Here is a 134595-nt window from a genome sequence, read left to right as displayed (position 1 = left end):
ATCCTTGGGCTAGGCCTTGATCAGGAGGACTTGGGCATCTTGGCATCGTAAGAGAAAGGACTTCTATACGCCACATTTCCCAACAGGAGAAATGGCGCTGGGCTCTTCCCTGTTCATTCACTGTAACTAAGGGAACCCTAGACCCGACTGTGGCTTTCTGGCGACTTGTCCACAGATGACATTCAACCATCCGCTCAATGGTGAGGAGCCCAGGGTAGGGGGAGGCTGGTGGTGTGGAAGGTGTGCCTGCACGACACAAAAGCATGCACCATGCCAGCCCCCTCAGTGTCTCCAGGACCAAGGGCAGGCCTGAGTAGAAACATGCGGACTGAACGGGAGAGCCAAAGCCAGCGATCCATGTGGGTGCAACCAGCAAAGTCACTGTGTTCAACGAATCCTCACCCCTCAGGTAGGGACTCAGCACCAGCAGAGAAGACAGGATCAAACGCCCCACCAGCCACTCAAGGCCAAGGATGAACTAGAGACGGGTGGCGCCCTGCAGCTCCCAGATACGGTCTGTGCCTCTCAACTCTCTCAATCGATCAATAATCAGTCAGGTCAGCGTGTCGAACCAGCGAGCTCCATGGCGAGGCCGATGGTGGATCAGCCCGGACCTCCACGGCTCCCTTCGCTCTTTCCACTACCGGCTAACCAAAAGACTAACCCGTGTGGACATGCTGAGCAAAGACAGACCCCAGGAGGGGCTCAACACTTCAAGGCAGTAACGTGTCCCAACAACGAGGTGGTCAACATCACCATGTAATCCACCAACAGCCGTGCTGGGACTGGTGACAGCCGTGCTGGGACTGGTGACAGCCGTGCTGGGACTGGTGACAGCCGTGCTGGCCCCACTGCCATGACACAGACAGATGCCACGCCGAAACCCAGCGGGGGTGGGGGGGGGGGGGGTCGAGCCTGACGAACGGAATGTGCAGGGTGCAGGGAAGGCCAAGCGCTCTGATGCCGGAGGGGTCCGGAGTCTGAACTTCGGGGGACAAAGAGGACGGGTCCTCTGCGACTCCCCAGCCGCGTTTGCGAGCCAAGGTGAGTGTGATTGATTGCCAAGCGACCCTCAGACAGGCGGGAAGAACCCAGGGCCACAAAGTGTGTTCAAAGTGTCGATGATTAATATGCCCTGCAATTCACACTAATTCTCGCAGTTAGCTGCATTCTTCATCGACGCACAAACCAAGTGAACCACCGTCAAGAGTAGCCTGAGTTTTCGGTCTCTCCCTCGCCAGAGGCAAGTGACCCGGAACACACGTACACTCCCCACCAACCTACCTGCCTGCCCGCAGCAACCAGGCCTTGGTGTGAAGAAAGGAAACATTGATCTTTGAAAACATATCAGGGCGCCTGTGAGGCACCGCGTGCCAGGCTCTCGAATTGTCGGAGCCTGTAGCCGTGCCGGCACGTACCACAGCAGCAGAGGCAGGATCTCAGCTGCCATGTCACCCACTGAGAGTCACGAAGCTTGCAGCAGCTTGCTCAAGGAAAAGCCGAGGCGGAAACGAACCAGCAATCGGTTCGGCAGCTTCACTGACATGTGCACGTGACGGAGAGTCAGCGAGCGGACTGTCTGCAAGGAGTCAGGGACCAGACTGGCCAGAGCGACGGCCACCTGGCCCGCCCACCGCCGAGGTGGACTGGTAACCACGGTAACGGTTTATCCCCCCTGCCCTTCCTCACGACGCAACTTGCCCACAAGCACCCGACCACCGATCGACACCAGGTGCCCCGACCAAGAACATGATCACTCGTTAACCCTCCTGGCAGTTCGCTCGGCTGACTCCTAGGCCTGTGCCCCACAACCTGAGCCAACTCTGTATGGACATAAAACGGTGGGCCCTGTACAGACCGCTGCTACGCACCATCCACCTATTCACCCTCATCCAACACCCGGACACACCTTGGCATGCACATGTACAACCGGGCAGTGGGATCCCCCAGTGGAGGGCTCTCTATGCGGGGGTCCTTCCCCTTTCTTTCGGGGATCTGGGGTGGAGAGTATTGTACGCAACAGTCCCCTGCAATGGCAGATTGCGGTGGTTTATAGACTCCCAGCCCAACTGCTTGTTCTGTGGCACTGTGGAGTCCATGGACCATGTATATATTGGGTGTGGCACTTGCACTCCCTTTTTAGTTTTCTAGAGAACCTTCTTCTCTGTTTTTGGTTGCATTCTAGTCCCACGCTCCTGATCTTTGGGCACCTAGTACAGAGTGGGGAGGACAGGTCTGAAGACCTCCTCGTGGGTCTGCTCCTGGGACTGGCCAAACTGGCCATCAACAGGTCCAGGCAGCGGGCCGTGGAGGGGGTCGTTAGGGCCGACTGCCTGCCCCTCTTCTGCGGTTACGTTAGAGCCTGGGTGTCTCTGAAAAAGGAGCATGCGGTGTCCGCCGATACCCTGGAGCTGTTCAGGGGGAGGTGGGCACCACAGGGAATGGAGTGCTTCATTTTCTCCTCCAACTCTAATTTGATTTAAGCCCTGCCCTTCCCTTCACTTTTTAAATCATGCAGCATTGCCCTTTGAGAAAGGCACTGCTTGTCACTGGCCACTCAGGTGTTTCCTTTCTTCCTGGTGGTGGAAAATGAAATAAAAACCAGGGTCCTATTCCATTATTCCTTGCTGGAGTACTCAGGCAACCAGCTTGCTTTGAACACTCTAATTTTTTTCAAAGTAGACATCTCGGACCCCCAGGACAGTCAGCTAAGAGCATCAAGGGAGCGCCGAGAGGCAGGGGCTGAGACAGGCGGACCACCAGCCCCATCCCAAGATCCAACTACGAGCTTTTTAACTGCAGCTGCTTTAATATATGCGACTGGAGCTGGAATTACTGCGGCTGCTGGCACTAGACGTGCCCTCCAATAGATCTTCGTTAAAGGATTTAAAGTGTACTCAGTCCATTTACAGGCCTCGAAAGAGACCTGCATTGTTATTTATCGTCACTACCTCTGAGTCAGGAGTGGGTAATTTGTACGTCTGCCATCTTCCTTGGATGTGGCAGCCGTTTCTCAGGCTCCCTCTCTGGAATTGAACCCTGATTCCCCATTACCCGTGGTCATCGTGGTAGGCACAGGAAATACCATCAAACATTGTTAGGGCAGACATTCGAATGAATGGTCACCGTCACGAGGACTTGCAAACTGCCCGAGGTTATCTAGAGTCACCAAAGCTGCTGGGAAGAACCAAATTGGTCTTGATCTGATAAATGCACGCATCCCCGCATGGGTCAGTGCTCACTTGCATGTATTAGTCCAGAATTACCACAGTTATCCAAGTAATGTTTGGAGCAATTAAAGGAATCATTTAATGAGCCATTCCCAGTTTCAATGTACCGGCTGTGAGTACTTAGACACGCATGGCTTAATCTTTGAGACAGGCATATGCTACTGGCAGGATCAGCCAGGTAGCCCAACTGGCAAACTCTTGCCTGAGCTTCCCCACGGAGGGGAACTCTTCCAAAAGGTAGCCTCTCGCCTGACCCAAAGGTGAGACACCCCGGGACCAACGGTTCAGATGGAGCATCACCCTTGCAGGAGAAAGGCTGAGCACACACAGTTGTGGGGGGGGTTCAAAACATGTGTGCGAGCACAGAGAGAGAATGGGAGCTGCCTTCCTGGCTCCTCTCCCCAGCTCCTGTCTACCACAGTGCTGAGAGAAATGGAATTCTAAGGGTCGAGACACAAGGAAAACAGAGAGACAGCAAGAGCCCCCGCACCCATGCCTCACTTGAGAAGCAAGGACAGTGCATGGGCAACACATTTCTGAGACCACTGGCTCTGCAAACCGTGGCTTCTCGGCCTCACCTGACCACAGGAGAGTCCGTAGCGGAGGCAGAGGGGTGCCAGCTCGCCCGACCCTGCTGTGGGATTTTGACCCTTCCAAAACAAAAGCACTTGTCCAGCTGCCAGCGAGGGAGGGAGCACCGGGGAGGAGCCACTCAGCCTGAAGCACAGGCCCCTAATAGCAAAGCCAGCCCGCCAAGGGTCCTCCAACACCGGACGGGCAGTGCCAGATTGGTCGAGGAGAACCGCAGCTAAGTCACCACTTGCACAATGCTTGCAGATCTGGGCGGAAACCTGGGTGACGAGCACCACAGGACGGCAGAGCCATTGCACGGCCAGTTAGCAGTGGGTGCCATGAAGGCTGGAGGACAGCCACCCACTACAGAGCCGGTGATGTGCTAAGCGTTCAACAGTTCTGGGCGAACACAGGCAAGGATCAGCCCGCTACCTTCCTTGCAACACCCAAGGGAGCCAGGCAACTTGAACTCTGTCTTTTAATTTTAAAGTGCCAAGGAGGAACAGCTGGAGTTAAAGTTGGTTGCCCGCTCTCCAGAGGTGTCTAGATACCTTCACACAGGCCCCTGTCTGACCTTTGGAACAGACGGAAAGATTTGGGGAAGTCTGACAAAAATTTGACAAAGTATCAAAAATTAGACTTCTGAGAGCTCTTCGGCATGCAGCCAGACCTGCCAATCAAGTGCTCTGCCCAGGGAACCACTTTTTAGATGCCTTTCAAAGTGGTTCCGCGCCATCATGTTGATCTATAAAATTTTGTTCCCAAAAATCTCTGGGTACCCCGTCAACCTGACCATCGGCCAAACCCGATTAGCTCTGAATGGTTCAGGATTCCAAATTTGAGTGCTTCGGGCTAGAACTCGAACCTCACAAAACTGTTTAGATTTTTCCACAGCCAGACTTCCGCTTTTAGAGAGAGTTTAAGTTTTCAGGCGACGGACACTTAGCGATGGCAGGACAATGGCCGGACTGAATTCCCTCCGAGTCATGCGGCACCTCGGAACACATTTTCAGAATGAGTTTTCAGATTTTTTCGCTGGTAGGGATTTTCCTCCAGTGTTACTTAAATTTTTCACTCTTTTTGGTAAGTTTTCTAAGATATTTTTCCTGGTTACTCACTTGACATTTTTAAAACATCTCCCGACGATTTTCAAAACTTCCAAGCCGCCTTTGGGTGCACATTTTCGGGCATTCTTTCCAAGTTTTCCCCACTGTTCCTCGGACATTTTGTCACTAAGTTTGCATGAGTTCCCGAATTCACTCCCTTCCAAAAAAATGAATCCTTCCCACCTTTGAAAATCACTCAAACTCAGTCGGAAGTCGGCCTGCACTCTGCCCCAGAAAGGCGCACCGTTTGTGGATCATCCAGACCAAATCCAGTGGTGGTACCCAGCCTTGAAGTATCAAAGTTGGTATGAACTCAAGTATTCATTCCCTTCACAAAATGCAGCACTTCCCACCATGGAAAATCGCTCAAACTCAGTCAGAATCCAGACGGCACTCTGCCCCAGAAGGACGCACTGTTTGCAGATACCCCTGATGGAATCCGGCAGTGCTACCCAACCTCGAAGACTGAAAGTCGGTATGAACACATGGATTCACTCCCTTCCCAGATACAGGGCAACCTTGATTATCAGAATGACATGGGCACGGAGTATTTTGTTCGAATAATCCAAAATTCGGAAAATTGATGTTCAGATAACCGAGGTTGTTCTGTGTTCCTAAACCATTTCAATTTCTGGTCAATGGAAACCCCAATGTGGCGGGAGGGGGGAGGTAGAGTCCATAGAAAGTCAGGATGGAACAGTTAGACTCCCTCCTCTTGGGGATGGTCATTGCCTGTTACTCCATCTGGCCACTGGTCAGCGCAAACTTTGATACTGTCCAGGTATTGCTGCATTTGGCCTTTGACAGCTTCAGTATCTGAGAAATTGTGAATAATGCTGAACATTGTTCAGTCATCAGTGATCTGTCTCACTCTGACATTACCATGAAGAGACGGTCATTTATGAGCCATTGAAGATGGTTGGGCCTTAGACACTACCTTAAGATATTTCTGCAGAGATTTGAGAAATTGACCTTCAATCACTACAACCATCCTTTTTTGCACCAGGTATTCCTTCAACTACCTGAGAGTTTGCCACCTGATTCCCATTGATTCTAGTTATGATAGTGCTCCTGAATGCCACAATCGGCCAAATGCAGACTTAACATTAAAGCCTGTCACTTTTACCTCCCTTTTGGAATTCAGCTTTTTTCTCCATTTTTGAACCAAGGCTGCAATGAGGTCAGGAACTAAGTGGCCCTAGTGGAACCCAAACTCATAACCCGTAATTTGGTTATAGCTGAGCGTGTGTTGCTTGGTAGCACTGTTGATGACACCTTCCATCACCTCACTGATGATCGACAGTAGATTGATGGGGCAAAAATTGACCAGGTTGGATTTGTCCTGCTTTTTGTGTACAGGACATACCTGGGCAATTTTCCATATTGATGAGTAGATGCCAATGTTATAGTGGCACAATACCGGTTCTGTTACAGGTCACTATATTCTCGAGTTTTATTTTCAGAGAAGGGTTATTTGGCCAGGCTCCATCATGTCTGAAGTTTGAATAGTTCATTGGGGCTTTCTGTTTATCCTAACCAATAATACCTCCAGTCTAAGACTTTCATGTTGTTTAGAAAAATGGTACAGCTAAGAGACATGGCCAGCTCTTTAGTTGTGCTGTGCAGTTCCGTTCAGAACTTTAGTCAGTTCAGTTGCAGCAGAGGATGTGTGAAACCAGGCTGCTGGTCTCTCTCTCTCTCTAACTTCAAGTCTGTAAGCTCTAGTTTGTTTCATTTTTGCTGTTTGCGCTAAGAGATGTGTGTATTGCAGCTTTTGCAAGTATTTTCGGAACAGCGTCATTACTTTGGGTTTGGATAGGATAAGTTATCCGTATTCTGTTTTCTGTTCTTTTTGTTTCATTCCATAATTTGGTAAATAAAATTGATTTGCTTAAAACTTAGCAGACAACCCAGCTAATTTATTCCAGGAATATCCACTATGCACATGGCTAAAACAGGTCTGGGCTACCTGCTTAAAAATGTTTTGAGGGGTCTGGCCTAGTCCATAACAACAGCTTTACTGGAAAAGCTTGGCTAAGGCTGTGGCAAATTCTGGAGCACAAGTCTTCAGTATTGTTACCAGAATGTTATCAGGGCCAAAGCCTTCGTAGCATCCAGTTCTTCTGACAGTTTGACATGTGTGGTGAAATAATTTGGCTGAAGATTTGTATCCATGATGCTGGGCATCTACGGAAGAGGAGGAGATGGATCATCCTCTTGACACTTCTGGCTGAAGGTTGTTGCAAATGCCTCAGCCTTATCTTTTGCATAGATGTGCTGGGCTCCCCTACCATTGAGGATGGGGATATTTGTGAGGCTTCCTCCTCCAGTGAGTTGTTTAATTTTCCACCACCATTCACAATTAGATGTCATAGAATCCCTTCAGTGTGGAAACAGGTCTTCAGCATAACAAGTCTACACTGACCCTCCGAAGAGTATCCCGCCCAAACCCATTCCCCATTCCTCTATATTTACCCTGACTAATGCACCTAACCTACACATCCCTGGACACCATGGGTAATTTAGCATGACCAATTCACCTAACCTGAGCATCTTTTGGATTGTGGGAGGAAACCGGAGCACCCATGCAGGCGGGGGAAGAAGGTGCAAACTCCACTCAGACAGTTGCCCAAGGGTGGAATCAAACTCTAGTCCCTGGCGCTGTGAGGCGGCAGTCTAACCACTGAGCTTCTTCCTCCTCTGGTGAGTTGTTTAATTTTCTACTTAGGCAGTGGATTGTCTCAATCCATGTTAAGCTTGTCTGCACCTGCAGGGGATTGACAGAGAGAACCTGATTGCTTTTTCTTCGCTTAACAAACAAAAAACCAACTTTAAGAACACTGCCGCACAACAAACACTTTTTGTGCAAAAGTGCAGAAATTTATAAAAGAACAGATTTGCCTTCACCCTAAGTCGCAAGGTTGGATTGTGTACAGCACCGAAACCAAAGTGTGTTGTCCTAGCAACAGGAAAAAACAGCAAGGGTGAATCTAACAACTGAGATAAGGGAGTGTTCATATAAGTTCTGCTGTGAAAGTTGAAACGTTGAAGTTGTAAATTTGATATAGCTGCAGAAAATGCTGATAAAGCTCAGCAGGTTTGGCAACGTAATTGGAGACAAAAACTAAATCCGTTCCAAAGAATTCTATTCAACTCAAAGCACTAGTTCTCTTTCTCTAGTTCCTGGTGTTTTCTGATTTATATTAAGCATATTCACTGTTGCTTCCAGCTAGTGGATGACTTGATAAATGCTAATAGTGCTGCGCTTGGCATGTCAGAAAGACGGCAGTAAATAGCTATGATTCCTCTTCTACTGACAGCCAAGCTGGTCATTTTAATAAAAGCTAAAAGAACTGCAGATGCTGGAAATCAGAAACAAAAACAGAAATCGCTGGAAAAGCTCAGCAGGTCTGGCAGCATCTATGGAGAACACTCAGAGTTAATGTTTCAGGTCCAGTGACCCTTCATCAGAACTGATGGTAGTTAGAAAAAAGTTGGTTTTTATAGGGGGAGGGGGTGGGGAGTAAAAAGTAGATGGAAATAGAGCCTAAAGAGATTGAAGAAGAGTTGGACAGACAAAAGAGTGGATAACGATCAGTTTAGGAGAATGCATAGCTACTAATGGGTACAATTAGTGAGTAACGATGGGTTTTGTGGAATAGTAGACTATGTGGTAACAAAATAGACAGGCAGGAGGCTGGAAGAACACAACAAGCCAGGCAGCATCAGGAGGTAGAGAAGTCGAGCCTCCTGTTTGTCTACTTTGGATTCCAGTATCTGCAGTTTTTTTTTGTCTCTAATCATGTGATAATAAGGCCTTGTGTGTACGGACACGGGAGAAGGTGCCCCAGGCCCTAAAATTGTTGAACTCAATACAGGGCAACCTCGATTATCCAAACGACACGGCGGGGAGTATTTTGTTCGGATAACTGATCAGGCTCCCTTCGCACCCACCACCCCCCCCCCCCCCCCCCCCGCCCCGCCCCGCTACTCCCTTCAGCATGTCACTCACACATTCCCACCAGGGCCTATGTGCAATTGCAGGCTGCCAGTGGCGGTTTAAAGATCAGGCTCTCGGTCGGGATGCCTGGCATTGATTGGTGGGTCAGTTGCTTGTGGGCAGGCTGCTTTGTTAGGAAGGCAGGAGGGGCAAACTGTTCCTGAGGTCCCTAACCTGCCAGAGCCATAGGTAGGCCGGCCGACCGTCACTTAGGCCAGTGTGGTGCCTGGCACCCTGACTCCTCGCAGACATCCTCTCGCGATCTTTCTGCCACGTGTCTGTGATGGGTCAGTGTCAGGGGTTTCAAGTGGCGGGAAGCAGATGCAGGCTGAGCTGTGACTGGGTTTGAGCGATTTCCCAAAGGCTCGAATCCGGGACTTCACACCCCATGGGTGACCTCCAAGCCGGCTGGCGACACTGGATTCAGTCCAGTCATTGATCAAACAGTGTGCCTGAACGGGACCTTGAGATCGTGTTCTGATAATCCGAAATTCGGATAATTGATGTTCGGATAACCGAGGTTGCCCTTCATTGAGTTGAGAAGGATGGACACTAAGCAGAAAATGAGGTGCTGTTCTTCCAGATTGCACCAAGCTTCGCTGGAGCACTACGGCAGGGCTAAGACAGAGATATTGGTCAGGGACCACGGTGGTGTGTTGAAGTGGCAGGCAACTGGAAGTTCAGGGTCTTTTTCGTGGACAGATATAGATGTTCTGTGAAGCAGTCACCCAGTCTACACTTTGTTTCCCTAATGTAGAGGAGGCCACATTGTGAGCAAAAGACGTCGATTTCGAAGCTACTTAGATGCTGCCTGAACTGCTGTGCTCTTCCAGCACCACTAATCCAGAATCTGGTTTCCAGCATCTGCAGTCATTGTTTTTACCACATTGTGAGCAGCGAATGCAGAACACTAGATTGAGTGACGTGCAGGTAAAGTGCTGCTTCACCTGGAAGGTTTTTTCTCAGGCCCCTAGATACTGAGGAGGGAGGAAGTAACACCTTCTGGAGCACGGGTAGGTGTAACTCCTTCTGTGGTTGCAGGGGAAGGTGCCATGGGGCAGTCGGGGAATGAGTGGGTGTTAGGAGTGAAGAACTATTGGACCAGCATGCCCTAGAGGGAACAGTCTTACAGAAGGCTGACAAGGAAGGGGAGGGGAATATGTGTCTGGTGGTGGCATTCCACTAGAGGCGGTAGACATGGCGGTTAATGATCCGCTGGATGTGGATGCTGGTGGGATGGTAGGTGAGGACAACCCATCATTGTTGTGAAAGCAAAGTGAAGGGTTGAGGACGGAAGTGCAGGAAATAGGTCAGACCTGTTTGAGGGCCCTGTCAATTACAGTGCTAGGGAATCCTCAGTTGACAAAGAAGGTGGACATTTCAGAACATATGCGACAGAGACAGAGAAACTGGGAGAATGGAATAGAGTCTTTACAGAAAGCAGGAAGCGAGGATGCATAGTCAACATTACTGTGGGAGACAGTGAGTTTGCAGTGGAGATTGGTGGCCAGCCTATCCCCAGAAATGGAAACAGAGATATCGAGAGAGCAGAGCGAGGAGTCAGAAATGGACCAGGTGAAGGTGAGTGGAAATTAGAAGCAAAACTAATCAGCTTTTCCAGTTGTGAACGAGAGAGGGAGGCAGCAGTGATGACATCATCAATATACCGGAAAAAGAGTTGTAGGTGGGGATCGGAACATGCAATGTTTCACGTACCCCACGAAGAAATAGGCATGACTGGGGCCCATGAGGATACCCATGGGCACTCCTCTGGCCTGAAGAAAGTGGGAACAGTTAAAACAGAAGTTGTTCAGGGTGAGAATGGGTTCGGCCAGCCAGAGGAGGGTGGTAGTGAATGGGAACAGTTCAGGCCTTTTTTCTAGGAAGAAGCAGAGTGCCCTGAGACCGTCCTAATCGGGGATGGATGTATAAAGGGATTGCACATCCATGGTAAAGAGGAGGTGACTGAAGCCCACGAACTGGAAATTCTGAAACTGACTTAAAGCATCAGAGGAACGACGGATGTAAGCGGGAAGGGACTGGACCAGGGGAGAAAAGACCGAGTCAAGGTAGAAAGAGATGAATTCTGTGGAGTAGGAGCAGGCAGAAGCAATGGGTCTGTCCAGGCAGTCCTGTTTGTGGATTTTGGGAAGGAGGTAGAAGTGACCTATGCAGGGGTTGGGAGACAATCAGCTTCTAGGCAGTTGGGGGAGAGATCACCAGATGAAATGAGATTAGCAACCGTGGTGTATACAATGCCCTGATGTTTCATGGTAGAGTCATGGTCCGGGATTGGGGGGGTTGAGGTAGGGATCAGAAGGGGGGAGATAGGAAGATATAGCTGAGAGCTAGCACTTAGCCTCTGCAATGTACAGGTCAGTCTGCCAGACAACAACAGCACCACCCTTGTTTGCCAGCTCAATAATCAAGTCAGGGTTGAATCTGACAGCACGGATTGCAGTCAGTTCACAGGGAGATTTGTTGGAATGGATGAGAGGGGTTTCAAAGAAATCGAGGTGACCCAATGGCAGGTTGACAGTTCTCAATGAACAGGTCAAATGTATGTAAAAGGCCAAGGGTCCAGATGGAGGGAGAGTGTTGGAGGTGAGCAAAGGGGTCTGTGAGATTCATGTCCAGATAAATGGGCATGGACATGAAAGCGATGGAGGAAGAGGCCAATGTCACATCCCAACTGAAATTCATTAAGGTGGGATGCAGAGGAATAAAATGGAGACCTTTGCTGAATACAGAACATTCAGCGTTAGAGAGTGGAAGGTCAGGAGGGATAGTGAATACACGACAGGTGGTGGGATTGGGAGAGGGGATGGAGTCAGAGGGAAGGGGAGGGCCAAAGATATCTCTGAGTTGTTGCATTTTGTATTCCTTGAGCCTGAAAGGAAAAAGAAACACTTTCATGTTCACAAGTCAAACCAACAGGAAGATGAAGTGGATCTGGAGAGCAGTGCTGCTCTGAGCCAGTGTGAAGTTGTGCTGTTGGAGAGGGAGGTCGGGAGTGTGCACATAGTATCATACAGTCATACAGCATGGAAACAGACCCTTCGGTGCAGCCAATCCATGCCAAACATAATCCCAAACTAGTCCCACCTGCCTGGTCCTGGCCTATATCTCTCCAAACCATTCCTATGCATGTACCTATCCAAATGTCCTTTAAATGCTGTAATTGTACCCACAACCACCACTTATTCAGGAAGTTCATTCCACATGCAAACCACTCTCTGTGTAGAAGATCGGCCTCTTATGTTTTCTTTAAATCTCTCTCCTCTCACCATAAAAAAAATGTGCCCCTAGTCTTGAAATCCCTATCCTAGGGAAAAGACAACCACCATTAACTCTATCTATACCTCTCATTATTTTATAAACTTCCATCAGATCGCCTCTCGACTTCCTAAAAAAGCCCCAGCCTATCCGGCATTACTTTATAACTTAAACATGTTGACACATGCACGGAGTAGATCTCAGAGTGTGGTGAGAGCAGATGTCTAAGGAACATTGAACATTATGGAGGTACCTATAATCCTGGATGGATTCAAAATACACAGGGCAAACCTTGAATTGGAATTGACCATGGGCGCGAGTCTGAGCCAAAGGCAATTACTGAGGAATGTGGTATGGCTGTGGAAACAGGTTTTAGCAAATACCATGTCAAACATCAGGAGCATCAGCAAAATTAATAATGGTGGACAAGAAGACATATTCGAATTGAACATCTTTCAGACAGAGGAGCAGAACTTCTTCAAGGTGAACATGGCTAGAAGAGACGTAGCTGTGAGTTAAATAATAAATAAAGACTGAAAGAACTGGAAATCAGAAACAAAAATAAAAATTGCTGGAAAAGCTCAACAGGTCTGGCATCATCTGTGGAGAGAAATCAAGAGTTAATGTTTCAGGTCCAGTGACCCTTCCTCAGAACTGATGACAACTACGAAAAAGTAGTTTTTTAGGCAGACGATAGGGTGGGCAGAGGGAGTAAGAAGTAAATGATAGGTGAAGATAGAGCCCAAAGACAGAGAAGAACGGTGGCTCAGTGGTTATCACTATTACCTCACAGTGTTAATTCCAGCCTTGGGCAACTGTCTGCGTGGAGTTTGCACTATCTCCCATTGTCTGCATGGGTTTCCTCCGGGTGCTCCCGTTTCCTCTTACAATCCAAAACAAAATGTGCAGAGTGAAGTTCAGGTAAAGTGCTGCTTCACCTGGAAGTGTGTTCAGGCCCTTGGATACTGAGGAGGGTTGAGGTAAATGGGCATGTTACCCCTTCTGCAGTAGCATGGGTAGGTGCCATGATATTGCAGAGGGGTTTTGGGAATGAAGGGGGTCCTGGAGGGAATGGTCTTTGCAGAAGGCAGATAAGGAAGGGGAGGAGAAAATGTGACTGATAGTGATAGCCAACTGATGTTGACAGAAATGGCATCGAATGTTCCTCTGGATGTGAATACTGGTGGGATGGTCAGGGAGAAAAAGGGGACCCTATCGTAGTTCTGGGAAGGAAGAGAGGGGATGAAGGCTGAAGTGTTGGAGATGGGTGAGACTCGGCTGAAGGCCCTGCCAACAACGGTGCTGGGGTAACTTTGGTTGAGGAAGAAGGTGAACATTTCGGTGACCCCTTGTTGAAGTTGGCATCATCAGAACATATGTGACAGAGATGGAGGAACTGGGAGAATGGAACAGAATTTTTACAGGATGCAGATGTGAGGATGTAAAGTCAAGGTAACTGTTTGGTTTGTGCCCAGAGATGGAAACAGAGATGTCAAAGAAGTGAAAGGAGGGTTAGAGTTTGACCAGCTGAAGGTGAGAATGAGGTGAAAATTGGAAGTGAAATTGATTGACTTTTCCAATTCTAGGTGAGACAGGGAACCAATGCCAATGATAACATCGATAGACTGGAGAAAGAGTTGTGGGTGGGGGTGGTGGGGTCAGAATAGGAATGGAACAAGGAATGTTCCATATACCCCAAAAAGACACAGACACAACTGGGGCCCATGCTGGTACCCATGGCCACTCCTCTGACCTGAAGGTGAGAGGAGTTAAAAGAGAAGTTGTTCGGGGCAGCCAGGTGGAGGAAGGCAATGGTGAAAGACGATGATTCAGACCTTTATTCCGGGAAGAAACAGAGAGCCCTGAGTCCATCCTGAACGAGGATGAACATATAAAGAGATTGCATGTCCACGGTGAGCAGGATCAGGTGAAGGTGAGAACAGAGTGGAAACTGGAAGAAAAATTGATCAACATTTTCAATTCTGGGTGCGACAAAGAAGTAGCACCAATGATACCGTTGATATAGCAGGAGGTGAAAGAGAACTGGAACAAGCAAAGAGACAGGCAAAGCTGTACTACAGTAACTCTCAGCACAAGCTGGAAGAACAGTATCTCATTTTTCACTTGAGGACTCAATATCGACCAACCATTTTAGGGCTTGGTACACCTTCTCCCGTGTCCTTACCCCAATCCCCACACACCAGACCATTACATGGTCTGTTATTACCTAGTGTTAGCCACTAACTCTCCCCATTAGTAGCTATTCATTCTCCTAAGCTGACCTAGTTATCCACTCCTTTGTCACACTGTTCTTTATATTGGGGCCCTATCTCTTACCTGTCCTTTACTCTTTAATCCCTTTGTCGAGAGTGTGGTGCTGGAAAAGTACAACAGGTCAGGCAGCATCTCAGGAGCAGGAGAACCCGATGTATCGGGCATAAGCCCTCCTTCATGGCTTATGCCCAAAACGTTGATTCACCTGCTTCTGTGATGCTGCCTGACCCACTGTGCTTACCCAGCACCACACTCTCGACTCTGAGCTCCAGCATCTGCAGTCCTCACTTCCTCCTCCTTCGCCCCTTCCCCTACCCTATCTTCTGCAACAAAAACAACGTTTTCCCAGCCACCGTCAGCTCTGAGGAAGGGTGACTCTGAGTTCTCCCCAGGGGTGGTGCCGAACCTGCTGAACTTTTCCGGCATCTGGTCATCTTAATGTCCTTTTAGCGACAGCGCCTCTGTTGCAGGCTCCCGGTAGGTTTGTGACCAGTCACATGACGCTGATGTTAAAGTAACATTATTCCTCTCCCTGGTTACTGCTACAGTTCAACCCAAGGTGCAGATCAAACAGCGGCCGGTGGCTACACTATTATCGCCCAGGACAGTTCTTCAAGAACATTGCTTTTAGATTCGATACAATTTAGGTTGACTTGAAATGCCGTTTACATTACCCCTCAAAACAGAGGATGTATTTAGTACGTTTGATCCGAACTTCATGCCCGGGTAAGAGCCAGGAAAAGTTAAATGTGGGAATTCTGTGTTTTGTTGTGATATTAGCATAGGTCTAGCTGACGATGTGTATCTCCCCAGAGGAAACACGGTGTCCAAACCAGCAGCAGTGATGAGCACGGAGTGCTGGAGAAACCAGGGATTGGGGACACTGAATCCCAGCTCATCCTATTGACTGGCTGGGGGTTATGCGATGGCAAACGGAACTGAAGGCAAAAACAAAAACTCTTCTAAAATGGGAAAATGAGCTATCGAGTGGCAAGTTCATTTCCCGCAGGTGATTCAGTGACGGTGGTCAGCTCCGGTTTGACCACGAGCTGACCCTTGCTGCAGTGTTGAGGCGGTGCGGAACTGTCCCCGGGGGGGGGGGTTCTAACCGGGCCAAGCCGTCATCATGATGGCCCCAGGATGTCTACCCCTCTCCCATTCCCTTGCTGCTTCCCACGGACCCAGGGTGTCCACCCCTCTCCCATTCCCTTGCTGCTATAGTTAAAAAACCGTGAACTGTACACAAAACTGCACGAAGCTGCCTGGCACATACCCACTTTAAACAAATAGCAAACAAATTGCTGGAGAAACTCAATTGGTCTGGCAGCATCTGTGGAAAGGAAAACAGGATTAATGTTTCAACAGGACTGAAAGCAGCTGGGAAACCGTGGTATTTATGCTGATGTTGGAGGGTGGAGTGGGAGGTGGGGTGGGGGAGAGAAGTCCACTCTGTCTCTCACCTACACTCTCAACCTTGCAGAGTTCTCAAGTCAGAAACTGTTCCTGCCACCTCCACCCACAAAGTTAGTGCAAAAGGAGTCAGAAAGTATTTTTATTATTGAATTGAACAGGTGCCTTCAGTAGTGTGCTATTCTATGATTCTATCAATAAGTGAATTTGTCCCAGAACGAGTTTGAGCTAAGTTGTGAGCAGATGGTAAGTACAAAGCGTTTGGATTTTCTGAATTAGGGTTGGGGTAATTTATACACAGAAGGAAAATGATATATTTTGCTGAAGGTCAGGGGTAGACTTTTACATGAGAAAAATGTATAAACAGTAACTTTTTTTACTATGAAATGTATGTATATGAATGTGAGAAGATCTAAGTGGAGCATTAGGTATGTTTCTTTCAGAAAATGGGATACAGTATATGGGTAATTTAGGACAGGACATGTGGTAAATGTAGAAAATATGGAAGGAATGGTGCCTTTTGATCTATTTTCCCAAAAGCTTTCTACTTTTAGGGATTTGTTGTCTCTGGATCCATTGTGATTGACAGAAACTGATTGCTATTATCAATGTTGTGGCATATAACTATGATTGATCAATTTTTATTGATGGAGAGCATTAAGGGTTACAGAAACAAATTGAGTGTATGGTGTTAAGATACAGATCAGCCATGATCAAATTGAATGGTAGAAGATAATACGAGGAGCAGTTCCTGTACCAGAACAGCAGAAGATTAATTAAGTAACCATGGTCATTTCCTACAGTAATTCCTATGCCTTGTATCAATTCCCTGTCATATGTTAGAGCTGAAATACCTACATTAAAAAAAGTACAAAAACTCTTTTTGTTCATTTTGTAGGTACGGAGGGTACATTCCAAAGTTAAAAAGCTGGTTAGGAGAGACCTACGGCAATGCTACTCTTGGACTCCTGTCATATGAACCTGGACAACCCAAGTCACCACGTTTAACTCTGACTCAAACAAAATCATTGTACAATCCCCAGGTGCCAAGGCATCTGTTGAATAGGACCTACGGTCATCCAGAAATTACCACATATGCGGGGCAGGTGCAGAATACAAATATTAAAAACGGTGATGTTGATTAAGTCTTTTTGATTTGTTGAGGCTTAGAGTCATAGAGTTGTACAGCATAGAAACAGGCCCTTCATTCTAATTTATTCATGCTGACTAGATATCCTAAATTAATCTAGACTCTTTTGCCAGCACTTCGCCCATATCCCTCTAAACCCTTTCTATTCATATACTCATCCAGTTGCCTTTTAAATGTTATAGTTGTACCAACCTCCACCACTTCTTCTGGCAGCTCATTCCATAAATGCACCACCCTTTGCGTGAAAAAGTTACCCCATAGGTCCCTCTTAAATCTTTCCCCACTCACCCTAAACCTTGTTGATTTACCATATCCATGCCCCTCATGATTTTATAAACCCCTAGAAGGTCATCCTTCAGCCTGCGATGCTCCAGGGAAAACAGCCCCAGCCTATTTGGCCTCTCCCTATAGTTGAAACCTTCCAAACCTAGCAATATCCTTATAAGTCTTTTCTGCACCCTTTCAGGTTTAATAATATCTTTCCTACAGCAGAGAGACGAGAATTGAATGTAGTATTCCAAAAGTGGCCTAATCAATGTCCTGTACAGCCACAACATGACATCCCAACTGGTATACTCAATGCACTGACCAATAAAGGCAAGAGTACCAAATGCCTTCTTCACTACCCTGCCTACGTGCGATTCCCACCTTCAAGAAACTAGGAGCTTGTTTTGTGATAACTCATTGAACCTACTGGATGAATAAGATATATAATGTTTTGTTCTATGTTTAGCTACTTTATGGTATAAAAGAAATAATGTTACAAAAAGATCATAAAATTATGTTGTTTTACCAATTCTAGGAAGAAAATAACTCTGAAACTGATCTCTTATTATGAAAAAAAATTCTTTTTGCTTGCATATACTTGCACATAATCAGGAGAGGAGTTGAATGTTTTTAGAAGTAATACTTGAGATAGAGCCATTGCTGACAAGGTCAGCATTTACTGCTGCTGTAGCTTATAGCTGCCTAATCCATTATAAAGATTGTTCTAAAATACTAATGAAGATGTTGTAAAATATTCCTTGAGTTCATAATTGTATAAATATGAGTACTAAAATCTATCAACCACACAAAATATCATATTTGATATTGGTTTTAAAAGGACATTACACGTTGCAGAGTCATCTGCTTCGTTTCTGGGTTTTTTTGGGGGGATTTATTTAAAATTCTCATTCCATGTTCAAATTCTCATGTGCCTTCCTACATTGTAAACTTCTCCAATCATCCAGTCTCCTGCCCTGAACCTTCTATTAATCTGACTTGGAATTCCTGTCGATATGTCTCCTTACACTTCCATTACTCCACCATTATCCATTTTTATGGCTCTTCAGTAAACCTACTTCTTCAGTCACATTTTTTTCCCAACCCTGCAGTTATCTCCTTTCATATCATGTCCATTTTTGCTCAGTGTTATAATCAATCACCTTAGCAGAAGTTTCTACATTGATTCTGCTTTGTATTTCCAAGTTGTACTTTTGATCAATCTGTAAACTACTGAATTTTGTATAAAGGCTGACATGATTCAATGATTGGCTCACTGGACAAATGCACTGTGTTGTGAGGCACATAAAAATCAGGGAAGGTTTCAGGTTGTATTCCCTGTCAAGGTGACTGATTTACGATAATATCTGAGGACATTGCTAGACGAGGCAAGAGAGGAAAAAGGAGGAAGGAACATATTTATATAGTCAAAAAGTGTGGTACTGGAAAAGCACAGCTGGTCAGGCAGCATTTGAGGAGCCAGAGAGTTGACGTTTTGAACATAAGCTATTCATCAGGAATATATAAGTGTGTGTGTTGCAGGGTGGACGGGACTGAGAAATAAATGTGAGGGGGGTATGGGTGAGGGGAAGGTTGCTGGGAATGAGATAGTTGGATGAAGGTGGGGGTTGATTGTGATAGTCAGGCCCCATCCAACATTCCCAATGAAGATCTTATACTCAAAATGTCAACTGTCTTGATCCTCGGATGCGGCCTGACTGGCTGTGCTTTTCCAGTGTCACACTCTCTCACTCTGGTCTCTCGCATCTGCAGTCCTCATTTTCTCCACTTATGTTATGTAGCCTTCTTTTTTAACCTCAGGATGTCCTGAATTCCTTTATAACCAATGAAGTAATTCTGAGTGAAATCATCATTCAAAAGTAAGCTGCATCAGCAAATTTGAGTGCAGCTAGGTGCCATAAACTGCAATGAGATAATAATATCACCTGTTTCTGTAATTGTGGATGAGGACAAATGTTGGCCAGGCCAAAGGGAGAACTCCATTCTCTGAATAATGGCATGGGCTATTTAATGTCCATCTAAAAGGGGGCAAACTGAGTCTTGAGAGATGATTTAACGCAGGTGAAAGTCAACACAGCCTGTAACACTCCTTCACTGAAGTATCAGCCCAGGCTCAGGATTCCAGCCCATGGAGTGAAACATCAACCATGATCTTGGGTATGTTACCATTAAGCCCCTATCAAGCTAATGGTTTTACTGAAACTCTGCTTTTATATTAATGATTATCTAACAATATATGCAAGATGAAATTTGGCTGCCAGGGTACAATTAACTACGTGGCAACATAATTATTGTTCAACAGATTGCAGTGGCCTCACAGTTGATGGTACAGTCTTACTGTGTAGTAAGCAATTATTTCCATCTTCCCTTCCCATTGTAAATTGAGTGAAGAAAGCTTACATATTTTCTCCATACAGTATAAACGACACTAACTGTGTCACTTTTAAATTGCAGGTTACTTCTATCCGAGAGACGGCAAATATCATTTTGCTCTGAAGAGTTGTGTATACGACAACAATCCTGAAGCAACATCTGCCATTCAAACTATAGAAGAATTGAAACAACGTGAAATGATGAAGTGTAACAGGAGTGACCTCATTGCACCAAATATGTCATCAAGGCCTAAATCTGCATTTGTAAGATTCTGAGAATTTTTTTGTGATACTTAGACCTGATATTTGGAGTGGAACACAAATCACTTTCATGTTTTATTTCCTCAGGCACCAGATGAAATTAAACCACCAGACAGTTGTGCTTTCATCCCTATGGTTTATGAGCCATTTATTGACCCTTGTCGCCCAAGGAAAATGGATATACCCCCAACACCAGATCAAAAGCCAGTGGAGCAGCATAGCAGGATAATTTATAGACATGATTCTTCACTTCATCCCACCTATAATGGTTTTGTTCCAGGTATGACTATTCTCCCTGTGGCTCTTTTTCTCCCTCGCATATTGATTTGCTTCTTGCAATCCTTGACCAACCTGTATTTTATACATTGTAACTAAAATTAGTAAGTACAGTACATGTTTGTTGGTAACATTTCCAGAAAAACATATTTATTTTTCAAAGTAAATCTCATAGCATTCCTTATCCTCAGTTATTTCCTTATCCTGAGGGAATCATACCTCTGTTAAGCTCTATGTGTTTAAAATTGCACATTTCAGTCTTTATTCCCTTACCTTTTAGGAGTGCACATATACCATTTGATGGAAGAGATTCTGTTTCTTCTGAGGTTTTGGCTTGCATTATCTGATAGTGTGATGTGTACTAAGGTTCTTATTCCCTCCCCACTATTCAACAACTGATACTATTAACATCCATTAATAGTTATGAAATCTTAATTACGAGGTATAAGGTGAGAGGAGAAAAAAATTAAAAAGGACCAAAGGGGCAACCTTTTCACAGAGGGTCATGTGAGTATGGAATGAATTGCCAGAGAAAGTGGTGGAGGCTGGTACAATTACAACATTTAGGTAAAAATCAACTGACCTTAAATTTACCTGGACCATCTCTGACACCTCCCTCCCCTTCCTGGACCTCGCCATCTCCATTAATGACGATCGACTTGACACTGCCAAACCCACCGACTCCCACAGCTACCTGGATTACACCTCTTCCCACCCTACCTCTTGCAAAAATGCCATCCCGTATTCCCAATTCCTCCGCATCCGCCGTATCTGCTCCCAGGAGGACCAGTTCCACCACAGAACACACCAGATGGCCTCCTTCTTTAGAGACCGCAATTTCCCCTTCCCACGTGGTTAAGGATGCCCTCCAACGCATCTCATCCACATCCCGCACCCTCAGACCCCACCCCTCCAACGGTAACAAGGACAAAACGCCTCTGGTGCACACCTTCCACCCTACCAACCTTCGCATAAACCAAATCATCCGCCGACATTTCCGCCACCTCCAAAAAGATTCCACCGCCAAGGATATATTTCCCTCTCCACCCCTTTCCGCCTTCCACAAAGACTGTTCCCTCTGTGACTACCTGGTCAGGTCCACGCCCCCCCCCCCCCCCCCCCCTACAACCCACCCTCCCATCCTGGCACCTTCCCCTGCCACCGCAGGAACTGCAAAACCTGCGCCCACACCTCCTCCCTCACCTCCATCCAAGGCCCTAAAGGAGCCTTCCACATCCATCAAAGTTTTACCTGCACATCCACCAATATCATTTATTGTATCCGTTGCTCCCAATGCGGTCTCCTCTACACTGGGGAGACTGGACACCTCCTAGCAGAGTGCTTTAGGGAACATCTCTGGGACACCCGCACCAATCAACCACACCACTCTGTGGCCCAACATTTCAACTCCCCTTCCCACTCTGCCGAGGACATGGAGGTCCTGGGCCTCCTTCACAGCCGCTCCCTCACCACCAGATGCCTGGAGGAAGAACGCCTCATCTTCCACCTTGGAACACTTCAACCCCAGGGCATCAATGTGGACTTCAACAGTTTCCTCATTTCCCCTTCCCCCACCTCACCCTAGTTCCAAACTTCCAGCTCAGCACTGTCTCCATGACTTGTCCTACCTGCCTATCTTCTTTTCCACCTATCCACTCCACCCTCCTCCCTGACCTATCACCTTCATCCCCTCCCCCACTCACCTATTGTACTCAATGCTACTTTCTCCCCACCCCCCTCTAGCTTATCTCTCCACGCTTCAGGCTCTCTACCTTTATTCCTGATGAAGGGCTTTTGCCCGAAACATCGATTTTACTGCTACTCAGATGCAGCCTGAACTGTTGTGCTCTTCCAGCACCACTAATCCAATTACAACATTTAACAGGCATCTGGATGGGTATATGAATAGGAAGGGTTTAGAGGGATATGGGTCAAATGCTGGCAATTACAATTAGATTAATTGGTCAGCAGAGTTGGACTGAAGGGTTTGTTTCTAGGCTGTATAGCCCTGTGACACTATGAGGCCCTACATTTTACAAGGTTTCCTACTTGAAGCTATCAACAGTCCAAATTGTTTTAGTATGGAATTCCCATTGAGTAAAATTTGGGATTGCTGTGTTTTGGCGAAGATCTCCTCAGTGGCACAATTGCCCTCTTCCTTAACTCTCACCATTTTGCAGTGCGAGAAAATTCCCTAAATTGATCACCATGGGTCCTCAAAAAGCTGCTGCTCAGCATTAAATCCCTTCAAAAACCCACTCATTAAGGTTCTGCCTTAGTACTAAACCCCTTTAAAAAATACCTGTACCTTATCAATATGTGTCCACTTCAACAATAGACCTACTTAAGGTTCCTTCCCCTCATAACTAAACCTTCTCAAAAATTATCTACTTCAGCAATAAACCTCTCCCCCTCCATTCCACACGTACCCTTCCCCCTAAAACTTCAGTAAAAGTCTAAACCAAACAATAATAATTGTTAAGCAGGACCTCAAAGATGATAATCTCATGATCACTCTCAGTGTCACACACTGGTGAGTACGAGGATTGGAGAATTGTTATGATGTGAAATCCTGGATAAAGTGTTGGAGGGTGCAATTCATAAAACTAGAGATATTCAAGGAACAACCTTAATGCAAGGTAGTGGATATCTGTAACTCTGTCTCTCTCCCAAAAGACTGTAGTTGCTAGAACCTTGACAATTTCAAGATTAGGACAGAATTTTGTTCATTAATAATATTGAGGATTGTTAGAGTTAATGTGCATAAATGAACTGAGGTACAGATCAGGCTAAGATCAAAATGAATTGTGGAGTAGCCTACATATCCCTAATTTCTCTCACAGATTCATTTTTTTTAATCAGTTAATTCCAGTTGTTATGATTTACAAACCAACATATTATCTTTATTACCTTACAGGTCAGCAGTTTAAGATCGGAAAGAACTGGGGACACAGTACTTTTAACGCGCGGGGCATAGGTGAGGAGAAATCACAGCCACTGTGTCCCACTTGATTTGGAAAAAGCCTTCTAGAAAGCTGAATTCAGGGCTGTATTGACTTTAATTAGAATGTCAATAAATTTGAGCGTAGACGGAGAATCTGATTGTCCTACAATCAAACCAATTGTTAAGTTGACTATGTTTGCTGAATGCCATAAAATCAAAGTTGGAATTCACTCTGTTACACAATAAATGATGTGTACAAAACAATCAAAAAGACTCCAGTTACATGGACAGCATTTGAAAAATCAGAATTTATTATCTACAGAGTATAATAATTTACAAGGTAGATATAATTATTTCTCATCTCTGAATTTTGGAGGATGAGACATTCGATATAAAACTGGTATATGTGCAAAAAGCTGGTACTTTTCCAGAAATTTGGATGAGATGATATTAGTTTGAGGAATAACAGTAATCCCAGTATTCAGGTAAACATTTATACCAACAACGTAACCCAACAACTGATCATTTTGCTCTGAAGAGTTGTGTATACGACAATAATCCTGAAGCAACATCTGCCAACAACGGATCAGGATCTGGATTACCTCCACAAGAGCTCTTCCAAAAACAATAGCTAACATTCAGCGGCTGTTGATCTCAATCAGCGCAGATTCGTGTGGCTGGCGGAGCATGGGACACAGGCAACTCAGTCAGGAATGTTCGGACTGACGGGTGGGCAGACTGGATGTCTCCACATGATCTGGTATGACCCATCAATTGGCTCTTGGTCAATACAATAGAAATACTCCAAATGGATCCAAGTGTACCTGTTGTAGCACGATGGCATGATTCAGTGGAGTGCTCCTAACTGGGTAATTCCCAGTTTGGGACAAACTTCTCATTGCTGCCAGCTCTTGAAAGCTCTCAAGGGAACTGGTGACTCACAAATTGCAAAGACTACCTTTCCCCCCCGAACACAGTCATTCCATTTTACGTGGAGGGGTTTCTTGTGCATGCTGCTCTTACACATCTGCCACTTCCTCAGCCTTACCTGCCATTTGAACATACTGTGGTACTCTATTTGGAGAGCTCTCCAAATAGAAACATTCCCTTACATCTAAGATTTGACAAGGAGAGTATTGCATGGGGCAGTCAGTCAATGTGACCGATTGTTCAGACTGTTCCCAGATGTTTAGGCAACCTGTAATTTTTGTGGCCTACAGGGGTTTTATTTCATACTCATGTAAGAGGTTTGCAGTACCTCTTCCATCCTGGTCACACCTCACATTCTGGCTGAACCAGTCACTCACTCTGTACTTTTAGCTGACCATCACAGAGGGGAGCAGGCAGATTGGAGGGTCTATCTATAGGAGTGTTGCCTAGTTTGGCCGAGGCAGACATGTTCAGGTACAGGTGATGGATGATCAAGGGGATCATCTGTTGTGGCTACCTGCCTCCATTCTACAGCTCTCTTCAATACTAGTTATCCCATGAGAGTGAGCTTTTTATATCTACTGGTGATCAATGGAGGATCTGGGATACATCATCAACTATGGAAATGTCATGAAATAAACTCTTCCAATTATTTTTGTATCATCTGCAAATTTGACTATAGTATCTTCCAGCTCTGTATCAAATTCATTAATACAAATTATAAACAGTTAGGAGACAAAGACCAAACCCTGTGGCACATCCCACTAAACAGAAACACAACTAATTTATCTCTGCTTTTTGTTGGTTAGCCATTCCTCTATCCATAAATTACCCCAAATCACATGTGCCCTTACTTTGTGTATTAACCCTTTTTTTGCAGCACCCTATCAAATGCCTTATGGAATTCCAGATATACTACATCTATGAGATTCTAATTATCCACATAGCTTGTTACATCTTCGAAGAACTCCAGCAAATTAGTCAAACACAATCTTATCCTTCATAAAACAATACTGACTCTGATGGATAGCATTTTGACTTTCCAAATGTCCTGTTATTACTGCCCTAATAATGAATTCTAACATTTTCCCAAAAACAGATGTTAAACTAATCAGTCAATAGTTTCCTACTTTTCGCTTCCCGTTCTTTTTGAATAAGGATGTTACTTTGCATTTTTCCAATCCACTGGATCCTTCCCCACATCCAGGGAATTTTGGAATATTGTAACCAGTGGTTCCACCATCTTTGCTACCATTTCCTTTAACAGACTAGGATCTATGTCATCAGGCCCTGGGGACCGTCAGCCTTCAATTCGAATAGTTTGCTCAGTACTTTTTCCCTAGTGATGATGATTGTTCAAAGTTCCACCTTTTCTAAAGCCTCTGCAATACCAATTAATATTGGGATGGTACTAGCATCCTCCACTTTCAAAATTGAGGCAAAATATTGATTTAGTGTTTCTGACATTTCTGTGTACCCCACTATTACCTCCCTAGCTCACCCTCCACTAGACCAACATTTACCTTAGATACTCTTTTCCCTTTTATATGCTTATAGCTGCTTTTGCTATCTGTTTTTATATTTTGGGCTAGTTTTCTTTTGTAATTTACTTTTGCTCTTTGTATTACTTTTTAAATAGTCCTTTGTTGATCTTTAAACTTTTTCCAGCCTGTCACTGGCCTTTGTACTATGCCTTAGTTTTTGTCTTTATTTTATCTTTATCTTCCTTGCTTAGCCATTGGTGTTTATGCGCCCTTTTCAATTTTTCTTCCTCCCTGGAATATATTTGATCTGACTATATCCTCATAAAACATTCAAAACACACAATCCACTCCTTGGCTCAGTCAACAATGCCTGTTGAATTAAATCCATTAGTAAGCTTCGGAATTCAGTCATGTAGATAATAGAATGACATTGTTCAGTGGAATAAATCAATTCTACAGATCTCAATACAAGTCTGACCAGACGCCCAACCACTTACTCCCATTTTTTCAAAAGCTCAAATGATTATCGAAGTCTGGCATCTATAGTTTTGTTTAATGTCTCTGCAGATCTCTGGACTTTAATGTAAAGCCCAAATTACTGTGTCCACATACCCATTTATATCATTTTCCCAAAACAGTTGAATATATAAGTAGTCTATAAGTATATATACATTTACAGGAAACATTGTTGATCAACTTAATGGCCACCTACCATTAAAGACAGAACTGCATACATAATCAATGCATTTAGAACATTCTTACATGATCATATAACAGTTCATTACAATATTTAAAGCTGGCAAGACTTTAAGACTTATTTAGGAGAAAGTGTGGATTGCAGATTCTGGAGATCAGAGTCAACAGCATGGTGCTGGAAAAGCACAGCAGGTCAGGCAACATCTGAGGAGTAGGAGAATTGACATTTCTGACATAAACCCTTCATCAGGGCTGATGAAGGGCTTATGCCCAAAACGTCGATTCTCCTGCTCTTCGAATGCTGCCTGACCCGCTGTGCTTTTCCAGCACCATGCTCTCAACTTTACGACTTATTTTTCAACTCTTGATTCCACAGCAGGTTCCCCCAAGACTCATGAGTTAACTGACTGAGCAAGTTTCCACAGCCTTCAGAAACCCATTCACTTCAATGAAAATACCAAGTCATGGAAAATTGCATTTACACCATTTAAATGGCAGCGCCAGTTTTGACTTGGGCATCAGGTGACCTGTCACATTTCGTGCCCCAGAGAAGGTGGTATCTGTTGGGAATGGCCAGGTCAAGTTGGAATTTGCAGATCCAGATACTGCCAGTTTGGGGCTTCTGACATGGTCAATGTCAGAAACAGAAAATCCAGCTCGTTGTCCTTTACATATGATATCAAATGAAGGCCTTTTTGGCTGAACACAAAGGATCCTGTCGCAATGTTCAAAGATGGAAAAAGGCACAGTGCCAAGTGTTTTCATCAATATTTTATCTTTAACCAGTATAAACAGATGATATGCCTTTTATGACATTTTGAGAGATCTTACTGAGCTACTACAGAATGACTACTCTTCAAAAGTATTGCTTTGGGATTTTCTAGGGTTATGAATGTTGTTACATAAATTAACAAAACCATTCACTGTCTTATTCCTATCAACTGTCCCACTGTCCAGCATTTCTGACATTTTAATATTCTAACAAGATATACCACAAACCTAAGAGGAATCCACTTTAAAAACTACTGCAGCTATGTACTCCCATCGACGACCATCACCACCTCTCTGTGTGGGTATCGAGTAGAGTAACTATTTAAGTAAATCTTTGACATCTATTTTAGATGTTCAGAAAAAAATTTGCAACAATTTTGCCAGAGTTGGAGGGTTTGAGCTATAGAGAGCACTGAACAGGCTGGGCTGTTTTCCCTGGAGCATTGCAGGCTATTGAGTAAACTTGTAGAGGTCTATAAGATCATGAGGGGCATAGACAGGGTAAATAGATATGGTCTTTTCCTTGGGGTGAGGATTCCAGAACTAGACAGCATAGGTTTAAGGTGAGAGGGGAAAGATTTAAAAGGGACCAAAGGTGCACGTTTTCATGCAGAGTGGTGCATGTATGGAATGAGCTGCCATAGGAAGTAGTGGAGGCTGGTACAATTACAACATTTAAAAGGCATCTGGATGGGTAAATGAATAGGAAGCATTTACAGGGATATGGGCCAAGTGCTGATAAATGGGACTAGATTAACTTAGGATATCTGGTCGACATGGATGAGTTGGCTCTAAGGGTCTGTTCCTGTGCTATACATCTCTATGACTCTACGAATTGCTTTAATCCAATTTTCATCTATCGCCCCCTGTTGCAGTTCATTTTCTCGCATTAATAGGGTTATAATAATTCATATGTCCTGATTTTGACTGGAATGAAAAAATGCAATATTGTTTGACATTTTACTATTTTAAAGATGTTTTTAACATACATCAAAACTTGAGGGCATTGGTTTAAGGGGAGAGGGGAAGAACGTAAAAAGTAACTGAGGGGTAACCTTTTCACCCAGAAAGTAGTGCATGTATGGAACAAGCTGCCAGAGTTGGTGGTGGAGATTGGTAAATTACAACATTTAAAAGGCATCTGATATATGAATGGGAAGTGTTTATAGGGATATGGACCAAGTGCTGGCAAATGGGGTTAGGTCTGGTTGGCGCAGAGGAGTTGGACTGAAGGATCTGTTTCTGTGCTGTATGACTCTCCTACAGAATGTGACAATTTTCTTTTTAATGGGGTCACCTCTTTGATATCTATTGTAAATGACCATTCAACACACAGCAGTTTGGGTTACCAGTTTTGTACCCTAGTCAGCTGTTCAGATTGCAGTTAATGAGGCAGGTTTTATCATGCAGAATCCACATATCTGCAGTTTCAATGAATTGGTCACATTGGATGAGATCCTGTTGCAAGATTATCTACATAGGTTCACTTATTTTCTTTTAATATGAGTATTTTGGCTTAACTACAGAACTGTATTGGTGGGGACAGAAGATCCAACTCTAATTGGTCTATAAGAGGTTATATTGAACAGGTGCACATTAATTACTTTAAAAGCCCTGTGTGTAGCACATTTCTTGCAAATATTCCATTTCTTATCAAAGTTTTGACATCACACTTCTACAAAATCTTTGACTAGTCATGAGCATTGCCCCAGAACTTCTTACTAGCATCACCAGTGGAAGTTCTGTCCAGTTTTCACAATTTTTGCTGTTTAATATCATTCAACAGTGGAATATTGTTTTGCATTTTGAATTTTGCTTTGTCTTGGGGCTGGTGAGTTTGAATCATGGTTATTGAGTTCTGGCTGAGGGAGAACACTGAAGTACCATCATATCAGCAGAAGGAGGTGGAGGGTCCACAGTCTCACCAAAAGAGGGTTGGACCATTTGCATGGTTGGGTAATGGTAAGATGAACAATAAGACGAGAGTGGAGCATCAATGGGAATAGTAGTGCGTACTGATGCCTGAAACAAAACAGGATAATATTTAATCCAAGTAATTAATAACTTCCTTATACCATCCTGAGTTCAATTCAGACCACTTATGCTGTATATTAGATTAGATTCTCTGCAGTATGGAAACAGGCCCTATGGCCCAACAAGTCCACACCGCCCCTCTGAAGAGAAACCCACCCAAACCTTTTCCCCTACCCTATATTTACCCCTGACTAATGCACTTAACACTGTGGGCAATTTAGCATGGCCAATTCACCTGGCCTGCACGTCTTTGGATTGTGGGAGGAAACCGAAGCACTGGGAGGAAACCCACACAGACACGGGGAGAATGTGCAAACTCCACACAGACAGGCGGGAATCAAACCCAGGTCTCTGGTGCCTAGAGGCAGCCATACTAACCACTGAGTCACCGTGCCACCCCATATTTAATCTCCGATTTGAAATTTAAACAATTACGAGGCAAGGCCTTTCAACCCACTGTCAAGCAAGGAGTCCAGAAAGCCACATTGCAAAGTCACTGTACCAATATGAAAGATTCAAATATTGTGCATTTTGAGTCAAACACCATCCTGAAGAACCTCCCAGTACATTATAAAGATGCCAGAAGTCAGTATCATCATTTAACAACATTGATACGGTACAATCATTAAGCCATAACCAAATTCTCTTCACTACGCTCTTCACGATGCATAGGTTTATCTGTCATGATTTGGAGATGCCGGTGTTGGACTGGGGTGTACAAAGTTAAAAATCACACAACACCAGGTTGTAGTCCAACAGGTTTAATTGGAAGCATACTGGCTTTCAGAGCGCCACTCCTTCACTATCACCTGATGAAGGAGCAGCACTCTGAAAGCTAGTGTGCTTCCAATTAAACCTGTTGGACTAAAACCTGGTATTGTGTGATTTTTAACTAGGTTTATCTGTGGCACTTCGACTGATGGTGTCAGTGAAATGGCAGGGAAGGATATGATTGAAATGACACTCACTCCAGAGAGTTACAGGAAAGATTCACGAAGACAGCTTCACAAATTCCACCTCCCAAACCAGCTATGTTACTCCCACTTGAAGATCTCCCTTAGCATTGCAGCTGACAAACTGGTATCAATGTGATGACCCAAAAAAAAAAGAACCATCCAGGTTTGTCCATTCTTACTATCCAAAAACTCCAAACTTGCATTTATGTAGCATTATTATAATAGTAAAACATCCCAAAGGCAGTCATGCGTTCAAATTGGAACAGAGCCAAGGACAGCTGACAAAAGCTTTAGTATCGAGATAAATTATGAGGGACACCTTGAATTACAACATAAAGAGAGGCAGAGAGGTTTATTAATATTATTCGAGATGAATGGAGCTTTCCACTCCATGCAGCTGGAGGCATGTGAGTCATGTTGAACAGTGTGTACCTCTGGATTTGCCTTGAATGCTCACTGCAGGTTCTGACAAAGACTATTCGGGACAAGCTCGTACTACCTCACAGCTTGTGATGTGGTATTTGTGTATGTATTCACGAAACATATTGTCAAGAAAATAAAATTGCCACTGATGTTTGAAGAAGCAAAGCTTCCGAATCCCCCTGAAATGGGCTTCCAACCAAATATCTTCACCATCATGAAGACCACTTACTTTCATCTTCACAACATCATCTGACTCAGCCCCTGCCTCAGTTCATCTGTTGCGGAAACGCTCAGTGATGTTTTTGTTTGCTTTAGATTTAACTATTTCCGATGCAACCCAGCCAGCCTCCCATGAACAATTCTTCGTAAATTCTGAATTTATCAAAAATCAGACTGTTCGTGTCTTAACTGGCAGTAGGTCCCATTCACCCATCTCTCCTGTGCTTACTGATCGACACGGTGTTCTGGTTAAGTCTTGAGTTTAAAATTCTCAATTCTTGTTTTAATTGCTTCTATGCCCTCATTCCTTCCCTCTCAATAATTTCCTTCATCTCTGCAACCATTTAAAATATCTATCCTTCTTGAAATCTCAATTTGTGTAAAGTACTTTGGGCTTCTTTTTTAAACATCAGACATGCAATGCACCAGGATGGCATAGTGTCGCAGTAGTTAGCACTGCTGGCTCACAGTGCCAGGGTCCCAGGTTCGATTCCAGCCTCAGGCGATTGTTTGTGTGGAGTTTGCACATTCTCCCTGTGTCTGCCTGGGTTTCCTCTAAAGATGTGCAAGTTAGGTGGATTGGCCATGGTACATTTCCCATAGTGACCAGGGAATTGCAGGTTAGGTGGATTAGCCATAGGAAATGCAGGGTTACATGGATAGGGTATGGGGGTTTGTCTGGGTGGGATGCTTTTTGGAGGATTGATATGGGCTTCCACACTGCAGGGATTCTAAGTGCAAATTTGTGTTGCTGTGAGCATTTGCACAATGATCAGGATTGTTTCTTCTTTCTAGGCAGAAGGGAATTCGTACCAAACTGAAGCTGAGATCAATCAAAACATCACAATTTACAGACTGAATTTGGCACATTTATGATCAATAAAGCTCAGTTCAACACTGGCAATGTACTCCAAATAAGCCACTAAAGAATGCTGCCTTTAGTCAAAAGGTCTTCAGCCTGAAAGAATACTCTATATTCCTCTTTCTACAGACACTGCCTCCCAGTTGGGAATTTCTAACATTTTGAGTTGTTACTTTGGATTTGAGTAATATTCAGGTCTGATTTATTTTTCACCTATTTTAATGTATTCCATTTCTCTCTGAATAGAATAGAACATGACCGTTTCTCTGAAGAAAACAAACAGTCATGTCTTAGATATAATGCAATCAATGTGAATTTACAGAGAACTGGGACTGGTGCCTTCAAATACAAATGGGATAGACTTCTTCTAGAAGATAATACTTTAGAATGAAAGGTTGGGTAGACTGGGACTTTATTCATTGGGCCGTAAAAGGTTGAGAGACAAGCTGATGGAAGTTTATAAAACATTAAGAGGTATTGATAAAGTTAATGGAAGTTGTCTTTTCCCGAGGATGGGGATTTCAAGATTAGGGAGCACATTTTTAAGGGGAGAGGAGAGAGATTTAAAAAACACATGAGGGGCAATTTTGGTTTTTTTACAGAGGGTGATTCATGTGTGGATATAAACTTCCTGACCAAGTGGTAAATGTAAGTAACTACTACAAAGTTTAAAAGACATTTGGATAGATACCCCAAATAGGAAATGATTTGGAGATGCCGGTGTTGGGCTGGGGTGTACAAAGTTAAAAATCACCTGGTGTTGTGTGATTTTTAACCAAATAGGAAAGGTTTGGAGGAATATGGGCCGGGAGCAGACAGGTGGGACTAGTTTAGTTTGGGATTATGTTTGGCACGGAATGGTTGGGCCTAAGTGCCTGTTTCCGTGCTCTATGACTTCAAGACTCTTATTAGAGCATATGAATAATTTGGCAAAGGACATGTACTAAGTGTAGCATGCTAAGGAAGAACAATTGATTTTGAACCCAGAATTCAAAAAGTTCCATCAATGGAGTTTTATACTTATCATGTCCAGTGCTGTTTGCATCGAATTAATACAGATTGATTGCAATGATTAGTCAACAATTCTATTATCATAGTCTGATGTTGCTTACTAAGATGGTCAAAGATGAATTAGATGAGACTTGGTCCTCTCTGTGGCCACAATTCCTATGTTTCCATGCACTGCAAAGACTGGTGTTTATGTACGCATGGAAGTGAACAGACTAACATTTAAAACTGAGAAGAAACCTTACGTACCAGTGGTGGATATTTATACAAGCTAGCATTATTGCAATCAATGGCCGCAGTTGTTTGGACACTTGCATCTCTTGCATTGACTAAACGAAGGTATAATTCCACATTTTCCAACTACAAAGAAAAGACAAAATAAACTGGCAGCAAATTAATTTATCACATTGTAATTTTGATCTATACACTCAGATAATCTTAATAATCCTCTGAAGGTAGGTCACTGGACCTGAAACATTAACTCAGCTTTCTCTCCACAATTGCTGCATTTCTCTAGCAATTTCCAACAGTGGCAGTTCTTTGGTTTTCTTATTTTTTTAGTTAATGCTTATTGAAGTTGACCATAACATCATACACCTCCTTAAACAAAAGTTCCTCTGAATTCACAATTGGTGCATTTGAATTATGATGATTCTGTGGCACAAGAGAACCCGATCTCCTGAGACATTTTATACTCTTTTAGTTCAACTACAGTATGTCATTTGATCTACAGAACAATTCAAAGCATTTTTGAACATAAACAATTTTAAATTAACAGTGAAGGACTATTTAACAACATCAGCAATTACATAGTGCCTATAAGGTAGATAAGGTTCACACAGTCCTTCACTGATATGCAACCAGACCAACATGGTGGGATATAAACAGAAACTGCTGTAAAAGCTCAGCAGGTCTGGCAGCATCTGAGGAGAGAAATCAGAGTTAATGATTCTGAGGAAGGGTCACTAGATATGAAACGTTAACTCTGATTTCTCTCCACAGATGCTGCCAGACCTGCTGAGCTTTTTCAGCAATTTCTGTCTTTGTTTCCGACTTGCAGCGTCCACAGTTATTTTGGTTTTTACATGGTGATAATACGAGAAACAGCAGTTGAAAGAAGCCTTTTCAAAAAAAAATTAATATTAAATGTTGTGGGGTGTGGGCATTTCTGACCGGGTGGCACTTAATTGCATCTTGCTAACTGTCCTTGAGAGGATAGTGCTAAGCTGCCCGAAGCCTCCTCTTTCTTAATTACTTCCAGTAATTATTAAGGAGACCTTGTGAAGCATTCATTAACTGTTTTCAATGTTAACAGTAGCAAAAAAGAACAAACAAAATGTACACAACTGCATTTGGACACTAGGAGAAAGTGGGGACTGCAGATGCTAGAGATCAGAGTCGAGAACGTGGTGCTGAAAAAGCACAGCAGGTCAGGCAGCATCCGAGGAGCAGGAGAATCGACGTTTTGGTATTAAGGCTGATGAAGGGCTTATGCCCGAAACGTCAATTTTCCTGCTCCTTGGATGCTGCCTGACCTGCTGTGCTTTTCCAGCACCACACTCTCGACTCCACATTTGGACACTGCTGTGGTAATTGTGACTAGTCTACCAGACCTGATACAAACACAGGTGGGCTTCTTTCATGTGATTGATTGTAGCAGCTTGACTAATACATGAATATAAGAAAAAAATGAAGTGGTAACAAAAGAAAATGTGAAGACAACCAAGCAATAGTTAATCCATGGAGAATGCTTAAACACGGTGAGAAAGAGAGGGTGATCAATTCATGAACTCCACTTCTGGTTCCCCAGGGCAAATAAATATGATTCCAGCAGATGGTGGGATCTAAAATTTACTCATATTCACAGCTAACTTGTAACAAACAGTATAACTGAAGTGTCCTCTCCTCTCAGGAGATTGTCAGCCCCCTTTTAAAGGACTCCAGTAACTCCTTTCTGCAGCACTTCAAACTCAGCCTCTCTGCATCTACTCTTGTCAAGTCCTTCCATCATTCTAAACAACACATTCGGGTATTTTCATTAACTTACTAAAACCCCATATTTGATGCAAAGTACTAACCCTGTCAATGATTTTCATCGTCAGTCAGCTTAAACACAGTTCAATTTAAATTCTCACCAAAATCATCAATGACTTTCACCATTATCCAAACTATTTTACCTGAGGTACTCCATTTAATTCACCGGTAGTCATGGATGGTTTAACTGGTAGAACTCGAACTGGAACTTTCCATCGGCCACTGATCACACGATTCTGGGAGTCAAAAGTATCAATCTTGATCCAGCCTCGTGAAATGAGACGGTTGATGTCTTGCCCATAAGGATCAAAGCCCCCAGAAGCTTGAAGCTCGATTAGAAGACTAATTCCTGGAGATGGACGGACCCTGGCATTTAACAAACCAATTAAATTAAATACATGGAATAAGATGACTGTTTTAATATGTTCAAATCATGCAATATTAGCACCTACTTTTCCATTATCTTCTTTTATTTTCTGGTCTCTAATGTTGTTATCTGATGGAATGGCTTGGCACACAACATACTCACAGACCTCAACTTAAGACCCAGTTTTATAGGTTCTTGTCCTTGGCTCAGTGCTAATATTCATACTTTTCATTTAGAAGATTGCACATTCAAATACCAGTCTTGAGACCTGAGCACATAATCTAGGTTGACATTCCAGTGCAGTACTGAGGGAGCTTGGATTATCAAAAATGCTATGGGCAAAAGCCCTTCATCAGGAAAGTCCTTCCTGATAAGGGCTTTTGCCTGAAACGTTGATTTTCCTGCTCCTCGGATGCTGCCTGACCTGCTGTGCTTTTCCAGCACCACTCTAATCTAGACTCTGGTTTCCAGCATTTGCAGTCCTCACTTTTGCCTATCAAAGATGCTATGTCTTGTACTGAGCATTAAACCAGGAGTCCAGCTGCCCTTTCAGATGGTTGCAAAAGCATCTCACAGCATTACTTAAAGAGGAGTGGACTTATCCCAATGTCCTGACTAACTTTTGGTCGCCAACTAACTTAATGAAAACAATGATTATTTGATCATTTATCTCATTGCTGTTAATAGGACCTTGTTTTATGTAAATTGACTGTGACAGTTTTATATTACAGGAGTGACTACATGTCAAAAAGATTTCATTGGTTGTAAAGTACTTTGGAATCCCATGAAGTCATGGAAGGAATTTAAATGCTTTCTTTTTCATTTCTGTGTTATCCTACTCCCATAAATAAGAGCAAACGAGGCACTGAATTGATCCACAGTGCTGCTGTTGAGCTCCCAGAGTTCAAAAGGCAGTTCAGCAGTCTCATCTTCCTTTGAAAACGATGGATGGCTTTTGGGGAAAGGATTGGTTAAAAAGCTTCATGTTTTATGGGAAAAAGAAACCAAAATGCACTGTTTTCAGGACCATTGTGACAGGAAAATCCTTTGACTATTTCTGCAATTGCCTAATAGGATTACTTGTAAAGCACTGTTGCATCCATATTAAAAGGTTTCAAAAGTACGGACTTGTAAAAGCTTTATTTATTCTTATTTTTGTGTGCACCCATGCCCATTACTTTCCATTATTTTCATGATAACGAAATGCAATTAACCAATCAGCAATCGCCAGTCAACTAGTAAAACCTCTAACCAGCCAGCCATCAATATGACCAACCATAAGCTCAAAACACATAGCAGAAGAATTAGGCCATTCAACCTATCAGATCTGCTCTGCTATGTGATCATGGTTGATATGTTTCTCTACTGCATTCTCTAGCCTTTTCTCTGTCGAACCAGTTTACCAGTCTTCTATCAGCTAACCACACAAATACCTTAAACAGTTGATGAAGCATTATTTCATTACTGCAGTGAGAATTGAAATTTGATCCTTTCCTAACTGCAAAAAAGAAGTTTTAAATGGCAGGCTGGCTCATAGAATAGGAATTCCTGAAGAAGGGCTGAGGGCCCGAATCGTCGATTCTCCTGCTCCTTGGATGCTGCATGACCTGCTGCGCTTTTCCAGCAACACATTTTCAGCTCGTGTCTAATAGAATAGTTCATTTAGGATGCATTATGCATTATTTGTAAACTAAATAGGTGACTTGTTATGTTGAAATAAAAAGCACCTCGGCACAACTTGCTTGACTGCCAGGATTGCTCTGTTGCCTCCACCAGATTCTGGAAAATAGTTTGGTAAGTTGTCAATATCGCAGTAGACAGCTGGAAGTGGAGAGGGATCACCCATTTCCTGCCCGCCATGGTAAAGGCCCACCACCAGACGGCAAACCCGGTACATAGCATCCAATCCCAGGAGAAAATCATAGAAAACCACAAAACCAGCTCTGAAAGGAAATCAGTCAAGGTGTGGTTAGAACTTTACAACTTTAACATTTTGTCCAAACTATCAAAACTTAACACAATATCACATTCTTAAAATCTACTTTTCACAGAAAGTTCCGAGGCTGAATTCCCAGCGTCCAACTTCACCGGAACTGTGGAAGTGTACATGTCAATAACGAAAGGGGCAGTATTCCATTAGGAGGACATAGAAAGCTTCTTCTGACATTGGAATGTTATTGGAATAAACTATTTCTATTACTTGCACAAGTTTTTATTATCATTAATTTCATTGGACAGTTCTAGTCTAAACCTTGCTGCAGCCACCATTATGGAATCAAGACAAAAATTGTCCATGATGCTGCTTTGTAACTAATTTATAACTGAAGTATTCAACATCCAACTTCAATATAATATAGTTTCTAAATTCCTGAAATAGTATTTCTATTGTTACATATACAGAGTGTAAACAGCTATTAATGAATCTACAGTTTCTTGAGACACCACTTTAGCACGTTACCTTAACTTTTACACTGATATATTTGTCAAGTATACAGGGCCATTCAGTCCCTCGAGTCTGCTCTGCCATTCAGTTAGATCAGGGCTGATTTGTAACTCAACCCCATTCACCTTTGATCTGCAGTCCTTGACTTTATTATTATGAAAGATCTCATTCTTGTGAATTTCAATTGATCCATCATCCACAGCCTTTTTTACAAACTTTTACATATTTCCAGACTCCCCCCACCATAAGATATTGTTTCTGTCCAACTATCTTTAACCAAAGTACTTTAAAATATTAAACATCTCAATTATTAATAACATTTCAATTGCTGTAACAGTAAGAGAACAAATACAAAGGAGATCTAGAGACATTAAATAAAATGAATAGTTCATCCAAATATACAATCTAAAAAATGAAATGTTATCTTAGGTTTATGGATGAGCAATTGGAATCTTGAAATTGTTGCATTTCCTGTATCATGTGGATTGCAGGATACCTCTTGTTTGATTGGGGATCACTTGTTTAGGAAGCGATCAGGATTTCAAAGGTTGGCGGTGGTGGGGGTGGGGGTAGAGCTGAAGTCACTGCAGTGCATGAGAACTCCTAAATCATCCAATCCAGGAGCTGCTACCTTCACTGGCAGGGAGAGTTCAGGCAAGTAGATGGATGGTCTTCAGGTAGAGGAGGAAGCAGGTGCAAGTGCAGGAGTTCGCTAGATGTTTGTCACTCTCAAACCTGTACTCAGCACAGGAGGGTTTGCATGATGACAGACCTGCTGAGTTTCTCCAGCATTCTCAGTTTTTATTTAACACTGGAGACTGCTGGGATGAAGGAAACTTTGAAGACAAGCTATATGGGGCACAAACAGCCAAGGGGCTGCACAGCACAGAACTGCAAAGAGTAGAGATACAGCCATTACAAGACATTCCACAAGTCGGAGGCTCACTTCCCTCTAAGTTGGGTGCCTGCATGGTCATATACTTGAATATTAAGACTGCTTGCCTTGCAAGTGGAGAGTATTCTGCTGTCTTGTCAATCAATGCTTCATGGGACTGTGAAGCCACACAGGATTGGATTTCCACTGGGGGCTCATCCTGCTTGATGTAGTCAGCCAGACCACAAGGAAACAGTTGATTAACTGGAAGCTTTCCCAGTGCTGTGAGAGGAAGGAATGAGCCTATTCCAGAAGGAGGAGATGCTGAAGGAAACTCCAATTGTGGAGTCTGTCTGACTCGCTGCAAACAGGTGAGCGAGTGGCTTCCGAATGACTGAGAGCTCTGTGGGCACAGATGCTTCAGAGGAGAGATCTTTAGTTTGACTGGCGTTATCCAAGCAAAGCAGCAATGGCTCACATTGACAGGTACGGATCCAGTGTGGACCGGCCTTGCAAGGATTTACAGAATCGGTTGTGCTCAGGAGAGGTGACAAGCGGGAGGTGTTAGGAGGGAAATGACAATTCGGGAGAGACAGTAAGTGAAAGCAGAAGGTGTAAGAGTTATTAACAGGCACTAAGAGTTATGCAGAGGACTTGTGCATCAGTTAATTTCAAGGTAGCCAATAGATCTGTAATATTAAAAATACAGCTCAAGGTTGTAGTTGATCCTTATCAATGTTTTATCATGTGAAAATGATTTCCAATGAGCACGCTACTTTTTAAGACTCGTATCAGATATGCAAAAGAGAGGGATGGTTATGCCTCACTAATTTTGAAGCACCTTGGGGCATCCTGAGGTGGTGAAAGGCAGAGTTTAAATTTAAGCTTTTTCCTTACATAGATTCCCTGGAAATGCTCACATCTTCAAAACACTGCAGTAGATTTGCACTAATTAACGTGCTGGTTGACAAAAATTAAAAGTGCTAGATATTCTCAGCAGCTCAGGCAGCATCTGCGGAGTGGATCAATGTTAACTTTTCAGGTTAATGATCTTTCATCAGAACAAAGAAATAAATGTGAGCTTTTATGTCAGTGGAAGAGGCAATAGGTCACCAGAACAGAGGGAGGATCTGCAATAGGGTGGAGGGCATGGGAGATAAAACAGGATGAAGATTTCAGGGAGGCAAACAGTCTGTTCATTAGTATGGCAAAGACACAGAAAATGAGTCAGCGAGAGGTAAATGGCTGTGGAGCTTCTGACTGTGACATGAAGGAATAAAGAATGAAACAAGATAAGTTTATAAGTTTTTTTTAGTTTTACTGTACGTGTAAATCCAAATTTGGCGTTGATGCTGTTCATGGAACAAAAAATATCTCACATGTGGATGGGAAAGAATTAGAAAGAACATTATTCAAGGAGTCAGACAGCCATTTCCATAACTGTCATCACAATTCCGGTGTGGAACGTTGCCTCTTTGGGGATTACAGTGAGGGTGCAGGAGAAAGGAAGTTATCTAGAAGTTGTATATACATTATAAAGAGAAAGGGCAGGCACTGGGGTCCCACAGTCTGATTTTCAAGAGCTAGGGAGGAAGTAGGACTTCACAGTTAGTAATCTGATGTCACAAGCTACTAAGAGAAGAAATGGGAAGGTAGGAAAGGGCAAAATGAGGAGCAAGGCATGTTACAGGAAGGAGGACTGCAGATCTTTGGGAGAATGGGACCAGTTCTGGTGAAGGAAGCAAGTATTCAAAAAGGGACAGTTTGCACATCAACAGGATTGGATCCAATAGACTTGCAGGGAATTCATTAATGGAATTGGGAACTTCTCAACTAAATTAACAGAGGGGTGAGCACCAACATGTAAAATAGAAAACTGGAATAAGCTGCTTAAAGGAATAAGAGTGTCAGATAGTTTGAGAGAAAGAAAGAGAACCATAGGATATAGGACTGGCTGCTTGTAAGAACTACAGATTGGGGCTATTGGGGGACTTTAATTACCCTAATATTGTGGGGATGATGTAGGGTAAGGAGGGGCAGAAATACCTGAAGAGTGTTTTCCTGATCAGTATTTCTCTGCCCAACTAGAGAGGAGGCATTGCTGGATTTCATACAGGGAATTAAATCAGGCTAAGAGTTTTCAGGGATAACTTGGGTAAGACTGATCATGCGATCTTGGCTTTGATTAGTATTGGAGAAGATTAAGGAACAATCAAAAGTAGATTTAACCCTCTAAACCAGAATAGGGATAATTTCAACATGATAAGATTCGATCTAAGCAAGGTAAAATTGAATCAAGTTTGACAGGAAAAACAGTAAGAGCCATGGTTGATCTTTATGCAAGAGTTGGATCAGCTACAGCTGTGTATATTCTAATGAGGCTGAGAGGGAAGAAAAACCTCATCCAAACTGAAAAAGAAGAGAAATAGAATGTGATGACAAAATGTTGTATGATGCACGTAATATCTTCTTGTGAGTAACAGGCTATAATTAATAAGTTGTGAGGGGAAATTAAGAGAAAAATGTGACTGACAAAGCAAAATTAAAATGCAAGTTAATATCAATGTAAACTGTATGTGGATAGCAAGAGGTGAGTTGGGGCCCAATCGTGAGAAATGATAGAGACAACAGAAACAAAAAAGAAGTTGCTGGAAAAGCTCAGCAGGTCTGAGCAAGGGTCACCGGATCTGAAACGTTAACACTGACTTTTCTTTACAAGTGCTGCCAGACCTGTCGAGTTTTTCCAGCAACTTCTGTTTTTGTTTCTGATTCACAGCACCTGCAGCATTTTCTTTCAATAGAACGTACATAATTCAAGACTTTTTTTTAAAAATGAAAATACCCAATAGAATATTCTACCAAAAAATAAACCAGAATTCCCACCTACAAATCAACTTGCTTGTTAAACATATTAAAAGGAAGAATTTGCAGTCAATTAATTTTGTTTGATTATATTGTTTTGTGACACTTTAAGATCCCACCGAATGGACTCACACTGGATCATATGGTGCAGGTCCCAAGCCCTCACTGGAATCTAGAAAATGTTTAGCAAGAGTTGGAGTTTGAGGTCTGGCATCCTCCTAAATCAACGAAATACAAAACAGAGGGTTTAACTGTTTGACTTACCAAACACACGCTATACATTCAGAACACATGCAACTTCAATGTAATATACTGTAATATCGAATTCTGTAGAGTATTGTTGTAGATGATTTGTCTTTATCTTTATAGAAAAGCCATGCACCCATTTGGACATGTGAAATATTTAGCACTTAGTAAAGCTGATTTTCTATTTGCAAACACTCTTCACTGTTCCTTACAGAAAATCCTTTTACTCTTGGTTAGGTCAGGCTCCGAATGGTCAAGGATCTAAATCAAATTGCTGAAATTCATTTGGAACTTGGATGGCAAATTTACTTCATTGCTTAAATGATTTTTGATGCCCAACATATAAATATCCACTCCAGCAGTGACGCTGTCTGAGATTGGGATGCCCTGTGTCAGTGTAAACAGCACCAGTGTAGACAATTGTTTTGTCCAGAAATTGGTGAACTCACCACAAAACTTGGACTCAGTTAAACCAGCTACCTAATACATTTTCAACTCTGGCTTATACACTAAGATTCATTGGATCAGTTGAAAACAGCATGATAAAGTAACAATGACATTGATCACTCTTCCATGATGTCACAATCTACCCACTTTTATCCCAAATGAGCATAAAGTATGATGTTAGATGTTGACTTGCTCCATAGCACAATACCATGGTTAAATATGGACTTGGTCCAACTTCACTCGCAGAAGATTAGTAAGACCATTTTTTTTTGTCATTATTAGTACTCAAATTAAAGCTCTCAAATCTTATTTTACTGTCTTTCCCCCTTATTTTAAATACCAACTCATTCCTTCTAAATAATGTTTATGCTTGCTTCGCCATGGATGCTAACTGATTCAATGTTCTTGTATCCTTGTGGATAAAATATTCTGTGGATTCTTCCATCAATTGTCCTGAGTTTAAAGGTTGTACTTTATCTCTCATGAAAGATTGAGGAATGAGCCAATAGAGATCTTCATTATGAAAGATTTGGATAGCGTGGATTCATTCAGAACACATCCACTTGGAGGAAGAGTGTAACTTGAGGCCTTCACAATATGATCGTCACCAAGAAATCCAATATGGCAATCAGTAAAAAAAATTCTCGCTCACTGGTTTAAGGGCGGCTGAACAAACATACAAGGCAGAAGAGAATAGTCAGTTACCATTACAGATTTAGATGAGAAATAAAGGAAGAAAACTTAAGAGCGTAAACATCTGTAAAGACAACTTGAGTTGAATACTCAGTTTCTCGCCATTTTAATACTGTATATCCTATTTAATGTCCACTCAATGATGAAATAGTGAAACAAAGTCACTATTAACACTCCTTTAAGCCAAATATTTCTATTAGGTGTTTTCTAAATCTTCCTGACCTTTCAGTGAAAAAGTTCTTGCATATAGTCCAGAACTTAGTTCAATATTCCAAGTGTGCTTGTACTGATGATTTCTTTTGAAAAGGCTTCATTATAAAAGTTGCATTGCTCCTGGAATTCTATTGATCTGCAGGATTGATGTGCCATTTTCTTTCTATTTTCTTTCATTTTAATGAGCTGCAGATACTTGAAAGTATAATCTCAGCTGACATTTGGTGTAGTATTGCACGGAGTTGCCATCTTTCAAGAGAGATGTTAAACCGTGGTCCCTTTTGCTGTCTCATGTGGTTGTAAAAGTCCTCACTGATCTATTTTGAAGGGAAGAGGAGTACTTGCCTATACTTATCCAATCTTACTAAAAGAGAGTTTAACATCTGTTTAACACTTGTGGGCCCTTGCTGCAACCAAATTAGCTACAGTTTGTCATATATTATAACAAAAGCTCTACTAAAAGTGTATTTTATTGCCTGTAGAATGCTTCAGGATATCTCAAGATTGTGAACGGTGCTGTATAAACACAAATATTTTCTTTCATTCCAAAACTGTTTCTGCTCTACCCCAATTGCAATCTTGGAGCAGCAGCCCTGCTATACCAGTGCAAGTTTTTCCCAATTGATCATCCTTCAGAATGAGATTAGTAAGTAGCCAGCTTTGTGCTGTGGGCCTGTCCTCAACAGGAGCTGAGCTGAGAAGCATTCGTTCTCATGGGATTCCAGAGCATTAGGTGCAGTTTTGGGCCCCATATCTCAGGAACGATGTACTGGCCCTGCAGCGTGTTCAGAGGAGGTTCTCAAGAATGGTCCCAGGAATGAAAAGCTTAACATATGAGGAATGTTTGAGGACTTTGGGTCTATACTCGAAGTTTAAAAGGATGAGGGGGATTGAACTGAAACATACAGACTACGGAATGGCCTGGACATAGTAAATGTCGGGAAGATGTTTTCATTGGTAGGACAGACTAGGACTCGAAGTCACAGCCTTAGGGTAAAGGGAAGACCCTTTTAGAACGGGCATAGGGAGAAACTTCTTCAGTCAGAATTCCCTGCCACAGAAGGCTGTGGAGGCCAGATCTTACATTGAGTATATTTAAGATCGAGATAGATAGGTTCTTGATTGTCAAGGGGATTAAGGGTTACTGAGATTAAAGGTTGAGAAACTAATCAGCCATGATGGAATGGCGGAGCAGACTTGGTGGGCCGAATGGCCTAATTTCTGCTCCTTTGTCTTATGGCCTTATGGAGAAGGAACAGAATTCCATTCCATTCGTCTCATGTTAGAAGTGGAAATAGAATGTTAAGCCTTATGTTTGACTCCACGATCAATTTTCAACCATTAAAAGCCCAACCTCATCGCCTCCTCTCTCCATCAATTTCACCAATGAATGACCCATTTTGATGTAAAGTTAAACATCAGCAACAGGCAAATCGCTGTTCTTCATGTTTGAATAATGAAGGCATTTGATAAGATCCCCCATGGTAGGCTTGTTCAGCAGGTCAGGAGGAATGGGATACAGGGAAATTTAGCTGTCGGGATACAGGGGAGTTTAGCTGTCTGGATACAGAATTGGCTGGTCGACAGAAGACAGCGAGTGGTAGTGGAAGGAAAGTATTCTGCCTGGAGGTCAGTGGTGAGTGGTGTTCCACAGGGCTCTGTTCTTGGGCCTCTACTCTTTGTAATTTTTATTAATGACTTGGATGAGGAGATTGAAGGATGGGATAGCAAGTTTGCAGACGACACAAAGGTTGGAGGTGTTGTTGACAGTATAGAGGACTGTTGTGGGCTGCAGCGTGACATTGACAGGATGCAGAGATGGGCTGAGAGGTGGCAGATGGAGTTCAACCTGGACAAATGCGAAGTGATGCATTTTGGAAGGTCAAACTTGAAAGTTGAGTACTGGATTAAAGACAGGATTCTTGGCAGTGTGAAGGAACAGAGGGATCTTGGTGTGCAGATATATAAATCCCTTAAAATTGTCACCCAAGTGGACAGGGTTGTTAAGAAAGCATATGGTGTTTTGGTTTTCATTAACAGGGGGATTGAGTTTAAGAGCTGTGAGATCTTGTTGCAGCTCTATAAAACTTTGGTTAGACAGCACTTGGAATACTGTGTCCAGTTCTGGTCGCCCTATTATAGGAAAGACGTGGATGCTTTGGAGAGGGTTCAGAGGAGGTTTACCAGGATGTTACCCGGAATGGAGGGCTTATCTTATGAAGAGAGGTTGACTGAGCTCGGACTTTTTTCATTGGAAAAAAGAAGGAAGAGAGAGGACCTAAATGAGGTGTACAAGATAATGAGAGGCATAGATAGAGTTGATAGCCAGAGACTTTTTCCCAGGGCAGAAATTGTTAACATGAGGGGTCATAGTTTTAAGCTGTTTGGCGGAAAGTATTGGGGAGATGTCAGAGGCAGGTTCTTTACGCAGAGAGTTGAGAGAGCATGGAATGCATTGCCAGCAGCAGTTGTGGAAGTGAGGTCATTGGAGATATTTAAGAGACTGCTGGACATGCATATGGTGACAGAAATTTGAGGGTTCGTACATTAGGTTCACCTTACATGAGGATCAATGGTCGGCACAACATCGTAGGTTGAAGGGCCTGTTCTGTGCTGTACTGTTCTACGTTCTACTTGCTATGAAAGTTGGCAGGTTAACCTGCCCATGGAGACATCACATCCGAACCTCTACTCTCCCTCCCTATCCACAAACATTTACTATCTTTTTTTTTGAAAAATCTGAAATTCTACGCATTATAAATCAAAATACAATTAAAACACAAAAATCTGTAAAGTATAGATTAGATTAGATTAGATTACTTACAGTGTGGAAACAGGCCCTTCGGCCCAACAAGTCCACACCGCCCCGCCGAAGCGTAACCCACCCATACCCCTACATCTACCCCTTACCTAACACTATAGGCAATTTAGCATGGCCAATTCACCTGACCTGCACATCTTTGGACTGTGGGAGGAAACCGGAGCACCCGGAGGAAACCCACGCAGACACGGGGAGAACGTGCAAACTCCACACAGTCAGTTGCCTGAGGCGGGAATTGAACCCGGGTCTCCGGCGCTGTGAGGCAGCAGTGCTAACCACTGTGCCACCGTGCCACCCACAAATATATATATGAAGGCTGAATAGGAATATATAGATATACAACATATGAACACGCCATTCAGCCAAGTCAGCCTGTGTCTGCATTTCCTCTCCAGGTACGAACAGTCCGAATGACTAATATCCACTCTGTTCCTATCTAGCCAGTTGATTTGATAATAAAAGACATCATTTTTGCCTAAACGGCTAATCCTGGAAATGAATTCCACAGCTTCACATCTTTTTGTTACTTCACCTTGTACCTATGTCTCCTTGATATAAATCCAAATTCTTCCTAATTAGGGCAGCCCAGAGGGTCAGTGGTTAGCACTGTTGCCTCACAGCACCAGGGACCTGGATTTGAATCCAGCCTCAGGTTACTGCCTGTGTGGACTCTGCATGTTCTCCCCATGTCTGTATGGGTTTCCTCTGGGTGCTCCAGTTTCCTCCCACAGTCCAATAATGTGCAGGTTAGGTGGATTGACCATGCTGAATTGCCCATAGTGTCTAGGGATGTACAGGCTAGGTGGGTTAGCCATGGGCAATGCTGGGTCACAGGGATGGGGTTGGTCTGGGTGGCATGTCCTTCGAAGGGTCGGTGTGGACTCAATGAGCGGAATGGCCTGCTTCCACACTGCAGGAAACCATCTTCGTCAATCCATATGTCTTTCAGGTTCTGAACCATTCAAGTGAGTAAATCCTTTTGATGCCCAAATATGCAACAGTTTCTCTTACCATTGGCAGAAATGAAGAAGTTCGCTCAGTAGCATTGGGAAGGTCCCTGGTCTTTGAGTTCCTCATGTGACGCTGAAGGCGCTGGATCTCCACTTCTTGTTTCAAGAGATCAATCTCTGTCTTCAGAGCCCTCATTTTCTGGTAACTATCTTTCCTGATCAGTTGATCACTTTCATCTCCATATACTGGAAATGAAATTTTAATCATTAATTAGGATGTTTTTTCCCTGTCTTGAAACAAATAGTGTTAGTGTTTGGGAACAGAAGCCTTTTATCATAAATATCAGTGTGGAACATTTGGCAATCAATGTAAAGTTCCCTCTTCTCCGCCTCAATAATATGTTTCAACCTCAATGTTCACTAACCTGCACATCTTGCAACAATGTGGAACTTAACTTGCTGCATCAGATAATCTAGAATCTTCTTAAATACCGAGCTGTAAGAGCAAGTCCATTCATTATTCAACTGTAGCTCAGCAACTGGCACTCTCACCTGAGTCAGACGACTGGGTGTGGAAGTCCCATTAGAGGACTTGAACAGAAGAGTAAAGGCTAACACTTTCATGAGGCACTGAGGGAGTGCCACACTGTGGAAAGTTCAGTTGAGATGTTAAATGGAAGCACCACATGCCCTCTCAGGGGTACAAGTGAATTTCACAGCACTGAACAAGAACTGTGGCATTCTCACTGGGGTCCCACTACCAACATCACAATAAAAATTGACAATGTGGTATCACAGTTTATTGGTTTTGGCTGCATGTTGGCACCATGCTTTCTACATAATGACAGCGACTACATTTCAAAAGTACTTCATTAGCTACAAAGCACTTTGGTACGTCCCAAGATTGTGAAATGTGGGACACAAGTGCAAGTTCTCTGTTTAAAAATACAAAATAGAATGCTATTTGTTCATTTTTAAATTAAAAATCCAATCAAATAAAATCAAGAGCATATCCTCACAACATTATGGTACACCTAATAACAGTAAAGGATTTTAAAGAACAGTCATATTGAACTCGAAATATTAATGCCGTTTCTCTCTCCACAGATTTGCTGAGTTTCTCCAGCATTCTGTTGTTATTGATAACACACCTGTATACAGATATCAATGCTAAAGACAAGTTAGATTTGTTGTCTGTCTTGCTCTGTTGCAAATACAGAACTTTATTGTACATGGTTGTTAGAATCCAGTAAGAGGAATGAAGGCTGATGAATACTTTGAGAAGCTTACGTGATAACGTTAGCCTTTGGCCAATGGAAGTCTTCAGTGCTTTTTGACTTTTGCGATTCCTTTGTTGCTTGAGCTGCAGTTTGAGAATTTCCTCTTCGAGTTGCTGATTTTCTACCTCCAGAGAGATCAGCTCTGAGTCCAAATTGCGTTTGGATGTTTCATGTTCCCCTGTTAATCAAGATGGAGTCTATTCAAATACATATTTCAATAAATGTTATTTAAATATACAAGCTGGGCTTCTCCCACTTAGGGTAAAGGTGGAAGATTGTAGGCATACAACTTAGAAACCCTGGGGATGTGGAAGTCCTACCAAATATAAGGTCAGGACCTCAACATAGTTTGTTGTACAGTCAGAAAGGGTAGTCATAGAAGATGTAATCCAAAATGATTATGAATACATGACAATGTGAATATTAGGAGTAGGTGCTGCCATTCAGGCCCCTCAAGCCTGCTCTGCCATTCTCTCAATTCAGGGTGGCATGGTGCCTCCGTGGTTAGCACTACTGCCTCACAGCAGCAGGGACCTGGGTTTGATTCCACCCCTGGGTGACTGTCCATGTGTAGTTTGCACATTCTCCCCATGTCTGCGTGGGTTTCCTCCCACAGCCCAAAAATGTGCAGGTTGAGTGAATTGGCCAAGTTAAATTTCCCAAAGTGTGTAGGTTAGGTGCATGAGGCAGAAGTGGGTACTGCAGATGCTGGAAATCAGAATCTAGATTAGAGCAGCATCCAAGGAGCAGGAAAATCGACGTTTCAGAAGGGCTTTTGCCCGAAATGTCGATTTTCCTGCTCTTCAGATGTTGCCTGACCTGCTGTGCTTTTCCAGCACCACTCTAATCTAGGTTAGGTGCATTAGTCAGGGGGAAATATACAGTAATAGGGTAGGGGAGCAAGCTTGAGTGGGTTTCTCTTTGAAGGGGTCATTGTTGACTTATTGGGCCGAATGGCATGTTTCTGCACTGTAGCGATTCTATGATTCTAAGGCTGATCTGATTTCTCCAGATTCCCACCTATCCCTAATGATCTTTCACCCCATTGCTTACTAGGAATCTACCTACCTCTGTCTTCAACATATTGAAAGACTCTGTTTCCACTAGACTTTGATGAAAGAATCAAAGATTCATGACTGTCTGTAAGAAAACTATTGTCCTATCTTTGTCTTATTTTTATGAAGTAACTCCCAGTTTTAGATACTGCGACAAATGAAAACATCCTCTGCATATCCACCCTATCAAATATTTCAATTAAGCTGCATCATACTCTTCTAAACTTCAGCAGTTACAAGCCTAGCCAGTTCAACCTTACTTCATTAGACAAGCCACCCATTTCTGGTATTAGTCTAGCACAGTTCTCCAAATTGTCTTCACCCAAAGGTGTAGTCTCACCAATGTCCTATTTAACTGAAGCATAACCCTCTTTATAACCTCCCTCCCCCAATACTTTTATATTCAATTCCCCTTGCAATAAATGATACTAGATTCTGGATTAGCGGTGCTAGAAGAGCACAGCAGTTCAGGCAGCATCCAAGGAGCAACGAAATCAACGTTTCGGGCAAAAGCCCTTCATTTATTCCTGATGAAGGGCTTTTGCCCGAAACGTTGATTTCACTGCTCCTTGGATGCTGCCTGAACTGCTGTGCTCTTCTAGCACCACTAATCCAGAATCTGGTTTCCAGCGTCTGCAGTCATTGTTTTTACCTACCTAATAAATGATACCATTATATTAGCTTTCTGAATTGCTGTCCCTGCATATTAACCTTCTGCAATTCACACTCACGGACACAGATCTCAATGTATCTCAGTGCTCTATAATCTCTCACTATTTAGAAAACACCTTTTTCATTCTTCTTGCCAACATGGTCTGTTTCAGATTTTCCCACATTATACTCCAGTTGCCAGATTTTTGACAACTAACCTAACCTGTGTTTCTTTGTAGCATCCTTATGCCTTTTTCACAACGTAACTTTCCAATATAGTTTTGGGTCATCAGTAAATTTGTCAATCATATCTTTTTTGTGCCTTTATTTAAGTCTTCTCTGTGAATTATAAAAGGTTGAGGCATGAGCACTGAATCCTGTACCAAACCATTTTTTTACAACTGTTGTCAACCAGAAAATAAGAAATGTATGCCTATTCTGTTTCTTATCAGCTGACCAAATTTTTAATCCATGCCAATATGATACTCCCCATACTGTGAGGCTTAATTTTCTGCAACTTTCTTTGATGTTACACCTTATCAAATGACTTCTGGAAATCTAACTACAGTACATTTACCAATGCATAGAAAGTGAGGTCTGCAGATGCTGGAGATCAGAGTCAAAGAGTGTGGTGCTGGAAAAGCATAGGAGGTCAGGCAGCATCCGAGGAGCGGGAGAATCGACATTTCAGGCATAAGCCTGAATGAAAGGCTTATGCCTGAAATGTCGACTCTCCTGCTCCTTGGACGCTGCCTGACCGGCTGTGCTTTTCCAGCACCACACTCTTCAACAGTTATCAATGCTCCTTTTTCCACTGAGCATATGTTACATCCTCAAAAGAACTTTTAAAAGTTGTTTAAACTTGCTTTCCCTTTCACAAAACTATGTCGGCCCTGTCCGAACACCTGGATATATTTTTCTATCATCTTCCCGAATACAGAATAACTGACCTATAGTTTCCTGCTTTCCTCTATTTTCCTTTTTGAATATCAAGTTAGATTTATTAATTTTCAAACTAATGGAGCTGCCCTGAATCTAGGGAAATTTGGACAAACTGAAATCAAGGCATCAGTTATCTTGCTAGTCACTTCTTTTCGGATTATATAATTAAAACCATCAGATTCCGTCAGCTCTAACAAGGTTGCTCAATACCACATCGCTGATGATTGCGATTTTCTTGAGCTCCTCCATTGCTTCACATTTCCTGATCTACAACTATTTTTGCAATGTTGCTCGCACATTCCGAAATGAAAACTGATGCAACATCACTGTTCAAATCATCCACCAAGCCCTTATTTTCCATTACTAATTCTCCAGATTTACTTACCACACAATCAAGACTCTCAAAGTTTTTTTTAAACATCTACAGAAAACCCTTACGATATATTTACATCATTTATCACTAGCTTTCTTCCATACTGTAGTATATCTTTTTAAATATTTTTGTCATTCTTTGCTGTTTTTAGTCTTCTGATCTCACCAATTTTAGTATGTCTATATGTTCTCACTTTACTTTTGATGCTAACATAGCTTTTTTAAGTTAACCACAAATAGTAAGTCCACCCTTTGGAATTTTGTTTTTTATTGGAATGCATTCTGTTCTAAAATATAACCTTAAACATCTGCTCCTGCGTCTCTATTGGACTATCCCTTTATCTTGTTTGCTCTAGTAATTGTTTACTGCTATTTGTATCGTCAATTCATCTGCTTTCTTTCCAAATGCTGCATGTATTTAGATACTGGGTCTTTCGCTTGGTCATTCCACACATTCATAAAAATGATCTTGGGTTTGCATGGGACATAGGGAACACAGTGACAATTGAGAGAGACTAATCACAGGGTGAAGAGGGCTGAGTGGTGGATTGCAAGGCAGGCAGACTGGGACTGTGGCCTGGTGGTGGAAGATAATCAAATCACAGCTCTGAAGCAAGGCAAAGGTTTTGCTCTGGAGTTGACGGTGGGGACCATAAACGAGGTTCTGTAAATCACCTACATCTATAGGCAACCGCTCCCTTCTTCATTACCCATGGAGCCCTGGGAGACATAGCCACTGTTAAATTAAAATAAGCTCCCAAATCTACTGCACAATCTGAGTGACTGGCTTGCTTAGGGTTAACCATATTTATGGGAGTCTGGTGTCACGCGTACTTTCCCAGCTATTTCGTGCTGTGAAAGACAAAAAACTGCAGACGCTGGAATCTAAAGTAGACAAGCAGGAAGCTGGAAGAAGGCTTATACCTGAGAGACTGACATCTCCACCTCCTGATGCTGCCTGATTTGCTGTGTTCTTCCAGCCTCCTGCTTGTCTAGTTTTGTGCTGTGAAGCAGCTTCTATATTACAGTATCCAACAGTGAGCTTGCATTAAAAGATCATTTGTAGCTGAGTAATGTACCTTCCTCTGTTTTCTGATGCAGATGTCTGATGCCTAGGTTAAAATTATTTTTCTTTCATATTCAACTCACTTCTGTCTGTGCGTGAGGAGAACAAATTGAGAAAGGGCAATAAGGAAAAGAAAGGGCCGAATGATGATCTAAAAATAGTAGCCTGTTGTTTTTCGGTTGTTTGGACCTCGGTGTTGATTGGATGTGGTTATACATTGACTGATGTAGAGAGGAACCTCAATTATCTGAACGAGATGGGCGGGCACTATTTCTTTCGGATAATTGATTATTCGGTTAATTGATTAAATGCCTTTCCTCTGGGGCTCAGAGTTTTCTGTGATGTCCACACCCCGTTCAGGAAACTAGGCAGCAGCACACCATGCGTGAGCCCCCGCCCCCAATCCAGACAACGTTGCCCCCCCCCCACCTGTCCCCCCACAACTATGCCCCCCCCACCTAGCCCCAAACCCGTCCGCATCCACCCTCGCCCGCCTCCTAATCTCCCCCTAACCCCCTATCCAACACAGCCCTACCCACCTGCCCCCTTGCGCGCCACCCCCCCAACCCCATCCAATACAGCCCCTCTGCTCACACCCACCCCTAAACCATCCCTCTGTCCACACCCACTCCTGCCCCCACCCACCCAACTCTGTCCAACACCTCCCCCCTGCCTGCTCCTCAACCCTCTCCAACACCACCCCTGCCCACCCCAACACCTATCCATCCAGCCCGCCCCACAACCCCATCCGACACTGCCCCCTACCCAGTCTTCCCTGCCTGCCCCAACCCCACCTCCAACCCTGTTATACAAACACACACACACACAACTTTTTGACAGGTTCTACCTTTGCCCTATACAGAACGATGTTAGGCAGATTTAGGGTACACCCCTGTGTAGAATTCCAGGGAAAATGTGGGGGGGGGGGGGGGGGGGGGGGAGAGAGTGAGAGTGAGAGTGAGAGTGAGAGTGAGTGAGAGAGTGAGAGTGAGAGTGAGAGTGAGAGTGAGAGTGGTCAGTCATTTGGAGACAGTGCCTGACCTCCCATCAGTCCAGGACTGTTCTCGGCAGCACTTCAGGAAGCAGAGTTCACTTTGAATCACTGTAAACAACAGACGCGTTCAGCGTCTGAAACACAACTTTGATGTAATGTTTCTGTTGGGACCTTGAGATCTCCTTTGGAGAATCCGATATTCGGATAATTGATATTCGGATAATCAAAGTTCCTCTGTATATCTTAGCACAACAAACTGGCTACATTCCTCACAAATTTGAATGCCTTTCCTATCACTAAACAAACTTCTACACAACCATACTGTAGCTCCTCTCCTTCCGTTGAGTTTTTGGTTGCTTCACCCTCTGTTCCAGTTGCATAGCTTCAGCCAAGAGGTCGTGCAGCTGGATGAGGATCAATTGATCATTGCCGCCATTCTGCAGGTAGGAAAGTCGCAAGGCACTGCAGGAGAAATTCAGTTACAATGAATCATTCAAATAAATCACACAGGGATTATAATCAAATCTGCTGAAAAATGGTCTGAACAACTTTTGCCTGCTATTCCCAACACCACACACTTGCCAACTCTGGATAAGCAGAGCAGGAAAATCAGGGAGACAATGGTAACATCGCTGAATTGGAAACCTAGGGGGTTCTGCCAACCAGATTTCAAATCTTGCGGCAACTTGTGGAATCTAATTTCAGTTAAGATATCTGGAATTAAAAGCTAAGATTTGGATAATTGTTAAAAGCCCATACGTTACACTAATGCCTTTAGGGAAGAAAGTCTGCCAACCTTCCCCATTCTGGTCCACAAGTGACTCCAGACACACAGCAGCATAGATAACACTTAAATGGCTGAGCAAGATATTCCGATGTATCAAGTCCTGACTAAAGCTGGATGGTCAACTCAACATTGACCTCAGCACCAAAAGCAGTAATGGACACTTTGCCCAGTTGATGCAGCAACCTGTACAGTCAGGTGGGTGATGCCTCCTGCCAACTCTTTTATTCCCCCATCAGTAGCTCCCTGCAGGGAATACAGCAGTTTCTAGTGGATGCTGATGGCTTGGGTCTCTCAGAACTTGTATCACTGGAACAATATCCTCCACAGTGGAACAGCCCTGAGCATTTATTCAGAATGGAACACCTCAACTTTAACCAAACCTAATGAGTACCCAATCCAGCCTTATTTTTACTGGAGAATTTCCAAAATCTTGGGATAGTTCTTCAGTATGCATTTAATTTTAAATGACTACCAAAATTTTGGCTTCCTGATGAAGGAATTGTACCCGAAACGTCGATTCGCCTGCTCATCGGATGCTGCCTGAAGTGCTGTGTTTTTCCAGCTCCACTCTGATCTAAACTACCAAACTTTTGTGCCAGACAACCTGTTTAGACTTATAGACTCAGCTGCTAAATCAGAATTAATAGAGGCTCAGCCAGTTACAATCAGGTTTTGCATATTTGTTGATTTCACCTCTTTTGTGATCTAATTAAATTCCAGCTGATCTCCAGTTAATTCGCCAATCCAACTCCATATCCAGGATGCCTTGCCGAGCAAAACTTTTGTCTTATTCTTGAAAGCTCCATTTGTTCCAATATGCACAGATATTTAAGGGAGAAAATTTCAGATTTCACTCATTATTTGCTTTGAAGAACTGCTTCCTCATTCCTTCCTAAATGGTCTAACTCTAAGAGCAGGGGAGTTATTCCTGGTGTTCGGGATATTATTTATCTCTCAGTCAGCATCATTTAAAAAAAAAGAGATTTTCTGGGCATTATTATATTGTTGTTTGTGGAACTTTGCTGAGCTCATAGGTGTACTGTTCTTAGATTAGAAAAGTGACTGCACTTCAAAAATATTTCATTGGATATCTTAAAACACTTGATAACCAATGATCATAAGAAGTGATAAATAAATGCAAGTCTATTTTTGTTCCTAATCTAAGCTCCTCGGAGGAAAAGGACATCTTTGTCTTTTCATCTTCTACTAGTTTTAAATGATTTATGTACTTGGAGTTCCAAATAACTTTGCTCTTGTTTCTACATTCTTCATCAGTTAGAAAGTGATCCAGTTTAATATTTTAGGTCTGAAATAGATAACGTTAAATTCCATCTGCCCCAAATTATCGACTGACTTAATGTTAAAAAAAAGTCAAAATATCAGAGGCTTATGGGACTGTCCATCAAGAACAACAGCATGAGGTGTCAGAGGTGTGACATTGAAAAGTTGCTGCTGTGGATTACTGCTCCACCATTAGTTTTTTGAAAACTCCATCCCTACAGTCTAGATTTTCATTCAATATTGCTGCGCAGCATGAAGATCCTGTGCCCATGCAGTAGATACAAAGGGAAACTAATGTGGTTAAAATGATCATTTCAAGGCTAATCCTTATTTAAATGATGCGGTACATGTTAATAGTTACCAGTCAACCCCTTTGATACTGAAAATTAATTATAACAAGTATGAAATCTCATTCCTTTCACTGCAGATGAAAATTCTGCTTTAAAGATTGAAGGCAATGTTTACTTTCTCTTTCAGCCCCCTTTCTTTCTGTCTCTAAATGGGGCGGCACGGTGGCACAGTGGTTAGCACTGTTGCCTCACAGCGCCAGAGACCCGTGTTCAATTCCCGACTCAGGTGACTGTCTGTGTGGAGTTTGCACATTCTCCCTGTGTCTGCGTGGGTTTCCTCCGGGTGCTCCGGTTTCCTCCCACAGTCCAAAGACGTGCAGGTTAGGTGAATTGGCCATGCTAAATTGCCCGTAGTGTTAGGCAAGGGGTAAATGTAGGGGAATGGGTGGGTTACGCTTCGGCGGGTCGGTGTGGACTTGTTGGGCCGAACGGCCTGTTTCCACACTGTAAGCAATCTAATCTAATCTAAATCCAGTCTTTCTTTCTTTAATGAGTGCGCTTTTGGATTTACTTTGAATTCACCAATTAATTATATTTGGTAGGTGTCTTTTCACCAGGATGGAGGATTTTAAGATTAAATATGCCCTTTAATTGCACAGTGGCTAGCACTGCTACCTCACAGTGTCAGGGATCTGGGTTTGATTCCACTGTCTGTGTGGAGTTTACACTTTCTCCCTGTGTCTGCGTGGGTTTCCTCTGGTGCTCCAGTTTCCTCCCACAGTCCAAAGATATGCAGGTCAGGTGAATTGGCCATGCTAAGTGGCCTGCAGTGTTCAGGGATGTGTAGGTTAGGTGCATTAGTCAGGGGTAAATATAAGGTAGGGGGAATGGGTCTGAGTGGGTTACTCTTTGGAGGGTTGGTGTGGACACATTGGGCTGAAGGGCCTGTTTCCACACTGCAGTGTTCTATGATTAATTCTATCTAATTCAGAATCAGATTTTTTAAGAAGGTACAGAGTTGCTCGCCTTGTTTACTCAGACCGCAAACTTTTGCCTGACACTTCCAGCAACTTGTAGAGCAAAATATCGTTGGCCTTAAACAGATAAGGGCAAATTTAAGTAATAGTTGTTGTTCTATCACAGCAACATTCAGGCCAATTAATCTCTTTGCATCATGGGACAATTGAAAAGAATAGACACCTTTGAGCTCACTGCTGTAAAATTTGCAGATATTCGCAAGCCTCTGTGTTTCTTCATGGAAATAGAGTCCAATTCCCCTGCAAGTACAGGGAACAGTTTACTCACCTCACAGGGTGTGAAATCCTTGCCATCCCAATTCTGCATATTTCCCAGTACCTCACTACACCAGGTACCCCTGCAGTTTGAATTTTTATTTTCTGTTTTGATTTCTTTTTCAGTTATCATTGCTGTTCAAAAGTAGAGCCCAACTAACTCAAAACCTTTTTATCGCCCCATTGGTTGCCAGTGCCAAGATATTGTACACATCCCAACTCAAAAAAATTAATAACAGAAAGATAATGGCAGAATCTTATAGGAGCCTGTATGATGTGGGCTATGGTGAGAAATGTGCTAGAATCCCATGAGAAATCTAGCGACATCTTGACAATGAGGGTAATGTGCTACATGTTTTATTACGTTTTAGGTACCCAAGCAGATTCACATTAGATAGTGCCAGGTTTCTGATTATAGGGGATTATTGCAAGTTAACCACATTATTAACTGCACATCTTAGCTCATTCATATGCAGCTTCCTATCCTACCATCTGCCATGAGGAAACTATATTCTCAACATGGAAGCCAGAACAGGAACCTAGTGAATTCAGCTGGCTTCAAAAAGCCTCCATGTTGCTCAGCATGCAACAGCTTCCCAGGGCATGATCCATAAGCATCAGCTATATGCATTCACTGACCTTAGCATCTGATAATCACCTACATCTCAGGGTCCTTAAGACACCTCTCTATTCCACTTGCAAGACGCTTAGGAAGTACAGACCTGAATTTCAGGACACACCAGCAACAAGCATTACAAAGACAATGTGCGCAGATGTAAGCACCTAGCTGATAGATTGGACCATGTTCTATCTTAGGGTTGTTCACCTGCTCACTTAGTGTTTGCTCACTCAGCACCTACCCGCATACTCATTGTATCCATGCCTTGTCATGCCTGTTATCATGTGGGAACTTCAGCTAGAGCTTATTGGATATCAAAGCTGCTTATTGACATGTTCTCTTGCACAGCTTCCCTTTACTACATCAAATTCAACCCTGCGTTAACTCAGGCTCATCCAAAACTTTCCTGCCCGATTACAAATCCCATTCATCAATCACCATCATACTCATTGATCAATGCTGTCTTCTAGTTTTTTAAAAACTTTTTAATGAGATGTGAGCATCACTAAGAAGGGCAGCGTTTGTTGCCTGGCTCTAACTGCTCTTGAGGAAGTAATGGTGTGCCACTTCCCTTATCTGCTGCTGTTCATTTGGCACCCAGCTACCTGAATCCCTAATGCCTCAGTAATAATACTATCCTTGCGTTTGAATCCTTTCCCGGTCTTGTCTTCCCTCATCTTTGTAAACTCCTCCAGTCCTGCAACTTGGAAAACCTCATCATGCCTTCAACGCTGTCCTCTTGGATGGACCCTATGCCCTGTGCCGTACGATTGCAGCCACACCTTCAGAAGGAGGTGCTGGCTTTGTGATTCCCTCCATGACCCTCTCCATGTTCTCCATCCTCCATTTGGACTCTTGATTCAACCCATTTCTTTGAACAAAGTCATGGTCACCCATTCCAATTTGATCAGCATCGAGTAAAAGGCATAACTTGACAATTATCAAAGGGAGCGGATTATAAAAGCTTTTGCTTAAACTCTGTCATATCACAGTCCATCATAAACTGGATTTAGTTCGAGAAAGAATTACCTGATTTCAGATGACAGGCTTCCTCCACCATAGAAAGGAAGAAATGTCTGCAGCTGCTGAACCTTCTCCTTTTTCTTTGATAAATGTGACTGTGAAGTATGGTGTCTGCTTGCAACTTTGTTTTGTCTATATTAATAAGAGTATAAGAATTATTCTTTCCAAACTCCTTGCTAACGGCTTTTTTCTGACATTTGAAAGCCTTCCCAATAATTAGACCTATCCCTCATGGCTTTTAAAGAGTAATTAACAATGTCACTTCAGCAGCATTATTGAGAAGAAACCTTAAATGAACTTTGTCAATAAAGATTTGTTTGCACTAAGGTATAATGTGATGTGCACAATCTGCCAACAACATTTCAGCATCATTATTGGAAAGAAACTCTGAATGAAATTTGTCAATAAAGATTTGTTTACACGATAGCATAAAGTGAGGTGCACAAATCTCCAAACAACAGCTCAGATGGACAGTCTACTTGTATTCCAAAATCAAATATATGCAGAATAAGCAGGCATTAACTACCGTCTTGAAATGCAGTGGTAGTATCCCTGACCTGGACTAGGAGGCCGGGGTTCAGGTTCCACCTGCTCCAGTGGTGCGTAATAACATCTTTGAACAGGTTGATTAGAAAGATAGGTTACATAAAAAAGAATAAAATAAACAGATATTGGAAATTGAAAAAAATACAATAGTCCATCTAATTAATCTATCATCCTGCTAGCCACATGATAATTAGATTAGATTAGATTACTTACAGTATGGAAACAGGCCCTTCGGCCCAACAAGTCCACACCGACCCGCAACCCACCCATTCCCCTACATTTACCCATTTACCAAACACTATGGGCAATTTAGCATGGCCAATTCACCTGACCTGCACATCTTTGGACTGTGGGAGGAAACCGGAGCACCCGGAAGAAACCCACGCAGACACAGGGAGAATGTGCAAACTCCACACAGACAGTCGCCTGAGGCGGGAATTGAACCTGGGTCTCTGGCGCTGTGAGGCAGCAGTGCTAACCACTGTGCCACCGTGCCGCCCAATTGGCAATTCTAATTCATTTGTCAGCATATCTCTTTACACACACAATTGCAGAGTCCTACCTAATGTTAGACATCGTGTTGTAAGCTTTGAAAGCACAGACTGCTTGGATGTTGTCAGCACCTTAATTGTAATGAACAGGAGGAGGGATATGCCATCTGAGATGATCTGCCAGTCTATGGGGCATACAGCTTATATAATTTGCAACATACCTGCACTGAAATTCAGATACCACTTTACTCATTTGTTATAGGTACACTTGCAAAACTCACAGCATGGAATCTAACATTAGATGTAATTCTGCAATTGGACTAAATAATCCTCAGCATAAAAGAGTTATGTAAATTAGGAGGTCATTTAGACTGACAATGTGACAAATGGTACGTGTAGCATGTTGCATCCATACAGCCTGTTCTTTGTAGTCAGAAGTAACACGCACACCTGTTTCAACTCAACAAAAATGATGACAGCCATTCTCTGATTCATTTCACTGAGCAATGCCTAGATTTGAATTTAAACAAAGATCAGCAGTTAACTCTCAGTCATAATTAACTGGTTCATTCTTCATGTCAGAGTCGACCTGCCAAAAAATCAGCAATCTCCTCTCATATAATACGAATGTTATCTTCCCATTAAATTGGCAATCTTGTAAATTGTCCTGATGAACAACAAGACAAAAGCTTTGACATACTGTTATTTTGTTCAGCACTGTAAGGGCAGGTCCAGCATAAAGCGTTGAAGACTAGTAGTAAAGACCTTTGGAACACAGCTAATTCTCTGCTTTCTTTTTGTCTTCTCTTGAACAAATAAGTGACTCGAGGCTGGTCAAAATGCATTGCCAAGAACTTAGTCTCAATTCCATGCACTATGTTAACAAATTAGCTGCACTTTAGCTGAATGACTTTTAGAGTGAGTCTAGTATTTATTTCCAACAGCTGGGCAAAGGAGCTGGGAAGACAGCAACTCAATTAGATCCGGGCAGTGAAGCAAGGGTCCTTTAAGTCTTGACTGCTTCCAACATTTTCTATTCATAAAAGAACATAAGAATTAGGAGTTGGCGATTCAGCCAGCCGAGCCTGCTCCACCATTCAATACGATCATGGCTGATCTCATCTTTGCTCGTCTCCACTTCCTTCCAGTCTCCATAACCCGTGCACTCATTCCTCAACTAAAATCTGCCTACCTCCTCTTTAAATGTAATCAATGCACCAGCATGCACCACATAGGAATGGGTTGCTCTTCGGAGGGTCGGTGTAGACTTGTTGGACTGAAGGGCCTGTTTCCATGCTGTAAGTAATCTAATCCTGGTGCAGCGAATTCCACAGATTTGCAACACTTTCAGAGAAGTAATTTTCCTGATCTCTGTTTTAAATCTGGTATCTACTCACCTAAAGATGTGCCCTCTCATTCTACATTGCCCCACATGGAGAAACATGCTCTCTATGTCTACTGTGTCAATCCCCTTTAGCATTTTATACAACTCAATTAGATCGCCTCTCATTCTTCTAAACTCCACAGAATATAGACCTAAACTGTTCAATCTCCCTTCCCAAACACCCAACCTATCCCTATCCATTTGTGAATTCCTTATTTCTTTGTTGCAACTTTCTCTCTCATCTGTAATGTCATATGCAAATTTGAATTTAGTACTTTCTATCCCACATTCAAATCATTAAGACAGATTGTAAGTTGTTGATATGATTCTACTGATCATTGAAAATTTGTAGCTCCCACCATTTAAATCTCCCACCCTGGTGCAAGGTTATAAATTCTTTGCACACTGGGGTGAGAGCATTGTAAGGGTAGTCAGTCAGCTGTCCGAGCAAGAGTGGGAATAAAGTAGCAGTGGGAAGCTGGGGGGAATGAGAGAGCATTGCAAGAACAACAGGAGTAAAGTAACAGCTGAAAGAGAGAGAACAATGTGAGGCTAGTAGGGGTGTTTAGGCACATACATGAACTATTTGTGATCTACCACCAAACTGAGAGACTGACTCCACTTAGAGAGAATAAATTGTGAATAATGATACAGGTGAAGGAGTTATGTGAGTATATTCATAAACATTTAACTTTACCTAAATTGAATAACCACAAAGTAAAACTAGACTGATTAATTAGTATAAAAACTAAAATAAGACTGCTAATTATCAGCAGTGCTAAATTGGGATGGAGATAGTGGTGCAGTGGTAACGTCACTGGACTAGTGATTCAGAGGCGTAGGTTAATGCTGTGGGAATGTAGGTTCAAATGGCAACTGGTGGAATTGAAATTCAAATAATAAAATTTGGAGTTAAAAATTAGTCATAGTAATGGTGACTATGTCACCATCATGAACTTTTGCAGAAAACACCTAGTACTTTGACTTTGGACCTACAGTAATGTGATAGACTCTTGATTACCCTTTGAAATGGCCTAGCAAATCATTCAGTTCAAGGGCATTAGGGTTGGACAACAAATGCTAGCTTGGCTGGAGATGCCAATCTCACAAAACAATAAATGAAATAAATGCAAAGCTAAGGGATTCAAAAAATGTAGCAAGGAACAGTCATACCAAAGGGGTCTGAATATTGCAGTTAATTAAAGTCTGAGGTGCAGCAGTAATACGAATTAAGCAAAACATTTACAATAACTTTCAATATGATAAATTATCATCAATACAAGAGAAGGAGCTGATTGGTGAGTTGCTGGCTCTTAATTCATTTAAGTATTACGTTTAAACATTTAATTAATGGAGATATGGCAGGTCAGCATTAACACGTGGAGTGAGAATCCTGTTCCATGAGGGGATTCCAGGGTGCTTCACATGTCCACAGATGCCCAAAGTCCTGTCAGCTGTAGCAGCTCAAGCTCTGGGTTTTGGGACTTTTCCAGTAGCTGCTGTCACTGTTTCGCATCCACAGAGATGCATGAGGACATCACCAATCCACAGCTTCAACATTTATGGGCAGAGAGGGAACGGCTGGCCATCAAGAAGCACCAGGCAGATAGCGCAACCACATGATTGCTGTCCAACCAATATTCATTCCAAATGCTCACAGCCAAATCCATAGCCGCAAAGATGGCTCAGATATACGGGTGGCATAAGGAAGATTGACAAAGCAACAGTGATCGGGAATTTGATAGATAAGTAACAGACTGGCATCTGCAGCTTCAAACATGATTACGCTTTCTCTGTTGTGTCAGCTCAAATATATCACTGAGTTGAGCACTCGAAGTGGAAGGTGAACAGCTAGGGCTTTTGCCCTGTATTAGTATCAATTACACTGACAGAAAGGGAATGGGGTCCTGCAGTCAGAGGTTAGAGAATTTGGGGGAAAAAAAACTAGCAAAGTGGACCCCAAAAAGGCAAATGGGCAGAGTTTAAATTAACTTGGTTAGGTATGGGAACGAGCTGTTATTGTTGTAGCAAACAAAGGTGCGCAGAGAAATGGCAGATAAAAATAGCGAAACAGTCAGATATTAGTGAGGTCAGATTAAAAAGAAATGTAGTAAAGATCTAATTTAGATGTGACAATAATGGAGGCTTGGCTTAAAAACTTGAAAGACTGGAAAGGTCACATAGTTTGCAGAGGATTGATTGGGAAGGGGAAGGAGGAGTGACAGCAGTGTTGATTAAAATAATCATGAAGTGCTAGAGAGAGGGAGGATATCTTTGCAGATCAAGGAAAAGATCTATTTAGTTGGAGTTAAGATACAATAGAGATACCATAAGATATCGGATTTCTACAGACAACCAAGTAATGGGGAAGATGTAATGGAACAAAACTGCAAAAAAATTGAAGCAACATTCAAGAATCCTATAGTAGGTTTAATTAGGAACTTCAATCATCAATGTACCTAAGAGTAAAGTATGAAGGTGACAGAGGAGCACAAGTTTCTGGACAGTGTTCAGGAGAATTTTATTGCAGTGTGTTTCCAGATCAACAAGGGAAGGGGCATTGATCAATGCAGTTCTGGAGAATGCAGAGAATCAAATGGATCAAGTATTAGCAAAGGAACATTTAAGGAACTGTAATCATTGTATAACATCTGGGTTAATTAAGGAAAAGATAAGACACAAACTAGGGTAAAAATAGTGAATTGCGAGAGACCCTGCTTCAGCTGGCTGAGAACCAATCCAGTCCAAGTAAATTGCCATCAAAGACTGGCAGACAACATCCCATTAAAACAACAGATTGCCTAAAAATAGGAGATTGCACAGGTGAAGTCAAGGTATAGTCCCTTAAGGAGGAAAAGTAGGGTGGACAAATCCAGATTTTCAATCATCAGCATGGTGGCTCAGTTGTTAGCGCTGCTGCCTCACAGTGCCAGGGACCCAGGTTCAATTCCCACCTTGGGTGACTGTCTGTGTGGAGTTTGCATATTCTCCCTGTGTCTGTGTGGGTTTGCTCTAGTTTCCTCCCACAGCCCAAAGATGTGCTGGCCAGGTGGATTGGCTAAATTGCCCATGGTGTTAGCTGCATTAGTCAGGTTTAAATGTAGGGTCTGGGTGAGTTACTCTTCGGAGGGTCAGTGTGGACTTGTTGGGCCAAAGGGCCTGTTTCTATGCTGTAGGGAATCTAATCTCATCTCATTTTCCTAGATGACAAAGGAGAAACAGTAAGATGGAACTGAAAAAAGGTGCACAGGACAGACATCGGTGGTAAATATCAGAGTGTGGGATGGGGCTTGAGTGCAGCAAGTACAACTAACCCTAACCCTAAACCCTCACAGTACTGAGGGGATAATTAATACATTCAATCTATACTTTTACTAGTTAATCTACTTGGTGACAACAGTCGATTGATATTTCTAATTTTGAAACCCAATTAGTTAACTTAAACCCAATAAAAATGATAATGCAGTTGGTGTGTTGCTACTGTAGTATATGGGTACTGGTGAACATTAAGTGTCTGCAGCTTAAGGAGGTTTAGCTCTGGATTAATGAATTGGACACTTCAATGTAACAGGAGAGGCAAAGTTACCTAAATGCTTTGATCCAGGAGGAAATCAGACCACTTAGGCTAGGTGCTTCAGTTATGGACTGTGGTCAGAGAGGGTGTGACTGTGGGTGAAGCAAGCATGGGAATCAGTAATAAAGTGAGCAACCTCAACCCTTGTAATTAACCTAATAGGTTTGAAGTTCTTGCAGTTTGCGAGGACAAGAGTAGGGACTGCAGAGTGGATGAGGAAATTGACTTCAGCACTATATAACCTCTCGAGTGAGGGGTGGAAGGGGGTGGGGTCAAAAGGAACATAGTTGCAGTAGGGGACACAATAGTGAGAAGAATGGATTCTACTCCCTGCAATACATAGCATGAATCCCAATGGCCATATTGTCTGCTGGCTACCAAAGTTCAGGACATTTCCTGAAGGCTGGAAAGGAATTCTGGTGTGAGGGGCAGGGATCAGTTGTAAGTCCATATGGATATTAAAGACATGGACAGGACTAAGAGGCTGTCCTAAGAGCATATGAGCAATTAAATTAAAAGCATAGCCACAAGAGAATCCTTGGATTACCCTTGAATTACCCTTGAGCCAGGAGCAAACTGGTATAGAGTTCAAAGTTAGAAACCAGGTTTTTCGATGCTTGCTCTTTCCCTGTGATGTAGTTAAGTGTACTCACATGGTTTCCAGCTGTAGAATCTCCAGCTGTTGCTTCATAGACTCCAGAAGTAGCTCATTCTTGTATTCTTGCGCTTTGAGCTCTGCCAACATATTCTCCACTTGCGAAGAGATTTTACCTTTCTGAGACAAGTCTTTTAATTTTTTCACAACCTCTGTAGTAAAATTACAAATACTAAATACTTGTGATGATCTCCATAAAACTACCTACAAGAAAAGGTACCTTATCAAAAGCCAAAATTATGCACATGACCTAACGATTAGTCATTTTGTTTCAGTGGCAACCCTGCCTGAGGTATTGTGGTTTTGACTGAGAAGTTTACAAGTTCAAGCCACACTCCAAACTGTGGAGGACATACTCACAAATGACTCTTCAGTCCAGTACTGAAGAGTTGCTACATCACCAAGGGTGCAGTTTTTTACAACAATCATAAACTCAAGGCCCAATTTGTCTTCATAGGGAGCTGACAAAAGTCCCTCAATACAGGATGGGCATAGGAATTATTGCAGTGATCAGATTAAAATACATCCCACAAATTATCATTAAAAACCTGTTACCTAGCTGTTTGTAGCTGTTGCTTGCAGGCCCTTGTTGTGTTCAAATTAGGTACCACATTTCCCAATAACACAGCAGTGCCTACACTTAAAATGTACCTCATATACTGGGAACATTTTGGAATAACCAAGAGATCAAGAAAGGCACAACATAATGCTTGGTGTTTCTTGATGTGTTTTTTTGAGTTAGGGGCAAGGTGTACCAGATTATGAATACAGAGAAATGGTTGAGTATTTTGCAATAGCAGAATGAATTATTTGTCCTGTATATACTGAACAAAGCTTCATTTGATGATGGAGTCATGCCTTGTTTGCAAGAGGCTACACAGCCCATAATACTAGAAAGTGACTGCAGAAACCAGCAGCACATTTACTAAACTCTTACTGATAGTAATGTATGGCTCAGGACAAGAGTTCTAGAATGATCCAGATGCCAGTGGAACAAAGTCATCTGATGACATAGCACCAGGGGTAATCATAACAAACACACAACAGAATATAATGTCAAATAATTTTGACAGAAATGACAGGTTGAATAACAATCTTAAGATATTACTGCTGACCTATAGTGAGACAAAAGACTGAAATTAGAAAAAATGTTTTATTTCCCTTTCAGGGTTATATCAAGTGAGGCATTTGCCAATAATCTCTAATGAAGGCAAAGGAAATAATTCAATATTTACTTATTAGCTTGAATTTGTTATGAATGCAAGGCTGTGTTATGTATTAAACTATCCTAGAATGGCGAATGGTGAATTTGTACCAAAAATATTCCGAGGGACAGGCCCTAATAATTTGGTAGGTAAAAGTGAGGACTGCAGATGCTGGAAATCAGAGTCTAGATTAGAGTGGTGCTGGAAAAGCACAGCAGGTCAGGCAGCATTGCCACAGGAGCAGAGACAGAGGTTGAAATTCATAGAAGTGGCAGTTTTCAGACCTTCAAACAAAAGGAGGGCACCTGGTTTGGCTGGTCACAGACATTAGGTCTCAATCAGACAAAGTGATCTGGAGATGAAGACCCTGTATGAAGAGGCAGAACCTGTAAATATTTAAACACCCAGGAACTTCAAGATAGTGGAATTCAATTTGATTATACTTATGTAATTTAGTGAAGAGACTTTTGAAAGGACACTAGAAGACTCAGACTGATAGAACAAGAAAATGAAGCCTTTTGAACTGATGGAAGAAATTTGGCTACATATCTGCTGAGCGTGTGAAACAACATGTAAACACAGCATGGAACTTTCAGTTGTGTTAACTAATGGGCAAGTATATTTTCTATAGTTTAGTGTATTATTGTACACTAAGTAATATTACATCAATGTGGATTTTAGCATGTTTGCTCCAGTAAAATATTGTCAGGTAGTTCATTCTATCAACAGCTGAGATACTCATATCGCTTTTTAAAGTTATCAGTCTCTAAGGAGATTGCAATAAAATACGTAAAAACTCTGTATTAAATGTGAAATGATCCTTGATGCATTTTGATGATTTTTCCAGTGACATGTATACAGAGCAACCTTGATTATCCGAACATTAATTATTCGAATTTCGGATTATCTAAACAAGATCTCAAGGTCTCAATGCTTGGGTAAACTGTATTACCCTAACATTCAATTTTCTGAACAAAATACTCCCCTCCCGTGTCGCTCGGATAATCATGGTTACCCTGTGGTAGCAAATTTGGCTGAATCTCAGGATTTACCTGTTCGCTGCTCCTCCAATTCCTTATTACGAGATATTAGAGCAGTGACGTGGTTTCCATGAGCTTGAGCCAGGTTTTGCAACTGATTTTTGTGTTCCCGAAACCACTGCTGCCTCAGGTTAGGGCCATCCTGACAATTAAGAAGGCATTTTTAAAAAAAGGGTGAAATGTTAATAGATACTTATTCTGACGCAAATGGTAACCTGTCATCATTATCAAAAATATGTTGGGAGTTAGGAAATGGTTGATTGTAGCTTTGGATCCTCAGACACTAAATGATCAATGTCTTCTGGCACTATTCCTGTAGACAATGACGATTTAAAGACCTATGCCAAAGGCTCGGCAATCTTCTCCCTGGCTTCCCAGAGGATCCTAGGATAAATCCCATCTGGCCCAGGGGACTTATCTATTTTCAGACTCTGCAGGATTTCTAATACCTCTTCCTTGTGAACCTCAATCACACCTAGTCTAGTATCCTGTGTCGCAGTATTCTCCTCGACAACATTGTCATTTTCTAGAGTGAATACTGTTGAAAAATATTCATTTAGTGCTTCCCTTATCTCCTCTGACTCCACACACAACTTCTCACTACTATCCTTGATTGGCCCTAATCTTACTCTTCTCATTCTTTTATTCCTTAAATACTTATAGAAAGCCTTAGGTTTTACCTTGATCCTATTCGCCAACAACTTCTCATGTCTCCTCCTGGCTCTTCTGAGCACTCTCATTAGGTCTTTCCTGGCTACCTTGTAACCCTCAAGTACCCTAACTGAGCTTTCACATCTCATCCTAACATAAACCTTCTTCTTCCTCTTGACCAGAGATTCCACTTCCTTCGTAAACCACGGCTCCCGCACTCTACACCTTACCCCCTGCCTGACAGGTACATACTTATCTTGGACACATAGTAGCTTTTCCTTGAATAAGCTCCACATTCCTAATGTGCCTATCCCCTATAGTTTCCTTCCCCATCCTATGTTTCCTAAATCTTGCCTAATTGCATCATAATTGCTTTTCCCCCAGGTGTAACTCTTGCCCAGTGGTATACACCTATCCCTTTCTATCACTAAAGTAAATATAACAGAATTGTGATTGCTATCACCAAAGTGCTCACCTACTTCCAAGTCTAACACCTGGTTGGGCTCATTACCCAGTTCCAAATCTAATGTGGCTTCACCCCTTGTTGGCCTGTCTACGTATGTGTCAGGAAGCCCTCCTGCACACTCTGGACAAAAACCGATCCATCTATAGTACTCGTACTATAGTGTTCCCAGTCAATATTTGGAAAGTTGAAGTCCCCCATGACAACTACCCTGTCTCTCTCACTCCTATCGAGAATCATCTTTGCTATCCTTTCCTCTACATCTCTGGAACTATTCGGAGGCCTATAGAAAACCCCCAACAGGAGGACCTCTCCTTTCCTGTTTCTAACTTCAGCCCGTACTACCTCAGTTGTTGAGTCCCCACACATCCTTTCTGCAACTGTAATACTGTCCTTGACCAACAATGCCACACCTCCTCCTCTTTTACCATCTTTCTTCAGTGTCAGGGCTCTTCCTATGACCACTGGAATTGCCACAACATTGACCAACAAGGACAGGCCATCCATGCATCAAAAGAGAAGCTACTTGTCCTAAATTCCCAATAACTGGGGAGTCTAGAGCCTGGGGTCATGGTTTGAGAATACAGGTAGGCCGTTTAGGATTGAGATGAAGAGAAATCTTTTCACCCAGAGAGCGGCGAGCCTGAGAAATTCTCTGCCACAGAAAAGGGGTTGAGATGTTGAGGCCAAAACATTGCATGTGTTCAAGAAGGACTTCATTTCACGATCAAAGTACACAGGGAGAAAGCAGGAACAGGATGTTGGATGATCAGCTGTGGTCAGATTGAATGGTGAAGCAGGCTTGAAGGACTGAATGGCCTACTCCTGTTGCTATTTTCTCTATTACGATGACACAAGAATGGTTGAATCAATTGGATAGAGCAGCCAGAGAACAGGGGTCTAAGGTTGTGGAGATTTCTAACAGTAGAAAGTAATTGTAATAATTTGAAACTGCCATCTCCTTTTGCAACACCAGCTGCATTACCACCAAGACTTCTGAAGAACTGCCTACATTGAAACTGAAACAAACCATTTTTCTCCCCCCCCAAGGGATGAGTGTTTCCTCCAATCAAAAGAAAAATATCAATCTCTGACCTTTCCAAACTGGAACCTAACACACAACTGTTTACCTTGCTTGCTAAAACTCCTCCCAGCGTAGACAAAAACCTATTATTCTCTGCAAAGTCTTTCTCTTACACTGTGTTTTAAAAGAGGTCGTCATGGCTACAAAAAATACTCTAAAGTTAATCATCAAACCCCTTCGGGTATGTGGAAAACCAGTTCAAACTCAAAAGTCCAAACTGAAAATAAATGTTATTAAAATATATATAAATCAGACACCTCACATCATAATTGTCATCGGGCTCTTATGTAAATCAACCATTGAACTTATTCAATCATAAGAGGATCTAATTCTGGAATGAGCAATCCCAATAGCAGTAAATACAGGGCTAGAGAATTGTTCAAGAATCAGCAATTCCAATTATTGCAGAATATTTTGCAGAACATGTTGACTACTTAAGGCACAATATAATATCTGATCAGAATAGACAGACATATGACCCAAAAAATATACAGGAAAGATGGTGGCATATTGATAACATCACTGGATTAATTACTTCAATTCAAATCCCATCTGGCAGATGGCACTATCAGAATTCAACAAACATCTGGAATAAAAGGCCAGCCGAATAGTGACCACATAACCATGATTGATTGTTTCAAAATTCATTTGGTTCATTTAGAGGAAATTCGATCATCGCCTTACCTGGTCTGGCCTACATGTATGTTCAGACTTAAAGCAGTGTGGTTAACCCTTAAATGTAACTAGGGATAGGCAATAAATGTCCATCTAGCCACTGATGCTCACATCTCATGAACAATTTTTTTAAAAAGCACATCAACATGACACACTAAGCAATCTAATGCTGTTAAATCTTGTCACAGGTGTGGTGTGAATCATCACATCAACAAAGACACAACTGTCCATCTTTCTGCAAAAAATATACTTGTAATAGTAAAAGTGGTCATTTATCAAAGATGTGCTATTGTCTAAAACTATAAATACTAAGCAACAAATTAAATCACTCTCAAAACAACTTGTATGTTCAAGCCTTGGAAGAATTGTGAAGAACAGGTCAACACTGCCAGGGAACAAGATTCTTCATGTGATGAACAACACTACATGGATGGACTATCTCAGTTCCCAAAGGGACTAACAACGGTTTCCAGTGGTAGTAAGATACATAACCACATTGTATTTCTCACACATACATGCAATTATATCACCCCAAGGTCCTTCAGCCAGATTGACTGAATCAGGATGCAGGCCTGCTGGCTGAAGAAGTTTTGAAAGCTTTTGAGAAACACTGTGAACCTCATATTAATGTCATCTAGGAAGGGGATGTGATCAACACTGGAACTCATGGAAAGAGGAAGTCTAAGACATTGCATTAAATATATTGAGCTGAATCCTGAGAGTTTGGACAACTGAATGATGATCTGTCTTAAGCAAAAGTGATCCTACCATGAGAGCATGTCTGCTGAATGAGCTGAAAATGATTCTCAAGAAATCGATCAACATGAGCTGAAGCTCTGAGATTATCAATCGTCAGACAGTGCATATTAGTAAGAGAATAGATGTGGCACTGAAATTATGCTGAGACACATACCAGGCCAAATGAGAACAACAGATAGGGAAAGAGGAAGAGATATTTTCAGAAAAGCTAGCAAAAGTTCAAGACCAAAGGACAAGATGTCAATATTGAGAAGGACATCACACAAAAGAACAGAAAGCATACCCAATGTGGAGGGGAGCAATGTTCTAACTGCAAGAAGTGGAATCATTTTGATACATGAATGGTTAGATAGAAATGAGCTAAACAGGTCTGTAATGCTGAACTATTAGAAGGATATGAGCTAAATGCAGGCAAGTGGGACTAATTCAGTTCAGGAAACCTAGTTGGCATGGATGCGTTGGACTGAAGGGCCTGTTTCCATGTTGTATGAATTTATGACTAAAATTAAAAATGCAAGTTCTGATCACTATGCACCAACATTGCCTGCATAGATCTTCAGAGTTAGCTACAAAATGCAAAAAAAACCTCTATGCAGCGTTAAAGGTAGATGATCCCTGCAAATTCTTCTTGACATGCAAATGTTGACATGATTTACCACACTATTGTGCTTCAACATTTGCAATAAAGACTGTTCTTATTGACCCATTACTTCAGCCTATGCCTGCCCACTGAACAGATTTCCTCGTAATTTTACTCTTATTTTATGGTCTCTTCTTGTCCACACAAGTGATTTCACCACAAACCTCTCTGCTCAATAAATCATCCCCCAATATTTCCAGGACCTTCTGTACGATTTCACCACCAAACATATCTTTCCTTACTGTTCCCTTTTATTATCCCTCCACAAAACCTCGAGGCACTGCTCAGTTATCCCCAACACTCCTCACTTTCCAACAGCACCGTTCCATGCAAATGCAGGAGATGTAACACCAGAACTTTTACCTTCTCCCTCCTCATTGCCTAAAGCCCCAAACATTTTTTTGGGTGAATCAATGATTTATTTGTACTTCGTTTAATATGGTACAACGTATTCACTGCTTAGAAGTCTTGAGCTGCAGTAGGGAGCATCCCTGACACTAGATCTTCTTCAAAACCCACTCCTGGGTCTGAATGCCATGGAATGTACATACATGACATGGACAGACAGGTTGAGTGTCAATCTGCAAATCCTTCCAACACATGGATATGGACCAAATGCTGGCAAATGGTACTAGATTAGATTAGGATATCTGGTCAGCATGGATGAGTTGGACCGAAGGGTCTGTTTCCGTGCTGTACATCTCTATGACTCTTTGTCATTAGCAGACATGAAAAGTGGACGAGAATCCCGGTCCACATGATGGAAAGAAATTTGACGGTATGCAATCTGTTAGGAATACATATTTATCTTCCAGGACTATCTGAGGGGAAAAGCAAGGTTCTGGACTATTGGTACATTTTCTGGGTTGAAAAAGAGTTTCTAACCACAATTTCTCAGAAATGAAGCCAGCAGTTTAATGTGCAGTGCCATTTTTATTAAAAATCAAGTGACTTTGGAGGAGAAGCAAAGCAATTGAGGAGATAAGAATTGGGGTATGTGGGCTTAATTACGGGGAAGATGTAGCTTTGAGAAGACTTAGGTGCCCTGACATGAATGGTGGTCTTGCAACCCTCTCTGGCTTAGAGTTCAGTTCTACAGACACAGAAGTCAGAATATAATGAGGACACCCCAGAAGTTGCAAGTGTCTTTCTGAAATCCTGTCCTCAGTAGAAGTTTCTGGAAATCTGATGGAGTTTCTATCTACATAGTAAAGCCTGGAAAGCTGGACTGTCACCACATTCTAAAGTCTCAAATCCAAGTTGATTGCACTCAAAATTGAATGTCCATCGTCAATCTATAACTGTCAGCAATTCATTAACAAAAAGAAGTGGAAGTAGGAGATGATCACATTTTATCCCTTGTTTCCAAACCATAATTTCTCCAGAAACCGGTCTTTTCATGTTGTGTGTGTGCATCTGTGCGTGGGATGAAGGAGATATAATTTCAATTCCAGATCACAGTTTAGATGTTAATGGCTTGTTGCCACTGACTTTAGGAAAATGCTTTGTTTCTACTCAGTGGATATTTCTTTGATTGTCGATCGTAGTATAAGAAAATTGGAGGTGGCTATTTTTGTAATTGAGTCAACAAATTTATACTAATGGTGTAACTGATGGAGTAATGGAGCTTGATTATCCTCCTGTCACAACTGTAACACACCACAGTTCATATCTCCTAAAAAAAAAACTGGTGTAAAAGAATTGTGACAGCGACACGGACTTCGAGTGATGCATACCACCAATTGCTGCTTACAATGTTACCTCCAATATATTGCGAAGATCAATTGGAGACCGGGTGACTCTGTCTTGACTCCCTGCCATGTTGCAACACAAATTACCATTGTGGGACTCACGTTTAAGATATTTAGAATTAGAATCACTAAACTAATATAAACACAGCTGTAAACCTGGCTGAATTCATCAAGATAAGTCACAAAAGGTAGAAGATTCACTTCCCAGCAGCTACTTACAGCAAGATTACATCCAGGTCACCGTGAGTTGCATTTTGAAATATTGGCTCAAGCCAGCCTCTAAAACCACTTCAAAAGAATCTAAAATGATGAAAAACCCTCAGATCATCTTATGAAGTGTATCGATTGACAACAATTGCATATTTCTGTCAGCTTGAGTGCGCAGACAAGTATAACACATTAAATCTAATTGTCAACTAAATATTTAATGAAGCATTATAAAAGATTCAATGAATTAAACAATCAAACCTCATCACACCACTGAATGGCATTTTTTTTATCCCTTGTCAGTTAGTTTCCATTCAGTGTTGGATTTGGCTGATGATCAACAAGAATGTTGGTTATTAATTAAATTGATTTTGAGACAAATTCACTCTATTGCTTGCATCCTGCTTCATTCTTGATTTATGTTCCTACCAGGAGTTAGCTGCAACTATGAAGATGGATTCAGCAAATTGGAAAAGCAGGTGGCCTGGTAGTTAGCTTTGCTGCCTCAGTGTGTTATGGTCCTGGGTTTGATTCTAGCCTCAGGTGACTGTGTGGAGTTTGCACATTCTCCCTGTGTCTACGTGGCTTTCTTCCCACAATCCAAAGATGTGCAGGTTGGGTGAATTGGCTGTGTGAAATTGCCTCATAGTGCTTAGGGATGTGTTGGTTAGATGCATTAATCAGGGGTAAATATAGGGTGGAAGAACAGGTCTGGGTGGGGTTACTCTTCGGAGGGCTAGTGTGGACTTGTTGGGCCAAAGGGCCTGTTTCCACAGTAGGGATGGAAAGAACCATAAAGAGAGATTTCTTTTTTAAAAAGAGGTTCAGTAAGGAGAATGTGGAGAAATGATGCTTGAACAAAAAGGCGTTAATATCAAATTACCAGATCAAATAAAGAATTTGAGGAATTTCATTGAAACAGTGAGGAAAATGTGGAAGTCACTGCTATGTGTGCTGGTTGAAGTAGATGCCACTGGCATGCATATGGGAGATTTCCTGTATCCAGGCTGGAGAAGTGAAGAGAGTGGTATTGGGGAAGGATGGAAAGACTCTGTTATGCAATCTAAGCATTATCATTGACCAGCTGGGATAAATGGTTGTATCTGCACTGTTAGTTCTGTGTAAAACAGTATTAAACTGCTTATACCATTGGGTTAGCTTAATTGATGTCATTGCTAATGCTGAAGCAATTGGGTGACTATTCTGTGTAAAGCTAATGAGGATGTATGTACATGCAGGCAAATTATGAAAGAAGTGAATGATAGATTAAAGGTGCATTGTTATTAAAAACAAATAAGTGAGAGCTAAACTTGACATCACATAATCTTTGCTCTGAAATGTATTTTAGAGTCATAGAGTCATAGAGATGTACAGCATGGAAACAGACCCTTCGGTCCAACCTGTCCATGCCGACCAGATATCCCAACCCGATCTAGTCCCACCTGCCAGCACCCGGCCCATATCCCTCCAAACCTTTCCTATTCATATACCCATCCAAATGCCTCTTAAATGCTGCAATTGTACCAGCCTCCACCATATCCTCTGGCAGCTCATTCCATACACGTACCACCCTTTACATGAAAATGTTGCCCCTTAGGTCTCTTTTATGTCTTTCCCCTCTCACCCTAAACATATGCCCTCTAGTTCTGGACTCCCCGATCCCAGGGAAAAGAAAGACTTTGTCTATTTTTTTCTATCCATGCCCCTCGTAATTTTGTAAACCTCTATAAGGTCTCCCCTCAGCCTCTGACGCTCCAGGGAAAACAGTCCCAGCCTGTTCAGCCTCTCCCTATAGCTCAAATCCTCCAACCCTGGCAACATCCTTGTAAATCTTTTCTGAACCCTTTCAAGTTTCACAATATCTTTCCGATAGGAAGGAGACCAGAATTGCACGCAATATTCCAACAGTGGCCTAACCAATGTCCTGTACAGCCGCAACATGATCTCCCAACTCCTGTACTCAATACTCTGACCAATAAAGGAAACCATACTAACTGCCTTCTTCACTATCATATCTACCTGCGACTCCACTTTCAAGGAGCTATGAACCTGCACTACAAGGTCTCTTTGTTCAGCAACACTCCCTAGGATCTTATCATTAAGTGTATAAGTCCAGCTAAGATTTGCTTTCCCAAAATGCAGCACCTCGCATTTATCTGTATTAAACTCCATCTGCCACTTTTCAGCCCATTGGCCCATCTGATCAAGATCCTGTTGTAATCGGAGGTAACCCTCTTCACTGTCCATTTTGGTGTCATCTGCAAACTTACTAACTGTACCTCTTATGCTCACATCCAAATCATTTATGTAAATGACAAAAAGTAGAGGGCCCAGCACCGATCCTTGTGGCACTCCACTGGTCACAGGCCTCCAGTCTGAAAAACAACCCTCCACCACCACCCTCTGTCTTCTACCTTTGAGCCAGTTCTGTATCCAAATGGCTAGTTCTCCCTGTATTCCATGAGATCTAACTTCGCTAACTAATCTCCCACGGGGAACCTTGTCAAACACCTTACTGAACTCCTCATCTACTGCTCTTCCCTCACAATCCTCCTTGTTACTTCTTCAAAAACCTCAATCAATTTTGTGAGATATGATTCCCCACGCACAAAATCACGTAGACTATCCTGAATCAGTCCTTGCCTTTCCAAATACATGTACATCCTGTCCCTCAGGATTCCCTCCAACAACTTGCCCACCACCGAGGTCAGGCTCACTGGTCTATAGTTCCCTGGCTTGTCTTTACCACCGTCCTTAAACAGTGGCACCATGTTTGCAAACCTCCAGTCTTCCGGCACCTCACCTGTGACTATTGATGATACAAATATCTCAGCAACAGGCCCAGCAATCACTTCTCTAGCTTCCCACAGAGTTCTCGGGTACACCTGATCAGGTCCTGGGGATTTATCCAACTTTAACTGTTTCAAGACATCCAGCACTTCCTCCTCTGTAACCTGGACATTTTGCAAGATGTCACTATCTATTTCCTTACAGTCTATATCTTCCATATCCTTTTCCACAGTAAATACTGATGCAAAATATTCATTTAGTATCTCCATTTTCTGTGGCTCCACACAAAGGCCACCTTGCTGATCTTTGAGGGGCCCTATTCTCTCCCTAGTTACCCTTTTGCCCTTAATATATTTGTAAAAGCCCTTTGGATTCTCCTTAATTCTATTTGCCATTCAGTAATATTCTTATGAATAATTGAAAAGGTTCATAACAAACAGATGAGTAATTAAGCAAAAACATATCGATATATTATCCAAATATTGAGTTGATCCTGGTTAATTCAAATTTGGCAACTTGTACTAAAGAACTCTTGTTAATGTAAACTGGCAACAACTATGCTGATTTTCAAATTGATCTTCATTTTTGTAGTTGGGGGGATGGATTTTTCTTTTCACACTTACATCGGGTCAAAATGCATCTTTTCCTCCCAATGCCTCATTATCCCAGTGTATTCTTGGATCATGGCAAGCTCCATGCATGTTTCCTCGCATTTAAAATGCAAGTCTGCGGAGATCCCCAGGTAAGTGGAGCACAAAAGAAGAGGCCAAAAGATGATTTAGAGGTCACAGGCTGCAGTTCGAAAGGTATTTCACTAATTATAAGGCACCAAGGACATAAAAACTCTTCCCAACATCATTCTCTTCTGCATTTTCTACATGCATCCTCTGATCTCCCTTATCTTTCTTCTCTAAAATCATATAGTAAATGGCAGGAACTTTAGGAGCATTGCTATATAGAGGAATCGTGAAAGCGGCAACACAAATGGATGAGGTGATAAAGAAAGTGGACGGTGTACTTGGCTTTGTAGGTCAGGACAGCGAGTATAAGAGTTGGGAAATCATGTTGCAGCTGTTTAAAACTTTAGTTAGGCTACCTTTGGAGTACTGTGTGCAATTCTGGAAGGGGGTGGAGGCTTTGGAGAGGATGCAAAAAAGGTTTACCAGGATGTGGCCTCAATTAGAGTTCATTGACTCTTGTGAATCAATCAAACCTCTTATGTGTGACGATTAATTCTATCCTGAATAATAGTTTCTTGAAACTTTAAGGTTATTGTTTGTCTCTCTGCAATTTCCACGCTTGCTTCCTTCAATATCCTTACAAGGCATCTCATCCAGTCAAGGTGCCTGATTAATTTTAAGTGCCAATGGCTTATCCAACGCCTCCTTCTTACCATCGTTAAGCGGATTGAGTCTCTTCCTCTGTCACCATGGTTTCGGCAGTGTACTCATCCCCTTTGTCTTTTTTCTGATCGACTGTTCTTGCTCCTGACTTTGTAACCCATTTCTTATTCTCCTATCCCTTGTCTTCACCCTCACAATTCTTTCCACACCTTTGTAAATCCACCCTCCCCAGCTCCCACTATCCCCTTCACCATGAAAGATGCAGGAACAGTATCTCCTATGGTCCTAAGTGACACCTTTAAACTGAAAGGGTCTTAGGCCTTTGAGAAATGTTAAGGCCAAACATAATATATCACAAGAAGGTAATATTGTAAGTGCACTTTTTGTTAGGATAAAGTTGGAAGTGCTTACTTTGTTAAGATCATGACTAGTTATCTTAGTAGACATTACCTGGGCAAAGTCTTCCTGTTCAGCAGGTGTCAAATGATCACACATCAACCTCCTCTCGTTCTCATCCATTTCCTCCAGGTTATCTCGCTCCTCCATTTCCCGTTGCTTCCTCTGCTCTTCACGGCGTCGCTTATAGTCCTTCAGCTGATTAAGCTGTTATAAGAGACTGAAATTTATAAAACGAACAATATTCTGGTAATACTCAATAGGTCAGGGCACAGGGAGAGACACCAGGTGATGGAAATGGACATTGGCTGCATCGGTGCAGCTGATAGTGAGGGAGATGTGGGCTGATAGGACCCAGTGCTCTCTAATGCCTTCTTATCTACCTTTCCTCTGCATCTTAAACTGTTGTTCTTAGTAGTAGCCTCCTACACACTGCTGTTAATGCTGTCATCAGCACAATTCTATTTTCAGATTTCCCTGGATAGTGGCAAGTGCTTAATGACATGATTCTCACAGGCTAAGTTAAACCAAAGGGAATAAAAGTGTTCAACTAAATAGATTAGGCAGTACCAAGATCGCAAGTTTAATTGGGGCAGAAACTGGGTTAAATGTCAGGAAATAGTTCATTTCCCAGAAAACAATGCATTTTCTCAACTGACCTCTATGATGTTGGCTTGGGTGTGCACACCTGCAAAATTTGCAAGAGATGCAAATCGAGGAATTACTGTGAACCATGAGACAGGGAGTGACAGGTGTAAACAAGTGTCTGCAAGACAGATGAAATTTAATTCAGCAAAATGTCAAGTAAGACATACTGGTAGGCAGAATGAGGAGAGGAAATAGAAAATAAACAGCATAATTCCAACAGAAAGACCTGGAGGTATGCGTGTACTATTCATTGAAAGTGGCAAAACAGATTCAGAAGGAAATTTTAAAGGAATGAGGAATCCTGGGCTTCATAACTTAAAGCATCGACTACAAATGCAAGGATGTTACAATGAATTAAAAACTTTGAATCTTCTTTAGCTGGAATACTATGTCTATCTCTTAGCACTACATTTGAGGAAGGATGTAAAGACAATAGAGAGGTAGCATAAAAGATTGATGAGAATAGTTTTAGGAATGGGGTACTTCGGGTATGTGGATAGAGCTTATGTTTAGATCCTGGAACGCCCTATCTAACAACATTGTGGCGCATCTACGTCACATAGACTCTCCTCAAAGGGTAATTAAAGATGGGACAACAAATGCTGCCTGAGCCAGTGATGCTGTCATGTTGTGAAAGAATAAAAAACAATTGGCCAAGTTTGGGCTGTTCTCCTTCAAGAAGAGGTCACATGGTAAAGGTATTTAAAAAATTGAGAGGTGTCTAGTTACTTCGCATAAGGAGAAACTGACCCAGAGCTTCAGAACCAAAGCACAGCCAATTGGGGTGAATAGGAAAAGGAGAACTACAGCAGATGGTTATGATCTAAAACACACGGCTTGAGAATGCAGTGGAGACTGATTCAACACTGGCTTTCAAAAGGAACTTAGATAGGCACCTGAATATTTGTTGGGTTGTGACAGAAGGGTAGGGGAGAGGGATGAAATGAGTTGTTCTTGAGGAGCTATCACAGATATGACAAGATGCATGTCCCTTTCCGTCATTCATGCTAAGATTCTATGCAACATAACTGTCAGCTTTTATGCTAACCACAGATCTGCTCTAATCGGAGCTGGGTCCACTTCTGGCTGGACCAGAGACTATTTCCTACAAAGGGAAGGTGTTATACTCAATATATTGTGTATTGTTGTAAGTGTGAGCTCTTGGATTAGCTGCAGTGATCTAAAGGGTGAGAGAGTAATGTTGCTGATGCTTTCCCCAATGAGTCAGTTTTTTGTCTAGTTTTCAACTCTCCCAGAAGATTTCAAGGCTTCTTGGTTGGGGTGGGGAGGATTTGTATGTACTGCAGATATTCAGAACAGACTGGTAACAGCAGTGTGTCTTTTCTTGTCAATGTCATTCTTTGCATGATTGTAAATGTCCTCCCTGGAAAAACTTATCAATTCATACAAGTCTATTCCTGCTATTGCTGTTGTGGTACTCCTTGTCAGGAGATCTGCAGTCATGGTATGCCACACTGGTCAGACTTGCACCATCCCTTCACAATCAATGTTGCCAATGGTTTGCAACCATTCATCCAACTTAACCTGGGTCAAGCCCTCTTTCTGCTGCACTCTAGAAGGGATCCTTAAGGCTCTTCAGCTCAGATTAACACACAAACATACAAACCAGGAGCAGGAGTAGACGACCATGCATTGAGATCATGGCTGTTCTGATTACTCCACATTCCCACACACCACAAAATGGCCGAAACACTGACTAGGTTCTTTCCTGGATGTCACTTTAAAGAGTTATTTTTGTTCTTGTAATTGCTTCATTTGTGTTATGGTTTAATTATGTTTTTTTTGTAGCTAGTGTCTTAGCATCCAATTCCAACTCTTCCAACAACCGAAAGAAGGGTAGGATGGTGGAAATCAGAAACAAAACCAGAAACTGTCAGAAAGCTCAGCAGGTTTGTCAGCATATGTGCAGAGAAATCAGAGCTAATGTTCCAGGCCCAATAACCTTTCCTCTACCCAATTCTGAGGAAGGATAGCTGGGACCCTACAAGTATTAACTCTGATTTCTCTCCACAGATGCTACCAGACCTGTTGAGCTTTTCCAGCAATTTCTGTTTTGCTTCTAACTTTTCTATTTTCTTCCATGAATCTTTACGTGTTGTCCGAGTTTCTGGGGCACAATGCAACACTGCTCAAGTTTTTTTTCTTGCTACAAGTTTAAAGTTTGCTTGTTGCTCACACATTCTTCTTTCTCACGAAATGACTTCTGGCTATTTCTATCGCCTGGTGAAAACACTGGGATCACTTCAGCGGTAACAATGTTGTTGTGCCCTACCAGAGTCGCTGTAAATTTACAGCCCTCCTTGCTGCAAGTGTCATGCCTACGCCCTAGCAACCAGCACTTAGAAACACTATACACACTCGATGAGTTATAATAAACGCATGGTCTTGTTGCTAGGTTTTGAACAATCCATCCATTTCAATCACGGAGCCACAAACACTGGATTGAAATAGCAATGGCGAAAGAAACAAGGAAATAAATGCCAATAATTTAACTTTTCCCCCCCCAAAAAGCATTCTTATGCAACAGCCCTTGGCTGAGAACATCCAAATGCATGAAACAAAAGCATTGTGTGAAACTAAAAGTTAACATTTCCAATTAATTTTCAGCTGTCCATTGTTATGTTTGGCTAGATCCAACACAAAGACGTCAGGGCTGATGAAGGGCTTTTGCCCGAAACGGAGATTCTCGTGCTCTCGGATGCTGCCTGACCTGCTGTGCTTTTCCAGCAACACATCTCGACTCTAAATCTCCAACATCTGCAGTCCCCACTTTCGCCCAATACAAAGACGGTTAAGTGATGAACGCACGATTTAAATTGAAAAAATACATTTTAAATATTAAAACAAAATCAAAAATATCATCAATTAAGAAAAAGGGTCAGCAGTAAACCCATAGAAGGGACATGCATATGAATCATAATGTCGACCATGATAATTCATCACATTTAATTCTTTTCACTTCTGAATGTTGAATCTTTACAAGTTTGCACAGTGAAGTCCTTCCACTGTGTTTGCCACGAAGATAATGCAAATAAGAATTTGCAAAATGTATACTCATTCTCCAACATTAAAAGTAGATCTCAGTCACAACACAACTGAGTGCGTCTTGGCGGTGTTGTGCTTGGAAATACAGTCTGTTTTTAAAAGACATTAGAAAAGATATAGAAAAACTTTTCACCATATCTTCGGGGGTTTTAGTTATCAACGCTCTTCCGACCTCAGTCCCGATGCAAAACTTCTCCCGGTGCTTTTCCAGCAAAGACGGAGATTTAAAAGTCATTTTACAAGTCAAACAGCTCAAGTACCTGGGCGTCATATCGACTCGGAAAAAGCAACAAAGTGAATTAAACTCTGCAACCAGGATTTAGATCCAGGGCCATCGGATGGTGCCAGCTAGCGGTGGAAATTGGCGGTACAGGAGCTGATTACTGAGTACTCTCTGAGTTCTGCAAGTTCCAATTGGCTCTTGAGCCTATCAGTTGCTTACTGAAATGATCACTATTGTTCTCTATTATATTACTTCGCTAAAAATCACACAACAGGTTATAGTCCAACAGGTTTATTTGGAAGCACTAGCTCTCGAGGTGCTGCCTCTTCATCAGGTGGTTATGGAACATGATCATACAACACAATTTATAGCAAAAAGGGTTACAGTGTCATGGAGTTGTAATGATATACAGTGTTAAACAACTTCAGTTAAGAATCACACAACACCAGGTTATAGCTCTTAAACAAATTTAGACTTAGTCTTTAATCTTTTAAAGTGGGATTTGGTGGTTTTGGTTCTTTAGTATGTAAATCCCAGAATTACATTCTCAAGGTGGCGTCAGCTTATCTAATAATAGGTGTCATCTCAGTTCAGACAATGCATTAAATGTGTGAAGGTAAAGTCTGTACCAATGTTGAGTAAATTCTATTTCCAAAGTGGGGCCCACAGAATCTTACATGGATACATGCAGTTTTTGAGCAAAACAAAATGTAGTTCTGCAATATGACTATAAATACAAATTCACTCATAAACTTATATGTGTGTGCATGCAGGAGAGTGGGTGTGTGTATGTGAGTGTGCACGTGTGGGCATGAGTGCATGTGATAGAGTGTGTGTAAGCTTGGTCAAGTACTTGTATGAGTGTGATGGAGTATAAGCCTGTGAGAGGGTGTGTACGTGGGGGTGAGTGCAGAAGGTGGATTTGTGTGCGTATGAGAGAGAGCTTGTGTATGAGAGAGGGTCTGCATGAGTATGTAGGTGTGTGTGCACGTGCGCATGTGAGAGAGAGTGTACAGTGCAGTGGGTTCACCTGTAGTGTGACATGAACCCAAGGTCCCAGTTGAGGCCTTCCCCCAAGAATCCAACTTGGCTATCAGCCTCTGCTCGGCCATTTTGCACTGTTTTTCATCGTTTATCTCATACGCTGCAGGCAGCGATGCCCTGAGTCTTGGTACATTGGCAAGACTGAATGACAACGGATGAAAGGACACCGCACAACAATCACCAGACAGGAATGTTCCCTACCAGTCAGAGAACACTTCAGCTGTCTGGGACATTCAGCCTTGGACCTCTCGGTGACTATCCTCCAAGGCGGATTTCGGGACAAGTAACAATGCAAAGTGGCCGAGCAGAGGCTGATAGCCAAATTGGATATCCAGGGGGAATGCGTCAACCGAGACCTTGGGTTTATGTCACACTACAAGTGACCTCACTGCACTATACACTCTCTCACTCACACACACACACACACCTACATACTCATGTAGACCCTGTCTTTTACACAAGCTCACTCTCATATGCACACACACATCCCACAACCACCCTCTCACAAGTTGATACCTATCATACTCATACACATACTTGACCAAGCTACGCACACACTCTTTCACATGCACTCACGCCCACTCACATACACACACCCACTCTGTCTCTCCTGCTCGTGCACACATACAAGTTTATGGGGTGAATTTATATTTGCAGAATTACATTTTGTTTTGCTCAAAAACTGCATGTATCAATGCAAGATTCTGTGGAATCCACTTTGGAAATAGAATTCACTTAACATTGGTACAGACATTTACACATTTAATGCATTGTCTGAGCTGAGATAACACCTATTATTAGATAAACTGACGCCGATTTGAGAATGTAATTTGGGATTTACATATTAAAGAACCTAATCCACCACATCCCATTCTAAAAGATGAAAGACTAAGTCTAAATTTGCTTAAGAACTATAACCCTGGTGTTGTGTGATTTTTAACTAAAGTTGTTTAACATATCATTACAATTCCATGACACTGCAACAAATTCTATAAATTCTGTGTTGTATGATCATGTTCCACAACCATCTGATGAAGAGGCAGCATCTTGAAAGCTAGTACTTCCAAATAAACCTGTTGGACTATAACCTGGTGTTGTGTGATTTTTAACTTGTCCACTCCAGTCCAACGCCGATACCTTCAAATCATGTTACTTCACGGTAACTTTCAGGTTATTGGCAAGAGGATTTGAGAGGAGATCATTAGAACACATAACACTCAGAGTGTGTGTGGAAGTGAGCTGAACAGGTGAGAGAGACAAAATTCATAATGGCATTAATAAAATCATTTGGAAATGTCACCTACAGGGCTAAGAATCAAGAACTGCAAAGAGGGATTAAGCTTGGATAGCTCCTTTTTTGTCCAGCGAACTCATGAAGAGCTTGATAGTCCTCTCCAGTACAACAAATTATCAGTTTCTATTTTCCGCAAACACCAAATTAGCAGTTTGGCTATGTTGGTTGAGTGATCAATGAACTCCCTAACTCAACTTCAAACAGTGCTATCTAATATTATCCATCCTCCTGACAGCACAGGTAGGGACCTCAATTTTAATATCTTGCCTACAAAACAGATTAATAATTGCAAAATAATGAGAAATAAATCAACTGTATTACAGCAAAACTCATCACAGTTGTGGGAACAGTGACCACGATTCTGTAAGTTTTAGAATACTCGTAGATAAAGAAGAGAGTGGTCCTAAGGGAAGACTGGATTAGTGGTGCTGGAAGAGCACAGCAGTTCAGGCAGCATCTAACGAGCAGCGAAATCGACGTTTCGAGCAAAAGCCCTTCATCAGGAATAAAGGCTGCCTTAGGCGAAATTGTACAACTAGCCAAGAGGAAAAGGGAAGCGTACATAAGGTCCAGGCAGCTAAGAACAGAACGGGCCCTGGAGGAATATCGGAAGAATAGGATAAATCTTAATCAAGGGATCAAGCGGGCAAAAATGGGTCATGAAATAGTTTTAGCAAGCAGAATTAAGCAAAATCCCAAAGCATTTTATTCTTATATAAGAAGCAAGCAGGTAACTAGAGAAAGGATTGGTCCACTAAAAGATAATGAAGGAAGGCTGTGTGCCGAACCTGAGAATGGGTGAGATTCTGAATGATTACTTTGCATCAGTGTTCACTGAAAAGAGGAACATGATTAGAGATAGAAGTTTTATTAGTCTGGGTCACGTTGGCATAAGTAGGGAAGATGTGTTGGGTATGCTAGAGGTTATTAAGGTGGACAAATCCCCAGGATCAGATGGGAACCTTCCCAGGCTGCTGAAGGAGGAAAGAGGAAATATCTTGGGCCCTGACAGATATCTTTGTGGCATCCTTAAATACATGTGAGGTGCCAGAGGACTAGAGGTTTGCTCATATTGTCCCCCTATACAAGGAGGGTAGTAGGGATAGTCTGGTAAGTACAGACCAGTGAGCCTGATGTCGGTGGTGGGGAAGTTGCTGGAGAGGGTACTGAGAGATAGGATCTATTTATATTTAGAAAAGAATGAGCTTATCAGTGATAGGCAACGTGGTTTTGTGCGGGGGAGATCATGCCTTACCAACTTAATAGAGTTCTTTGAGGAAGTGACCAAGTTGTTAGATGAAGGAAGGGCTGTTGATGTCATATACATGGACTTTAGTAAGGCATTTGATACGGTTCCCCATTGTAGACTAATGGAGAAAGTGAAGTCACATGGTGTGCAGGGTGTTCTAGCTAGGAGGATAAAGAACTGGTTGAGCAACAGGAGACAGAGAGTAGTAGTGGAAGGGAGTTTCTCGAAATGGAGAAAGGTGACCAGTGGTGTTCAACCAGGGTCAGTATTGGGGCCATTGTTGTTTGTAATATACATAAATGATCTAGAAGAGGGCATTGTTGGTATGATCAGCAAGTTTGCAGATGACACAAAGATTGCTGGAGTAGCAGAAAGCATAAGGGACTGTCAGAGAATACTGGTGGATATGGATAGACTGGAGAATTGGGCGGAAAAGTGGCAGATGGCTTTCAATCCAGACAAATGTGATGTGATGCATTTAGGCAAGTCTAATTCTAGAGTGAATTATACAATGAGTGGAAGAACCATGGAAACAGTTGATGGGCAGAGAGATCTGGGAGTGCAGGTCCATTTTAGCCTGAAGGTTGCTGCACAGGTGGATAAAGTGGTCAAGAAGGCATATAGTATGCTTGCCTTCATTGGATGGGGTATCGAGTATAAGAGCTGGCAAGTCATGTTAAACTTGTAGAAGACATTGGTTCAGCCACATTTAGTATACTGTGTACAGTTCTGGTGGCCACATTACCAAAAGGATGTGGTCACTTTGGAGAGGGTGCAGAGAAGGTTTACGAGGATGTTGCCTGATATGGAAGTGCTAGCTGTGAAGAGAGGTTGAGTAGGTTAGGTTTATTTTCACTAGAAAAAAAGGAGATTGAGGGGGGACCTGATTGAGGTTTACAAAATTATGAAGGGTATAGACAGGGTGGATAGAGACAAGCTTTTTTCTCAGGGTGAAGGATTCAGTAATGAGAGGTCATGCTTTCAAGGTGAGAGGTGGAAAGTTTAAGGGGGATGCATGCGGCAAGTACTTCACACAGAGGGTGGTGGGCATTTGGAACGCGTTACCAGCAGGGGTGGTAGAGACAGGCACAGTATATTCATTTAAGATATGTCTGGACAGATGCATGAGTAGGTGGGGAGCAGAGGGATACAAATGCTTAGGAATTGACCAACAGGTTTAGACAGTACATTTGGATTGGAAAATGTGTTGCTGGAAAAGCGCAGCAGGTCAGGCAGCATCCAAGGAGCAGGAGAATCAATATTTTGGGCATAAGCCCTTCTTCAGAAATGAGGAAAGTGTGCCAAGCAGGCTAAGATAAAATGTAGGGAGGAGGGACTTGGGGAAGGGGCGTTGGGAATGCGATAGGTGGAAGGAGGTTAAGGTGAGGGTGATCGGCTAGAGAGGGGTGGGGGCGGAGAGGTCGGGAAGAAGATTACAGGTCAAGAAGGTGGTGCTGAGTATGAGGGTTGGGACTGAGATAAGGTGGGGGGAGGGGTTATGAGGAAGCTAGAAAAATCTGCATTCATCCCTTGTGGTTGGAGGGTTCCTAGGCAGATGAGGCGCTCTTCCTCTAGGTGTTATCTAGGAGACCCTGCCCCAGCTCAGGACAACATTCTCACAGACCTGCAAAGGACCTCTATTATTCTTCATCCTCAGAAGAATCCATACACTAAACAAACAGCTCTTCCTAGCCATATCGGAAATTAAAGACAGTAAGTACCAAAAACTTTCATGTATTTACCCCCACACTCCGGATTCCTCAACCGTTCCAGTATCTTCCATCAGCCTCTGGAACCGCTCGGGTGCCATTACCCACGCGGCCGCTGCAGCAACCGCCACCGCGAACCATGACGTCACTTCCGCCCCCACCGACCATGCAGTCTCCGCGATCGCCGCCCAGACAACCGCCTCCACGGTCGCCAGGAAGACCATCGCCGACAGATTCGCGGCCTCCGCGGGGTCCACAGCCACCGAGAATAACATCGTTTCTGCATTCGCCGCAACCACTTCCGCCCCGAGAGTTGCCACGCCGCATGCGTCTCCGCCTCTGCGCCGATCTCCAACCCCACACCTAACACTGCCCCCACACCCAACTCCACCCACAGGCCTAACCCCGCCCCCACTCCCAGCTCTTGCCCCACACTAGGTCCTAGCTCCCATGCCTGCCGTATTTTCACCATCCCTCCAGACCTCCCCCTCTCTGAGGATGAAAGATCAGTCCTCAGCAGAGGCCTCATCTTCATCCCCGTGCTCCCGGATTAACGAGTTCAACACGTGGCGAGACATCGAACAATTCTTCTGCCGCCTTCGCCTCCAAACCTACTTCTTCAACTAGGATTCTCGCCCACCCTCTGACGACCCTTTCTCCCGCCTCCAACACACCCGATCCACCTGGACACCCTGTGCTGGCCTCTTACCCACCCTCAATCTCTTCATAGCTAACTGCCGCCGTGACATTAACCGCCTCAACCCCTCCAACCTCTCACCCTCACAACACCCAGCCTTCCACTCCTGAAGAAGGGCTTATGCCCGAAATGTCGATTCTCCTGCTCCTTGGATGCGGCCTGACCTGCTGCGCTTTGCCAGTAACACATTTTTCAGCTCTGATCGCCAGCATCTGCAGTCCTCACTTTCTCCGAGTACATTTGGATTGGTTCAGGTTTGAAGGGTCAAAGGGCCTGTTCCTGGGCTGTAAACTTTCTTTCTTCTTTGTACAAACCCCAGTACATCTCACAAACTGATTATTTTCTGATCTCCACATTTAACATCTAATGAATATTCTAACACTAAATTGAAATTAACTTTATGGTGTACGTTTGCGAGGACACGATTTAACCAAAAAATACCTTTTGAATTTTAAAAATAAGATAATGAATCGAATAATGAAAGTTATTTTTCAGGTCAGTGATCTGTAACAAGTGGGGTTTCACAGGTATCAGTTCTAGAACCACAACTATATACAATAGCAAGGACTTGGAGGAAGGAGGTGAATGTACTGTAACTAAATTTGTAGATGACAAAAATAGTGGGAAACGCATGCTGTGAAAGGGGTACAAATAGTTTACAGAAAGATGCTGATAGGTTAAGTAGGTGGGCAAATGGAGTATAATATGGAAAAAAAGGGAAATGGTTCATTTTGGATGGACGAGGTCGGCGGCCCAAAGCCAGCAACCAGTGGCTCACTGCAAAGCAGGATCAATGATCCAGACCGAAGCATGGCAGCAGCCAGCGGTCAGACCATATGGGTGCCTCCTGTGCTGGTCTGCTGCAGAGACCCCTTGGAGAGAGACTGCAATGGTTGTCTTTCTAATTTATTTTATGACCCACGCTGTGTATAACTGTAATGTAACATAGTTTTCATTTCTATTTTGCAACTACCGAATACACCTCGGTACGCTGTACCAAAGATAGCACTGTGTTGGCGACATTGCTACACTAACTAATCTGTAATGCTGTACCGAGGTACCTTGTACTAGGATGGCACTATAAGTGGCAACTTATAAACTTATCATGGCACTCATTTTAGTACATGACAGTAAAGTTAATTCATTCAAGATCAGAATATTATTTAATAGGCAAAATCTGCAGAAAGCTGCACCACAAAGAGAGACTTGGGGGAAGTCATGTACAAACCACAGAAATCGAGCACATCAAGGCAGCAGGCAATCAGGAAGGCTAATGGAATGTTGGCCTTTATTTTACCGGGATTGGAGTATAAAAGTCTTACTGCAACTGAACAAGGAGCTGGTGAGGATAGATCTGGAAAACCGAGTGCAGCTTTGTTTCCCTTATTTAAGGAAAGATATCATTGTATTGGAGGCAATTTAAAGGTTCTGTAGGATGATGGCTGGTTTGGAGGAATTGTCTGATGAGCAAATACTAGGTAGGTTGGGACTCTATTCACTATAGCTTGGAAGAATCAGGTGAACTTTATTGAAACATACAGGATTTTTCAGGGATTTGACAGGATAAATGCTGAGAGCATGTTTCTCCTCATAGGAGAGTCAAGGACCAGGTAGCATAGTTGCAGAATAAAGAGGTGCCGATTGAAGACCGAGATGAGGAATTTCTTCCCTCAGATGATTGAGCGTCTTCAGATCTCCTTACCACAGACAGTTGTGGGGGGCAAAGTTCATATCCATATTTAGGATTGAGATAGATACAATTCTTGATTGTAGGGTTATGGGGAAAGGGCAGGAAAGTGAATGTTAGGAATATCAGATCAGCCACAATCTGTTGAATGGCAGAGTAGGCTTCCTGCTTGTTATTGTTTTTTGGTCTTGATCATGGATTCAATTAGAAAAGCAAAATAAGTGCGTTGAGACAATCAAGTAGAACAATTTAGAAACTGATTTTGAATTTAAACCTTAATTCAATTTGATTAGATAAACAAGACAATTAAATTGATGTCAAAATATAAATTAATGAATATGGATCTTAATTTATTGAAGATTACAGCTAAATACAAATTGGGGAAAATGAGTTCAAAGTAAAACATGAATTTTTAAAAAGGAATTTGAATGTTACATAGAATGGTAAACACTGAATGTTCAGGAAAAGAGATTAGACCACAAATAAAATAATTGGATCGTTTAAAAAACTAGAAAAGAACTTGAATTTAAAAAGTGTTAGTGGTTTGTAGCCAATGGTACATGTTGCAATATTGTAATAAAGAAAATGCAGCAGTTAATTTGCACATAAAAGGACCCACAAATAACTGTGATAATAGCCATTAGTGCTAAGGGTTATCTGAGGATTGAATTCTAGCTAGGACAACAGGAAGAATTCGGAGTTCTGATTGAAGGGTCCCTGGACTGGAAACATTAACTGTTTCACTTTCCACAGATGCTACCAGGCCTGCTGAGTTTTTCCGTGTATCAGATTGCTAGCATCCGTAGTCCTCTGAAACACAGCACATTGAACAATGCAGTTCATCCTCAGCACCTATTAGGAAACAGTGAGGTCTGCAGATACTGGAGATCAGAGTTGTGTGTGTGTTGCTGGAAAAGCACAGCAGGTCAGGCAGTATCTGAACAGCAGGAAAATCATCGTTTTGGGCTGGAGCCCTTCATCAGGAATGAGCATTTCTGATGAAAGGCTCCGACCCAAAACGTCGATTTTCCTGCTCCTTCTGTGATTTTCCAGCAACACACACTCAGTATTTATTATCTTAGATAACACAATCAAGTCTCTAGAATGGAATTTGAAATCATGCTCTTCTGACTCAAAGTGAGAAGCTTCTAGTGAATCAAAAGTAGCACTTTAGATTTAAATGGAAGCATGTATTTGAATTGTTCAACACAATCAACATTTTAAATTGAAACACAGAAACAAGAGTTGGCCATTCAGGCCCTCTAACCAGTTCCCTCAATCATAAACAGAAAAATAAACTTAATTTAGGAAAAGTACATGATGAACTGAACATAAAGTTTAGAATGGATCAACACAATTATACAGTTTTTGTATCTTAAGCATTATCACCATTAGAACCATAATTCAAGTTCTTTCTAGGAACTTGTAATCAAATATGCACTATAGCAAAAGGGAAATAATTACAAAAAGGAAAAAAAAGGAAATCTGTGTTAAATACTGAACACACTCTTGAAGCGCATTTTAGTTTCATGAGATCAACTCTGGCATGAAGGTTATCCTATGAGAGGCTGAGTCAAATGGGCACACATTCTAGAGTTTAGAAAAATAAGCATGACCTTGTCAGAAATAATACCACTTTTGTCATTTTAGTCAAAAGCTTTACGTAGGTAAGAATTCACACCATTCACTAATTGAAGTTGGGGATTTTATTACAGGCATTTTACTATAAAATGGCACTTTAACAATGAACAGTATAAATGCAACAACACTGACTAAAATGAAGAAAGTATTAAAATCTAACTTCTGTATTATTAAAAAAGTACACAAGTGACAAACCATTAGAACATGGTCATTCACACGAATGAATAGCAACTTTAAGAAGGTTCTTTTCCCAAAAAGTATTACCTTGTGTTGAACTATCTTTAATATAATCGCAAAGAACATTTTTCAAAAAATCAAGTCGCACAAAAGCAATATGTAACTTAAAATTCATGTAGCATCCTTCACACATCCTTTCATGAGGGCTAGAAGTTATGTTGCACTTGCATAAAGTTCTGTTTAGACCTTATCTTGAATGCTGTGTTCAATCCTGAATACTGCATCTACATTTGCATAAGGCTGTGGCTCAACATTATGTCAGACTATATCCAATACTGGACACTGCATCCCAGTCAGAATACAATGGCCTAAAAAAGCATTTGAAGACTCACCAGAATGTTTCCAAAATTTAATTTATGAGCAGAGGTTGAATAGATTTGTATTGAGTATAATAGTTTAAGGAGTGCCAGAGAAATTTGCCCAACAGGTTAGTGATCACAAAACACAGCTCGAAGTGAAACTGACAAATAGTTTATTGCAAGCGATATCACGAAGAGAAATCAAATTCTCTGTGCAGACTGTCAGTTCTGTGTCAGCTAGTCTGTTTTCTCCTCCAGTGATATCACTTGCAATAAACTGTTGGTCAATTTCACTTCGAGCTATGTTTTGTGATCTCTAACCTATTGGGCAAATTTCTCCGACAAGGAGTAATCTAAGTGTTTAAGATAAAGGATTTAAAAGGGACAACGAGAGAAATTATTTACCCTTATAGGAGGATCACATACAAAAAAAGGGCATAATCTTGAATCAGAGCTGAGTCATTCAGAAATGACGGTAAAAACAATGCCTGCAGATGCTGGAAACCAAATTCTAGATTAGAGTGGTGCTGGAAAAGCACGGCAGTTCAGGCAGTATCTGAGGAGCAGGAAAATCGACGTTTTGGGCAAAAGAATATTCCTGATGAAGGGCTTTTGCCTAAAACGTCGATTTTCCTGCTCCTCGGATGCTGCCTGATCTACTGTGCTTTTCCAGCACCACTCTAATCTAGGATCATTCAGAAATGATCTGTTAACACATTTTCACAGAGTAGTGTACATCTGCAACACATCCAAACAAACAGCATCAGTTAGATCAGTTGAAACAGGTAAGATTTTTGTTCGGTAAGGATATTAAAGCATGCAGAAATAAGGAGAGTAAAAACGAAGTAAAGGTCAGCCTTGATTTAATTGAACTGCAAACATGTTGGAAGGATTGACTGGCCTATTCCTGTCCCTACCCATTTCTACAGGATGTCACAGAAGGTGTTTACAGCAATCTCTGAACAGCAATGATTTTTCTAACACCTGGAAATAAAACACCCAATTTGCAGGCAGCAAGCTACTCCCCAAAACAGCAAAGAGAGAATGATCACATAACATTAGTTGGCACATATTTATGCACCAAAGGACATTCTTTGCTCTTATTCAAAATTGGCATGGTATCTTTCTTGAGGTTTGAGTGAGTCGGGGCCGAGTTGGAAGACAGAAGACATTGAAGGAGATAGGTCTTCGTTTAATGTCTTATCCGAAAGACAGTATCTCCAAGAGTGCAGCACTCAATCAGTACAGTATCAAAATGCCTGTCTAAATTGTGAAATCAAGTCTCTGGAATGGGGTTTGAAATCAAAAGCCTTTTGATTCAGAGGCAACAATGCTCAAGCTGAGCCAAAACTACAATGATCAACTATTTAAAATTGGAGGTTTGCATACCTAAAGTTCAGTGACGTTTTAGACAATGGAATCTCCCCATTGTGAACTCCTCCTATTTGCTGGGAAGGGACAGAAGCAGGTGAACCAGTAACTCAATGATCTAATGACTGGGTTGTGGGTGGCACAGGACAGGGGAATGCCCAGTTATTCTCTTGGCCAGACTGCTGCAGAATCATGCAAAAAAGATTCCTCTAAGAATTAACAGTTCACTTCTTTGCTGTATTTGAGGGCTGGAAAATGTACTGTAAAAAGATAACGCACATTTCAAATCTAGTGTAGAGTACAAGGGACATAAAAAAAGGTTCAAATTTAAGACAGCCTGGAAAAACTGATTTTATGCTAGATTTTACATTGAAATGAAACTGATGTAGTTCAGTCAGAAATGAGAATCTCTAATCTAAATGAAGGAAATCATGAAGCTGAGAGGGACAAGTTGACTATAGTGGATTGGGAAACTACATTTAAAATGTATGATAGCAGGCAGGTGATAGCCAACAATTAAAGAATGAACATGCACTTTACAAAAATACATTCTTGTAAAGCACAAAAACCCAACAATGAAAATGTCCAAACCTAGGCCAACAAAAGAAATTAAGGTTTGTTTTAGATCAAAGGAAAAAGTCTATACTGTTGCCAAATATTCGTAAGCCTGAGAATTAGGAGGATGTTAGAGTTCCAAATGGACGCCAAGAAAGGGAAAATAAAATTGGAAAAAATAGCGACAACTGTATAAACAATTTGTAAATTGCAAACTGGAAAAGATCAGCCAATTGTGGGTCCATTGCAGGTAAGCTCGGAAGTTATAAAAAGGAATAATTTAATTGGAGAGAAACTAAACAAACACTAAACACCTCCCAAAGATAATGGAGAGTCCAGTAATGTGTAAACAAGAAACTGCAAGATTTTAATTAAAAATAACACAATATCAGATATATTAATGGGACTTAAAGCACATACATTTCCTAAATCTAAAGATTTACAGCATATTGCTGAAAATGTGGCTACAGAGATATTAGAAAATTCTATATATTCTGGATTGGTCCATCCCTGCAGATTGAAAGTTGGCAAATATAACCCCACTACTCAATAAAGGAGGGAGAAAACAGTAAACTAAATCCTTTGGCCTAACATAAGAAAAGAAAATGAGATAATCTACAAGAATGCAAAAACAGAACACAAAATTGGGTGGAGTCAACACAAATTGATGAACAGGAAATCACATTTGACATACATGTTGGGAGTTTGAGGATGTAAGCAACAGAATACATATGGGGGCGGGGGGGGGCGGGGGGGGGGGAGAGATAGGAGGTGCGGAAAGAGATATGGTATGTTTAGATTTTCAGAATACTTATGGTAAGGTTTCAAACAAGACCTAGGGAAACAAGATTAGAGCCCACAGGAGGGGAGGAATATACTGGCACAGAGTGAGAACTGGTCACAGATAGGAACAATGTGTAGGAATAAATGGTTCTTTTTCAGGTTCTGTGGTACTGCAAAGATCAGTGCTTGGCATGGCTATTTACAATGTTTATCCATGATTTGGATATCAGGACTAAATGTAATATTTCAAGTTAGTAGATAACAAAAATAAGGAGTGGGCATTACTTGGCATATAAAATACAATGTGGAAAAACTGGGGTTATCCAGTTTGGTAAGAAAAATAATGTATTTCTTATTAGAAAACAGCTGGGAAATATCCAACTTCAAAGGGACAGATATGTTTAGATTAGATTAGATTACTTTACAGTGTGGCAACAAGCCCTTCGGCCCAACAGGTCCACACCGACCCAAAGTGCAACCCACCCATACCCATACATTTACCCCTTACCTAACACTAGGGACAATTTAGCATGGCCAATTCACCTGACCTGCACATCTTTGGACTGTGGAAGTTTGTGTACATGAGTAAATAAGTCCTTTTGCAATTACTTACAGCCTTAACTAGATCACAGCTGAATCATTGTTTGGTCTCCTCACTGAAGGAGATAGATACTTGCCATAGAGGGAGTGCAAAGGCTCATCAAACTAATTCCTGAAATTGACAAATTGTCATTGATTCAGTAGAATAAGCCTATATTCTCTGTGGTTTAGAATAATAGGTGCTCTCATTCAAACATAATCCTTACAAGGACTGACATGGTTGATGCAGAAGGATGCTTCTGTGGCTGAGGGGGACGTAGAACCAGCAAATAGAGGCTCAGAACAAGGGACAGGCCCTTAGGAGTGAGACGAGGAACTTTTTTTTTCAGAGGGAGTGGTAAAGTTTTGCAATTCTCTGCACCAGAATGCAGTCATTCAGTATGTTCAAGACTGAAGTTGATTAATTTCTATGTTAGAAACATTGGTTTCTTCCTGGACACCAATAAACTTGCATTGAGCACTCACTTTCAGTATTAGCCAAATGACAAAAGAATGTAAGTTTTAGATTATAAATGGTGTGTCCTTGTGAAATATCGGTTTTCATGCAAAAATTCCAAAGATACAATTTTTTGAGGGAAGTTTTAGATAGACAATGAACGATGCCAAACACATTCAGATGCAACAGTAGTCTTCCTATGTGACGGTCTTGTTGATGTTAGAAAAGCCAACACCAATGCAAGTCATTAACACTTTATCTCCACCTTTCTGTTCTTCCATGGGCTGGGCTTCAATTTTGAAGATTATTCGGAAGTAACTTTTCAGATGCCGCAGAAACTCAATCCTTTAAAAAATAAAAATAGTACACAGTTTCAGGAAATGCAAAATGCAGTATAACTACCATTTCATTATTTCATTTAAAATACCTAACAGATATCATGCTCTCAGAACAAACACTTTCTAGATTACACAAATGCAAATCACAGCAATAAGATCTGCGCACTAAATAAGAGAAACTACAACATTCAGTATTAAAGTAAAATCCCCTTAAACTTTCAGCTTCTATTACTTTTTATAAATATACTAAATAAATTATTGTGAAAAGTTATGTTCATTCAATTCAATAGAAATAGCTACCGAAAGGTGTAATTAATGCATTTTATAGCAATTAGTTGTAAATGCCAAAATGAGTTCATAGAATAAAACCAAACCCATCTGAGTTATCTGTGGTCGAAAAACAAATAAAATCGCCATGAGGACAACTTGTGGCAGGTGCTAATAAAAAATGTTCCAATAGCAAAGAAATAGTAAGGTGCAAACACACTACTTCAAAACAAAAATACTATAGGTCAGAATAGATTACATCTGTTCAAATATTCAAATCATCTATGCAAAAACAAAAGAAAGTTTGCTGCAAAATAGAGATGTCCGGCAAACAATAAAATACATCAGCATACAAAGTAAAAGCCTTCATTAAAACTGATCAAAATTAGGAGAACACACTGAGTACACTTAGGAAAAACAGGATTGCAAAGGGTGGCAAGGGAAACAAAATCTACAGGCAGTCATATTGCATAATGCACAAGTTAAAGTGACATCCCATCATTTGCATATTTTTGTATCAGTTTCAAATTGAGACACAATGAAAAAATATTTGAGGAAAGTTAGTAATATACATTGCATGGGCAAAACAATTCACAATATTGTAACTCATTCTGTTCCCCAATGCCTTTAAAATCAAACTTACTGAACTAACCAATACTACAGGAACTCTCACCTAGGGATTCACAGCTTGCTCTGATTTTACAAGATGTTGTTAAGAGGTCTCCAGAAGAGCAAGTTACACAACACACCAGGGGTGCTTAACATCAATGTTTGGATCCAGAATACTGCTACCATCAGGTCACTGTCCCAGGAACTGCAGCTGCCATGATCTCATTATTCAGTTTAGAGTCCCCAAATCTTCCTTGTTCTGAGCTACCAACCCACAGTTAATTTCCCTTCAGTTGGAGGCTTAAATGAACACATCCAGGGAACAAGTGAAATAGACTGAACTGTCACTCATGTTCAAGCATGCTTAAAACATGTACCTCTACTGCAAAATCCGAATTTATAGTCATGAGATGATGCAATCCTCATAAATAACCATTTAATCTCCTGAACGAACAGAAAAGAGGAACAATACCCTAAAATTCTAGTAGCCCCTTCGAATCAATATTAAATGCAATGTGATACTTAATGCAGCTGCATAGAAAGGGAACATGCCGAGGGAAAAATAAAGAAAGCATTTGATCCTTCTCGGAACTATGAACTTTAAAAAAGGCATTGACAGAATCTGAGTTGCACAGTGCAATGCTGCATCAGAACTGGGGGGAGACAACTGAAAAATGGTGCCAATAAATGTTTCAAGGAGCAAATACAAAAGTGGACACCAAACTCTTTCCAGACAGAGACAAACTATTGAAATAGCAACAGGGTGTTTAGGCACCAGCTGAGAGGTTAGAGTCACCCAAATACAGTAAAATGTCACACTGGTGTTTGCAAAGTGTTCCCATGCTCATTTCCAGTACAAAGAACTGGAAAACTGTAGAGATTTCCCTTTCGCTCTAAGAGGCAGTCTGTCTTCGGATTGATGGGTGGGGTAACAGGCCAGTTATGTGAATTCAAAGCTAATTCATGAGGTTCACCAACCAGTAACATAAGACATGGGAGAAACACAGCCTCAAGGCATGCTGCTTTATAGAGGTGTCCTCACCTGGGGGATAGGTTTCCTTCCCAGTAACTCCAAAACATTTTACCAGAGACTTCCCCTCTTTGAAGAGGTGAATTCCTGTTTCTTTTTTCATTGCTGAAATCATGCAGAAGGGAATTTGCCAAGACATATCTAGCTCAAAACTTCACAAGTTTGCCATTCAGCATAAGGAATAAATTTCATAAGTAAAATAAAAATATTTTACATTGCATAACTAATTTCTGCACTAAAAAACAGACTTGTACGTTTGGGACTCTGAATTTTACTATGAAAGGAAGCAAAAAAAAGGCAAGAGCCCTTGCATTACTCAATGCTTAACTTTCTGATCCAAAAGAAAGTCAACAGAAAATGGCTACTTCCTCCAAAATGACAAATGGGGTGCAGAATGCAACTGATTTGAAAGCAGATTTTTAAAAATATGTATAAGGCACATTAAAAGCATAAATAAATACCCTATAAAACTTTTGACAAACCATTGAATTTTAAATATTTATTAATTTAAAAATATATCATACATCTTTATTCTTCTCATCTAGGGTAACTTACACATTGAACTACTCCTTTCCTAAATGCTAAACCAATATTTATACACAATGATTGAATTCATACTCATGGTCAATGATTAACGTTGAAGTACAAAATGGGTTTCTATACAGTGGACTTTTGCTTTTATTTAAAAAAAGGTTAGCCAGTTCATTTTGCCGAAGATTCAATCATTTATTCTCTGCTGCAACATTAACAAAACGTTGACGTCATGTCAAATTCAAATACAGCATGTTCTCACAATCATACTAAGCTAATAGGAATCACAATACTCTTGCAGAATAGGTAGCCATTCAGCCCATTACATTTGTCCTGATTCTTTTGAAGAGCTGTACAATTTGTTACTGAGGCCCTGCCCATTCCAGAGTCCCATAAAATTATTAACCTGTCAAATATTTACCGAAGTCTTTTTGAAAGTTGACATTCAGTCTGCTGTCAACACCTATTTGGGCAGTGCACAATAGATCACCTGTATTTGCTGCAAAAATAAAATCTTAGCAAACCCATTTCCTTTATCATGTTATAAATATCAGGAACCACCTGATTTGACAAGGTGTTTACTGGATTCATAAAACTAACGTAGCATATTTTGTTACTTAATAAGTTTACCATTATTTCCGCACCTGTAGGAAACAACTTTTTATAATGAAAAAAAAAAATCACATTTTTGAAGAGAAATTAATCCATACTGCTCCCCATGATTAAAGCACTGTTATAATGGTGTATTTAATAGCAAAAAGACAACCAAAGTTTTCATAAGTTGTACTTTTCTTCACTTTCAAAGTACGACTATATTGTAATGTAAGAAATCCAGCAGCCAATTTGTGCACAGCAAGGTCTCACAAACAGCAAAGTGGTAATGATCAGCTGATCAGTTTTACTGATGTTGGTTGAGGGTGTAATAATGACCAAAACAATAACTTAGCTGTTCATGGAAGCAGTTACATGAACAGCACCTCTGACAACATAGCAATCCCTAAATTACACATTGAAGTGTCGGTCTACATTATACACTTGAACATCTGGAAAGTGGCCTGACGACACAATAATGTAACTCAGCATTGAGTGTTATCATCAAAGACCCCTACTTTAATAGCTTAGGGTTATATAGCAGGATCAGTCTTACTGAGCAATTTGCAAAGCACTGCTACCAATATTGTGAATTACTTTCAAGCAGATATGGCTGGAGAGAGAGAGAAAGAAAATGTATGAGGGGGAAAGGGAAGAACAGAGGAGGTAAACAGATATGAATCAATATCAAAAGCAAAAAAAGTTAATTAGCTAGCTGGGAAAGGAGAAAAATTAATAAAACAAACGACAAGATTATCAGAAATCAAAACAGGTACATCCCACTGGGCACTAACACCAAATCATGTGACAATAGTAATCTGCAAGATGGATGGCAATCAACCTGATCCATTCCTGTGACTTTTACCCAATTCAGTTTTATTTCACTTAACTTAATTCATGCCACAGAGTTTGGGGGGGCATTGGGAAATGGCTTCCTAAACTTCACAAAGAAGTGAAAAATGAGGAAAACTTCAAGTTCAACAATCTTGTGATGGCACTGCCACTCTTCAGTTATCACAGTACTGTACCTCTTCAAGAAACAGCACCGGTACCGTGATAACTGAAAAAGGACAGTTCAGAGTTCCTGAGCTTCAGATCACCGGTTATGGCAACATTTTTAAAAACTGAATAAGACATTTAAAATCAAAACATCAGTGATAATTAGAGAAATCAATTCATTTGCACTCTATGTACATCAGAGGCTCTCTCTTACGTGTATGGCGACAGCGAACCAATCTGAAGTTTTGAAACATCCTGCTGTCCAAGGGCCATGTACAGTAAGGCCAAGCTCTGGTTTACAGAATCTACACAGCCACCCTGCAAAAACAAAATCAGATACAAAGTTACAGCTGCCCAACTTTACCTCAGGCAGAAAATTGAAATCAAACTGACACAAAAAGGGTTAGTTACTAGTACTCCAGAGAGAGTGTACATCATGTTAAAAATAAAGGCATTTCTACTAGGGCACAGATAAGAATGTTTTTTTCCTCCTGGTTCCGTACGTTTCAGTGGGTGGTAGAACCCAGGCTGAAACTTCAGTGTTGTACTAAGGGAGTGCTGCACTGCCAGATATAATGTACTTGCATTGAAATGTGAAATTGAGGTCTTTGCAGTTGAATGCAAGAGAATAAATGGCACTATTCAAGAAAGTGCAATGGACATGCACTCATCCCTGCATACTACCAGTATCTATTTCTCAACTAGCTTATTGATTAGAACAATTCTGGTATGGTACCGAGATGGAGGTTAAATTTTGAAGGATCATTTTCAATTAGTTAGGCTGAGGCAAAAGATTCAAAGTCACATGCACTTGGTGAAAAATTCAGTGAGCAGGGTCAAAGCCCTATATCAAGCTGCTGTCATTTGCAAGATTTGGCTCTCGCGATTTCAGCACGTGATTGGAGAGGAGTGTTTTGAAGTGCTTCCAAGCATATTAATCAACAAGTGGTGCAATGATATATGCAAATTTTATAAATAGTTTCAAATATTTATGAACTAAACGCACACATCTCCACTATTCTCAACTAAAATATGCCCTAACAAGTCAAACTAGACTGATTCAACATTATCTTACAACAGAAATCTGGTATAGAAACTGGTTAAACATTATACCAGGAGAATAAGCAGAATTGGAGCAGACAGAAATTAGAGCCGAACAGAATAATCACAGGCAATGTTTAATACAGACCAACTAGGTATCACCTATTGGAAGGAAAAATAGCTAAAACACAAACTTGCATGCATGGCTGTGAAGCATTTGAAAGTATAACAATACATGCAGTACACAGTAGGAATATTTGAAAGAGTATCTCAATTGGTCAAAAAACCTCAAATGCAACTTAGCTATAAATTTGTCAAAACTAAATGTACCAGGCATTTAAATACAAAAAATAGTCCTAAAAATATGATAAAAGGCATTTGATCCTGTCTTCAGCAACTAATCCAGGTAAGCGCAAACTATATTATTTTATACAGTACAATCTCCCAATTCTGCAGATTTGGGGGTGCGAATTGAAATCAATATAAACAGCTTATAAATTCTTGCATTAATACTTATCTACCTATGTACCCAGTTTCTTAATTTTCCTTTCAATCTTTCCAAATAGGAGGGATTACTCTTCAGGTATAGCAACACGTAAAATTCAAAGCTAAAAATGTCAAATATGCAGTTAGCAGGACTAGTAAAGTGGCTGGATAACTGAACTAGTGACCAGAGGTCTGAGCTATTAATTGTGTGTTCAAAGTCCATGATGGAAATTGCACTAATTTGAATTCTGTTTAAAAATGAATCAAGAGGAGCAGATAAGGTAAAACCTGCATGACAGTAATCTGCATTACCTAGAGAAGCAGGCAGTCAGCATCAGCAGGGGAGCAAACAACAAAAGGATCCAGGGACAGGCAGTCAGAGACACAGCTAGATTTATTGAAGTTGACTGAAATAGGTTCTTACTGACCAAGATGGCAGCAGAGTAAGACACTTCAGTTGGAGTTTGGGATTGTTCTCTGTGATAAAAAGATCCGCTCCATCACTCCTCACACTGCCCTAACCCACTACTAACATGGCACCTTCTCATGCAATCACGGATGGTGCAACACTTGCCCTTTTATGTCTTCACTCCTTACTGTCCAAGGTCACAAATGCACCTTCCAGGCAAAGCATTTTACTGGCACGTCTTGCATATTAGTCTACTATATTCACTGCTCACTATGTATTCCCTTTTGCACTGGCGAGACCAAACACAGACAGGGTGACCTCCTTGTGGAACACCTCCACTTTGTCCATATGAGTGACCACAACCTTCCAGGTGCTTGCCATTTCAATAAACTATCATAGTCCCATGCCAACATGTCCATCTCAGGCCTGCGCAGCGTTCAAGCAATGCTCAACACAAACTGTAGAAACAGCATCTCATTTTCAGCTTGGGGATTTTACAGCCTTCAGGGCTCAACATGGAGGTCAATAATCCTCAGCACAGCAATCCCATTTTCTTCTTTCTGCAACTATCATTTACAACTATTTTGCAACTCAAGTGTTGCATTACCATTATTAGCACTCTTTGTACCCCTTCAGCTGCAAAGAATCTTTGGATTCGGGGCTGTTTCTCTCTCCACAGATGCTGCCAGACCTGAGTTGCCCCAGCACTTTGTTTTTATTCCAGATTTTCAACATATGCAATGCTTTGCTTAGATAAAAGCAAGGATGTTGTTGTTAGGCAAGAAAATCAAGAGCTGTCATGAGTAGATGAGAATGTTGAATTCGAAACAAATAGATTAGCCATGATCTTATTGAACGACAGAAGGCCAAATGGTCTACTTCTGCTATTATTTCATATGTTCTTCAGCTATTGAGTTTCTTTCTCAGGGTACCTAAGGATGGGCAGTAAGTGACCATCTTGCTAGGAATGGTTATGCCAAGCATAAATGGAAAATTAAAGCAACATAAAGTCTGTAAATTAAAGCAAATAAAATGCAATAATTTATGCTAGCAAAGATCAACTCAACTTTAACCAGTGAGTAGCGTACTCGTTCTGAAATGCAATTTTATTGCAGAATAATTGAAGTACATTTGATCTGAAAGAGATTTGCTGCCTATTGGGAAATATTATTTTCTTCATGAAGGAAATTATAAAGTTGATATGGACCTGTTATGAGCATATAGTCTTACAAGTTGTTTGGGATAGGGAAGGAACTAAGAGGGTCATGTGATCTGATTGAGTTCTCCACAAGATGACTGAATGGACTGGTCATCATGGGCCCAAGGAGAGACAGCTTAAAATTTCACAGAGCAAGATGCAAAAGGTTCACATCTGAAAACAGCTGGGTTCACAAAGGACAAACTGACAGTGGGTCTTACTTTAGGAGTCGATTTGAAAATTTTCTGAAATCTAAGTACTTTTCAACAGTCACAGTGTTAGAAATTGACAAAATTGGGATACAGCGAGTGAAGTAAACTGATTCTTACAAAGACTGTGACCCTCTGGAGACTGTGCTTTATTTATATAGAAGATGTGGGGGATTTTCAGTAGTGCTAAATTTTTTTTAATCAGTAGTTTATAGAAACTCCTCGCCATAGTTTACGAGTATTCATTCTCTACTAGTTGATATCGACAATTTTGTTTTCAATTTATTTGTTACACTAACATAAAATCTGATGCAAGCCAATAACCAGGAATTCAGCTATCTACTTAAGTGATCTTTCTCTACAAGGATTGTAAGAGCCCATTTTTCTGCCTCCAATTTCTTCCACCCTCAACCACTGCTCCACTCCCTATTGCAACAGCTCTGAATTTCCTACCATTAAAGACCACAAAATAGTTTAGCAGATACTCACTCTGTAGATTTCTTCTAAAAGAAGCTTTGCACAGCTCTTGCCAAGGTCTTCTGGAAGGACTGGTGACCCTTGACCTTGAGGGTTTGAAACTAGTTCAGCACTGAGAAAGGTTCCATTTGTTGTTTCTGCCACTAAAGAGAGGCCAAATCCTGGTGACCTAAAACATAAATGCGGTTGTTAAAAGAAACCCTTACTACAGTCAGAGTTTATCAATCCTACCTCTGCACTTCCATGGTATTTAGAATGTATAATCCTCGTCGCATAAAACAATCTGTAGCTATATGTAGCACAGAGTGGTGACATGATAACAGACTGATTCTACTTTCAGTTACTTCAACTTTCTGGGCTTGTCTCCACCCAAATCCCAACATTTCTCCACATACCAAACAACATATGCATCTCTTTAACAACATTCTGAGAGAACAATATGTGAAGTTGACAAGAAATTTCCTTTAACAGTTCCAGGCTTGAATCCCAACATAAACATTTGAGTTATACTCCACTACAGAGAATCATGTGTCCAACATCAGGCAAGTTGGCTGAACTTCCCCCAACTATCACCATTAAATGCACAGAGACAACAGCCTGGCATTTCAACAGTACACTGCCATCAAAGACTGGGAAAGAGAAGGGAACAGATTAAAATGATGCACAAATGAAGCAAGGGTGATGTGAGAAAAATCTTTTTCATGCAGCTATTAGATAAGGAGTTGGTTAGCTCAGTTGGCTGGATGGCTGGTTTGTGATGCAGAGTGGAGCCAATAACAAGGGTTCAATTCCAATACTGGCTGAAGTTATCATGAAGGTCCAAACTTCTCAACTTTCCCTAAGCATTGTGGTAAATCACCACCTTTCAGATGCAAGCAGGTATGGTCCTCTGGGACTATAGCAACTTTACCTTACTTAGTTCAGGTGATGAAACGCACCAACTGTAAATGTGGTAGAGACAGGTTCAATAAAAACAATTAAGTGGGCATTGGATGATAATTTGGACAGAAACGATATGCTGGGATATGGGAAAGGAGATTGCCATTAAGTAATCAAACCATTCAGGGATGATTGTCTCCTTCTGTACGGTAAAAATAACAGTGGGTTTCTCCCTCAAAGGGCAATTGAAGGAAAGCCTAAATACCTTTAAGGCCTAGGTAATAGCTTGGTATGCATGAAGTGAATGTTATTGGAGATGGCAGGAATGTGGAATAATCCGATCAGCTAAAATGTCATTGACTGACAGAACAGGCCCAAGGGATTGAGTAGCCTGCAAATTCATCTGTTCATATCTGTGTACTTCATTGTGCCATTCAGGGTTCGTGAAAAGCTGGTAACCCACTGTATTAAATTTAAAATGCTGGGCTGCAACTTGAAGCTGCATTGTGCAAAATAAAACATGCATGTGGACAATTATTTGCTTGAAGTTTCAACTGCAATCCTGGTGAGTGTTCACCAGAGCATTTCATTTGGCTTTGTACCATATATATTTCAAGATTATTGAAATATTTGAACTCTAACATAAAAGTAAGTGGACCTTGAGTTGCCCAGGTCAGACTCACTTTCCTGAATGTGCTCCTTTCATGTGATCAGTGAAGATATAGATATCTGGTAGGAACTTGTTCAAGATGCTTCTGGCCGAATCAACAATCCTGTTGGCCATCTGTGGAGACACCCTGACGGAGTATCTGCAGTTTTCAGTAAAGGAAAGTCACACAGGTACAAATACATAGACTGGAAACAGCAACTCATGGAACAGATTAGTTTTAAACAAAACTTTCATTCATTTTGCACAGTAAACTTAATCAATTTCTCCACTGTAATGGATAGTTCAATCACAGTGTAAGCTAAGTGAAATTGTGTAGCTGTATCATACAATGCTAGATGTATTCATGCTATTGTCGCTCTCTTTGTCCTTTCTGCTTGCTTCGAGTCTTGCGGACAACTCACCCCCAATATCACTGCTGTACAATGCAGTGCCACAGGCTTTTTTAGAAAATATACCCCAACTCTGGAAATAGTACACAACCTTAAGATCCTTTACTTACCTTGGATTACACAACCATGCATTTCTAACCTTAATGGGCTTTTGAACAGAGGAAGCAGGAAGGGAGACGATAAACCATGTTATGATATTTTAATTTCTATCAATCTTGGCAATGAATTTAATTTAACTATAAGCAGTGGGTGCCACAAACCTCATATAGGAGACCACTGAGGAAAAACAACTGAATTACTTGGAACAAATTATTTCAGCATTTGTCATTCAGTATTTGATAGCATTCAGCTTTTGTTCAATGACAGACATGCAGACAAAACACATGCAGAAACCCTAGCCACTCTCCCCTCCATCAAAGACATCTCAGAAATGACTGCCAGACTACTCAGACTTCTTGGCATCATGGTAGCCCACAAAACCACCAACACAATAAAACAGCAGCTAATGAACTTGAAAGACCCCATACAGACAACAAGCAAGACAAACATCATTTAAAAATACCTTGCAAGAACTGTAACAATCACTACATTGGACGAACAGGCAGAATACTAGCCACCAGGATACATGAACATCAACTAGCCACAAAAAGACATGACCCAGTATCACTTGCAGCATTACATACAGATGAGGAAGGAAACCACTTCGACTGGGACAACACATCCATCCTAGGACAAGCCAAACAGAGACATGTACGAGAAATCCTAAAAGCATGGCATCAACAAACACATCGACTTGGACCCCATTTACCACCCTCTGAGAAAAAGAACAGCAAATTACATAACCGCAGGAAATGGCATCACTACAGGAAATGACACCACCAACCTAATGAAACCAAAACACAAATAGAACTCGGGTCATAACACCAGTGTTTCACCAATGACTTACTGATGATGTTACCTAGTATGGTAATGAAACATCTGAAAACGAACCCTCCATCTCAGCGAGCAAACTTACATCCAGAACCTCAACCTGAGTTACAAACCTTCTCAAAACTTGCTAACACATCTCGTTTCTAAAGTCAAAGGTTGTAAATTTGAGCCCATAGATCAGTATACCGTAGTTTGTTAGTCAACAATACGACAGTACTGGGCCATTAATGCACTTTTGGAGCTGTTGCCTTTCAGATGACCAGCAGCAAACATTCCTGCAGTACCTGGCCAACATATATTGCCTTAACTAACATCACTAAAAAGTAGATTATTGGATTATTTATTATACATCATAAACAGCAAGAGCCACAGGTCTACAGCACAGAAAAAGGCCCTTCAACCCTGCGCCAAACACCTAACTATTGTAATCCCAATATCCGGCACTTGGCCCATAGCCTAGACATTGCAAGTATATATCTATATGTTTCTTAAATATTATGAGCATTTCAGCTTCTACCAGCCTTCGAGACAATGAGCTCCAGATTCCCAATACCCTCTGGGTGAGAAAATCCTTCCTCCACCCCTGTAAACCTCCTGTCCCTTTTCTTAAACCTGTGCCACCTGGTCATTGATCCCCTCCACCATGAGGAGAAGTGTCTCAGGGAGACATATCAGATGAAGGGAAAAACCATCTTGAGAATACAAAGAAAATTCACCCAAAACAAGCCAGTTACAGCTTCCTCAGACTAAGTCTGAGCAAATGCTCTCAGCAGGGAGATCATGATGACTCTTCACAGAGGTTTTGGGATTTTGCTGAGGTTAAGGTTAATATGCATCAGCGTCTTTTTATAGTGTCTGTCATGAAACTTGCAAACTTTTATTTTTGAGATATATTTTATGTTTTCTTTTTGTTTAATAAAGGTTTCATTCTGTTAGAAATACACTGGTAACCTCTTCAATATTTGGCTTGTACGTTTCAAAAAGTTTGGATCTAACAAAGCACGCTCTGGAATCTGACACCCAACCTTAACATCAGCTAAGATCAAAACACAAAAGAATTACAAGTTCTTGATCATCTTTTACAATACAAAATTGTTGCTCTATTTATCCAAATGATCTGTACACTTGCACACGCATAAACTGCCATAATTAGCACGAACCCTGAATGGCACAATGAAGTACACAGATATGAACAGATGAATTTGCAGGCTACTCAATCCCTTGGGCCTGTTCTGTCAGTCAATGACATTTTAGCTGATCGGATTATTCCACATTCCTGCCATCTCCAATAACATTCACCCCATGCATACCAAGCTATTACCTAGGCCTTAAAGGTATTTAGGCTTTCCTTCATTTGCCCTTTGGAGGGAGAAACCCACTGTGGTTTCTCTTCCTCTGACAGTTTTGTGCTATGAAAGAACTGTCAGAATGGAAGTGCAGCTCCACATTTGAGGGACCCCTGAGGGGAATCTCCTCTCAGAAATGTGGAGCTCCTTCTTTCATAAAAAAAGGGCAAGTGGCAATCTGCACGAAATTTCTACTTCTCAGAGAATCCAGTCTCACATTTCTAAAAAGCACAAAAGGGGAAAGAGGAAAAAAAAAATCAAGTTTTACAAACAGCGTGAGCGACACATACAGAATTAGATTGCATACAGACTGGTGAAGGATACGCTATACCTCTGATCCGCTTAATTTTGCCAGGGTCAGTTAACTGGACAGGCTTTAAAAACCTCCGCACTGGGCACGAGAACATAACCTCACCGCCTCCTCCAGGGGCCATGCCTCTCCGGACTACCTTTCAAAGCAATCACAAAACATGCAATCACAAATAACCATGGTAACGCCATGTTTATACAGTCAACTTTCCATGATCTGGGTCCCTTGACAGGTTAGGTAAGGTTGTTGTCACATTCAAAGGAGACCAACATTTAATTTGCAGTTAATTAACTGTCTGTACTCATTTTATCATACAACTGATTTTGGAAGTGGAGAGAGGTAGTTGAGAAAGACTCGACTAATTTAGGGCCACTTCTAGCTTAAGAAAAGGATTCTCTTGGAAGGTGGATAGAAAAGTTACAAATATAACCTTTACTTAGACCTTAACAGACCTCAATACAAAAGTGCATTGTCTTCCATAAAATAATTTTTGCCAACTAATTTTTAAAGCAATCACATTTTTAGGTTTTTCAATCATAATGCTTAATGTACCAAAAATAGCACATCTTAATTTTTATATTTAAGCATACCACTGGATTTATTCAGCACCAGATGCAGCTGCTACTATTATCGATAAAAGCCTCTGGTTACCAATGTAATATCAAACCATAATAATTCACTGCTCTCAGAAAAAAAACAGCATTATGCTGATTCATCAAAAAGTGTGAAAAAACGTCTAGAACACTCCATCCACCGTGAAATACCCTGCTTTTTAGCAACTGGCAAGATAGTTGTGTATTTGCATTCAAAATGTTGCAAAATTGTTAGATGTTATGAGCACTAACCTTTATAAGACAATGCAGCAATAACCCATGTGATCTAGCTGCCATGTGTCTTTTGAAAATCAGGTGCAAGCTTTAACACAGACACAAATGGAGAAGCAGCTGGCAACGCTATGTGAGGACACACAGATTCTTGCCGACCAAAAGCAAGCACTGCTGTGCACTGCAGAACAAAAGGACTGCTGCTGAGTTAATCACAAAATGGAATGGCGATGAGAATGGAATCCCTGTTCAAAAGAACACCAGTGAGTCCTTGCTACTGGAAGTCTACTCAAATATGCTTAGGACAATGAGTGAAGGGGACTTTATTTAAAAGGATACTGGAAGATTGACCCAGCAGGTTAGGGAGCAGACTTTAAAATTCATTCATGAGATGTGGTGTGTCACTAGCTAGGCCAGTATTCACTGTCCATCCTTAATTGCCCAGAGGTTTGAGCAGCACGAGATGTCCAGGGTTTACTTTGTCTGTACCACAGTGTTTTAATTACCTAGCTTTAATTAATGCTGCTTTCAGTTTGTTTGCACTGTAAAAGCCTTAAAATTTTATATCTTGCCATGCAATTCTTTTGCATCAGTCACTGGGAAATTTGAAAAAGTTATTCATCTCTGCAGGAATCTTAACACAGCAAGAGCTTGCATCAGGTTAGAGACTGCCAGATGGAGAGTTAAGTTTGCTTACTCCACCTCAGCACCATACAAGAAATTATTCTTGTGAATACTGCTGGAATAATTGGAATAGATGAATTTTTCACTCCAAATTCAATCTCATGTCTCTAAGAAATAACCTTGCATTAGTCCAAAACTTTAACCTTGCACGATTGCAAAGCAAAAATGCAAAGCACTTCATAGGTATATAATCAAATAAAGATTGACACCAAAATAACTTAAACGTTTGACCCAAAACAAAAAAAATCAGGGACGGTCTTAAAATTGAGAATGGTGGAAAGACTGAGATTTAGGGGTTAGATAGCTGAAGGTACAGCGATTGGGCTGGGGAATGCACAAAAGGCCACAATTGGAAGAAGAGTTCTCAGATACTTATGGACTGGATGAAGTTACAGAAATAGGAGGCAGGACCACAGAAAGAGCTGAATAAGAAAATGCTAAAACTCTAGGAAGCCAGTAAGGTCAGTAAGTGCCAGGTCTGATGGATGAGTGGGATATGGTGAGAGTTAGATAAGAGTGGCAGAGTTGTGAACAAGCTCAAATTGATAGGATGTGAAATAAGATGACTGACATCAAATTATGAGAGAAACATGCTTAGAATTATCAAATATATTTTACTTCCAGCCAGATAATTTGAAGGTTTAAATTCCACCAGTTTGTTCCAGATCTAAATTGAAGTTGCAAAGAAAAGGGAATGTCTTGTTCAACTTCTGTTATAGTCTTTAAGGACAACATTTGAGAACATGCTTAACCATTTTGTAGCAAGTAAGATGCAACATCAGAAAATTTAGAAAAAAAGCTTCTTTTAAAAAATTGCACAAAGTACATTTTACTTGATTTTCTTCACAGCCTTTACAACTTTACATGAAAACTTCATTAAAAAAAACACTTTGTATTTCTCCAGGTGAATGCGCCTCATAAATAACATTCAAGACAACAGAATTTTTTTTTCAAAATTAACACCTCAGTTATATTTCATTTGGGCCTAATTTGCTACTACAGTCTGTAAAAGGAATGGCATTAAATTCTGCCACATCATATAAAGGGAAAATGTGTCTTAAAAGCTAGCAACAATTTTCTTACCTTGAGCTCAAATCCTTCACCATCTATACCAAACCGTTTCATTAAGGGAAGGGCTGTCATCTTAAGAGTATCAACCTTAAACAAGGGATGAAAGGATGGAAGATGATATTAAAGCCAGAATTCATTGGGTGTACAGAATGACCAGATTATATGTTTTCTACACAATAAACTCAATCCATTAGAAACATATTCAAATGTTTCTCTCCTTTAGTTTCTCAAGTAAAAATGAAAAAGGAAAATAGTGTTTTGTTTGGTCAGTGAATGCACAATGCCACCATTAAGTATCTTTGTTAAATTTTCTGACTGATAAAATAACATTTTAAGCTTAGGCAAAACCAAAATGGACATGTCTGAGGGGACTGGGAGCGGGAACTGAAATGGTGAGTGACTGGGAAGTCAAACTGGCCCTCTCTGGCCTGGTGAAGATGCTCAGCGAAACGTTCACTTCGATTACATTTGGTCTCACCAATGTAGAGAAGGTCACACTGGGAGCATCGGATGCGGTAAACTAGGCTGGAGGAGATGTAGGTGTACCTCTGTTTCACCTGGAAGGACTGGTTGGGGTCCTGGGTGGAGGTAAGGGAGGTGGTGTACTGACAGATGTTGCATCTTTTTCAGGTGCCAGGGGCAGGATCCAGGGGGTTGGATGGGTCGGTGGGGAGTGTGGCACAAAACAAGGAGAGACAAAGGGAACTGTCTTTGCGGAAGGCAGAGAGAAATGGCGAGGGCAAGATGTTCTGGGTAGTAGAGTTTAATTGGAGTTGGCGGAAGTGTTTGAGGGTGATACATTGGATGCAGAGGCTGATAAGTTGGAAAGTAAGGAGAAAGAGGGCCCTATCTTATGTTTTTTGGGGGGGTGGGGGGGGGGGGCGCAAAGAGGTTTAGATTAGTGAAGCAGAGAATGGAGGAGGTGCAGTGGAGGGCTGTTTGGATGACAGTGGGGAGAAAAATTATTTGAAATTGAAGGACTTCTGGGATATTTGGGAGTAGAACAATTCCTTATCAGAGCAGATGCAAAGACACGGAGGAACTGGGAGAACAGGACGGACTTTTTGCAGGATACAGGGTGGGAGGGAGTGTTGTCCAGGTAGCAATGAGTGTATGTGGGTTTATAGTAAACATTGATCCATTTTCCATTTGGAGATGGAAACGGAGAGGTCAAGAAAGTGGAAGGAGTCCAAGATAGAGCAAGTGAATTTCAGGACAGGATGGAAGTTGCTAGCGAAGTCGAAGAACTGCTCCAGTTCAGCCTGTGTACAGGGTGCAGCACTGATGCAATCATCGATGTACTGGCGGAAGAGTTAGGAACAGTACCTGTGTATGTGCTGAAGAGGGACAAAAGGGCAGGTGTAGCTAAGGCCCATGGCCATCTCCTGGAGTGGAGGTAAAATATCGGTCAGATTATTGAGTAACATTTCACTAAGGACCTCAAATCTGTTAATAACCCATCTTGGTTTCAGCATCAGCTCCAAAGTTGGCTGGCTGTGGGTGGCAGACAAAAAATGCGACACTGGAAAGGCACAGCAGGTCAGGGAGCATTGAGGAACAAGAGAATTGATATTTTGAGCATAAGCCCTTTGTCAGGAATTCTTATGAAGGGCTTATGCCCAAAACATCGACTCTCCTGCTCCTCAGATGCTATCTGATCTGCTGTGTTTTTCCAGCACCACACATTTCAACTGATTCTCCAGCATCTGCAGTCCAACTTTCTCCCTGACTGTAGGTGATATTGTATCTATCCTGATTAACTGACCTGCAACTAGGCCCAGGCTGCATCAAAAAGTACCAACGCTTTAAATTACAACCAGATTTTACAAAATGTAGTGGTTAGCTCAGTGAACAAATAATTGAAAGACCTGACCAACTAAGAGTTCTACTAAGAGTGCTGTGTAAGATTCTAAATGCAGTTTTAAAAAACCTGGAAATAAAACATTAATATTATTAAAAGTGACCTTAAGATTGAGAGATTGTCTTACAAATCCAACTGGACTGATGGAAGGAAGCATTACTCAGTCTGACTAAATGTAAATCCAATCCCATTGAAATGGATTGGTGCTCAAGTGCCCTCTGAAGTGGCTTGACAAATCATTTAGCTGTATCCAACCATTACACGAGACAACTAGTCTCAGCATTTCAGGGCAACAAATGCCAGTATCGCCAGTGAAAACGGGCAAAAGAAATACATTATATTAGCCAAAGCTTTGGCATCCAGATTATGTTATCAATGGATCAAATAATCAACATTGGCATCTCAAATATCTCTATTGCAAATTGAACTGCAACTTACAGAAGGATCTGTTTGATCATTAGTGATGCCTCTCAGGGTGGCTTTTAATGGTCTCTTCATAAAAGGAGCTAGATAGAGCAAGGCTTCCAGGTAATAGCCAATGGAGCGTTGTGGATGACAGTCATGTTCAATCCTTCCTCCGTGCAGAAGCCCTGGTTGGAAATTTAGTGTAGTACCTGAAGAAACAAAATGATAGTCAAAATGTATATTTAAAACATGAAAAAACACTTTAAATGATCATTCTATGGGAACATCTATACATGGCTTCATCAGAGCAGACAGATTTATGTTTTCCACTTATTGAGTTCACAAATTCATTTCTGTCAATTGAAAGCATCAAGCAAATGTCAGGCACAGGCTCATGAAGTGTGTGTGTAGAGGAAAGAACAAGAAATCAAGGCACTGTTATTGGCCAACTTGTCCTTAACTTGCAACCAAATTAGACTGGCAACTATGCCAGGTTATAGTCCAACAGTTTATCTGAAATCTCCAAAAGCTTGTAACTTTGTCCACTCCAGTCTAACACCAGCACCTCCACTTCATTTATGCAGACTGTATGTGGCCTCTCAGGAACATCCAATTAATGATAAACTTAAAAGCTGCAGCCTTTGTGGAGGTGTTAAAGAAAATCATGGTTAAATCTGATAACTCTACTGACAATGTTAATTGAAGAAAATATTTTAGCCAGTAGCTAAAATTCCTCTTCCTCCTCAAATTTTATCATCCACTTAGGGAACTAATGAGGCAGATGCAGCATCAATTTAATGACATATTGAGCTCTGTACCGAAGGGCCATCCTATGAAACCTGCTCTAGCTGTGGTGTAACTTGAATCCATATTCAGATGAGGACAATTGAAGCAAATGCAGAATTAGGATGATCAGAATGAGAAGGGAACTTGAGTCAGAGTTTGAGATTGAGATAGGAGTGAAAGCTACTGAAGTGGATAGACTCAATTTGTGGCAATTCAACAGAAAAAGGAATTAAACAGTAAGGTGAGAATGTAAGTTTCAACAATGAAAGACATAACATTTTGACCAAAGCGCCTTTACTGTTTCTTTTAGAATTATAATATGTAACTGTTATGCTCATACCTCTAGTTTTGAGAGAGAGAATTTACTATCCAACCCTTTAGTAATTCGGACCTGATCAGGTGAATTCAAGAACTTTGTGGGATGCTAGGGAAATAAATGATTGCTGGGTCCCTTTCTGAGATATTGTATCATTAATAGCCACATGAGGTGCCAGAAGACTGGAAGTTGGCTAACATGGTGCCACTATTTAAGAAAGGTGGTAAGGAAAAGCCAGGGAACTATAGACTGGTGAGTCTGACATTGTTGGTGGGCAAGTTGTTGGAGGGATTCCTGCGGGGCAGGATGGGTGTGTTTGGAAAGGCAAGGACTGATTAGAGATAGTCAACATGGCTTTGTGCGTGGGAAATCGTGTCTCACAAACTTGATTGAGTTTTTTGAAGAAATAATGAAGAGGATTATGAGGGCAGAGTGGTGGGCACAATCTATATGGACTTCAGTAAGGTGTTCGACAGGTTTCCTCACTGTAAACTGGTTAGCAAGGTTAGATCACACAGGATAGAGGGAAAACTAGCTATTTGGATACAGAATTGGATCAAAGGTAGAAGACAGAGGGTGGTGGTGGAGGGTTGCTTTTCAGACTAGAGGCCTCTGACCAGCAGTGTGCCACATGGATCAGTGCTGGGCCCATTGATTTTTATCATTTATATAAAAGGATTTGGATGTGAACATAGGAGTATGGTCAGTAAGTTTGCAGATGACACTAAAATTGGAGGTGTAGTGGACAGCCAAGAAGGTTACCTCAGAATACACCAGGACCTTAATTAGATGGGCCAATGAGCTGAGGAGTGGCAGATGGAGCTTAATTTAGATAAATGCGAGGCGCTGCATTTTGGAAAAGCAAATCTTAGTAGGATTTGTACACTTAATAGTAAGGTCCTAAGGAGTGTTGCTGAACAGAGAGACCTTGGAGTGCAGATTCATAGTTCCTTGAAAGTGGAGTCACAGGTAGGTAGGATAGTGAAGGCGACTCTGATAGAGTGTCATCTAGACTCGAATACTAGCTTGCTCGATCTCCATGGATGCTATGTGACCTGCTGTGATCTCCAGCGATTGTTGTTTTCAGTAGTGAAAGTGGTGTTTGGTATGCTTGCCTTTAATGGTCAGTGCATTGAATATAGGAGTTGGGAGGTCATGTTGCTGCTGTACAGGACATATTTAGGCCACTTATGGAATACTCCGTGTCATTCCCATCTCCCTGTTATAGGAAGAACGCTGTAAAATTTGTAAGGGTTCAGAAAAGATTTCCAAGGATGTTGCCAATGTTGGAGGGTTTGAGTTATTGGGAGAGGCTGAATAGGATGGGGCTGTTTTCGCTGGAGCATCGGAGAGGTCTTAGAGGTTTATAAAAATCATTAGGAGCATAGATCGGTTGAATAGTCAAGGTCTTTTCCCTGGGGTGGAGGAGCCCTAAACTAGAGGGCATAGGTTTAGGGTGAGAGAGGAAAGATATAAAAGGGACCTAAGGAGCAACATTTTCATGCAGGGGTGGTGCATGTTTGGAATGAGCTGCCAGAGGAAGTGGAGGAAGCTGGTACAATTACAACATCTAAAAAGGCATCTGGATGGGCGTATGAACAGGAAGGGTTTGGAGGGCCAAATGCTGGCAAATGGGACGAGATTTATTTAGGATGTCTGGTTGGCATGGACTAGTTGGATCGAACGGCCTGTTTCCGTTCTGTGCATCTCTATGACTAATTTTAACATGGAAGCCTTGCAGAATATGTAAGACATAGATTATAAACATTGTCCCTGAGCTTTACTAAGTCAATTACGTAAACAGCCAAAACTTTCAAGTAACTATGGTAGAATTTTAATTTAGTTGTTTGGTGCTAAGCTTGTAATTATGCCTTGTATTATAGCCTCCTAAGAATATTACTGCAGATTTTATAACATTTATCATGCATTCTGCATAGAACATTTCCAATCAAGCCCAGGCATGACACACAGGGAATAATGATTAACTATACTCCTTGGGTGAAAATGGATGTGGCGGCAGAGATGCAAGCAGTCAAGAACAGATATTAATCTGTTAAAAATATATTTTCGGCCTCATTTTAAAATTGCAGGACCAGATTTTGTTATAGTGGGGCATCTAGCAACGTCTGCTCTTAGTTAATTTGCCCATTCAGTTCAAACCTTTTTCCCAAAAAATGCCGAAAGCTTCACTAATGTTCGTGAGGGAAACAGGGCACCTGGCCATTAGTGAACGGGTTAAAGAAAACTGCATTATCTTAAACATTCAAATAAACAGGAGGAGAACGAAAGAGGAGGGGCAAGTGTGTAAATTTCATGTTCAATCAGAAAGAGGGGAAAGAAAGAGGGGATAAAGAGCAGAAAAAAAGGACATATTTAAATTTGGCCATTCTTAAAACCTTCTGAAGGACTGAGACTCATCCCTAAGAGTTCATTTTTGCCACCAAAGAGGTTGATGAGCAGTAATCACTATCTATCACATCATGAGGTGAATTATGGTACTGATCATTAATCTAAAATATCTGCACTGGGTTTCATCCATACCCACTGCACTGAAATAGTTTGAATATTCAACACACCTCAACAGTGGTGTGGTTGGCAAAAGGTTTCTTGCTGAGCTAAATACACACGTTAAAAATAGCAGTGATAGCATGCTGTCAAGGTTTTCAGAAAATTTAAGAATCAAACTCTTTTTGCAGCAGAGGTGGCAGCCCTTTGGTCCATCAGACCTACACCAATGAAGTATCATCTATTCCGATCCTTTTTTTCCAGCATTTGGCTCAGTTTTCTATGCTATGGTATTTTAAGTGCACATCTCAATACACATGCCTGGAGGATTCCTGCTCTACGACTCTTACAGGCAACAAGTTCCTGATACTCATCAGCCTCTGGGTGAAACGTTTTCCTCAAATCCTCTTTAAATTTCCCACTCATCTTAGAACTGTGTCCCCTGGTTACTGATCTCTCTCGACCAAGAGGAAATATTCCTGCATATGTCTGTCCCTCATAGCTTTGCACACCATACGATCATGCGATCTTTCCTCAGCCTCCACTGCCCTAAGGAAAACAACCCCAGCATATCTCCTCTCTGTGCAAAACTGAATTGCTCTTATACCAGCAACATTTTGGTGAATCACATCCTTCCTATACTGTAGTAAGGAGAAATGCATACAGTACTCCAGCTGTGGCCTAACCAACATCATACACAGCTGCATCATAACCATTTTGCTCTTATGTTCAATGTCTTGACTAATAAAAGGCACCAGTTGAGAGTGTGGTGCTGGAAAAGCACAGCAAGTCAGGCAGCATCCAAGGAGCAGGAAAATCAACGTTTTGGGCCGGAGCCCTTCATCAGAAATCCTGACGGAGGGCTCCGGCCCGAAACGCCGATTTTCCTGCACTTCAGATGCTGCCTGACCTGCTGTGCTTTTCCAGCAACACTCTCTGGACTCTGACCTCCAGCATCTGCAGACCTCACTGTCTCCTAATAAAAGGCACTAATCCTTTTTGCCATTTTCACCACCTCATCGACTGACCTGGTGTCTTCAAGTATTATGTACATGTACATGTACATCAAGGTCCCTCTCATCCTTGGCATTTCTTAGGGTTGCACTACACAATGTTTACTTCCCTGCCTTGTTGTTCTCCCAGAATGCATACCCTCTTCATTTTCAGGATTAAAGTTCCATTTGCCATTGTTCAGCCCATCTGACCAACCTGTCAATATCGCCCAGTAGTCTAAGGTTTTCCTTCTTGCTATTTATCAAATCAATTTCCACATGATCTGTGAACTTACTGACCATACCTTCTACATTCATTAATGTTATACAAACAGTAAAGGACCCAGTATGAAGCTCTGTGGTATGCCATTGTACAAATGTTTCCAGTCACAAAAACATGTTTCAAACATCACCATCTGCTTCCTGCCACCAAGCCCATTTTGGATTCAATTTATCAAATTGTCCTGGATCCTTTGGGCTCTGTTTCTTAACCAGTCAGCCACACAAGACCTTGTCAAAAGCCCTAATGAAGTTCACCTATATTAGAATAACTGCACCACCTTCAACTGCACACAGTCACCATCTTAACTGGTCTTCCATGAATTCATAAATGTATTTGAAAAGGTTAGATAACAAATGTGTTTTTTCTCTGAAGGTACGTGACCCCAATCTGTGTAAAATCTTCCACATTAATAAGTCCCAAATCATTCAAGAGATAAGCATTGACACTCTTTAGCTTTAGTTACATACAAAGAACTCACCAGTTTCATTTATTTCAATCCGGGAACCATTTGTTATTTTGTCCATCAATCTAATGAAGCTTGCTTCATAATCTGGAAGTATGAGGAAAGGAAATCATACATAAAAACAGTCAAATAGAGGAAATTTAACTTACAGTCTAGAAATTTTCATTTAAATCCTTCTTTGCCAAATTAGTGGTAAAACACTTCCAGTGCTCTTTGCACAATGCACATAGATAGCAGTGATAACACAAAGCCATGATTGCATGGCTTGCTCCCAATATACACAGTACAAAGAGACGCAAACATAAACTCTTGCACAAGTTTTATTTACTGGTTTCTGTAAACTTCTGGCCAATGAGGAGTGCACACAAATCAGCAAACTTCTTTGGTCAGTCAATTCAGGTCACATGTTTTTGTGAAATAAGGGATAAATAAATGCCACTATTTTGCATAGGAAAACTGGAAAACAATTTCGTGCAAGTTCGCTAATACTTATCCAACACAAGATGGTAAGCTTCAGACTGATGTTAACATTCTGACCATAAGATAGACCCGATGGGCCAAATGGCCTATCAGGGTTGGTATGTTTTCGACCCCATGCTCTTCTTTTCGCCATGTAACACTTGATCCCCTGACTAAACAAAAACCAAGCTATCTCTGTCTTAAATACACACAATGGCTTGTCCTCCACAACCTCCTGAGGCAATGAGTTCCACAGATTCACTGCCCTCTGGCTGAAGTAATCCATCACAGTTCTAAATGGACATACCTTCATTCTGAGGCTGCACCCTCAAGTCAGAGTTTCACTTATTAGAGGAAACATTTTCTCCATGTTCACTCTATCCAGGCCTCAGTATTAAGTTTCAAAGAGATTCCCCAGACCCCCTTCATCCTTCTAAACTCAAGAGTACAGATTCCAAGTCTTCAACCACTCGTCATTTGACAAGTCCTTTATTTTCGGGTTCACTCTTATGAACGCCCTCTGGATCTCTTCCAAGGATGGCACACACTTCCTTAGATATGGAGCCCAAAACTGCTCACAATATTCCAAGCAGGGTCTGACCAAAGCCTTACATAGCCACAATAGTACATTGTGAAAACGAAAACAAATGTAGATGCTGTAATAAAAACAGAAATTGCTAGACAAGCTCAGGTCTGGCAGCATCCAGACAGAGAAATCAGAGTTAATGTTTCAGGCTGAGTGTTCCTTTCCCAATTCTGAGGAAAAGAACCTGGGGTGAAGGGGGAAAGAGAAGGGAGGGACGGAGGGTAGACGAAAACAGGGGGTGGGGGGAATGACCTTAGGAGGATGGCATGGGGGCCATACATTCCCCTCCTGGGGGCAGTGAAGGAATGAGAGCCCCAGGGGGTGGGGGGAGATGGGGGTGAGAACTCTTGGGGGGGGGGGGAAGGAGATGAGATGGGTACAGGAACCTGGGGTGGGGTGGGGGAGAGACAGGTATGAGAACATGGGGGGTGGGGGAGCCCAGGGGGTGGGGGGAGAGGGGACAATAGCCGGGGGGGGAGGAGACAAAAGCCCGGGGGGGGGGGGGGGAAGAGAGAGGGAACAAGAGCCCAGGGGTGGGGGGGGAGGAGGGAACAAGAGCCCAGGGGTGGGGAGGGAGAAACAAGAGCCCAGGGGGTGGGATGGGGTGGGGTGACACAAGAGCCCGGGAGGGAGTGGGATGGGGTGTGGGCGGGGGGGGGGGGGGGGGGAGAGAGACAAGAGCCCAGGGGGCAGGATGGGGAGAGAGCCCAGGGGTTGGGATGGGTGGGGACGGGGAAGGGGAAGGGGACAAGAACCTGGGCGTGGGGGGTGTGGTGGTGGCGGGTGAGGGACGGGATTTCCTTGTCCCCAAACAGCGGGCCCCGCTCTGGCTCACCCTGCAGCCCCGGGTTCAGCTCCAGGCTCCTTATCCCGGAGATACACACGGTGCGGCCGCTCAGTACCGCCAGCGACAACCTCATCCGCAGGTAGCCGGCTCCCTCCCAGCGCACGGTCTGCCCGCAGCCACCCGCCATCTTCCTGACCGTCTCCCTCCACTCACAGACACAGACACGCACGCCGCCACAAACCCCGCCCCAGGCCTGGGTCATAGGTCAGGCACGCCCACCTGGTACAAACCCCACCTCCCGGGGGGGGCAGTCAAGGCTCAGTCCCGCCCCTTAGTACAAACCCCGCCCCTCTATGGGACGGGTCATGGGTCATGGGTCAGACCCGCCCCCCTCAGTACAGACCCCACCCCCAGGAATGAGGTGAGTTTTGCCCCTTAATGGAACACCCCTGGGAGAGGGTCACAGGTCAGCTCCGCCCCCTGCTGCCAAGGTGGTGAGGGAGAGGACTAATGTGAGCTCTTGCTTGGGGGGGGGTCCTGTTCAGTTATTAGCCCCCCCCCTCCTTCACCTCAAATATATCTAAATGTAGTCTTTTATAAGTAAAGAATGCCTTGAGTTTATTTTTGTCCTGTATATGTAAAGCCTGTGCACAGAATCGAATTGCTCTAGTGACAATCTATGTGTATAAAGTGTTTTTTTTTGTGAATAAAGTAGACTTTTGAAGTGAGGAAATGTTCTGAAGAGTGGTTACTGAGCTCAAAATGTGAACTCTCTTCCTCTCTACAGATGGTGCCAGACTTGCTGAGTTGCGCCCCAGCAATTTCTGTTTTTTGTTCCTCAGAGGCTTGGTCTCTGATCTGTCAACATCTGCCAACATTCAATAACCACAGACTAAGGTCCTCCTGATAAAGTATAACTAGGCACCATTAAAATGTCGGCCCCTTGTGGTGCCTCAAAATGAACATCCTTAGTTTCCTGTATAAGTAAAAAATACAATTGTTTTTTACAATAGTAGAGAAGCTCTGAGAAATGTCAAAAAACCCATATGTTATTTGCATCTTTTTCTCTGTGAAGTCTGTACGGATATGATTTAGAAACTTTATATATTTTTTATGAATATCATGTTGAAATCAAAGAAATATTTTGCAGTTTTATTACATCTTCAATGGAATTGAATGTCAGAATAAGTTTTCAGGGAGCATTGCAAAACGAAGTGTGACAAGGAGAAATTTGGATTGGAAATTCAAGTCTAAAATTGAGACAGCACAGAGGTCATAAGACCATTAAACACTGGAGCCTTCTCACAACTGTCACCAGTATATCTTTCCTTGGGTAAAGGGGGCAAAACTGTTCACAGTATTCTGGTCTGCTTAGTACCTTGTACAGTTTTAGCAAGATCTCCTTATAATAGTCCAATCCCCTTTAGAATAAGGGCCATGTGGGTATTGCTGGCTAGGTGATCATTTATTGCCCATCCCTAGTTGCCCAGAGGGCAGTTAAAAGTCAACTGCATTGCTTAATGCTAGCAGTTAGTGACTGATGCACTAGGATCCCCAAATTCCTCACTGCTACAGCTTTCTGCAGTCTTTCACCATTTAACTAATATTCAGCTCATCTATTCTTCCTGGCAAAATGCAGAACATCACTTAGCCGTTTGGGTAGGATTGTAGGAATGTACAGCGTATCTGTACTGGGTACGAAACAGCTATTCTGCTTAATCCCAGTTTCTACCACTTGGACTAGAGTGTTATAGGTTATGATGCTTCAAGTACTCAAATAGATTTTTACCACTCTTTAAGGCAGTGAGCGCCAGATCCCTACCACTCTCTAAACAGAAAATGTCCTCTTATCCTGCCAATTGCTTTGAACCTTTTTACTTTATTTACTTCTTTTTGAGGGCCCAACTAGGGATGGGCAATAAATGATCACCTAGCCAGCAATACCCACATGGCCCTTATTCTAAAGGTGGCAGTGTCATACAGCATCCTATGGAAACAGAGCCTTCGGTCCAACCAGTCGATGCGGAACATAATTCTGAACTAAACTAGTTCGGCCTGTCTGCTCCTGGTCCATATACCTCCAAACCGTTCCTAATTCTTCCTATTCTTTGTATCTAAGCTCCTCAGAATGTTAAACATGTCAATCAAATTTGCTCTCAGCCTTCTCTAGTGCAAAGAAAAGAACATAAACCTATCCAATCAGTCTGGCAAAATCTTCATAAATAAGGTTTCTTCTTTGGTGCAGTTATATCCTTGCTACCATGTAATGACCAAAACAATACTCTTGCAGTAAATTTAGCCGTTCTTCTATAAAATTCGTGCATAACCTCCCAGTTCTTGTGTTCAATGGTTCAGCTATAAACAGGAAAATGAGGAGCCTACTTAAATCATGTTATCTACTTGCCCTGCTATCTTCACAGCGTGTAAATAAGTACATCAAGGTCCCTCAGTTCTCCTCATCCCACCATTTATTGTATATTCAATGCTTTGTTTGCTCTCCTTAATCATACCTCTGAATATTCAATGCCATTTGCCTCACTTCTGCCCACGAGACCAATGCATTAATGTCTTGCAGTAAATCTGCAGCTTTCCACTCATTGGGCAAACAAACTTTTTCCTGTCAATATTAATTTAAGTCCAGTCCCTTAATATATAATAAAAAAGGGAGAGATTCGGTAGAGTCCTGCAGATCCTCATTAGAAAAGGCCTTCCAGTCAAAGAAATAACATCAATCATTTCCTTTTGCTTCCCTATACCGAGCCAACTTTGAATCCAGACTCGCTATGTTCATTTGGATCCCATGATTTTTATTTTTCTCATTGTTGGAACATGTGAATATTGTCAGAATAACTACTGAAATGGTAGACGACATTACACATTCATGTCCTTCCTCAAAAAAAATCAACCCGATAAGTCACAATCTTCCTTTGATGCTGGCTATCCTTGACTGAATCATGTCTTTCTCAGTGATGATTAAAAATTGTCCCTCCAAACATTTCCCCACCACACATGTCAGGCTAACTGATCTGTAGTTTTTTTCAAGCTATCCCTTCCTGTTTTTTTCAAAAAATTGATATTAAAGGCAAATCAGACACATCAGATTCTGACCAAATTGTTAATCATAGCTAATTTAAACTGAAGACAGTAGAACAATTTATTCTATACTGTTTATGTTGGAAACATTCTGCAAACTTGACCTACTCTTGGGAAATAAGGCAGGGCAGGTGTCATAGGGGAGTACTTTGGGGCCAGCGACCATAATTCTATTCGTTTTAAAATCGTGATGAAAAAGGATAGACCAGATCTAAAAGTTGAAGTCCTAAATTGGAGAAAGGCCAATTTTAATGGTATTAGGCAAGAACTTTCGAAAGCTGATTGGAGGCAGATGCTCGCAGGTAAAGGGACGGCTGGAAAGTGGGAAGCCTTCAGAAATGAGATAACGAGAATCCAGAGAAAGTATATTCCTGTCAGGGTGAAAGGGAAGGCTCATAAGTATAGGGAATGCTGGATGACTAAAGAAATTGAGGGTTTGGTTAAGAAAAAGATGTCAGGTATAGACAGAATAGATCGAGTGAATCCTTAGAAGAGTATAAAGGAAATAGGAGTATACTTAAGAGGGAAATCAGGAGGGCAAAAAGGAGACATGAGATAGCATTGGCAAATAGACTTAAGGAGAATCCAAAGGGCTTTTACAAATATATTAAGGACAAAAGGGTAACTAGGGAGAGAATAGGGCCTGGAGAATCGACGTTTCAGGCATGAGCCCTTCTTCAGGGCTCATGCCCAAAATGTCGATTCTCCTCCTTGGATGCTGCCTGACCTGCTGCGCTTTGCCAGCAACACATTTTCAGCTCTAATCTCCAGCATCTGCAGTCCTCACTTTCTCCTAGAGAATAGGGCCCCTCAAAGATCAGCAAGGTGGCCTTTGTGTGGACCTGCAGAAAATGGGGGAGATACTAAATGAACATTTTGCATCAGTATTTACTGAGGAAAAGGATATGGAAGATATAGACTGTAGAGAAATAGATGGTGACATCATGCAAAATGTCCACATTACAGAGGAGGAAGTGCTGGATGTCTTGAAACGGTTAAAGGTGGATAAATGCCCAGGACCTGATCAGGTGTACCCGAGAACTCTGTGGAAAGCTTGAGAAGTGATTGCTGGGCCTCTTGCTGAGATGTTCGTATCATCGATAGTCACAGGTGAGGTGCCAGAAGACTGGAGGTTGGCAAACGTGGTGCCACTGTTTAAGAAGGGCGGTAAAGACAAGCCAGTGAACTATAGACCAGTGAGCCTGACATCAGTGGTGGGCAAGTTGTTGGAGGGAATCCTGAGGGACAGGATGTACATGTATTTGGAAAGGCAAGGACTGATTCGGGATAGTCAACATGGCTTTGTGCGTGGGAAATCACGTCTCACAAACTTGATTGAGTTTTTTGAAGAAGTAACAAAGAGGATTGATAAGGGCAGAGCAGTCGATGTGATCTATATGGACTTCAGTAAGGCATTCGACAAGGTTCCCCATGGGAGACTGATAAGCAAGGTTAGATCTCATGGAATAAAGGGAGAACTAGCCATTTGGATACAGAACTGGCTCAAAGGTAGAAAACAGAGGATGGTGGTGGTGGAGGGTTGTTTTTCAGACTGGAGGCCTGGGACCAGTGGAATGCCACAAGGATTGGTGCTGGGTCCTCTACTTTTTGACATTTACATAAATGATTTGGATGCGAGCATAAGAGATACAGTTAGTAAGTTTGTAGATGACACCAAAATTGGAGGTGTAGTGGACAACGAAGAGGGTTACCTCAGATTACAACAGGATCTTGACCAAATGGGCCAATGGGCTAAGACATGGTAGATGGAGTTTAATTCAGATAAATGCAAGGTGCTGCATTTTGGGAAAGCAAATCTTAGCAGGACTTATACACTTAATGGTAAAGTCCTAGGGAGTGTTGCTGAACAAAGAGACCTTGGAGTGCAGGTTCATAGCTCCTTGAAAGTGAAATCGCAGGTAGATAGGATAGTGAAGAAGGCATTTGGTATGCTTTCCTTTATTGGTCAGAGTATTGAGCACAGGATTTGGGAGGTCATGTTGCGGCTGTACAGGACATTGGTTAGGCCACTTTTGGAATATTGCATGCGATTCTGGTCTCCTTCCTATTGGAAAGATGTTGTGAAACTTGAAAGGGTTCAGAAAAAATTTACAAGGATGTTGCCAGGGTTGGAGGATTTTAGCTATAGGGAGAGGCTGAACAGGCTGGGGCTGTTTCCTCTGGAGCATCGGAGGCTGAGGGTAACCTTATAGAAGTTTACAAAATTATGAGGGGCATGGATAGGATAAATAGACAAAGTCTTTTCCCTGGGATTGAGGAGTCCAGAACTAGAGGGCATAGGTTTAGGGTGAGAGGGGAAAGATATAAAAGAGACCTAAGGGGCAACATTTTCACGCAGAGGGTGGTACGTGTATGGAATGAGCTGCCAGAGGATGTGGTGGAGGCTGGTACAATTGCAACATTTAAGAGGCATTTGGATGGGTATATGAATAGGAAGGGTTTGGAGGGATATGGGCCGGGTGCTGGCAGGTGGGACTAGATTGGGTTGGGAAATATGGTCGGTGTGGACAGGTTGGACTGAAGGGTCTGTTTCCATGCTGTACATCTCTATGACTCTATAGCTAATTGAAGATATGTAAATAATGCAAAGTTTCTGCGCAATTTAAAGGAGAGTGGCAGAGACATTGGCTGTTTTAACATTCCCTCTCAAATTAACTGGCTATCAACTGATAGCCAGTTAATAGTTCACCAGTTCTCTCAACCAGGTATGTGTCCAGAGAGGATTGGAAAATGGAAAACATAACTTCTGCAATTCTTTCCACTGCCTGTCTTAATGTTGTGTGATGTATTATCTAGTCCTCGTGGTTTGTCTAATTGCAAAGATGCTAAATCACTTACTATTTCTATTCTTATTATGTTTATTCTTTTGATTATTTGAGACATTTCCTCCTTAACTCTGCGTCAGGGAAGATTAGATTCCATATAGTATGGAAGCAGGCCCTTCGGCCCAACCAGTCTACACCAACCCTCCAAAGAGTAACCCACCCAGACTCATTGCCCTCTGACTAATACACCTAACACTATGGGTAATTTAGCATGGCCAATTCACCTGACCTGCACATCTTTGGACTGTGGGAGGAAACCGGAGCACCCGGATGAAACCCAGGCAGACACAGGGAGAATGTGCAAACTCCACACAGACAGTCGCCCAAGGGTGGAATTAAATCCTGGTGCTATGAGGCAGCAGTGCTAACTGCTGAGCCACCCCAAAGGACAGAAAATATTCCTTGAGAATCATGGCCCACATCTTTTACCTTCACATATAAGTTAACTTCATTATTTCTCATCAACCAATCTATATTTTTAGTTATCCATTTGCTATTTATGGGTTTACTAAAGATTATTGGATTATCCTTGATTTTACTTGTCAATTTTTTTTTGCATGATAAATCTTTGATTTCCCAATCGCCTTTATTAATTTCACTGACACTTTCTGTGCTTCTCACAACTTTTGACAAATTATCACATAAGGTTGTCTATAATCTTCAGTGAAGTGATGGAAGGGATCGTCAACAGTGCTTTCGAACAGCATTTGTAAAGGAAGTAACCTGCAAACATGCATGTGACTTGGGAATACTCATCCAACGGAAAGACAGAGAAGCACTTTCTTTTTGAGGCTTTCTCCTTTATCTTATTTGAGAAAAAGAATTTGTACAATGACAATCTCTAAATATAACCTTGTAAACAGAGAGGTGACTGATCACCAGGACACAATTCACTGGTGGTCTCTAGAGAGACTGAAAGCACAGAGAGGCTTGGAATCAACAAAGTTCAATGTGAGTTTTATCAATATCATGTTCTCCAAATTTATGATGTTTTTATTGGCATAACTTCCCATTGGCAGTCGGAAACAAAACTCAACTTTGTACTACTGTTAGCTGTTAAAATAATATTGCACTTTTTCTCCAATAAAGGAAACAATATAAGACACCTTAATCTGCTGTATCTTTAGTTCTGTGCAAATGAAGAAGTCACTTATACCTCACAAACTGCACAGGGGCTGATTCAGCCCATTATATAGCAATGACTTTCTGAAATATGTAGTTGACTCCTCAGCTCTTCCTTCAACATTCCCTCTCAGATACATATCCAATTTGCCTTTAAAAGTTACCACTGAGTCTTCTGCCAGCAACCTTTCAGACATTCTCTTTAACTTTTTGGACAAAAAGAATCCTCATCACCACGCTCTTTGGATTTATTTTTATTGTGACCTCCGACTACTAACTCAACTGCCAGTGGAATCAAAATCTTGTTTGTGAGTTTAAAAATTGCAAAACGTAGTCCTTCCTGAAGAAACCATGCATTGGTTTCTTTGGGTCGTGGTCTAATTCCAGTTCTTCAGATATTCTGCATAAAATCTACTATTCTGGCTCCTTACGTCAAGTTCCAACCTTTTCAATGTACAAGGTCAAAAATTTAAAGTGCTGACTTTACAATTACAAGGTGATTGCATGGGTACTGAAGGCAAATCAGGCATATCAAGTTCTGACCCAATTGTTAACCAAAGTTAATTTAAACTAAGAACAGTCAAACAACTACTGCTACACTGTTTGTAATGGAAATATTCTGCAAACTAACTGAAGATAAGAAAATAATGCCAAAGTACAGCCCAATTTAAGCGAGAATGGCAGAGAGATTGGATGTTTTCAAGGAAAATACTTTTGTTTATAGATAACCAGTCAGGTACTTATATATTAAATGCATACAGTATAATTAAAATCAGATAACCACACACTGAGTTAAGGTAACATTTAGACACTTGAGATGTATGATTACATGACAGGTTTCTGATTAAACCAAACTCATAGGATGAGAATCTGTCCGTTCCGGAATTCTATGTGAAATTAGTCTGGGTAATCTCAATCCATTCTATGTGACACTGGCTCAGATAACAGAACCAGAGAATGACAGAACAACAGGTCAGCTTGCTGCAACAGCAATTTAACTAATTCCACACCCCCACCCTATTCCCATAGTATTTTGCATTCAATGCCATGTACACTACGTTAGAAAAAAAGTGTTCACTTATGTTAGTTAAATCAGTTCCTTCCTGTTCTTGACTCTAATGTGAGATGTGTCATACGGTTTTCCTGAGGCACACAGTTTTGACAGAGACCAGGGGGTTGGACTCTACATTTCACAGCCTCAGGCCTGCCTTGAAAGCATTTGATGCTGTCACTGAGTTTCAGAACATTCTGCTTCCTATTTATTGATTTTAGCAAACTCAAATCTATAACGATATATATAGTAATGTTAAGAATCAGCTTTTTGCAGGTCTCTGTTGGAGCTATTGAAACATAGAATAAAGAAACATGAATACTGAATGGCCTGGACAAAGTGGATGTTGGCAAGATGTTTCCATTGGCTGGAGAGATGAGGACCCAAGGGCACAGCCTTAGAGTAAAGGGAAGAACCTTCAGAACAGAGATAAGGAGAAACTTCTTTAGCCAGAGAGTGGTGAATCTGTGGAATTCATTGTCGCATAGGGCTATGGAGGCCGGGTTGTTGAGTATTTTTAAAACAGAGATCGTTAAGTTCTTAATTGCCAAGGGGATCAAAGGTTGCAGGGAGAATGTGGAAAAATTGGTTTGTAAAACCTATCAGACATAATTGAATGGCAGAGCAGACTCAATGGGCTAAATGGCCTAATTTCTGCTCCTATGTCTTATGGTCTTCTGGTAGGCCATTTGGTTCATCAGGCCTGTTGTGCCATTTTGATATGATCATGGCTGATAATCTATCTCAACGCTAATCCAGATTCTCTGTTCAAAACCCTTGATGCTTTTATTGTTGAGAAATTGATCTGCTTCTTTCTCAGATATTTTCAGTGACTCAGTCTTTATAGCCCTCTCTGGTAGGAAATTCTACAGATTCATGACCTTCTGAGAAAAGAAATTTCTCCTCTCCACAATCCTGAGGAGGAGAATCATGCTTGTATCCAGTCTGCCTGAAAAGCACCGCAGCTCAGGCAGTACCCAAGGAGCAGGAGAATCGACGGTTCGGGCAAATGCCGTTCATCAGGCTTTTGCCCGAAACTTTGATTCTCCTGCTCCTCAGATCCTGCCTAACCTGCTGTGCTTTCCCAGCACCACACTCTCGACTTTAATCTCCAGCATCTTCAGTCCACACTTTCACCTTGTATCCAATCTGTCCAGCCTAGTCGGAATTGTATAGCTTTCAATGAGATCACCTTACATTCTTCGAAACTCCCGAGAATTCAGGCCCAATCAACACAATCTCACTTTGTACGACAAACCTGCCACCCCCAGAATCATTCTGGTGAACTTTCCCTGCCCTCCCTCTATACCAAGTATATTTTGTGTTCGGTAAGGAGACCAAACTGCAAGCAATGATTCAGGGGTGGTCTCAACAATGCAGATGAGGTGCTGAACAGATGCAGAAAAAAACCTTTCTCCCATACTCAAAGAGTCTTGCAATGAAGGCCAACATTCAGTTACCTTCTTAACTTCCTTCTGCACCCTCATGCTTGATTTCAATGACAGTGTACAAGGCCACCTGGGTCCCTTTGTACTTCAACATTTCCCAATCTATCAACATTTAAATAACAGGCCAGCATTCTGATTTCCTACTGAAGTGGATAACTTCACATTTACCCATGTAAAACTGCATCTGCCATGTATTTGCCTATTCACTCAACTTGTCTCAATTGCCTTGAAGCCTCATCACTTCCTCCTCATCACTCATGATTCCTTCTAATTTTCTTTCATCCACAACCTTAGAAGTATTACCTTTGATTTCTTCATTCAAATCGTTGATATTTATTGTGAAAAGCTTGGGCCCAGCACTAGTACCACTGGTCGCCGCCTTCCCATCCAAAAACGATTATATCTACCCTCTGTTTCCTGACTGCCAACTAATTTTCAATCCATGCCAGTATATTAATGCCAACCCATGTACTTAAATCCTGCACAATAACTCCTACGTGGAGATTTAAGTAAAACAGTTCAGCAATGGCTGCTTGCCATTAAGCATGCATGTCTTTGCGCATCACACTGTAACAGAAAATAATGTCTACTTGCATGAAATTTCTTCTACTTTTGAGAAATTCGGGACTGAAAAACAGGGTTGTGGTGGAGGGTTGCTTTTCAGACCAGCATTGTGCCATAAGGATTGCTGCTGGGTCCACTGCTTCTCGTCATTTATATACATGATTTGGATGTGTGGTTAATAAGTTTGCAGATGACACCAAATTGATGGTGTAGTGGACAGCCAAGAAAGTTACCTCAGAATACAACAGAACCTTGATCAGATGGGCTGAGGAGTGCCAGGTGGAGCTTAATTTAGATAAATGTGAGGTGCTGCTTTTTGGAAAGGCAAATCAAGGCAGAATTTAATGGTAAAGTCCTGGGAAATGTTGCTGGACAAAGAGACCTTGGAGTGCAGATTCATAGTTCCTTGAAAGTGGAGTCACAGGTAGACAGGATATTGAAGAAGGCATTTCGTATGCTTGCCTTTATTGGTCAATGTATTGAGTATAGGAATTAGGAAATCATGTTGCAGCTGTACAGGACATTGGTTAGGCCTGCTTTTGAAATACAGCATTCAATCTGATCTCCCTGCTGTAGAAAGGATTTTGTGAAACTTGAAAGGATTCAGAAATGATTTACAAGGATGTTGCCAGGGTTGGAGAGTTTGAACTATAGGGAGAGGCTAAAGTCCAGTGCTGTTCAGAAGGTCATAGTAAAAACAATATCGAAATGTTAAGGAGAAGCACAATAAATGGAGTTGTCTTAAAGAGACTGGGTACATTAACGTAGGAAGATCGGAGAAAGATCCCGTCAGTATCATGTTAATCATTTGCTTCAAACAGAAAATTTAACAAAGGGAGAGCACCTTCCAAACCCATGTTCAAACACCACCTAAAACAACAACACCCCACTTTCAAGTACTCATCGAAGTCACGCAGATCTCCAGTTGGAATTTTGTTGCCATTGCTTGGTTATAGCTAGGTCACAATTCTGGAAATCCCTCTCGAAAAATTCTGTGGTTGTACTTACATCAAATGGACTGCAATGGTTATATGCAAGCATCCAAATTAAGAGCAGGAGTAGACCATTCGGACCCTCAAGCCTGCTGAAGCATTTGATAAGATCATGGATGATGTGTTTGTGGTTCTCCTACTAGGCCCCTGAGCGTCCATCCACTACAACCACATCCAAAAAAAAGTCACATGACCTAACTTGTATCAAGTCCAATTGACTCATTGTCTCTTTTTCTTTCAAACACGTTCTGAGTTCACCAATTCATGAGACTCACTGGACAAGTTATCTGTGCAATGTTTGCTCGTGGTGAATTCCTAATCCTGGCTAGACTACAATTACTGAGACAAAGTTATGGCTGGCAAAAGACATAGGGAAAAATCATTTTGGTAAGGTAACCATGTAAGTCTTGGAAACATATTTCTATCTTCCTATGTTAATGCACCCAGTCTCTTTAAGACAACTCCATTCACGTGCTTCTCCTTAATATTTCGGTGTTGTTTTTACCATGACCTTCTGAACAGTGCTGAACTCTCTTAGTTTCATGCCTTGTCTTTCATGATTCATCTTCACTTTGTCTTGCTACCTCTTGCTTTGCTGTCATGGAGATAAATGCAGCTGATGGCCAAAAAGATGAGAAAAGTAATTTACAAAATTGAAAAAAATGAAATCAATATACAACTGAGAAAAATCACACTTGAAAATATATAGCAAAAACAATAATGTTATTTCATTCTGACCAGTTAATGCACAAATAACACAGTTTCAAAACAAGCTTCAACTTAATATCGTTATTTTCACTTGTTTGAATGATTCAGGCGAAATTGAGATAATTAGATCTTGTGGTGGGCAGAAGCATGTTGCTTTAAGGGAAGAACAATTCTTTTCCCACATTCTGTTCAGTAATGATATCTACATAACAAACCGTTCACAAGTTGAACAGATAATCGTTTCTGTAGAATCAAGGCGCAAAAACAATACAAGATTAGGTATTTAGTGACCCCTAGTGGAACTATTAGAACGTTTTGAAAATGGTCAGGACTGAGCTGGGCCAGGATGCATGAGATTTGGCCAAACAGTTAATAGGAACAATCTATTCATGTGGGAGAATCTCCACCTGGACTTCAGATTTCAAGGTCTGTTATCATCTTCTCACAAAGAGCAAACTCAAATTGCCAGCAGTGCTCATACCATCAGAATTAACATTTTGCTTATTCTGCATTTTGGACTGTGGATTGTAAATTTTCAATTTATAAAGGAGTGTTTTGGGATTACACTGGTACTGTGTGTTTAAAAGTTTTTGCATTTATGTTATAGGTAGATGGTTTAGTTTACTCTATTTTGTCTTCATTTCTTTTGTTCATAAACTTCTGTTATATTGTTAAAGCCATATCTGTAACATTGCATGCAATGTTTCAGTAAGAGACCATTTCATTAAAACTAGAACAAATCAAATTAGATTCCTGTCTGGGATATGACTTGTCAGGTAATAACATCAGTTGGGAATATGACAACATGTTCATGATGTGGTGCGGTAACACTGATTGATGGAGCAACCTGAACCAAGAGAGTTATATTGCAAAGGTCAGTATTATGTGCAAAGATCAATATTACTTACAATACTGTGTAAATAAAATAATTTGTTGTTACTCCTGGGAGTCAGCCAGTAGTCATTCTGTTGCCTACTTGCTGACATCACACTACATCATAAACCAGTCATCCATCCAATTGAGCTAACCAATTTCACAATGACTGGGTTAATATAAAGGAATCTTCTTCTCAACCTGTCCCGTAGCCTGAGGTGTGGTGGCCCTCAGGTTAAAGCACCACCAATCTCTCTTTCTACCTCTCTCCCTTATGAGAGAGTAGACCTATGATACAGTCAGACAATAGTCCCTATACCCCCTTTTAACCTTAAGTCAGGTGTAAGGCAAACATTGAGATTGTAAGGAGATCAGCCAGTTGGACTTCATAGAATATGAGTTCCCTGATTGGGCCAGTTAGTCTGGTAATCTGTCAGACATCCTGACACTCTGAGACCTGTCTGAGAGTCAGGGACTTTCCATGTGTAAATAAAGGGTGATTTGGTGATGGGATACAGGCTTCTATGGAGTTTTTTCAATGGTGATGAGGGTAAAGCACATTCCTGAAGAAATTTATCCGCAACTGTCATTTTTGCATTTCTGGCATCATGCCATTATTTGGGAAGTTTGACTTTCTTGACCTTGCTGTCAAAGGCTGGGCCCAATATGTGGAAAGAATGCGCTAATTCTTCCAGGCAAATGACATTGGGGCAGATGAAAACCAACAGGTAATTCACCTGATAGCTTGCGGCCCCACAGCTTTTTTGGTCATTTGGAGTCTAACTTTCCCTGAGGCACCAGAGTGGACTAGGCCAGACCACTTAAAACATTCTTAAGTAGGCAGTCTGGACCATAACTTAACAATTTGTTTCAGTAGGTGTACAGTAAAAATTACCCAGATTAAGTTAGTGAGATTGACTACCAGGTTTAAAACAGACAAAAAGTCTATTCACAAAATTACATAATGAAACACGAAGAAAAGACTAAAGAACCCCTACAGAACTCAATCTATCCAAACTAGACTTAAGTATGCTGTTATGAATATATACAACAGTCCCGATAAGCAAACTCCCTTAAAAACCAGTATAAATAGAAAACATGCTTACATGTTGAAGTTAAAAGAGAGAGAGAGAGAGTTTCTACACAGCTCCCTGTTGAACTCCCAATCAGTACTGAACTGAACTAAACTGCTCAGCTCAGGTAGAGCTGACCACTCCTCTTTCTTTATACAAGTCACTTCTAAAACATGACCACTTTGGCCTGAAGTGTCAGCAGTTTACATATAAACAAAAAGGCTCTCAATACCCTTTAATCTCTGTACCAAACCAGATTGATCGGAGCCTGGCGTGGTTTAGTACCCCTCTGAAAAACATCAAGGACAGACTATCCTCGAGCCAAGGAACAGCTTTTAGGAAAAAGGATCTAGCTTTGTGACAATACTAAAACCGTTAAAGTTAATTCAGTTAAAGAATATTATGATTGCAAAACACCTCTAATTCTGAGATGCTATCATTTTTACTGAGCAATTCGAGAACCGGGGAATCTGTATCAGGATTTTTAATTAGGTTAAGATGACTGGCAGAGGCATGTGACTTTGGTTTAACCCTAACGTTTGTGCAAGAACTTGGCTAGTCAAGAACATATACTGGGGAGCCTTTACTGATTAAGGGTACAATGTCCATTCTGGTCTCTTATGAGAAGCAGATGGTTCAGTTACTGCTGATTGTTGTAAAAGGTTCGGCTCAAGTTTGACCAGCCGAAATTTGTTGACAGAGATTCTCAGGTTGATATTCAACTTGCTTTATGGCAGTATGCACGCTTGGCCAAGGATG

The 134595-nt window shown here is 41.7% G+C and overlaps 3 protein-coding genes and 1 pseudogene across 3 annotated transcripts; 1 reads left to right on the top strand and 3 right to left on the bottom strand.

Annotated features, from left to right (window-relative positions):
• Window positions 1-1066: 1066 nt before the first annotated feature.
• On the bottom strand, window positions 1067-1212 carry LOC140453453 (5.8S ribosomal RNA; annotated as a pseudogene).
• A 13759-nt stretch (window positions 1213-14971) lies between these two features.
• LOC140493536 (ciliary microtubule inner protein 2B-like) lies at window positions 14972-23398 on the top strand. The gene is made up of 5 exons (XM_072592084.1): window positions 14972-15185; window positions 16768-17000; window positions 19759-19940; window positions 20025-20217; window positions 23131-23398. The coding sequence occupies exons 1-5, from the start codon at window positions 15118-15120 to the stop codon at window positions 23223-23225; spliced, it is 771 nt and encodes a 256-aa protein (XP_072448185.1). The 5' UTR covers window positions 14972-15117; the 3' UTR covers window positions 23226-23398.
• Window positions 23399-26562: 3164 nt separating this feature from the next.
• LOC140490504 (coiled-coil domain-containing protein 17-like) lies at window positions 26563-81789 on the bottom strand. The gene is made up of 13 exons (XM_072589113.1): window positions 81644-81789; window positions 77851-78003; window positions 67050-67179; window positions 64791-64944; window positions 58149-58274; window positions 53173-53312; window positions 47781-47948; window positions 46552-46736; window positions 41253-41338; window positions 36669-36884; window positions 34718-34940; window positions 32790-32900; window positions 26563-29060 (listed from the first exon to the last, which is right to left on the bottom strand). The coding sequence occupies exons 1-13, from the start codon at window positions 81779-81781 to the stop codon at window positions 28887-28889; spliced, it is 2004 nt and encodes a 667-aa protein (XP_072445214.1). The 5' UTR covers window positions 81782-81789; the 3' UTR covers window positions 26563-28886.
• Window positions 81790-91101: 9312 nt separating this feature from the next.
• Window positions 91102-120311, bottom strand: rcl1 (RNA terminal phosphate cyclase-like 1). The gene is made up of 9 exons (XM_072589112.1): window positions 120115-120311; window positions 118250-118321; window positions 112923-113098; window positions 110636-110710; window positions 108059-108183; window positions 105083-105208; window positions 103533-103689; window positions 99915-100018; window positions 91102-95680 (listed from the first exon to the last, which is right to left on the bottom strand). The coding sequence occupies exons 1-9, from the start codon at window positions 120251-120253 to the stop codon at window positions 95533-95535; spliced, it is 1122 nt and encodes a 373-aa protein (XP_072445213.1). The 5' UTR covers window positions 120254-120311; the 3' UTR covers window positions 91102-95532.
• Between the last annotated feature and the right edge of the window lie 14284 nt (window positions 120312-134595).

The sequence above is a fragment of the Chiloscyllium punctatum genome, chromosome 2 (genome assembly GCF_047496795.1).
Source record: "Chiloscyllium punctatum isolate Juve2018m chromosome 2, sChiPun1.3, whole genome shotgun sequence".
Lineage (NCBI taxonomy): Eukaryota > Metazoa > Chordata > Chondrichthyes > Orectolobiformes > Hemiscylliidae > Chiloscyllium > Chiloscyllium punctatum.
This window is presented reverse-complemented; position numbering and strand designations above follow the sequence as displayed.

Excerpts from the sequence above, each read along its gene's own strand:
- LOC140493536 (XM_072592084.1), top strand. The coding sequence starts at position 15,118 with ATGCCGTTTACATTACCCCTCAAAACAGAGGATGTATTTAGTACGTTT. Across the intron at positions 15,186-16,767 it reads GATCCGAACTTCATGCCCGG|GTACGGAGGGTACATTCCAA; the intron begins GTAAGAGCCAGG and ends TTCATTTTGTAG. Across the intron at positions 19,941-20,024 it reads CAAGGCCTAAATCTGCATTT|GCACCAGATGAAATTAAACC; the intron begins GTAAGATTCTGA and ends TTATTTCCTCAG.
- LOC140490504 (XM_072589113.1), bottom strand. The coding sequence starts at position 81,781 with ATGACGCCCAGGTACTTGAGCTGTTTGACTTGTAAAATGACTTTTAAA. Across the intron at positions 34,941-36,668 it reads GTCAAGCAAGTTGTGCCGAG|GGTCCGTCCATCTCCAGGAA; the intron begins GTGCTTTTTATT and ends GTTAAATGCCAG. Across the intron at positions 32,901-34,717 it reads AATTAAATGGAGTACCTCAG|TTGGAAAATGTGGAATTATA; the intron begins GTAAAATAGTTT and ends TTTTCTTTGTAG.
- rcl1 (XM_072589112.1), bottom strand. The coding sequence starts at position 120,253 with ATGGCGGGTGGCTGCGGGCAGACCGTGCGCTGGGAGGGAGCCGGCTAC. Across the intron at positions 113,099-118,249 it reads GATTGAAATAAATGAAACTG|GTACTACACTAAATTTCCAA; the intron begins GTGAGTTCTTTG and ends TTGTTTCTTCAG. Across the intron at positions 105,209-108,058 it reads AAGCGGATCAGAGGTATAGC|ATACTCCGTCAGGGTGTCTC; the intron begins GTATCCTTCACC and ends TGAAAACTGCAG.